This window comes from Ostrea edulis, chromosome 1, assembly GCF_947568905.1.
Source record: "Ostrea edulis chromosome 1, xbOstEdul1.1, whole genome shotgun sequence".
NCBI classification, from domain to species: Eukaryota; Metazoa; Mollusca; class Bivalvia; order Ostreida; family Ostreidae; genus Ostrea; species Ostrea edulis.
The window spans coordinates 64,272,637-64,416,815 of record NC_079164.1 but is presented as its reverse complement, the minus strand read 5'-3'; the positions used below and the strand labels follow the sequence as shown (position 1 = coordinate 64,416,815).

At 35.1% G+C, this 144,179-nt stretch overlaps 7 protein-coding genes and 2 long non-coding RNA genes across 11 annotated transcripts; 4 read left to right on the top strand and 5 right to left on the bottom strand.

Moving 5' to 3' along the window:
- Positions 1-15,940: 15,940 nt before the first annotated feature.
- LOC125647524 (uncharacterized) lies at positions 15,941-39,958 on the bottom strand. Its single transcript, XM_048874227.2, has 6 exons — positions 39,902-39,958; positions 34,780-35,038; positions 32,743-32,919; positions 29,070-29,242; positions 24,016-24,236; positions 15,941-16,136 (listed from the first exon to the last, which is right to left on the bottom strand). The coding sequence occupies exons 2-6, from the start codon at positions 35,025-35,027 to the stop codon at positions 15,966-15,968; spliced, it is 990 nt and encodes a 329-aa protein (XP_048730184.2). The 5' UTR covers positions 35,028-35,038; positions 39,902-39,958; the 3' UTR covers positions 15,941-15,965.
- LOC130052200 (uncharacterized) lies at positions 20,982-23,077 on the bottom strand. The gene is made up of 2 exons (XR_008800584.1): positions 22,794-23,077; positions 20,982-21,199 (listed from the first exon to the last, which is right to left on the bottom strand). It is a non-coding gene; the product is annotated as an uncharacterized LOC130052200 (long non-coding RNA).
- Positions 39,959-42,024: 2,066 nt separating the features above from the next.
- On the top strand, positions 42,025-43,298 carry LOC125664887 (uncharacterized). Its single transcript, XM_048897687.2, has 2 exons — positions 42,025-42,375; positions 42,504-43,298. The coding sequence occupies exon 2, from the start codon at positions 42,504-42,506 to the stop codon at positions 43,134-43,136; it is 633 nt and encodes a 210-aa protein (XP_048753644.2). The 5' UTR covers positions 42,025-42,375; the 3' UTR covers positions 43,137-43,298.
- A 5,332-nt stretch (positions 43,299-48,630) lies between these two features.
- Positions 48,631-75,788, top strand: LOC125647571 (transmembrane protein 163-like). 3 transcript variants are annotated; one of them, XM_048874300.2, is made up of 8 exons: positions 48,631-48,799; positions 49,182-49,304; positions 53,994-54,037; positions 54,194-54,282; positions 54,591-54,687; positions 57,016-57,127; positions 64,659-64,726; positions 75,401-75,788. In XM_048874300.2, exons 1-8 carry the CDS (start codon positions 48,724-48,726, stop codon positions 75,653-75,655), a joined length of 864 nt encoding a protein of 287 aa, XP_048730257.1. In that variant the 5' UTR covers positions 48,631-48,723; the 3' UTR covers positions 75,656-75,788. The 3 variants fall into 3 exon arrangements, with proteins under 3 accessions (XP_048730257.1, XP_048730293.1, XP_048730262.1); XM_048874336.2 differs by lacking the exon at positions 75,401-75,788 and adding an exon at positions 66,296-66,422; XM_048874305.2 differs by lacking the exons at positions 64,659-64,726; positions 75,401-75,788 and adding exons at positions 57,342-57,483; positions 57,583-61,653.
- LOC125647607 (elongin-B-like) lies at positions 65,147-81,431 on the bottom strand. Its single transcript, XM_048874366.2, has 4 exons — positions 81,345-81,431; positions 76,522-76,665; positions 72,028-72,127; positions 65,147-65,653 (listed from the first exon to the last, which is right to left on the bottom strand). The coding sequence occupies exons 1-4, from the start codon at positions 81,345-81,347 to the stop codon at positions 65,538-65,540; spliced, it is 363 nt and encodes a 120-aa protein (XP_048730323.1). The 5' UTR covers positions 81,348-81,431; the 3' UTR covers positions 65,147-65,537.
- Positions 81,432-87,202: 5,771 nt separating this feature from the next.
- Positions 87,203-88,541, bottom strand: LOC125647599 (interleukin 17-like protein). Its single transcript, XM_048874350.2, has 2 exons — positions 88,515-88,541; positions 87,203-87,912 (listed from the first exon to the last, which is right to left on the bottom strand). The coding sequence occupies exons 1-2, from the start codon at positions 88,527-88,529 to the stop codon at positions 87,352-87,354; spliced, it is 576 nt and encodes a 191-aa protein (XP_048730307.1). The 5' UTR covers positions 88,530-88,541; the 3' UTR covers positions 87,203-87,351.
- A 989-nt stretch (positions 88,542-89,530) lies between these two features.
- On the top strand, positions 89,531-101,225 carry LOC125647530 (mitogen-activated protein kinase 7-like). Its single transcript, XM_048874240.2, has 10 exons — positions 89,531-89,590; positions 89,751-89,824; positions 91,939-92,506; positions 93,135-93,320; positions 94,292-94,399; positions 94,959-95,170; positions 95,444-95,915; positions 96,353-96,481; positions 98,054-99,263; positions 100,676-101,225. The coding sequence occupies exons 3-10, from the start codon at positions 91,954-91,956 to the stop codon at positions 100,833-100,835; spliced, it is 3,030 nt and encodes a 1,009-aa protein (XP_048730197.1). The 5' UTR covers positions 89,531-89,590; positions 89,751-89,824; positions 91,939-91,953; the 3' UTR covers positions 100,836-101,225.
- Positions 101,226-116,965: 15,740 nt separating this feature from the next.
- Positions 116,966-120,667, bottom strand: LOC130052191 (uncharacterized). Its single transcript, XR_008800572.1, has 3 exons — positions 120,233-120,667; positions 119,264-119,372; positions 116,966-119,112 (listed from the first exon to the last, which is right to left on the bottom strand). It is a non-coding gene; the product is annotated as an uncharacterized LOC130052191 (long non-coding RNA).
- Positions 120,668-126,718: 6,051 nt separating this feature from the next.
- LOC125680056 (uncharacterized) lies at positions 126,719-136,199 on the top strand. Its single transcript, XM_056143973.1, has 6 exons — positions 126,719-126,857; positions 129,044-129,481; positions 131,108-131,377; positions 134,421-134,507; positions 134,842-135,021; positions 135,415-136,199. The coding sequence occupies exons 1-6, from the start codon at positions 126,719-126,721 to the stop codon at positions 136,197-136,199; spliced, it is 1,899 nt and encodes a 632-aa protein (XP_055999948.1).
- The last annotated feature ends 7,980 nt before the right edge of the window (positions 136,200-144,179 follow it).

The window sequence follows — 144,179 nt, the reverse complement described above, 5'->3', positions numbered from 1 at the left end:
TTAATTTTCGGCACCAACTCATATAAATTCATACCCCCGTAACCTTGCCACCAAATGGTCGTGTTTGTAACGTTAAGGTTTGGTCCCCTGTCCTGGATCTGGCAGTAACTGCTGCTCTCTTAATAATGGAGGATCCAACAATCCACACTTTAATTTGACCTATGAAAAACTTGATGAATGTCAGGCATGCTACTTACCCAAGGCATACGAACGTTAAGAGATTAGCGAATATATGACTGATATGCAACAGATCTCCATCGACTTGCCGCTTGAATAACTTCGGCTGACATGCCTTGTTCTGTGAGTGAAGTTGCGACACCAATGCGAAACGAGTTGGATTTGAAGCGCCTACTGTCTATCACAGCTAAATTAAGCGATCATGACAAAACTGAGGTAAATTGGTAACGAGTAAGAGGCTGACCAGAGTAATGACAAAATAATGGTCCCGCTTTCGTGCCCTAACCTCCATATAATCGTGCATGGCCTGTATTGGACGAGCAGTTCCGGTCATCTTATGTACTGTCAATGTGGTCCCCCTTCCTAATTGGTCAGTTTTCGAATATCTAATGTGAATTGTTAAATAGTTAGTGTGCAGGGAAATGTCCCAGTATGTAAAACCCGATCCACAGAATTGCCCTTTGACAAAGCAAATGTTATAGGTAAACGTGCATCCGACATTGAATTTGTGCGCTTCATACCCTGCAACAATTTCTGCACTATAAAATGTTTAGTCGGATCCGCATTCCAGTGGGGTTTGCAATGAAAACTAATGGCAGAGATGTATGCTTTAGCTGTGGATTGCTTGTAACCGTGTAAGGATAAATGTGCAATAAATGTATTGATGATCCGGTGGTGGCCATGTGTTAGGTAGTCCCTGAATGCTACGGAAATGGTTGAATGCCTGAATACCCACCATATATACTTGGTTGGTGTTTGCTAACAAGATGAGTGTAAAAGGCGGCTTATTTACTTGACAAAGCAGCCTCTGGAAAGAAGCTGGGATTAGCTGAGGGTTGTGGTCGGCTGTAGGTACCAGGTCCCTGAACAAGTCCCACTGCTTGCGAGATATAGAATCAGCAATTTTATTGGTTTTCCCAGGGATATGCTGGGCTTTAAACTGAATATTGAAGTGCAATGATTGAAGGATAAGTGGTCTAACAAACGACATGACCCGATGTGACTTAAAAGACTATTAGTTAAGAATGTGTATTAGGGCCATATTGTCCACATGAAATAGTATGTTTTTGTTTTGCAACCTACTGCCCCATACTGGTATGGCTAGTGCAATGGGCTCACGTTCTAAAAATATGATGCCTTTCAAGATGGAAGTAATGGCCCAATTATGAGGCCATGAAGGTAGGTCAACTGACCCTGACCTCTCTGGGAAATACACTACACCATTAAATTCCCTGAAAGAGCTTATCAATGTATTCATGTTCATGGAGTGATAGATTCTGATATGATGCGATGGCTTAGTGGGACCAATCGTGGCGTTGTAAAATCTACGGTTGAATGCCCTGCTACCGGGTATTGCTTTGCCAAAAAAAAAATAACTTGCCCACCAGGCTCTGAAGGGTAGATAACTTTATTTTATTTTTTGAGACCCAGAAGAGTAGGAGATTCATGACTTCGTCAACCTTTTCTCGGGTTATTAATATGCATTTTGATAGTATCAATCTCCAGACCGAGAAATATTAAACAGGTAGTGGGTTGAACAGATTTATCCTGGTTCAAATGTTTTCCCATCACGACACACATAGACTGAAATGTATGCATAAGGACATGACAATGGCCGCTTGTATACGCACTGCCTGCAAAAAAAATCATGAAGTAATGATGAACAGTTTCAATCCCTGATTTTTCTAAGACCAACCATTCTAAAAATAATGAGAACATTTCAAAAATTTTGCATGAAATAGCGTAACCAAAAGGTAAACACTTGTAATATAAAAACTGCCATTCATATGCAAGGCCTGTGGGTCATGTAAATGAGCCAAAGCTCTGCGTCAACCCTCCCCCAGTCCATAGACGGATTAGTTGCCATGCGCAAGCGAAACTGCTCGTCATAATTAGGCCAACCCTGTGAATTTTCTGCCCCCAGTCTAACATCGTGGACGTACTTCAATAATTGCTGTGTTTTATCTGGATGAGCAGCAATACATATGCTAGTAAATATGAGGAATGCATCTGTACAGCGTTCAATATCAGTGATTTTGTTTGATTGCTTAGGATGTGCAATGAGTTGGCCAAATTTGTTGACTGAGAGAATAGATGCTATGCAAGGTGAAGATAACGAACAGTGATCAATCTCATAATTCCTATAAGCAATACAAATAAATAGTTGGGCGAACACGGACCCCTGGACACACCAGAGGTGGGATCAGGTGCCTAGGAGGAGTAAACATCCCCTGTTGATCGGTCACACCCGCCGTGAGCCCTATATCTTAATCAGGTAAACGGAGTTATCCGCAGTCAAAATCAATGTGCCAAGAACGGCTTAACAATGGTATGAAACACGTCAGACAACTTTTGACCCAATGACAGGTTGCTATCTGAGAATTACTGCTGCCACGTACAAGCAAAGTGGCTAAATTAACAAATTCACCGTTGACTATTTTATGTTTAGTGTGGTTACCAACATGATATGCGAATGGGGCCTGGTTTGAATTGATCATTGTAGGTAACAGTTGTGGGCCCTGATTAAATTCATTGTGCAAAAATCATTCCCTGTACTGGGTGTTAATTCTACCCCAGGCTGCACCCGCTGTGGGGGTTAAAAGTGATTGTTGGGCTGGACCACAGGTATCTGTGGCTGGACTCCGCATTGTGCTACACTGGGGTCAGCATCATTGCTCCTCTGTGTCATACGATTACGCCCTGTCTGTACTGCCTGAGCATGCTAAGACTGGCCCGACGTCGTGGATCTGGATGCCCCCCTTTTCGATTTGGTCTTCGGCATATTTTAAAGTGATATGTATAACAATTTACGCTGCACCAATTTCAATGGTCACACCGTTTGGAAGAATGTTCCAGAAAGAAAGTGATGTGTACGTGTCAATATATATTAGACTATTGCAGAATTAAATAAGAACAACAACCCCCCCCCCCCCCCATTCCCTTTTAGTAAAGACTGACAAGGATACAGTTACGGAGATAAATGCGCATATCCAAGACAAGCTTGGATATGTGATATTATGTCGATTCAATATATCGCAATTTTCATATCTTATTGGAAAAAAATGCCACCGAAACTGTATGGTATGGAATACGAGATAACGTCTGACTCAGCTTCTCCATTGTCAACTTTCCATATTTGTGTAGCAATATTCCATTATCACCTAGATATGGTATTTATGTCTTTAAATTGATTCGATACGCGAGAGTATGTTCTGCATATGATCAATTTTTTAATAAAGGCCGACTGCTGACATAAAAGTTAATGTTATTGGGGTTTCAACAGTCTCGTTTAAGGTCAGAATTTTCCAAATTATATGGTCGGTATAATAATCTAATCATCTTATTTGCAAATACAACCTGTCATTGGGTCAAATCCTGTCTAATGTGTTTCATACCAAGTGTTAGGCTTTTACATATTTATTTTGTGATTTTGACTAGGAATTAATCCGCCGTTTACCTGTTGCGATCACGATATAGGGTATAGGGCGAATGATACCGGTCATCACTGGATGTTTACTCCTAGGCACCTGATTCCACCTCTGGTATGTCCAAGGGTCCGTGTTTGCGCTTTTCTTCTTTTTGTATTCACTATGAGATGTATGAGATTGATTATTGTTCGTTATCATCACTTATTTGTTGTAAAATAACCCAAAAAATCACAGAATGAAACCGTGATAGGCGTAGCATTGTTAAAGTAATACCGAGATAGTATTGTTATATTGAAATTTGCTCTGTTTCTTCAATATACGTGGGGATTCGGGTTAGAATGGATTCTCAATTAATCGTGCATCATGTTTTTCTCACATTTATATATCAGGCAGTAGAGAAGATTTTCGATGACCTAATACAGTTTCACTATATGGCTTTATTGCCCCCCCCCCCCCCTTAGCGCCTGAACTCCTGACCAAGAAGCCATGAATTTTTGCAATTCAGATAGATAGCTTCATTGACATCATAATCACGCATTTAGGTTTTTCTCAAATAAATAGGGCAGTAAGGAAGAAGATTTTTTAAGATATAATACATTTTCACTATATGGCCAGGACTTTAACCCCTGACCCAGGGTCCATGAATTTCACAATTCCGGTAGATAGCTTGATGGACATGCATATAGTTTTTCTCAAATAAATAAATGAATATATATATATATATATATATATATATATATATATATATATATATATATAATCCAACGATGACTAAGTACACATGATCCACATTTAATTAATTAATTAAATGAATTAAATGCATCATATATATATATATATATATATATATATATATATATATGATTTAAATGCATTAAATGTGGATCATATGTACTGAGTCATCGTTGGATATATTTTTTCTACTATTACCTATTCCATGGACATTTTGTGCAATTTTAATTATTATTACCTATTCCACGGACATTTTGTGCAATTTTAATATATATATATATATATATATATATATATATATATATATATATATATTGAAGCAGAGAAGATTTTATATGATCTAATACATTTTCATTATATGGCCACATTGCATATTGGCCCCACCACAAGGCCTGAACAAGATGCCATGACTTTCACAATTCAGGTAGAGTTTCATGGACATCATAATCATGCATTTTGGTTTTTCTCAAATATATATGGGAGTAGAGAATAATTTCTAAGACTTAATGCATTTTCACTATATGGCCATATTGACTCCGCCTTAGAGGAGATATTGTCATGAATTTCACAATTTATATTTTCTTTATCCTAGAGATGCTTCAAACGAAAAATGGTAATGATTGGCCCTGTAGTTTTGAAAAAGAAGTTAAAAATGTAAAATTGTTGACGGACAACGCACGTTGATGGACGAAGACCGATGGCAATAGTAAATTCAGGTGACCTAAAAATGGCAGTTTTACCTACGAATGCAATCGGTTGTGTTTGAATTATGATAAAACAGACGTTAATTTACTTTCTAAAAGTTTAACTTTCATGTAGATAGACATTTCACTCGAAAATCGAACTTTCTCTGGAATGTTCTCTGAAACTATCAATATTAAATTAAAATCTTAGACAGATATCTAAATATGTTTACCTAGTACCGTTTGGTTTATATTTTCAAATTCTCAGAAATATTTATAATATATAAAATAAATCTTACATGTATGCTTTTATAGGCGAAGCATCCGAAAGGAAATGCCGATTAAAAGTGTTAGTTTTTCCTATTGAGCCGTTACACCGGAAGAGGCGTTTTACCAATAACCCTGTTCGAAATTGGAAACCTGGGCTCTTGCTACCATTTACACTAACTACTGGCTTTTGATACGTTTCTCTCCTTATTAACCTCAAATCTTCGCTGCCTAAGGGATCTGATACACTACTATCCTCGCACAAGGTTTTGTAAGCCCTTCAGCGTAGATGAGAGCTTACCCAACAAAATATGTCTGCCTGATACATGTGATATCACTTTATTACAAATTTCATTCTGTGACTAGACAAATTTAGTCCATACACAAATTTGAAATTTTATCTTGCATATTTTTTAAAGAGAGACTTGTCCTCTTTCGGAATGATGCTTTAAAATAGTTCATATGAATTGACAATTTTTTCCATTAATAATAGATGGTAATGTTTGATTTTTCATGAAATACTTGTCCCATTACATTTGAAGTGGTCAGTTTTGTTGACCAATATATTTATTAATTATACCTGCACTTTCTAAAAAAGTTCGGGTATATTCTTGTTACCCTGCTCCGTGCATCTTGTGACTGTTCATTAACTATACACCACATTCTTTTAGAATGTAGTGAGTTTACACCCATATGAAATAGACTTTTTGATAATGTGCAATCAATGAAAGAACTTTTTATAAGTATCGACAATCATTATATTATTATATGTTTATAAGAATGCGATTTTTACAGAAAAAAATGAAAACTTTTATAATACAACTGTTTATATACATGAAATGATTTTTTTATGTATTTTAAACTTTTATGTCAAGGATCACCACCCCCTTGGCACGCAAAAGATCGTTTCCCTGATGTTTAAAAAATAGTAGACTCACTGGGGGCCGTCAGGGAAACTCAAACATATTTCAATTAGTTAACCGCCATAAAATGGCTGAAACATTGCCGATACGGCGTAAAACCTCAATCAATCAAACATCCGTTTTTCACACTTTCTTCTTCACCAAACTCCTCATTTATTTTAAGCAGTAACCGTTCAATCTATCGGAAGATGATTGGTAGTGTCCTATAGATGTGCAATAAGGTTTCAGAATTTTCATTTTCACCTTGCGGCGCAAATAGGTGTCAAAAAACATGTTTTTGTACAAAACTTTTTCCCAGAATGCCTCATACATTTTTACACTATAGTCAAGTCATCTTTTAGAAGATTATTGGTGGTTTCCTATAATGTGCTATAAGGTTTCAGAATTTTCATTTTCACCCTCGAGGCCAGAACTCCTCTTACAATTTACACAGTAACCAGTGATGTTTTGGAAGATGATTAGTGGTGCCCTTTGGATGTGCAATAAAGTTTCAGAATTTTCATTTTCACCTCGAGGGGCAAATAGGGGTGTAAAAAACTTAATGTTTTCCACCAAAAATCCCTGGTTACATTTTACGCCAGTTTATGTAGCAACCAAATCATCTTTTTGATGTCTGTTCTGTATATGTGCAATAAGTGTTGGGAATTTCCATTTTCACGTTGAGGGGCAGATAGGTGTCAAAAACGATGTTTTTTTCATAAAAAAGTCCTTGGTTCCCAGAACTTCGCTAACATTTTACACAGAATCCAAATCATCTTTTGGAAGATAATTAGTGATGTCATATAAGGTTTCGGAATTTTAATTCTCACCTTGAGGGGTAAATGGGATGGAGAATTACGAACAAAAACCTGGTACTTTTTGCATTGTCATGTGCAACAAGAATATATTTGTGGACATAGTAAGGACTTTTTAAAAACAAAAATCTTCCTTCCACAACTCCATTTCAAACATGATTTATTATCCATCCAATGATATTTTTTTTTTCTTTATTAAGTTCTGTGTTAACTTTTTCATTAAAAACTTATATATTAATTATATGAAATACTCACATTCATGTAAAAGGCCAGGTTGCATTAAATTACCACTATATTTTCAAAATTACCACCACATGCTCATTACCACGTCTACTAAGTATATATTATCGCTACCGTTAGCCAGTGCCTTATGCATGTACATATATAAAGTACAACATCTGAAATCGAGATGAAAAATGTGATTTCTGCAATGTAGCGGTAATGTATTCCTCCCAGAGGCCAAAGGTTATATTCTCACCTGAGCATCTTATGCTAAATTTGATCATGTATACCTATATTCAAGTAAATTATACAAGAGGCCCACAGGCCTTATCAGTCACCTGAGTACCAGTCAAAAGTATCGGAAGTCCCAAGGTTGAAGGGCTAAAATCTAGAAAAAAAATTCCTGTTCTGAATATCTAAGCTAAATTCTAATATTCAGCAACATTATAAAACAAGATGTGTTCTTAAAACTTCAATGCCTTGAAAGTGCATATACTGATGAAAGGCTTTGTATATTAAGATATATGTATTATCATTAAACGATATCATTAATTTTGACTTACCCTAAAGTAGAAATCCTGGGGTTACGAATTCTCCCTTTTTTGTGCATCCTTTTCAACTTTTCCTACATAAGCATTTAGTTTTTATACTTAAGAAGTCCTTCAAATGATGAAGATTATAAACATTATAATAGCGAGCGCAGCGAGCCAGCGCGGAGCGCTGGCTCGTACTGCGAGCTCTAATGACTAGAGCGCGGGAAATAATCCGAGCTAAATCTCAACCTCTAACAAGAATTTTTTTTTTTTTGACGCCAATCCCAGAAGTCCCTCGTACAAAATGGCGGATGGTTCGATTCGTAAAATAACAATAATAAAAAATCTTTGAAGTATTACAAACCTTTCTTATTTGAAAGGAAAGGATGACAATCATATTCTTCCCCCTTTCTTTTTCTTTTTAAAATATTGTCTAAAGAAATGTAAACAATCACGTCACAACTACCAGGCTACGTCACAACACGCTCGTTGCATTTCCCGCTAAACTGGTTCCTACATTGGCGAGAAGAGCAAGACAATAATCCTACGTATTGACAGTGAACCAGATCAGTTTTCCTTGTTTTCAACATAGATTTTTTGAAAATGTATTCAGATATGCTGCGCTCGCCCCAACGGTCACACCGTAATCATATTAATTCTACCTCCATCCTGAAACCACACCCTTGCCCCTACGATCATGAAATTTACAATTTTGGTAAAGGAATGCCTACTCCTTCTAAATATATATTTAGTTTCAATTTAGTATCATTAACATTAAAGCAGATAGCATTTACATGTTCTGCACATAAACACTATATATACTAATTTTGGCTCCTTCCTGGAGTCCGAAACTCCACCCCCGGGATCGTGAAAGAACCTGATTCACAAACCCCAAAATATGGCCCTTAAAATATATTAAAATGAAAGTAAATGTTGAATACGAGTATTGATGTTATAAATATGTATCAGAATCCGGGGTTTAAAAAAACATGTTAGATTTTAAAAATAGGAGCACAACTAAAGCTGTATACATACTAGAACCGGATATGGTACCGTATTTTTGTCATTTTTCACCAAAAACTGGTTATTTTGTAAATGTTTTGCCATACTGGTTTCATCTCGCCCAAAATATTTAAAGTATTTTTATAATATACACCTTTTCAATTGACCATAAATGCAAAAATATTTTAGGGCGAGCTAGGAGCACTATTTTTATTTTTCAAAAAACGATATTCCGGATTGCTGAAAAATATTACGGTTATAATGCGCTGGTGGTGGTAAACTTGAATTTTACAGAAAATATGGCTGGTTTAAGTATCTTATGGAGAAGGAAACTACGTTTTTTATTTCGTGTCATGTACATAGGTCATTTTAGTTCGGTGTTTATTTTTAAAGCAAGGGAAATTCCCTCACCTAATAATAGTTTTCGGTTTCAGCTTATTTTGCCCTTTTACTATAGATGTTCATTTTCAATACCTAGTTGTTTTCATCCTTTAAAGTCGTTCACAAAGCATCTTCATTGCATCGTTGCTTAAAAACTGTGTACAATTTTGGTAGTTTTACATTATTATCATAAACATTATCATTAAACGAAACGACAGTTACCGAAACTGTTAGGCCTAGTGACTGAAATGAAAACGGCGCGGCGTCTTCTTTCACTTTGGGATATCGGAAAATATTCAGGCTTCACGCAAGTATTCTTGTTCGGTACTGATATCATATTGATTAATTTTTTCTTTATTTATTTTACAAAATTGTTACCACGCAGCTTTAGACTGTCAACATTCGAAATAACTGTTTTATTTAACCTAACTTTACATACATTGGGAGCAAGTCCTTCTTTGATTTAGAATCTACAGTACATCCAAGTTTCGGGCTGAATATTAGCATGACCTGGTCAGGCAAAAATGAATTCAAAATAACAGATTTAAACTACAATATGACTTATCATAGCATGCAGCATTCCCGCCAGTTAAATCCGACACGGTAAATTATGTAAGCAATTCATAGATAGCGATCCACATGTTATCGATGAGACATGACGTCATCTGTTGTAAGACATTCATGACGCATTTTATGCCTCGATAGGCGGATCAAGTAAACCCCATATGAAAATACTCGATATACCGGGGTTTTTTTTATTTCACATATGATATCGTTGTACATATCAAGAGTTTTTTATTCTTTATTTTTATGTAACTTTGCTTGTAAACAAAGACTGTGCGTTTTGTTTTTTTGTTTTGGGGAGGGGGTAAGACAATACAGTATTTATTGTGCATGTTTAATTCCGTTGATTTTCAATTCCATGGCCTAGTTCGAAGGCCTATCAACGTATCAGTGTTCCATTGTCCAATGTAAAATTAGAAAAGGAAAAATAGTGTCGTCTTGGTTGTCAAGGTGTGTCCCCATGCCAAGTTTCATTTATACAATAATATGTTTTACGGCGTGACCGTGTTTGAGGGCGAAGCAAAAAAGTTTTGACATTAGTATCTATATCCAAAACAGGACAAAAACAACCCGAAGTTAGCACGCGGACGAGGCTGTATCAAAGCATCCTAATTTTTGGACATTTGATCCACCTCTATATTGAACGCGGGAAATATAACGCAATTGATGTAAACAGTACATTGTGACGTCATATTCAGCGTCGTTATTTAGCAAATTTACAAACAAAGCGTTTGAACCACAACAAAAAACATGGCGTTAATCGTGGAGTGATTATATATGATTAAGAAAATAAGATTTACATGCTTTTACGGATTTTATGTGTAACATCTCAGAACGACGTGAACTAGGGTAGACGAGATTCAAAATGGAGGAATACATGTCCACGCGCTAATATTCGAATCGCCGCCATTGGTACCAAACTTTTCAAGTTCCATAGGTATGGTTTAATTTTTCATTATTTTCCTACATTTTCCTTTTAAACATGTATATACGTGTTACCTATAGGGAGAGCTCCGCTCTCACGGCCCTCCGGGCCGTGAGAGGGCTTCGCCCTCTATAAACAAATATTTTTTTCAGCGTGCGCATCAAATCAAATTGCGTGATACAAGTAAAATTAAATTATGACAGACGGACTGAATGCTATATTATATATGTTTTGCCAATTAATAAACTGGACATGTGTTGTGCCAATAAATGTATCTTAATTTAATAATCCAGCCTACAATAGCAACAGGAAATTGTGCTTAAATTGTCCAATCTTCAAAACCTTAAATTGTGTACATGTGTGTGGTGGCGGTGGTGGGTGGTGGTCTTCATCCACTCAAACTGTTCCAATCCTCCTCCCGAATTCAGTTTCTTTAAGTGTGCAGTGGATAGATCACCACATGGACCCATCCAAGTCTACTGTAAGGATGTTTTAAAATCTCGGTTTCAAATGCAATTAGTTCACACACAAAAATATATAGACAACATTATTTGACGATTTGCATTTTAGTTGCTTCTATTCATACACGCTATACAACAGTACTGAATCTATAACTTCGTGATCGTGAGAGAGAGAGAGAGAGAGCATCAGTAATTGTATACAGGTACGAAAAGTTTAATCAAATCTTAAATGTACAATATTATTCTTATTAATTAACCATTCCACTTCATTCTGATATATTTAATTTCCCTTTTTTCCATGTTAAATTATTCGGTTGGCGCGAGTTAGGACTGCCCCCCCCCCCCCCCCCCCCTCCCTTCTTTAAACCGATGTTACGTGATCTAACGCCCTCTCAGTCAAAAATGAAATAAATATATAATCTATATTACTACAACTTCATTGGATTTACTAGATTTTTTTTACCACCGTAATACATGTTAATGCAAGCGGACAATCTAGGCATTTTTAAAATTATTTTTTCCATCTTCGATAGCAAAATGTATTCAGTCCACGAAGAACAAAATGGACCCAAAACCCATGGCAAGCGAAGATGAATTTTACCCCCGTTTTCGGGTGTTATAACTGACAAAAAAAAGTATGTTTTATAACTTACATTTAGAAGATGGGTAAGTTCGTGAATCACTGAATAAACAAAAAATCGTCCGCATTCTTATTTCAATCGCGTTGTCAACTGTACACTTTTTGATATTTCTACGCTACCTGTAAACATGTAGACAGCGGATCTAAATCATCTAATATTCTTAATTACAATAAAAATTATACATTAAAAGACATGTGGTGCACTAATATAAATGCCAATCTTCTAAAATAATCGAACAGATAAACCAATGCTTTTACTTGTCATTTTATGGTCCACATTTCTTTGAGCTGCTATAATTCATGCTATTTAACAAATTGAAATCAATGCCAATTTATACCATGTGGTATTCGTTTGTTCATTTTCAAAGTAAATGATCCTTCTTTTATTTGGTGAACTCGTGCTGCTCGTGCTGTGAAACAATGTGCCGACTAACACGTACAGGTGTTTGTGTACGGGATGTCGAGAATTTGGGCGTTTCATAAAGGTGTGAACGTCTGCGGAGAAGTCTGCATACGGATATATATCAATATCTTGATATATCTATATACAAGAAATAATCCCAATTTACAAACATGTTGAGGGTAATTAAGATGAATTGTTTCGAATAGCAAACTCCAACATGTAAACAATTTAAGTAAGTTATCAAATCAGTATGATAATCCTTTAAAGATAGACAGTGACGGTACATTTTTTAAAAAATTAAATTACTATTTTAAATTTACAATAATATATATCATTAAATAATATGAATATATACAAGTCGCCGTTCTATACGTTTTAATTTTCACCCACTAATATTTCGCTTAGTATTTTTTTTATCACACGAAGGTGCACGGTGGCACAAAGGAGGCACAGATGTCAGATCTCCATGGACTTAAAGGTCTACCTCGCTCAGAAAATTAAGACTTCAGAGGTGCCGACAATTTTAAAGGTTTTATTTTTAAAAAATTAGTTTTAAAAATCCATTTTTGTAATTAGTTACTATAATTACTCAAGTTTAACCAAAATTATACAGTTGTCTCTCTTTTTATCCTCAATTATATCAATTTTAATTGAAGTTGATACAAATAGATATACAGATAATGTATGCAACTTGAAAATATAAACTTGTCTTTGAGATAGACGGTAAAACAATACTATTTGCTGTGGACCTTTCACTGCAAGGAATTTAAATTTTTTATCACGATTTTTCAAGTATGTCCAATACAGCGGGAAAAAAATTGTAGTGTTATGTAGTGTTATGTAGTGTAGGGGGGGGGGGGGGGGCAATATATATTACAAATTTAAACATCGTGATAGAAAATATACAAGTTCCTAGTATTTTAACAGTTGTGATTTACAGCCCAAAAAATATATATTAACCTATGCGTCCATTTTTTGTGTAGCACACTGTGATTCTCATAACGTCAACATCATGACGTTATATAGTTTTTCTATTGAAAAACAACACAAAGTTTAAACGACTGTAAAACGAAAACTAGAACAGATATAGTTATAAAATAAATTGTTCTATAACCTATAAATCCTAGAGCATCAACTGTGAAAGTCTCATTTATTTTGGCGAAAGGGCCAATTTTAGTACTTTGTGGCTCTGGTTCTTTACAATTTTGGTAAAAAGTCTCCCCGCTCCATATCACTATCCATTTAGTTATTCTTAAAGATATGCAGTTATAGAGAAGATTTTCAAACATTGGTCGATTTGGCAGTTTTTGTCCCACTCCTAAGACCCAAGGGGTGCAGGAGTCATGAAATATCCAATTTATACCATCCTTGTCCCAAAGATGCTTCATACAAATTTGTAAGGAATTGGAATGGAATAATCTAGAAGAAGTTAAAACAGTTCTATTTTTCACACATTTAATAATTGACCATTTAGGCCCAACCTTGACACCAAAACCCCTACCCCTGAGATCATTAAATTTACAATTTTGGTAAGGGACTATTTTTTTCTAAATATCCATTTAATATCAATAACACTTAAAAAAAGATGTTATTTAAGTGTTTTACACATAAACACTATATACCGAGTTTGGCCCCGCCCTAGAGTCATAACCTATACCTCGGGGATCATGTAATTTAAAATTTGGTAGAGGCCTTCCTGCTCTACATCACAATGTATTTAGTTTTTTCTACATATGAGTGTTTGTAGAGAAGAAGATTTTTGAGAATTTGTCAATTTTTGCCCCACCCCTAAAGCCCAAGGGACAGGAGTCCTGAAATTTACACTTTATATCCCCCTTGTCCCAAAGATCCTTCATACCAAATTTGAAAAGAATTGAAATGGAAGTTATCAAGAAGTTAAAAATGTTCTATTGTTTACACATTTGATAAATGACCACTTTGGCCCCACCCTGATACCAAATACCCTACTCCTGGGATCATCAAATTTTACAAATGAGGTAAAGGACTAATTTTTCTTTCTAAATATCCATTTAGTATCAATAGCACTAAAGAAGATGGTATATAAGAGTTCTACACATAAACAATATATACCAAGTTTGGTTCGCCCTGGGAATGATGAAATTAACAATTTTAGTAGAGGTCTTTCTGCTCTACATCACTATGTATTTAGTTTTTCTTACACATGTGTGGTTGTAGAGAAGAGTTTTGAGAATTGGTCAATTTTGGCAGTTTTTGCCACGCCACTAAGGCCCAAGAGTGCAGGAGTCCTGAAATTTACAATGTATATCCTCATTGTCCCAAAGATGCTTCATACCAAATTTGAAAAGAATTTGAATGGTAATTATCAAAAAGAAGTTTGAATATTTAATTGTTAACGCACGACGGACGAATGACGACGACGGAAGCAAACCAATTGCAAAAGACCTAAAAAATAACTATTCTGGCTTCTGTGCAAGTACGAGGGAGAGTATATGTAAAACTTATATGGTACCAATTTCGATGCACCAGATGCGCATTTCGACATGTCTCTTCAGTGATGTTCAACTGAAATGTTTGAAATCCGAAATAACAATGACTTGTAAGAGCTATTTTAGGAAAAAAAACAGAGTGCCAAAAAACTGGAGTCAAATTCGTCTAAGGATAAGAGCTATGCATGAGGGAGATAATCCTTAATTGTAAAATGAATTTCTAAATTTTACCACAGCAATTAAATATACATCCGTATTTTCAAGCTAGTAACGAAGTACTTAGTTACTGGGCTGTAGAGACCCTCGGGGACTATTTAAAGGCAAACACTTGCTTGCGGGTATTACTGTCTTATGACAGCATCTAGTTTTGTTTTACACTTACGATCATGCCAGGTGAAATTCATACAGAATATATGACACAAGGCATGGCTGTACACAAACAACAGGTCTATGGGCCTTAACAGTCACCTGAGTATCATAGCCCACATTTGCATGTGTAAGCCTCAATATGGAGTCTTTTGTGCACATGTTTATTATCTTTCAAAATATGCATACAATTCCTATTCAATTACATAAGAAGGAGAAATGGAAGTTTGAAGCATATTTAAATCATTTTGATCCCCCCCCCCCCGAAAGTCTAAACCCGACCCATGGGCCTTGAATTTCACAATTTGAGAAGAGGACATCACGCACATCAGAACCATGCATTTAATTTATCTCCCATAAAGTTCTGTGAATATAAATAAGAAAAATGATTTTTATACATTTTCATATGTGGCCATATAGGCCCTGCCCAAGGGCCTCAACCTCTGACCCAGGAGACATAAAATTCACAAGTTAGGTAAAGAGTTTCATGGACATCATAATAATGCATTTAGTTTTTCTAAAATATAAATGGGAGTAGAGAAGATTTTCTAAGATTTTACACATGTTCACTATTTGGTTATATTGGCCCTGCCTTAGGGCCTGAATCCCTGACCAAGGGACCACGAATTTCACAACTGTGATGGAGGGCTTCATAAACATCATAACCATGCATTTATTTGTCCTCCCATATCTGTGGGAGTAGTGGGAGTAGAGAAGAGTTTTGAAAATGTGGCCCTTTTATAGCATATTTGACCCCGCCCGTGAGGCCCAGGGAGTAGTAAGGCCATAAATTTCACAATCTATATTCCTCTTATCCTAGAGATGTTTCACACTAAAAATGGTAAAAATTGGTCTTGAAGTTTTTAAGAAGTTAAATATGTAAAATTATTAACGGACGACGCACGACGACGGACGAAGACCAACGGCATTAGGACAGCTGATTGACTCAGGAGATCTTAAAAGTAAAGTAATGATAGTATGAAGTAATCACTTTACTCAGGTCCAAAAACTGTATAACAGTTTGAAATTGAAATCGCTAGGTCTTTCCAAAATGATGGCTACAAAAACGAGACAAAACACGGAGAACATGACAATTCCAGCTTTAAGACATGGGTTGCACCTCTGCGTCTCCTCGTGATGAATGGCTTTTGTAACAGGATTACAAACCTTAAAAGGATTAGAGAAAGAAAAAAAAACTTAAATCAATAAAAATCAGTGATTACTCTGGGAATATGTAGCACTGGTTATTTGAAGTTAAACTACATAAGAATGTCTTACAAAAAGCACAAGGAAACAAGAGGCCCACAAGCCTTATCGGTCACCCAAGTATCAGTTAAAAGTATCACTAGTCCCAAGGGCTACTAAAACTATCCTGTTCTGAATATTTAAGCTAAATTCTCATATTCAGCAAAACTACATATATAAAACAAGATGCGTTCTTAAAACTTAAATGCCCTCAAAAGCGCCCATACTGATGGAAAGCTTATATATATATATATATATATATATATATATATATATATATATATATATATATAACATTTTTGTTCCACAATCCTTTGTCTTTTTAAGCTTTTATATAGGAGAAAGTCCACTTGTAGTGAAAAGCTTACCTGTAGGTGTCCAATAAGTTTACAATTGCTGTCCATTATTTTTAAGAATGTAAGAATGGACAGATGCTGTACGTTCTTAAAAATAATGGACAGTAATTGTAAACTTATTGGACAGTGCCAGGCAAACCCAATAACTTATTAGACATTTACAGGTATGCTGAAAATAAGAGAAAGACAATATATTTGTCAAAGAGATACAAATTTAATTCTAAATTTCCTACATGTAAGAATCATCACAGACATCGAAAAAATCACTGAAACACTTAAAACTATATTGCCTCTTAGTAGAAATTTCTGCTTCAACTTTAAGATTCACATTTTTTTTTAAATTCCATTGGTCATTATTATATCGCATCAAAACTTAAATTTGAAAGACATATTTCCATTCTGTATTTGAATTTCGCTGGATTCAGAGGCACATTCCGAAACTTCTTCAAAACACTTTTTATGTTTCTTTATTAGCAAATCCTAATTCTGAATTATTATTTTCGCTTTCATGTATAATTTCATTTAATTTCGCGAGATGGGCGTATTGAGTTCTTTTGGCTGGCGATAATTATTTCCTCATCCAAATATTGGAAAACATAATGCTTTTCAAATCAAAATTTGGTTCCAAAACTTTCTCACCTTCTATATCCAGAATATAACACTCGTTAAGATAATATTTACAGAATATAACACTCGTTAAGATAATATTTACAGAATATAACACTCGTTAAGATAATATTTACAGAATATAACACTCGTTAAGATAATATTTACAGAATATAACACTCGTTAAGATAATATTTACAGTACTTTCATTAAAATCCTTAAATTTTGATTGTGCAATGAAAACGCTCTCTCCATCAGAGGAAGACATGTTGATATGGCTCAGTACTACAGAGTGAGTGAATATAAAACCTACAGTACACGACTATTTACCTGACACTGTCCAATAAGTGAACAAAAGAAACAGACTTCTACGCAAGACTGGTTATATTGTCAGATTATTCAAAAATAGCTTTGTTCACAATTATCATTGCTAATTGGTTTACCAGAAACAGTCCATTCTTAGAACAAAAGATGTAATGTTTTAAGTAGGATAAAAGCCTCAAACTGTCCATTCTGTGAGAGAAAGAACTGATCTCGGTCCTACGGGCCTCGATCAGTTCTTTTTCTCACAGAATGGACAGTTTTTGCCTTTTATCCTTTACATAACATTAACGCGAAATGACTAGTTTTGACCTATTCGAGAGTAAAATAAAACTGGAGTTGTAAAATTCACAATTTTGGTACACCCTTTTATGATTTTCCTAAATATGCATTTAGTTTTTATATCAGCAAACCTCAAGAGGTCTTTCTAATGATTAAGACAATAATCACTATAATAATTTTGGTTCCACCCTGGAACCAAACCCTTACCCCCTAGAGTCGTGAAATTTACGATTTTGGTAAGGACTACCTACTCCTTCTAACTATCCATTTAGTTTCAATTCAGTATAAATAGCATTACAGACGATATTATTTAACATATACACCTACTTTGGCTCCGCCCTGGAGTCGTTCTAAAACCTCTACCCCGGGGATCATGAAATTTACAATTTTGGTAGAGGTAATCTTTTTCTACATCACTTGCATTCAGTTTTTCTTACACATGAGAAGATTTTTTAAATATTCGTAAATTTTTAGCAGTTTTTGCCCCGCCACTAAAGCCCCTGAGGTACAGGAATCCTGAAATTTACAAATTATGACATCCTTGTCCCAAAGATGCTTCATACCTATTTTCAAAAGAATTGGAATGGTAGTTATCATGAAGAAATCAAAAATGCTTAATTGTTAACGCATTTAATCACTGGCCATTTTTGCCCTACCCTAATACCAAAACCCCTAACTCTGGGATCATCAAATTTACAATTGCGGTAAAGAACTACCTATTCTTTCTAAATATCTATTTATTATCAATAGCGTGATGTCTTAGATGTTTTACACATAAATACTATATACCAAGTTTGGTCTCGTCCTGGAGACAAAACCTCTACCCCGGGGATCATGAAATTAAAACTTTTGGTAAAGGCCTTTCTGCTCTACATCAGTATGTTTAGTTTTTCTTGAACATGTGGGGTTGTCCCAAAGATGATTCATACACATTTTAAAGGAATTGGAATAGAAGGTCATCAAGAAGTTAAAAGAGTTGTATTTTTCACATATTTAAGTATGGTTCCATGTAAAAATCAGGCAGAGGGTGATAAGTCGACCGTCAGGGATCGAGCCGATACTTATATATATAGTAACATTGTTTATAGGAAATCATTCGGTGATAATATTTTTTTCATATGACGCACCTTCACAGAGCTGTGTTACTAAAAGTAGAATACCCATGTTCTGACCAAAATTGACTCATAAAAATGCTATATATTCTTAAAGGTTTTGTTAAATGAAAAGATCATACATTTTCAAATGGCTTATATAAAATGAAGAAGAAGGCTACTGTTTACGAATTTCTGTTGTCATAGTGAGTATTTGTTATGTGTTACCATGGTAACCGTTCCTGTAGTTAACGAAAGGATTTTCTAACGGAAAAACATTCCAACTTTAAGACCATTTTTCTCGAAACAGCAAACACTTTCAAAAAAGTTTTATAATTAGACGGATAAAGTACATGCTATTGAATAATTTTTACTCAATATTTTTTTTGAAAGTTTTTACTGTACTCGGAAAAAAATATATGAAGATTGTGAAAAATGGCGGGAAAATAATATATTTTCATGTTTTTAAATTTTCTTCTACTTACAAACTATTCAACAAACACACTTTTTTGTCATGTTCTAGTAATTATCATATTTATAATTATCTAAAATGATCTTCTTTATGTGTTTACATACCATAATGATATGTCTATAGATGTAAATGCAAGAAACGATGCATAGCATTTTGGGTCGGGATCGAAAGTCCGTTTATTATTAACCCATTTCTTTCAGATTTCCTCAGGTTTTTGTAAACAACTTATTAGACCGCAACTTGCAAGTATTTTTGGCTGGATAGTTGTGAGTTTGTGGGTAATTAACAGATTAAAGAAAAAATGCTTGGTTGGCAATTGTTTTTCATTTTGAAATTCACCTATCAACAACTCTTGTGAGGCTGGTCAACGACGTACGTTGTAGGTTGCTCGAATAACAAGAGATTGGCATTTTAGTCCCAAGTATAAAGAGAATGAATGCCCATGTTCTTTAAAAACGTATATCTTTAGAAAAACAAAACTGAAAATACATTGAACATGTTCAAGGGAATCCTATGATAAAACATTAAGACATAATTTATCAACTTTTGTGTTTTACCCTAAATAATTCATTGAAAATATTTTTTATTTGAAAAATCATTTTGAATTCATTATTGCTCTGTCTAATATGAAATTTAATACATTTATTACAAAGCATCTGGACATTTTAAACTTTGGCTAACAATTCTAGAAACATGATATGGCTCAAATTTTAAAATAAAACTTTTTAGCACTTGATTTCCTTATGAATCCTTTGTAAGAGTGGAACAAAAACTTTTAGTGAAATGTACGTTTTTACAGTCGTATAATATATATGTTTGTTCAGGAAAAAATAAAAATCAGAACAGAAACTGCAGACATTTGTGTCATTAATATTGTAAAATTTGGACAGTTTATATTGACTTTATATAATTTTATGAACATACATGTAATGTAGAAATGGGATTGTTTTAAAATTCAATAATGTAGTTTAAAAAATGTAAGTTGACTCATTTATCATGTCTATGGCACTATCTTTTACCAAGTATGATTACAGGTTGCTTTCAGATGACAAAACAACTGTTTTACATAATCCATGTAGATATTAGTGTCTGTAAAGTGAATTGAAAATGAATTCTTAATTATTTCATCAATACATTCCATTATCTATAAGATTTTTTAACAGTTGCAACTTGTAAGTTTAGATCCTTTATAAACTGTATACTGAAAGATGTACGCGGAAGAGTTCTTTGAAGCTTAAAAATTTTATTTCAAAATCATACTTTTTTAAAAGTGTAACCCCAAACAAGGCAAAAACATGATAAAGGAACAAATGAGCACAGAAATATATTTGTTACGAACATATTTACAAAACGGAGGCAAATCCAGAAAAAAATATAAGGGTGGGAATGGAGGTTTTGTGACTCGTGTATTTACCTTCTCCATCCAGAAAGGGGTGGGTGAAGAGCCCAATAATTGCATGAAATAGACCATTTGAGCTATTCTATGATGCATCACATTATACATGTATTTTTGCATGTCAACACAACTTTATTACACAATTCAACCCATTGGTGTTTAATTTTTTCATAAGTTGTTTCCCTTTCGAATTTAGGTACATTAGGAATTTCAGTTGAAATAATTTGAATAAAACACCATATATAAGAATGCTTTCATGTTTATTTGACAATTTGTCATTTATTTCTTCATAGAGTTTTGATATTTTGTTTGGATTCAATATTTTAGACTGTCTTGATGTTCAACATTGAATTTATGGACTCCTTTGCTTTCCTTTTGTAATAGTGTCTTGTACTTTCACTTGGTTTGATTGATTTTCCTCCTGTTACCACTTTAAGTATATCCTTGGGTTTTGCAGAGACCTACAATACAATAAGATAGACACTGATTTTCAGGACACAAGAATTTACTTATTTTTCTCTCCTCAATATACATGTATATAATATATATTTCTCTAGTTTTTGAGAATGTTTGAACATTTTATATCATAAAACTTTCAATTAAAGTACACGACTCAGAGCCTAGTAGTCATAGTACACATTGATTTTTAAATTATACATGTAGTTAGAAAGAATAAAATACTAAAACAGCATATAAAACTTTTGAAAACAAGAAATGCTTAAAGAACTTGTATATGGCATTGAGAAGGTGTTCCAAATATTCTAAATCAGTGACAAGTAGGTTCGGGTACTAGTCAGGGCAACAGCTGTATCAGGTTTTGAGTCTGGTTTCTGAGTGACCAATATTTTCCTATAATGGTGGGTTGGGGGTTGGTTGACTTTGACCTCATTATCAGAAGGGGTCATATAGTGCTTGTATATCAGGATTATTATATAATATTATACTGCTCTACCAAGTTTGAGGTTTATAAAACATTTACACTTTAGATTCATTGGTACATATGTGCTACATGTATTTACCACAGAGGTTTCCAATGCATGTAGTGATGGTAATGACACTCCATGATGCTGGTATGAAAACTTTAAAGAAATATACATTAGCTAAATGACTTGATCTTTGTTATATTTATATATTATTATCAGAAATATAAATTCAAGAACCCATACATTAACCAGTCCCCATGACCATATCAGATTGAGGCAGACTTTAAATAGTAATATAATAGATATCTAATAAAAATGTCAAGATATAATTAACATTATGAATTGTTTTACAATAAAATGGAATTCTTTAAAAAACTACAGACCCTAAATATTTTCTTTGATATGTCTAATAGTATGCACATGTTTTTAAAATATGAATTCCGATTTGTCAAGAGCTGAATGGTGACCACTAAAAGAAATGATTTTGTGCATATGAAATAATATTTAAAAAATTTGTGTGTGTTTATATAGAACACCTTGAAGGAAAAAACAATGATGTGTATATAAAATAAATTGAAGAAAAAAATCCCATCCATTCTGAGATTTGAACCCAGTACCTCCGGCATGCTAATCCGGATACCTCACCACTTAGCTATCTGTGACTTGTAAAAAATATGATCACATTATATACTTAACATTGCCTCTCACAAAGTTATATCATGTCTTAAATTTTTATATGCAAATTCGACAGAAATCTACATGTAGTGAATAAAACCACACTCTTTTGAGATGATACCTACTCCTACTGATCCACAGTTAGGCATAATCTACATTTCTATCTGAGACAGGAAGCGTTTGTGTGGAGGATACGTAGATGTCTGCTATTATTGCAGACCATTACAAATGAAACATGCCGTCGACTAGCCTAGGCCTAAAACATATCATAGCGTAACTGTTGAAAGTATGACTTTTTGAAACAAGGGAGTGGGTGTCATCTGCACACAGTCGTCTCATACAATGCTACATTGTATAATACAACATTCGTTATGATTTTTATGCTAGTAATAACATGAATAATAAATATTGCGAATTTTGAATTATTAAATATGTAAATCACACCATTTGAAATTACCGGAATGCGCCGACTTGATGACATGTCATATAAGATATGTTGCTCGGTCTTCGTTGTCGGCTGCTCCACACACGTTCTATCTTCAGTGACGCCATATACATCAATGTATTTCTGACACTCTCCGAAGGAAAATATATTCGTTTCCTTTAGAGGAGGCTTGAGGGTAGTTCACACTCTGTCGGAATATTGTCCTACACGGCATTCAGTTTTGGATCCGCCATATTCCGCGCACTTAGTGTGTTGACAAAGCAGCGCCCCTAGCGATCATCGAGGTTAAATTCAAGAACGATAACCGAAATTGCATTAAAATTGAAACATTCAGAGAGGTTTTAAAATGTTATATTGAAACTTTCAAAAAAAATATTTATTTCAGAGCATGCCTTTTTTATTTGTTTAATGTTATATAATGATATATTTTCATACCTGCTTTGCTGTTTTTAGATTTCAAAGGGATTACAAGTTGTGTTTTGTATAGATTTGCACTAAGCGTGAATTCTCCATGTTCATAATTATCTGTCCATAATTTTGGAACAAGGCGAAATAAATCAAAACTACTTTGTATATTTGCCAAACATATTACGGTGAGTTAGTATGCTAAGTTTGGGTTCATTTCGTGAACATGGACTTATCACGAAAATGCGATTTTGCCTGATTTTTACGTGGAACCATACTTAATAACTGACCATTAAGGCCCCACCTTGACTCCAAAACCCCTAACCCTGGGGTCATCAAATTTACAATTGCGGTAAAGGACTATCTATTCTTTCTTAATATCCATTTAGTGTCAATTTAGTATCAATAACGCTAAAGAATATGTCATTTAAGTGTTTTACACATAAAAACTTTATACTACGTTTGGCCCCGCCCTAGAGTCAGAACCTCTACCCCGGGATCATGAAATTAACTATTTTGGTAGAGACCTTCCTGTTCTACATCAGTATGTATTTAGTTTTTCATCTACATGTGGGGTTCTAGAGAAAAAGATTTTTGAAAATCGGTCAATGTTTGTCCCGCCCTTAAGGTTCCAAGGGTGCAGGAGTCCTGAAATTTACAATTTATATCCCCCTTGTCCTAAATATGCTTCATACTAAATTTGAAAATAATTGCAGTGGTAGTTATCAAGACGAAGTTCAAAAATGTTCAATTGTTAACGCACGACAGACGCGGGCCAATTGCAAAAGGCCTTCCGAGTTTTCTCAGGTGGCCTAAAAAGTCTGCTTACCTCAGTCATAAATTCGATAACAGGAATATCGATGTCTAATGAACTTGGATGGCTTTGACCAGATTCATTTGAATAAAGGTCATCACAGTAATTTGTACATTCCAGAAATCTTTCATTGGTTAGCCCTAGATGACACTTGAATAATTGTTTACATTTGTCAAAGGCTCTTTGTCTCCCACCAACTTTGTCCATGTGAGTGAGAACTCCATATAGAGGTATAGCTAAAAAGATCATATTCTTTTTTAAAGATTCAATGGACAGTGTGATGGTCTGTACACTCTGATAGTACGTCATTATGAAGAACAGTAAGAGACAATGTTTCATATAACTTGCTTTCAGCGGAGGAATTTCATACCCGTTATTATTTGATTTGAATACATGTAAATGTTTTGTATAAAGGTTATATCCCTATAATCTGTTACTTTATTCCATAGAATATATTTTTCTTTTCAAAATCCGTGGAACCGTTGCAATTTTCAACGCACCCTGATACCCTAAAAGAAACGATTGATTGATTGTATATTGTTTAACGTCCCTCTCAAGAATATTTCGCTCACATGGAGATGTCAACATTACCGGTGAAGGGCTGCAAAATTTAGATTTATGCTCGGCGCTTACGGCCTTTGAGTAGGAAGGGATCTTCATCGTGCCACACCTGCTGTGATACGGGACCTTGGTTTTTCCCCATCTCATCCGGAAGACCGCCCCATTTAGTCGCCTCTTACGACAAGCAAGGGGTACCGAGGACCTATTCTAACCCGGATCCCCACGGGACAAGAGAAACGAGGAATTCCTAATGCGGTAAGGGTATTACTTAACTAGGTACTCGGGCTAACCATTGTGCTTATCAATAAATTATATTTTCCTAAATTTGTCTCACGTTATGTTTTACATCAATAACAAAAATCATTGCAATGCTAAGTATTGACTATTTTGCAATATGGTATTCAAATTTCCCGCCACTATAAAGTATGACATCAATTGGTTGAATGTTTTGATTTTAACGTCCCTTCCAAAAAATTTCACTCATATAGGGATAATTATTACGATATAATTATGAACAATTAGTCCAGAACAGTTCGCGTTGTCCCGTGGGGATCCGGCTTAGAGTAGTCCTTAGCACCCTTTGTTTGTCGTAAGAGGCGATTAAATGTGGTGGTTCTTCTTATGAGACCGTAAAAATCGAGTCCCCGTGTCACAGCAGGTGTGGCACAATAAAGATCCCTCCCTGCTCAAAGGTTGTAGGAGCCGAACATAGACCTAAATTTTGCAACCATTCACTAGCAATGGTGAGGTCTCCAAATGAGAGATGAATTCTCGAGCGGGACGTAAAACAATACACAACTAACCAACGGATTCCCGTTCAAACTTGCGAACTAAAATTGAATTTGTTGCTAAACATAGAGTAATATTGCAGTTACTGCCATATGTGGTTGTATCTAGGACCCCTTCCACAGAATACCTTACATGAGTTTATTTTGTTATTTTCATTTGAAAATTCCTATCATGCATGTCAACAATGTCTTCCATACCCCCAAAATCTCAAGCAACTAAAAGCAAGTCTTCTAAACAATAACCTCACTGAACATTATAACAGAATATTCTACCTGTGGCCTTCAATTCAACAGTTAGATATATCGACGACGTATTATCTATTAAAGGGAAATGCAACCCAAAAGATTTTTACATAACAAATGATAGGATTAATCATATGACAAAGATTTGTCATACAATTGTGTTGATATATGGCCTAGATAAGCTTCAGTACTAATTTGAAAACGTCAAAAATTGAAATCCCCGCGATCTATAGAGGCTGCCATGATGTGTAACTCTTTTGTATTCAAGACCACAAAAATCAATAATTTTGACGTCACACCATCTGTTCCGGTTTTGAATTCTCTTCCACAACGTTATCGGTCCTTCAGGTGCTTGGGTTCAGGACCCACCCACCCCCCACCCACCCCGAATAAACTACATGAGTTGATTTAATAATTTTTGTCTTGAAAATATGTCTAATGCATGTCAACAACGTCTTGCATACCCCAAAAGTCCAAAATAATTCAAAATAAGCCCTTTTTAAAAACAATATCCTCACTGGTTATTATAACAGAATTTATAATAACCAGTGAGGGTATTTTTTTAAAGGGCTTATTTTGAATAACATGTGTTTTGGACTTTATGGGTATGCAAGACGTTGTTGACATGCATTAGAAATATTTTCAACAACAAAATAAATTAAATCAACTCATGTAGCTTATTCGGAGGGGGGTCCTGAACCCAAGCACCTGTTAGATCATCAAATATGTGCATGTGGTAGATCTTACGAATAAATAGGTTGATGCCTTCCTGGCAAGCAGTTAATTACAATAATGCGAAGGGGAGATGTGAAAAAAGGTTGTTGGTTTGTTTTCTTTGTTTTTTTTGGGTTTTTTCGAAATTCCCGACTCAACCAAGTCATTTGAAAAGAAAAGACTACGTAAACTGTGGATCCATCATTTGCGTAATGACAAGCTGAGGTTCCAGGCATTTGTATGAAGAACGTTTACCGTCTGCCTAGTCTGCGACTCGATTGAACGTCTTCCTCTCACAATTTCTTCTTGTGAAAGAACGGGCTCAAATCTATACGGCTCCAAACTTAACTGTTCGTGACTTGTCATGTTTACAGTGCTGCTGATGAAATAAACCGGATTAGACGGTGTGACGTCATAAATTAAACTTCAATGGCCACTCTCTTAGCGGCGGGTAATTTAAAGTACAAAATAGATTAATATTGATTTCATTGTTAAGCAAGGATTTTTGTTCTTAAAAAGACTGTCAATTACGATATCAGTAAGTAATACTTTATTCATAAAAGCAACTATGTGGTTAGGGTTGCCTTTCCCTTTAACAATAATAATTTTCATTTATATGTCAATTCGATCCCAGTGAACTCGAAATAAAAGACTTCACAGAGTCGTTCACTTCTGCTTCATACTTAGATATTTTATTGAAAGTAGATAATAACGGCAAACTAACAACTCAACTTTATGACAAACGGGGTAATTTCAGCTTCTCCATCGTCAACTTCCTATATTTATGTAACAATATTCCATTATCACCTGCATATGGTGTTTATATCTCTCAATTGATTCGATACACAAGAGCTTGTTCTATGTATGGTCAGTTTTTAAATCGAAGCAGGCTGTTGACAAACAAGTTGATGGTGCAGGGGTTTCAACAGTCTCGTTTAAAGTCAGAATTTCGCAAATTCTATGGTCGTTATAACTATCTAATTTCCCAATGCAACCTACCATTGGGTCAAATGCTGTCTGACGTGTTTCATACCGATTGTTAAGGCGTTCTTGGGACACTGATTTTCACTACGGATGACCCCGTTTACCTGATCAAGATATAGGGCTCACAGTGGGTGTGACCGGTGGACAGGGGATGTTTACTCCTCCTAGGCACCTGATCCCACCTCTGGTATATCGTATATCCAGGGGTCCATGTTTGCCCAACTCTCTATTTTGCATTGCTTATAGGAGTTATGAGATTGATCACTGTTCGTTATCTTCACCTTTCATCATTATAACAGCCATAAAATTTGCGAAATGCTGAATTTAAACGAGACTATTGAAACCCCTGCACCATCAACTTGTTTGCCAGTAGACTGCCTCGATTTCAAAACTGATCATATTGTAAAGTAAAACTTATACGGTACCAATTTTGATGCACCAGATGCGCATTTCGACAAATAATATATTATACTGTACATTCTACTTAAAACTGTAAACCGTTATGTCCTCCCCGTTCCTTCACACTGACCTGAACTTGGTCAAGCTGTTAGAAATATTCTAAACATAAACATTGAGTAGAGGTATAAAATGTTTCATATAATAAATCTTTTTATCAATGTTGGATGTTTTCATATGATTTTAAAACTTGATTGGTAGAGATACAGTCCCCCTCTATGAAATCGTATTTACCATATTTAAGAGAAAGTGGAGATCACCTGCCAGTAAATTATAATAAGTTAATGTGTGGGAGTTTTCATTTTACGGGTTTATTCATATTTTTATGATGTGGGTTTATTCACACTGAGTTTTTTTATCATGTGGGTTTTTCACAGTTTTCATTTCAAATTTTGAGTTTTTCACACTGATTTTATCTTTTACATTGTGGGTTTTTCTCATACTTATTTTGCAATGTGGGTTTTTCACACTGGTTTGTTAACAATGTTGGTTTTTTACACTTTTTTTTAGCCATGGTGGCTTTTCACACTGGTTTTATTTTACAATATGGGTTCTTCACACATTTTTTACGATGTGGGTTTCTGACACTGGTTTTTCATTATATGTGGCTTTTTCATATATATTTTTCTACAATGTGGGTTTTTCACACTGGGTCTTTTTTACAACAAGGGTTTTTCACACTAGTTTTATTTTTGACGATGTGGTTTTTTTACGCTCGTTTTATTTTTGACGATGTGGGTTTTTCCCACTGGTTTTATTTTTTACGATGTGGGTTTTTTCCACTAGTTTGTTTTTTACAATGGGTTTTTCACACTGGTTTTTTTTTTTTTACGATGCGAGTTTTTCATACTGGTTTTCATACAATGTGTTTTTCACACTTTTTTACAATGTTGCTTTTTAACACTGTCTTTTTTTTACAATATGGGTTTTAAACAATGTTTTTTTTTTAGTATGTCAGTTTTTCACACTGTTTTTTACAATGTCGTTTTCTCACACTGGTTTATTCACACTGTGGGTGGAGAAAGAATGGAGTCCTGCATGGGAAATGTCACTTTGGCATTTACATGTACTTAAGCGAGAATGTGACTGGTCGTTTCTTTTCTTGAATATTCAATTATACTAGAACATACTGTACAACGTGTATTTACTAAATCAAGAAGCTCTCGTGAAATCATTTACTAAATCAAGAGGCTCTCATGAAATCATTTACTAAATCAAGAGGCTCTCAATGAAATCATTTACTAAATCAAGAGGCTCTCATTGAAATCATTTACTAAATCAAGAAGCTCTCATGAAATCATTTACTAGGTGTTGAAAAGTTACCTCTTTTCGGAGAGTTGGTTGTCGTTCTTACAAGGTCTAGCAGTTCCAGTGGAGGATCTGTCACAGCGGAGGCTAAAAAGATTACTCTGTCAATCTTTATTTTTCTTTTCGGAAAAAATGCATACTCTGCTTGCAGTCCTTCTTCTCCATGTAACCCAGAGTTTTTGAAATCTCTGCAAGATACGCATTCTTATCACATTTGTAGCACTTGTTTTAAGCTTTTCAGCAGCTTTCTTGAAAAGGCACTTGAGCAGGAATGTTGCAGATATGAATCCTGCCATCTCTATATTGCAAGAGTGGTCGCCATCCACTATACTATATTACATGTTACGTACGTTTCAAATAGTAAGAAGGTATGCTTTGATTTACACCATTATAATGACACCCCTAATTAAGGTTAAGCACATTAGCCAGAAACTTGTAAATGATATTCTATTTACATGTACAACATTGTGACTTCCTTCTCATTCAGACTGTGATATCCGTCACATCATTACAGAATTACGAAATTTAGTACGCGTTTTTGTGAATGTTGTAGGATAATCTCCGATGTCGATAAATATTGCGTTGGAAAATAAACGCTGAAGTGTTAGCCGAGGTGTTCCGAATATAATCACAAGACCAAGGAGGATATTTTGTACAATCCACAAAACGAACCTTACTTTTATTATACCACGGTCCAGAAATATACGGCTGATTGTTTCCCTATCCAGCTACGAATTGGGTCACTTTGTTACGTCATGGCAGCTTCCGAAACGGAATATCCGTTTTAGTTGACAAAAAAGGTGAGATAGTAGGGACTACGGTTTTAAAAGATTAGTTAGTTAAAGTCAGCATTTCGCAAATTCTATGGTCGTTATAATGATCTAATTTGCCAGTACAACCTATTTTGGGGTCAAATGCTGTGTGACGTGTTTCATATGGGTGTTGCTAAAACGCGGAACGGAATTCAAGAATTAGAATAATTAATGTAGCTAAGATAACACAAACAATCCGGGGGGGGGGGGGGGGTGCTTTATTTTGATTAAAATCAAAAGTTTGGAAATTTGTTTACAAGCGGATAAAACAATTTTATATTAAAATTCTGCATCATAAATTGATTAAGCGAAGTAAAAATTTAAATAAGAATTTAAAAAGCGTTTTACAAGAATTATGAAATTCCTGCATTGACAGATGTGTTAGCAAGCAGGGACACCTATGGATAGAAAAAGGAAAGAACAAACGTGACAAAACATCATTAACCACATGTACTTGTATTTACAAACAATACAGTGTATGTGTGTACCTACAACAGGGGGTGTGGTATAAATGAAACAACAATAATTCATTATCTTATTAAGTCAACAAGTTAAACATCTTGTGTTTGATTTATCATTTTGACTTAGTGACCGCAGTGCTTCAATAGGGAGGGATTCTAGCAGTTGATTTCTAAACTAAATACTTGATCTTAACATTTAGATTAATAATGAGATGACCTTTTAATTCCATTCAAGCATGAATTATCTTTTAGCCATTTAGCTATTTCATATATTATGAAATAAATCTATTAATTCCTTACTATGGATCAAAAACTCCACCTAATTAGTTTTCATTGGATCTGTTCCAGTCTTTCTTTCCCGCTGTATCTCTTAGGGTTCAACACTAATCCGCAGGTACGAACTTTTACATAAATTCATCCCAAATGAGGCAAACCTTTTATACACACCGAACTCGTTCGATTTTAAATTTGATGTGATACATAAATGTATGATATACCAGGTGTAGAACTAAATTCAAATTCAATTATCGTAAAAATAACTAGTTCTAATAAAGCAAGGTCGATGTAAAAAGGCTATGTTTGGTGAAAATTGTTGAAAAAAATAGTTTATTTTTTACAATATTATTTTCGGGGAGGGGAGGGGGTGATCTTTACTCATTGGATAAAAAAAATTAAAAGTGTTAAATTATAATTGAAGTATTTTCAGTATGTTTATTCTTTTTCTTTATTTTTGAAACAGCACATTGTCACAATCAGGAGGGGGGGGGGGGGGGCAGAAAATGACAAAGCCGGAAAAAGGAGGCTGAAGCAGAAAATAATAAACCCGGGATAAACGATGGTACCCACAGGCGTCTGGTTCATATTTTTCTTGGTAAGTTAAAGGTTTTAAAATACATATGCATTAGTATGAAGTATATGAAAAAGGATTACTTCCCGTTCTCTCTGTATTTTTGGCTTGCCATGTTCATAATAAGTCTTTTCATTTTACAAAATGCTAACTTCCTCTTAACATTATTGCATACAATATTTTCCATCCCGTTTTCCGTTCCACGTTTTAGCAACACCCGTTTCATATCGATTTTAGGCCGGTTTTGGTACACCAATTTTGTCTACGGATTACTCCGTTTACCTGATCAAGGTATATGACTCACTGCTGGGTGTGACCAGTCGACAGCAGATGCTTACTCCTCTTAGGCACCTGATCCCACTTCTGGTACACCCAGGGGTGCGTGTTTGTCCAACTCTTTATTTTGTATTCTTTATAGGATTTATGAGATTGATCATTGTTCGTTATCCTTACCTTTGATGTGGAAGGTTTACACATGCATCAATACGACTCTGAATGCTGATTTTCCATGCATAGTCCAACAAAATTATACACACGTGGAAGAGTGTCAACTTGTCTATGCATCATAATGTTTGTTTACATACATATCTCGGAATGCAGAAGATTTACCCTTTTTAATTTCAAATTTCATTAAGCCATTTATAAAGTTGATTGTATTATATATTGATTATTTTTTATGATCAGGTCCAAGACTTGAAACCAATTGCTCTCAATAAAGGTTATATTTTAAACTTGTACATTTATTTTTCAGGTGGAAGTTCTATATGTTTCACAGTAAGGAAGAAGATCGAGATTCGAACCCAGGCCCCCTGAATTCTCTTGCGAGATGCCCTTACAACTGAGCTATCTAGCCACCGCAGATCGAACATGGCTGACCACTACATCCCTCCCTCCTTAAATGTTTTCACATCTTGAAGACATCAACAAAGGATCCTTATCCTCTTGTAGGCATTTTCACCTTTCAGTTCCAGGGACCGGAATTAATTCTCCATCGTTGACTTCCCATATTTATGTAGCAATATTCCATTATCACCTGCATATGGTGTTTATATCTCTCAACTGATTCGATATGCAAGAGCTTATTCTGCGTATAGTCAGTTTTTAAATCGAGGCAGCTGCTGACAAACAAGTTGATGGTACAGGGGTTTCAACAGTCTCATTTAAAGTTAGCATTTCGCAAATTCTGTGGTAGTTATAACGATCTACTTTGCCAATACAACCTATCATTGGGTCAAATGCTGTCTGATGTGTTTCATACCGATTGTTAGACCGTTTTTAGCACGTTGATTTTGACTACGGATAACTCCATTTACCTGATCAAGATATAGGGCTCACGGCGGGTGTGACCGGTGGACAGGGGATGCTTACTCCTCCTAGGCACCTGATCCCACCTCGGATGTGTCCAGGGGTCCGTGTTTGTCCAACTATATATTTTGTATTGCTTATAGGATTTATGAGTTTGATCACTGTTCGTTACCTTCACCTTTCATTCATTAGATCTTCGTTCTGGAGAATATATTGTTCTCGTTGATATTTAATATATATATATATATATATTAAACACATACTCGTAAACTTCAGCAGCTTTCTTGATGCTCTCGCCGTCACTCAAATAGCCATTCAGAAGACACTCCAGCAACTTCCTGTGAACGTCCTGAACATTATGGTCAAAGCCCTGTGTGTCGATCAGGGTTGGATAATTGTTATGCCTATTGTTTCCGGTCATGCAACACTTGGGATTGAATCTATCAACGAAAACCTATGTATGATACAATATAGTAATTACAGGTAACATTTCTTTTAGAAAGTACAAAAAACTACATCGAAAGATTTCAGGCTTGTAAAATCCTAGCTGCAGAATTGTAACTTTCGGAGAAAATATCAGGACAGATTAGCGATCGCCGACCTGCCCCAATATTTTCTCAAACTCCAATGGCATAGTAAGGCGAGTCCAAGTGAACTCGGTTATTACCTGGACGAGTCCAAAATAGTACGAGTTTAATTTTTAAAAAAATCACTCCATGGATTTGTCTTTTGTGTGAATAGACTAGGGCTCTAGGAAAATTAAAAACAAATAACTTCCCATTCCATTTTATATAGATTAATTTTGTTTTGAACATATTTTATTGTATATACTATATACAAAAGGATTAGAAACAAGTCCTTGCAACTTACGAGTTTTTCTCCTTATAAAAAATAGAATAGCACACAATTGTCATTAATATACAGTAAATAGTTAATACAATAATGGTACATATACATGTAGGTATACTCTATAAGTAGTAGTACAATATAGCATTAATTGAATCTTTTGGTTTCTTGAATGTACGTCTGAACATTTGAAAATTGATTAATTTTATATCCCAGTCAATGGGATGGATGTATCGTACCTATACTGGATTCCTAAACTTCACAAAAACCTTTACAAAGATACATTGCTGGATCAAGTTAATGTTATACGGAGCCCCTATCTTTGCTTCTCATGAAAATATTAACAGCTGTGAAGAAAACACTTCAAACGTACTGTGCAACAATGTAGCCTTCTCCGATTTTTATTATTTTTTATTTTCTGACGTTTTCGGGAGAGGGCTACAATTCCATAGGATCTTCGTAATGGTGCAAAATATTTTTATGAGTGACCTGTAATAAGCTCCGTTTTTGTCTCCAGTATGGTTTACACTAAAACGAATACCAACTTTGCGCTTGGTCGTGTCTGATAAAAATGTTTTTCATTAAATATCATGAACTACATATGTACATGCAAAAGTCTTCGTCTGCCCCGCCATGCTTGTTATCTCGAAATCTCGTTAGTGGATCTACAGAAAAACCTAAACTTTCACAATCAGCGCGAAAATGTAGTTACTCGCGTCATTCCAACAAAGAAAGGAAAATCATATGGTGGCAGATATAAATTACTCTCTGCTTTCATTTTCTAACTTCATATCAAATTTAAACTTTTTCAATACCGACGAAATCGCTTTCTCCTCCGTACTCGTCCATTGATGTTGATTGGTTATATTTTGTTTAACGTCCCACTCGATTTCACTCACATGGAGACGTCACCACTGCCGGTGAAGGGCTGCAAAACTTAGGTCCATGCTCGGCGCTTACAGTCTTTGAGCAGGAAGAGATCTTTATCGTACAACACCTGCCGTGACATGGGGCCTCGGTTTTTGCGGTTTCATCCGAAGGACCACCTCATTAAGTCGCCTCTTAGGGGTACTGAGGACCTATTCGAACCCGGATCCCCACGCCCATTGATTTAAACACTACATTATACCTTATATGGGCATATGCAAATAACTTGACAATCAAACATAGCGCACAAATATGAAACGTGAAATTGAAATATATCGAAATTGTTAAAAACGGTGGAGTAGAGCCTCATAAATCGTTAGTTGGCATGGGGTCTCGGTTTTTGCGATCCTAACGACCGCCCCATTTAGTCGACTTGGGGTATTGAGAACATATTCTAATGTGGATCCCCACGAGACCTGTTACTACGTATATGTACATACCAGACTATATAAATATGAATACTTTCCAAAGAAACGTTATAAATCAATTGTTAACTACATATGTATATAGTAATTTGCTCGTCTTACGTTCGGATATGAAATGTCGTCTGACTTCCAACATCTCCCAGATTTCCGGCATATGCATGTGGTTCCCATTCTCCGGAAAAACTGGTTGATATTGTATTAATGAACGACGATTTTCCGGCGCCATAGGGGCCCAGTATTAGGATGTTGTGTGGTCTGCTCCCTGTTTTGATTTTGTCCAGAAATCGTTGCATACTTCTGTCCTTTCTTCTTTGGTCTAGAAATCGGTCTAATCTGTTATCTCTGTTCATCTTACATAGGCCTGAAAATGTATAAATTTCCCGTCATCCATACCTTGTAAAAGGCAGAATATATGTGTACATTAGAAACAATTATTTTGTGTCTAAAATGATGTGCATCTTTTGTTTTATTACCAAACTTGCGAGAGTTATTTCTTTATTTCACGATGCCTTTCTTCATATACTTTTTGAGAGTTGATTTTATCAACTACTCTATGCAGTCACTCGGCTCAAAGTGGCGTGGACCTTAGCACTTCTTTACAAACAGATGTAATGTTCAGCGCTAGCAGCAAATAGTTCGTAAACAGTTTGCGTATTTCACATTTAAATGCCTTATTTCTGTAATATTGACTCTTCTACCGTCCATCAATTGAGTATGTAAATTGAAAAACGACCAAAATATCACTAGAAATACAATCTAATGTCAACAGCGATATTTCACACTATTCAAAACTTCCTACACACAGATCATAATATACAGTACAGGTCAAAAACATGGGCCCCGCGGAAAATAGCATGGGCCTTGAAAAAAGTTGGTGTCTTTGAAATTGTAGTTTCTGTGTATTCTATAGCCGTTGCGCGGATCTTACAAATTCAAAAGATACATGTACACTCGTGTCCTCAATCGGGCAATACGGAAGTTCCGAGTTCCCCAAGAGTTATTTCCCTTTGTCGAACTCTTCCGTAAATTATGACGTAAAATATGATGACAGTGGGTACATTTGCTAATTACTATCGTTGTATTATTTCTTAAAAGATGATATCCAGAGTTTCTGAGACCATCCTATCTCAGGGGAAAGGCAACTTTAGTGAGTTTATGAGTATTGGATAACAAAATGGCTCAAACAAATACTGTTAATTGCCATCTTTCTTTGATAAAAGTGTCACTCATGTAGAAGAGGAAACGAATAATGATTTAATAGCCAATTTGATGATCTTATTCAAACAGATCATGCTTGATATGGCCAGAATATACATACCAGTGATTGATATAAACAAAAGATACGCTTTTATTACATTAATCGTACGTAATCGTTATGTACATGTACAATGCCAGTCTACGATATAATGTATAAAATGTGTACCCACCATACGTCATAAAATGCGAAAGAGTTCGACAAAGGGAAATAATTTTTGTGTAACTCGGAACTTGCGTATTAAACGATCGGCAATGATAGTAGCGTAAACTGCTTTGTGTTAGCGTTAAATTTAAGCGAACTGAAAATATCGTGAATCGCCACAGTTGCTACATTCATTGCCCACTTTAATGATAAAACTTCTGATATCAAAAGTAAATTAATTGTAATCATTTTAGTACGGAAATAACCAATCATGCAGTTCAAACTTTTCCAAACTTTCAGTTGTAAATTAAATCAAATATCGATGAAAGAGAAAAAAAACAAACAAATATTTTGTTGTTTTCAAGAAAATTTATCATAGGTTTGAAAATCAAACCACACGCCATAGAAATTCAAGTTTTTTAAAATATTTATGTTACATGTACTACACATTTTCCCGTGTTCTTAAGCAGCAAGCGTCAGCTGATTAACAGATAGAGCATATGTACCTCGTGTGTAATAATGAAAATTAGAAAATCGGTACATGTAGTGAATGAAATGTCAGTTTAGTTTTCCTTTGCTAAATTGATAGATTAAATTATTTTATTGCCTTTTAGATTCATAATGGTGAGAGAACTTTCCATAATATCTGATTCATTCAGTTAGACTTTCACAATACCCATTGTGTAGAATTACATTTTCAATCACACTTACATTCTATATGCACTTCGCTGTTGATTCACGAAATATTCATTATTTATACACAAAGTTGAATCCATTATCTTTTTTTAGTTAGAATTGCTCAATATTGTTTAATAAAAAAGGGGAATTAAAAAAACTAATTTCTTGATATTCTGTTCATCATGTTGAATGATACATGTATGATAAGCTTTATAGCTGTATGCATCATTTACTGAAAGTTTAGTTTTACTATAAATTCATTAATTTATCAAATCTTAAAATAAAAATTGAATTCTTTCTTCGAATTAAATAGATGAAAATATATTGTCGCAGTCAACTATTTATTCCGAGACGAGGTTTTTCATGCAAATACCATCAACATCACGAAAAAGGGTAAGGGAATATCGTTAAATCAAAAACATGGATGAAGACGAAGTAAAGGCGTTGAACCTCGCCTACGAGACAATAATTTCATTATAACAGACTAAGCCTGTTGTGGAAAGATATATGATTAAATATGATTAAAACCTCCAGAGCGTTTCACGGTTTGGTAGGTAATTTTTCATGGAAATTCGAAAGAACCGTGAAAGCGCATTTGGCAATCCTCCACATACATGTAACAATCGTTTTTCAAAAAATGTGACTCTATATAAACAAAATATTTCATCAAGCCCCTTCCGTGTGTTCAGATCCAAATTCGATCACAAAAATGAACTTGTATTATTTCTTTGGGTAATTGATAAAAAAAAATCAAAACTTGATGTTATAAGATTAAAAAAATATCATGCCATCAAGTAGCACTTTGAATGCATCGTACACATACATGTTTCTTGTGTGTGAAGTGCACATGATAATGATAATAATAATTAAAATCAACTACTCTCTTCCAATTCTCAACCATATTAGATCATAATCAAATATTGTTCTGTTTTGATCTAACCTTTGAGTATACATTTTGTCAACACCATTATGCTCCAAATCATAATTAAGAGTCTACAACGATAAGATATTTGGATATGTTTCCAATAATTTTTCCAAACGTTGGAAATTTAATTTTTTCTTTTATATTCAAATCTAAATGACCATTTTCACTTTCCTTGGTATTTTCTGCCACTCAGGACATCAATGAGACCCCCCCCCCCTATTTTCCATGTTATAAGCCTAAACTTATCCGACCATTTGTACATAATAAACTAGCGTGTTTTTACTATCATCGGCATTCTCTTCTCGTCTAGGTGGGGTTTTTTTTTGTTCTAAAAATAGTGTGTCGCGACAGAAATATATCAAAATCACATCTTCCTTTCGTTGTAAGTATTGAGGTTAAAACGATGCAGTTGAAAGGGGTGAAGAAATTATTGCGCACCAATTAGCGATGCATTTGATCCGAGAATCATCAGTAGATTTAGAATGACCGTTCTTTTCAAATGGTAGTTGCTCTTTCGATAGGATTTCTCAGCGAAGTGCAGATTTTTTCAAAATGTCGCAGGCTGAATTGTACATCTTATTCATACCTTATGATCGGTGATTTGACATTTCAAAAACCGATTTCTATGCGAGATTCGTGTATTCCATTTAAATTAAAACACTGAAGTTTAATATCTTATCAAAGATACACCCGAAATACCATTCAAAAATACAAGGAGGGGGAATGGGACCTGCAGTCCTGTACAAAAGCACCTATGCGTTTAATACGCCGGTTTCGAGATACGTCCTAGTTATTTCCCTTTGGAGAATTCTCGTACTTAGTAAGGTACAAAACAACTTGTTTACACGCGGGAGTGGGACAGATATATTCATCACTGCATAAGTGAATCTGCTCAGTAAGTTTATCATACACAGTTTCATCACCAGTTTCGACTGATACACAAACTATGTAAATGATAAGTATTCAGAAAGTAATTGAATACTTTGGAATTCTTACTATATCACGTTATTTTGTTGCTCCTACCTATCATATCCAGGACATTGCTTGGAAATATGGCATTGTATTTATGTTTCAACTTTAGTAAAATATTTCTTTTGATAGTATTTTATATTTCCTACATCAAGTATTTAAAAAGACGTCGGTTTTTATACACCTTATCATCTTTCTTACTGACTTACTGACTGTAGTACCACTCTGTCCCACATAAGCATTCAAAGTTCCACTAAATGTACCTCCTACACAGGAGAGCTTTAATCTCGAAACTGGCGTATTGATCAAGATGTAAGGCTCACGGCGGAAGTGACCGGTCAACAGGGGATGCTTACTCCTAGGCGCCTGATCCAACCTCTTATATGTATAGAACTTATTTTGAGTACGTCGATATTTTCATAGATGTTTTGAATAGAGCTCTAGGAATTGAATTTCAAATTTTCTTAAAAGTAAGATCATACACAATTTTAAAGATAAAGGATAAGCAAATGTTTGAGATTTAAGCACAAGTTCTTGCACTTTTAGCAATGAGGACTTGTTTAGTTGTGTATATCATGTCAATCTTTATGAGGAGTTGTAGAAAAAGAAAATCAAAAATGAGCATAAACCCAAGAATTATTAAGTTAAATGTGAAGTTTTTCCAAAAATGTTCTTGTCCTAGAATATTACTGTAGTGACATATTTCGACACAAATGAACATAAGAGTATATGATACGTTGAAATTTAGTAAAATACAATCCAGACAAGGTGTAATTTACCAGTGTCTATATGTAGGCCTATGCAGACATAAATAATTGCGCGTTGATTGTTATAGACACAACATACGCCTCTGAGTAAGTTTATGATTTTTAGTGTGCTTCTCTATTTGTTTTTGTTTTTTTAAATAATTCTCAATCCCAGAAGCATCTGGTGCAAATCTACATAAAATAAACTCCCAGTAGTACTTTCAGTACTTTGATTATATCGATCTACCTACAAAGAGGTATAACTCTCGTGAGCCATGTGCTTAAATATTGTATTCTATTTGACGGCATAATCATGTTATTCGCTCCGCGGGGCGAATTAGTTTGACATGTTTGGTTTAAACGGTTAACTATTGACTTTTTATAATCATTCTATTTATTCCGTTTATAAAAGCAAAAATCATGCATTCACATTTACGGAATAAATGCTGTATTTACATTCTCTACACAAAAACAATATTACAATGAAAGTGTAGTAAGATAATTTACCTAGTATTCTCTACACGGTGTAAACAACATCCAGACAAAGGTCTACGCATGTGTTCATACACGATGGCGACTGTAAACATAAATTGTTAAGGTAGGGACGCATCGATGCACACGAAAGATTTTATTATTCGGTATTGTAGAACAATTTTGTAACTAGGCTTAACGACACTTGCTATAAACATTTTTCCAAACTTATGGAATTGAAAATAAATTTATGTTGTTATAAGTAAAACGAATATATTTTACCGTAAAGAATGTGATTTATAAGCATGATTTCTCAATTAAGTCTAAAACTGTTGGAAATTTGTGATAGAGTTATACACATGTAGGAAGGGGTAATATACAGTACATGTATTTGAACTTTTGAACATTATAAACAAATTGCAAGTCCCTTATTTTTTAGAATGTTTATATTTGTACTTATTACAACCAAACTAAACCAAAAATAAATATATCAACCAATGCATCCATTTCTGGTTTGTATCATGTGTCTTCATACGCTGCATATTGATGAATTCTAATTGGTAATCGGGGAGAGATTCTTCTACTGCTATGCTGAATGGAGTATGCTTTAAATCATTTTAGCAAGAAATACAGAAGTGTTCAAATGGCGGGAGGGGGTATTGTTGTTGAGGGAGCTGCCTCTGAGTGATACTATTTAAATAACTATTCAAAATTCCTAACAAGCTGAATCCCTTTTCAATGCGTTTGTTAAACGTTGTACAACATCAGTAATCAGTTTTTTCTCTAGTCACCAAATTGTACAGTTAATGAAAGTATTGAACACTTTACAGACTCCTGGTATTTGGGGAACTGACCATCGACGACAAAAGGAGGGCACGTGAACATGGGGATAAAATTAATATGCATGACCTCTATACGTTGTCGGGATAATGATGCATGTGGGTTTCCAACTGCTATATCTTCTGTAACTTTTACAAGACAATTATATCGATTATGTAATTAGAAAATTGTGTATGTTATAAAACTTGTTTCTGGTTCTTTCGATTATTTTCAAACCACAGAATGATATACATTGTATATGGTTGTCCAAAGGTTTATTCTGACTAAAATACAAGTAGAATGGGTTCTTAAATAATTTATCTCTCTTAAAACTGAGCAGCGACATGTTGTTTGGATCGGATTTGGGTAAGTAAAACTTTTCCTACATGAGTCTGAAGGCTCTCCACTGTTTGATCTCCACCCAAATTGTATCGTATTAATTAACTAAAATTCAAAAGGACACGTTGAAATTACATCAATTCCATCACAGCTTTTAAAGTGCAATATTGGACAGCATGTCATCCCCAGTTGTGTTGTGGCAATTTCACAGCAAAGATCCTTTCTCTTAAAGAGAACAAAAGAAAGCTAAAGGATTACATATTTTCTCTCTCTCTCTTTATCTGTAATAATAATAATAATAATAATAGCCTTTATTTATCCAGAATAACACAAATTAGCATACAGCTAGTTTCCATTGTGGTCCTGCATGAAATGATCTGTGGGTGGGCCGAAGTATTTGCATGCTTATTGACGATATATAGTATACAAATAAAACATTTTTCCTGTTTTCATTGTACAGCGAATTTTAAAATCATATTTGAAATGGTCATCGCCGGCCAGAAATTTCTGATATGATGTAAATAATTGTACACGTTTTAAATGCTCATGCAGATCAAGAATTTGAAGTTACCTGTAAAGAAATTCAACAAAATTGCGAATACAGACTACAAAAGTTCCTTATATTGGCAAAACGTTTATTTTACAAATACCCGTACATAATAGGTGGATCTAGACATTGGGTTTGGAGGGGGTGTATTTGGGTTTAAAACCGCTATCGAATTCAAACAACTTTAATGAGTTACACAGAAATGATTTCCTTTTTTTTTTTTTTCGCAATACAAACTATATCCAAATGAATAAAAACAACCCTATGGTTCTAGAATTACAACCGGTAATTTTTCAGGTGTATGGCTTCCTTTTAGTTTTACACTGAATGATTGCGAGTGTTATTGGTTTAAATCGGTGCCCATTGTAGTTTTTCCTTTCAATCGTTGACCGGATCGTTTGTTTTCAATCCATCTGGATCGATTATCTTGCTTTCATTTATTGTAACATATTTATTGCCGGTTCGTAAAGATATGACAATCCCTTTATTACTTGGTCGCAACAACTTGATTTAATATTGATGTTTTAAATCAAATATTTGACCCCCTTGGTGTAGATTTGCAGCAATGAAGAATAATGCGAAGTCCTCGGATTACGATGTTCGTGATAAATATTCATTTTAAATTGAAACTTTATCCGTTTTATTGTTCATCATTCACTGGGTCATCTGTGGGCTATTTATCCACAGTATTCTGGCTTGAAAACATATGTATGTAACTGGTCTGTTTTGAGTTTGTGCATATACTACCAGCGTAAATCCACGATGTAAGATGGGATAGTGACAGAGCGGGTGCACCTGTTGCAAGGTAAGAAATCCACATGATTAAGGTTATAGCACAGAGTATACTTAAGGTTATAGAGGACTTCTAAGGGACATCCACCACTGAGCTGCAGTATTTAAAAGCATTGTACATTTTATATCGTTTTTTATCAGATGGCGAAAGGAAAGGTTACTATAGGCTACCCAAACGAATCTTTCGTCGGGAAAGGAGCAGTATTTACGGATATTGCTAAAGAGTCCTTGCGCATCAGGATGCGTGTGAAAAGAGTGAACGAATTGGAGGAGGAAAGGCTACAGAAGCTCACGAAGTTAATGAACCGTGACCAAGGAGTACAGAGGATTCTACTTCAGCGGGTAATGGATCGTGCGGAACGCAATATCGAAGAAATGCGCGGGTATAGAAAGGTAGTCGGCACGGATTACAAGTTCGACAACTTCCGGACAATGAAACACGGCTACAAAAGGAGACTAGTGGAATCTCCACGAACGGCAAGACAGATTTCAGTAGAAACCAAGATATGTAATGGGGGCTACCAACCTGGCTACTTCAAACACGACATCAAAAGAAGGATTCGACAGACGGACCCTGATGTTTTTCATCGAGTAGTGAGAAAGATTTTGAAAGAACAATGCCAAGAATCAGGGAAGGTTCTGGATAGGAATGTGTCCGATTTGACTTATTATCGAACTCTCAAGGAACAGCAACAGAAAGGACAGTTTTACTTTAAACCTCAGGTACAGCATTTGGCTCCAATCCCCAAAACCAACAGTAAACAACACAGCTAAAGATACCAAGCCAGTCTTTCTTAGAGTAAAGTGACGAGTTAGAAACTACAAATCAATCTTTCTAGGAGTTAGAAACGACAAGTCAATCTTTCTATGAGTCCGGTTACATTTATACTGCTTTGAAACTGAGATGTATCTTGATAAATAAACACGTGAAATGTTTATTTTTATTCATTTTGCAACAAATGCTACGTCTGGTAGCTTCAATCATACTATCATTGTAATACCATGAAAAGAACTTAAGGTATTCAAAGTTTTGTAATTTTGTATCATTAGTAGACTTATGATACTAATGTAGAATTGGTTGTGGTTTGCTTTCCATTCCTTTAAGAATTTTTTATCACTCATATAAAAAATGCCATAAGAAACCCCATTACTGCTACGGTCAAAAGCGCCATACATGTACATGACCGTGAACGTCATGATGTAAATACATGTACATATGTAAACCAAACATGCGTTAGAGTAACAGGGTCCCCTACCGGACAGTCTGCGTTGTAAATCTACTCATCAGTAGCAAACATGTGATGTCTTCTGAGATACATTGATGAAAAAGTTTGAATTAACGGACAATGATCAACCTCATGATTCCTATAAAGAATACAAAATTAATAGCGATGGAAACACGGAACTCTGGACACACTAGAGATAGGATGCCTAGGAAGAATGCTTGCATGTCACTTTGCAAACATGAAATAAAAATTCAACTCGAGGTTTTTGAAGAGATCCTCATTAATTAAGTGATTTTTTATAGTTAATTTGCAATGAACATGAATTCTGTTAAGCAATCATTTTCTATTGTTTTTACGGAATACAATTCATCAGCATATATTTAGAATGGAAATGGATCTTTATCTACCTTTCCTCATTTGCTTTTTCTACATGTATGTATAGTGATAAGGTGGAACAAGGGCACCCCCATTATGTGAAGTACTTCCATTCTAAATAAAATCAGCCTCAACTGAATTTAGGTTTACAGATATACCAAGTCAGAAAATCTGCAAGAGAATAACTTTTTAAAAAAGCGGTATTTCTAACTTTTGATTTCATATCGTAAACGTCATGTTAAGAGCAAAGGTAACGTTAGTAACCAGGACAAACAGTATTTAGAGCTATACACGAAAAGTATGAATATTTCAGGATTCCGAGACAAAATCAAGATGTCCACAATCCCATTTAGTAATTCTTGGTTAAAATAACAACGTCTAAACATCATTTTAATATATATTCTAACATCTAAAAAACTTTCGAATATGATTAAAATTGTTTACAAGAAATATATTTGAAAGACAGCGGCCGATATTACATTTGGTTGTGCTTCTAAAGCCATCGGTTACAAAATTGACGAAGTCCGCTTACTTTAAATGCAAACTACAGTTTTTAATAATGGACCTAACACACTGTAATAGTTTGGGTATAGAGACGGTGACTGACCTGGATAGCTCAGTGGTTAGAGCACCTGAATATCAATGTAGAGATTCCCAGTCCAGCCTGAAGTTTTCTCCTTTCTTAAATGCATTTGGTGCTGTTAACCACCCCTAGACTTGGAGCTGAAAGTCCTACCTGAGTTAAAAGAATCTCTGGGTTGTGTGTCTTCGAGGGAGGAATGTTGTGGTTTGGGCTATATGGACTGTAGATAACTCAGTAATTGGAACACCTGCCTAGTAATGCTCGAGTTCCGGGTTGTATACCTGGTCCAGTCATAATTTTTCTCCTTTTCCATTATTTGCACCCGGGTAACGCTTTATACTCTACAACAAATCCCGGCTTAGTTGTTCCTGGTCTGTATCTAATCTTATCCCGGCTTAGTTGTTCCTGGTCTGTAACTAATCTAATCCCGGCTTAGTTGTTCCTGGTCTGTATCTAATCTAATCCCGGCTTAGTTGTTCCTGGTCTGTATCTAATCTAATCCCGGCTTAGTTGTTCCTGGTCTGTATCTAATCTAATCCCGGCTTAGTTGTTCCTGGTCTGTATCTAATCTAATCCCGGCTTAGTTGTTCCTGGTCTGTATCTAATCTAATCTCGGCTTAGTTGTTCCTGGTCTGTATCTAATCTAATCCCGGCTTAGTTGTTCCTGGTCTGTATCTAATCTAATCCCGGCTTAGTTGTTCCTGGTCTGTATCTAATCTAATCCCGACTTAGTTGTTCCTGGTCTGTATCTAATCTAATCCCGGCTTAGTTGTTCCTGGTCTGTATCTAATCTAATCCCGGCTTAGTTGTTCTTGGTCTGTATCTAATCTAATCCCGGCTTAGTTGTTCCTGGTCTGTATCTAATCTTTATGAGAATGATGATTCCCTAATAGTCATCAAAACAAACAAAAAATTGTATTCCAAAATCGGAAATTAGATAAAGCTGATTAGAAATCCTTCCATACCTTGGTTTAGAATTCAATCATTGCGCGCAGCAAAATTTGAATTAATGCGCGCATCAACTCAATTGATGAGAACAATAATTGATTTGATGCGCGCATTCATTAAATTGATGAGAGCAATGATTTACTATGCGTTCATCAATTCAACTATTGCTCTCATCAATTCAAATGATATGCGCGCATCAATGTAGTGGAATAATTGATAGCAAATTATTGATGGCAAACTTTAATTTGGAACTCAGTATAAACGATTTAGATGACGGATGTGTAAAATCAATTACCAGTAAGGAAAATTGCATGGAGTGATTGATTGATTGTTAATTTTACATTCCGTCGAGAATTGTTCCATCATATTGATACGTCACCAGCTGAAGGTGAAGCACCACAAGAACTATGCTTAGCGCTCAGGGCCGTATCAGTAAGGGTTCTTTAACGTGCCAACGTCTGTCGTGAAACGGAACCTCCGGGTTTTTGTTTGTTTTTTTGTTTTTTGTTGTTGTTTTTTTTGTATGTTTGTTTTTTTTTTTTTTTGGTCATAACCGAAAGACCTGCTCACTTCTAAATGCCGAGCGTTTGGCGAAAGAGCAATCACTACCTATATTTACGTCTGAAGTTTGACGCGTTCATGGCACGGAGAAAATGTGTAGGGTTAATTAGGACAGTGACCTTATTCTCGAAAGTTTGTCTTATTTTCTAAAAGTGCCTGTGAAGTCAGGTAAACTATTTATGTATTACAAAAAAGAACAATATTCTGGTTTTCGACAGAGAAAACTTTAATGCAGTACTAGTATCACGATTACTAACGAATTTGAACCTAATTGGAGCAATCTAACTGTGTCTCGGGACTGGCCCTCACTATGTACAGTTAGAATGTCTCTCATATACCCGTAATGTAGAAGAAAATTGCGGAATCTCTCCAAAACGATTTTAAAATCACTAAATAATAAACGCATAGATTAAAGTTTTAATTTAATACATCTAACTCATTGATAATTCTTAAGTCCATAACACTGTAAAAAAAAAAAACGTAAAATAATATTGTAAACTGAACACTTTGAAATGTCACATTTCTCGATTAAAATTGACTGCCATTTTACCGGAAACTGTCATCGGAACACCCTTCTGTAAAAAAAAAAAAAAAAAACGTAAAATAATATTGTAAACTGAACACTTTGAAATGTCACATTTCTCGATTAAAATTGACTGCCATTTTACCGGAAACTGTCATCGGAACACCCTTCTGTAAAAAAAAAAAAAAAAAAAACGTAAAATAATATTGTAAACTGAACACTTTGAAATGTCACATTTCTCGATTAAAATTGACTGCCATTTTACCGGAAACTGTCATCGGAACACCCTTCTGTCTTCGAAAACGAAATTCAATGCTCAATGAAGAACCGCCCCAATCTAATTAAAATTATATGTTAGATCCGCTGACATACCCGCTACACAAACAGTATGTGAGCGGATCTAACATCTAATTTTAATTAGATTGAGAACCGCCCACTACCATATATGGAAAACAGTGACACCTACATGTACCTTTCGAAAAGATCTTGAAGACAAAAAGAGTATGATTTGCAGCGAACACAGAATTACCCTGTAGAATATTGAAAGACGAACAGGCAGAAATAATATCTGCAGTGCAGTGTGTTTGCCGTTGCAATCTGGTTAATTTTCTTCATTCAGGCCTAATGAAAGTAATTTCCACCAAAAGAAGAATATTAAACCTTCATATTAATTTGATTTGACGCTGCAATGTTCACTTAACTTATACTTCTTAATTTACAGCGTTTATTTGAAATTATAAGTTACTTTTCCTGTAAAATAACAGGGTAGTAAAGATCATAGTAGCATTTTCCGTATAAGGTCATATCTCCATATTTGGGAGCTGTTCGCTTACGCAATGACAAGTTGAAAATGAAAGATGTACACAGCAAAATTCAAACTGTAGAACTAAATTCAGTTGTGAAAGTAACTATTTTAGTTGTATATAAATGACATGTGACATGATTTTACCGAAACATATACTGAATGCAATTGTTATTTTTGCTTCATTGCGGGTATATGGGACGCATTCTATCGTTAAATCGGGTCCGTAGGATATTACCACTTTAACGATAGAACATTCTATCTAAGTTTGAAACATGCTGCACGAGCTGGAGACGAAAAGTATTCATCAAGATTCATGCCCACATATAATTCACATTCATGAATGAATATTCTTTCAATTGGTAAAGAAATCGAAGGCAAAATCATTGGAAATGAGAATATTTATAAATAACCGTTGTACAATGTTGCAATTCGTCAACTCAACACGTAAGCATCCTTGTGTTGACATTATAACCTCAGGATGAGGCTGCAACCTGGTCGAGGTTTTACATAGAAATGTATTGTAAAATTCTTCGCAAAAATGTTTTTTCATACCATGAAGCCAGAAGCCATAGTAGAGATACAACTTTTTACATAGGAGTATGTAAGTAAAATTCTTCGTATTTTCCTCAAGAACCTCAAAGGCAAAATATGTCTTAGTCTGTAAGCATTCAGTTTATATTCAAGTTTGTCTACTCCATTACCTCCGGGGTCAGGGTGGAGCTACGGTAGGGGCTTCAACTTGTACGTAGAAATACAACATATCAGATTAAGCAAGCATTCTCATGCAAGTTTTTCCACATCATTACCCATGACGTTTGATGGAACCACAAAGATTTTTTTTACATAGGATCCCCCAACCACAAAGGTACAATTAGTATGTCCTTGTAGTGTAAATTCAAGTTTATCTAATTTCAAAGGATCCATTTGAGTCCATAATTGGTATTTGTTTTAAAATGTGGGGAAAATACAGGTGAGCAATGTGGCCCATGTCCCTCTTGGTTGATTCATTTAAAGTATTTTTAAATGACAAAATATAAATATTGTTTAATAGCATTTCCTTTTCTAAAATTCGAAAATAATATACATTGTGTACAACATAAAAACTTTAAACTACATGTATTTTTGGCCTTTATACATATTTGTACCTTCAAGCAATTATGCAAGGTTGGTTACACATCACTAGGTATTTTAAAATGTATATCCTGTCTATTTTTCCAGTGCCATTTGATTGAAATTCACAGCTGTGCATGATCGATCTCACGGTATACTGAGTAAAAACTGCAACAACCCACAGATTGTACAAAATTTATCACAAATGCAGTAGGATAGATTAGCATATCATGTCGGAGAATGGTGGGACGATTTCACTTCAAAGATACTGTGTGGAGAAAAGTGGCAGTGCGGACTCTGAAAAAGGTCAGAGAAAGAAAGAGAGAGAGAGAGAGATGGCATATTCGCAAACCAAGGGTTTTCGGTCCTTTCTGCTCCCCACAGAGTGGACTGAAAACCCCTGGGTTACGAAGGTGGGGAAATGGGGACTTACGAAGCAGTAGAACTTGAAGCAAAATTGTTTAAACTGTTTCAAATGTTTCTGAATTTCAAATACGATTAATTTCACTGTGGATGGAATTGTTAAATGATTGTGTATTTCTATATGCATGCATATCTCACCTACGCTAAAATGGTATTTAAAATTTGCATTATCACTTGAAATAGTTTACATTTGGGATAACCGCTAGAGTACATTCAATACTTTAAATGACTCTGTTCGCTAAAAATCTTTGATTTTGTCTTTTAGCCGAGCTTCTAGATGTCAGACGCAGGGTCCAGTTGACCTTGGCCGTGAAGTTGCGGACAGCTGCCATTGTTATTTCATGGGTTTCCGTCATGTTTGGATTTGCCCAAGGTGTAACAGCAATCGGTACAAGTTCCTTTTATTCAAAGTTCATACTAAACAGGCACGTTGCACCGTTTTCAAGGTGTACATGTTATGTGTGTGAAGGGGGGGGGGGGAGCTGGGGGACTTTACAATTATCTAAAATTCTTGACAAGCATGCATGTTAAAAAGGTGAGTGATATCAACCATTATATCTTTTTGCGTGTGAAAATAACTTATTTTGTATTCAAAATAAAATAGTAACGAAAATGAAAGTTTTAACAAAGTGAGAGGCCAGATCACCACCTTATTCCACATGAACGTGCCTGCTAAATATACGAGACTCATTGTTTCAAAATATTGCAGTATTTGTACACTATTCCTGTGTCATGTCTAGGAATCGATTGTAATTGATTACTGTACTTCAGTACAGTGGATTTACTTTGTCAGTACTTAGCTGATCCAGGAAAGGACGACCCCAGGTCAGCTTCCGAAGACTCTCAGTCAGTGACCACATCCATATTTCACGGTTGTTTTTTTTTTTACTTCGAATCTCATGATCGGACATACATGTCATAAAATTCTAAATTCAACAGTCCGTTCCCGCAGATTATCATCGTCGGATACCAGCGACTCTTCGTTTTCTACTCATCACCCGATGATGAGTAGAAGACGAGATAAGCCGTGGGTATCCGACGATGGCAGATTATATGTATATGCGGATATTATACCTTCAGTTATCTGATCCGTCGTTAAGTACATCGTTCCTGCGCATTATTTATTTGATTCGTTCCCGCGCTTTATTTATCTGATTTGTTCCCGCGCAATATTTATCTGATTCGTTCCCGCGCATTATACATTTGATTCTTCGGGAAATCTTTCCGCTCCCCGGATTGTAAATCTTTTTCTTCGGTTAAATTATCCGAACCATGGAATAGTACTCTGTCCCTTTGATTAAGTAATACAAAAAGATAATATATATATATATATATATATATATATATATATATATATATAAACACTTCGGAACATCACAGTATTAGAAAATAGAAATGTTAAACTCGTATAGTGGTAATGTAATATTTTTAAGAATAAGAAATATCAATATTTTGACTAAAAGAAAATGCAAGATCACACGCATGTAGTAGGATCCAGTGATAGATAGGTGGAAGATAGAGAAAACCAACAAAACGTTTCACATAACTTGAAGGACAATATACTACATGTATTTATGTTCAGTTTGTTATTTCCTCAGAAAGATATTTTAGACATTAAAATTTGGAAATTTAAAGAATTTATGAAAAACAATACGTTTCCTGGACGTGATTGTTCCAGTGCCAAGTTTTGGAAAATTCTTTGGAAATATTTTTTTTTAATTGCTGTATTTCACAAGCATTTAAGTATATTTTCACAAAGAAACTTGACTTACTTGACTTAATTCCTTCTCTCCTCGTGGAGAATAGGGCCATGAACAAGTCCTCTCCATTTACTTCTGTCCTGGGCTGATCTTGCTGCCTCTGTCCATGACCCAAAACCTAGTTCTTTCCTCTCTCTTTCTATTGTTCTTCTCCACGTTTCCTTCGGTCTTCCTCTCTTTCTTTTTCCTTCTGGTGTCCAACTAAGGGCTACATATGGGTGTGTTCTTTTATCCATCCGTAGCACAAGTCCAATACACTGCCATCTGCGTGTTTTTATCATAGTGCTGATCTTTGCTACTCCTGCTATCTCTCTAACTGCTACATTTGGTATTTTCATTGGCCAGTAGATCTTTAAGATTTTCCTAAAACATTTATGCTGGAAGGTATCTACAAGTTTTTCATCCCCTTTTGTCATTTTCCAGGTCCCGCTGCCATACAATAACACAGCTATTACATTTGAGCTGAAGAGCTTCATTTTTGTTTTTCTGTTGAGTTGGTTATTGCTCCAGATCTTGCGTAGCTCTTGGAATGCTACTCTTGCATGGCCAATTCTTCTTCTTATATCTTCATTAGTACCTCCTGTCTTGCTTACTGTTGCTCCGAGATAAATGAACTCATCCACATCGTTTATGTTGTTCCCATTGATGGTTATTGGTGTGATGTTTGCAGCATTTAGACGCATAACTTTGGTTTTTCCTGTATTGATTTTTAAACCTGTTCTAGCTGCTTATCTGTTTAGAGAGTTCAGTTTTTGTTGCATTTGATCTTTGCTGCTGGATAATAAAGCGATGTCGTCTGCAAAATCTAGATCGTCTAATTTTGTTGTCATATTCCATCTTATGCCTGAGTTGTTATCTGCTGTTGTCTTTTTCATTATCCAGTCAACTACCAGGAGGAACAAGAAACCTGACATGTTGCATTCTTGTTTGACACCAGATTTAACATTAAACCATTCTGTTGTACCATTTCCATCAACAACTGCGCATTCACTGTCTTCATACATTAATTTAACCATACTGATTATTTCGTCTGGTATTCCATAAGATTTGATGATCTTCCAAAGGGTTTCCCTGTGTACGCTGTCGAAGGCTTTTTCAAAATCGACGAAGCATAGATAGAGGTTGGAGTTCCATTCTATAGCTTGTTCTAGAATATTACGTAGGACAAATATCTGTTCCGTAGTGCCTCTTCCTGCCCTGAATCCAGCTTGTTCCATTCTCAAATGTCTGTCTACACCAAATACAATTCTTTTTATTATTATTTTCCCCATTATTTTGGCAGTTGTTGCTATTAGTGTGATTCCTCTCCAATTTCCACAGTTTGTCAGGTCACCTTTCTTTGCTAACTTTATTATAAGTCCCCTTCTCCAATCTTTGGGAGCTTTTCCAGTTGTCCAGACAATGTTGTATAGTTTACATGTACCTCAAAGTGAAAAACCAAGATGAATTTAAAAGATCGGTGTCCAGTTACTTTGATACATGTATAAACTTATATCCGATCGCCTAAACTGTATTGTTTAATTTTGATTTGAAACAATCTTGTCTGTGATCACGACTTTTCCGGAAACTATACAGCTGTCAACTCCAGATCCCACACCTCCGGAAACTACCGCTGTACAGACCAGAGCTCACACATCCGGAAACTACCGCTGTACAGACCAGAACTCACACATCCGGAAACTACCGCTGTTTAGAGTTAGAACAACTCCAGAGCTCACACTTCCGGAAACTACCGCTGTACAGACCAGAGCTCACACTTCCGGAAACTACCGCTGTACAGACCAACACTCAGTCACACATCCGGAAACTACCGCTGTACAGATGAGCTCACACTTCCGGAAAATACCGTTGTACAGACCAGAACTCACACATCCTGAAACTACCGCTGTACAGACCAGCACTCAGTCACACATCCGGAAACTACCGCTGTACAGATCAGAAATCACTCATCCGGAAATTACCGCTGTAAAGATCAGAGCTCACACATCCGGAAACTACCTCTTTACAGACCAGAGCTCACACTTCCGGAAACTACCGCTGTAAAGATCCGGAAACTACCGCTGTACAGACCAGAGCTCACACTTCCGGAAACTACCTCTGTACAGACCAGAGCTCACACATCCGGAAACTACAACTGTACAGACCAGAGCTCACACCTCCGGAAACTACTGCTGTACAGACCAGAGCTCACACCTCCGGAAACTACCGCTGTACAGACCAGAGCTCACACTTCCGAAAACTACTGCTGTACAGACCAGAGCTCACACATCCGAAAACTACCGCTGTACAGACCAGAGCTCACACATCCGGAAACTACAACTGTACAGACCAGAGCTCACACTTTCGGAAACTACTGCTGTACAGACCAGACCTCACACATCCGAAAACTACCGTTGTACAGACCAGAGCTCACACATCCGGAAACTACTGCTGTACAGATCAGAGCTCACACATCCGAAAACTACCGCTGTACAGACCAGAGCTCACACATCCGGAAACTACCTCTGTACAGACCAGAGCTCACACCTCCGGAAACTACCGTTGTACAGACCAGAGCTCACACTTCCGGAAACTACAACTGTAGAGACCGAGCTCACACCTCCGGAAACTACCGCTGTATAGACCAGAGCTCACACATCCGGAAAATACCGCTGTACAGACCAGAGCTCACACATCCGGAAACTACCGCTGTACAGACCAGAGCTCACACATCCGGAAACTACAACTGTACAGACCAGAGCTCACACTTCCGGAAACTACCTCTGTACAGACCAGAGCTCACACATCCGAAAACTACCGCTGGACAGACCAGAGCTCACACATCCGGAAACTACCGCTGTATAGATCAGAGCTCATTCTTGAAGTAAACCAAAGTTTCATTTCATATCACGATAATGCATCGTCAAGCACTACAGTGTGGAAAGTTCCGGAGGGAGTCCGACGATTATTACTGAGTACTTCTTCTTAAAGACGCAATGATTAACAACACGATCAGTATTTTGTTCATGAAGTTAGGAAATCTATATTTCATTAAAAATGTTTATACATTTAAATTGATGATTCACAATTTGTATGAATATACACTATGCGCGTATCAAAATTTATTTTAGAATCTTTGAACAATAAATTATATCTGCTTTGAATACGATATTACGGCTTGAAGACATGAATTGGCTGAAAAGGTGACGTAGCTATATGACGTTACAAGCATAACATAAAGTAATACAAGTATTATGCGTTACGTCTGAGTAATTCAAAAATATCGCACCGATATTTTATAGCTTTCATAATGACTTAACTGTATTATATATTTGCAGTATTTTCTTTAAAACTGAGCAGTGACACGTTGTTCGGATTTGGGGTGAGTAAAACTGTTCTTTCTGTGTCTGACGTCCTCCACAGTTTAGTTTGTGGCTAATCATGCTGTTGATTACGAAGGACTACACTCGAATTGTATCTTAATCCTTACTTCTAAAATTCAAAATGAAACATAGAAATCACTTAAATTTCATTACAGCTTAATGCAATATTGGACAGCATGTCATCTCTAGTTGTATTGTGGCGATTTCACAGCAAGGATCTCTACTCCGAAAATCGAGAACAAAAGTTAGTTGAAGAAATATATAGTGCTCTCTCTCTCTCTCTCTCTCTCTCTCTCTCTCTCTCTCTCTCTCTACCAACTTTTGTGTTACAACATCAATGTATATGTTACGTTTCTTTTCAACTAAAAGTATTTTTCTTCTGTTTCGTTTGTCGTCATGTGATTTGAGACTTTTGCTGAATAAATATATGGAAATCAGTGAGACTCTCATAAATTTCCATATATTTATTCAGCAAAAGTATCTCAAACCTCTCAGAGAGGTAACAATCAGTGAGACTAGATAGGTAACAAATTTGTCATTATTCTTACACAGGGCCTGTTTTATAATCGCTATTTTATTTGTGGTGTCCAGCACGAGCTTACTGACAATGACTATCATTACACTGGTGAAAAAGACGAAAGAGAAACAGGTACTGTAACTTATGATGATTTACAGATACCTGTGTAGATATTGATCGTGATTGACAGTGCTATAACTTATGATGATTACAGATACAAATGTACCTGTGTAGATATTGATCGTGATTGACAGTACTGTAACTTATGATGATTTACACATACCTGTGTAGATATTGATCGTGATTGACAGTGCTGTAACTTATGATGATTACAGATACCTGTGTAGATATTGATCGTGATTGACAGTGCTGTAACTTATGATGATTTATAGATACCTGTGTAGATATTGATCGTGATTGACAGTGCTATAACTTATGATGATTACAGATACAAATGTACCTGTGTAGATATTGATCGTGATTGACAGTGCTGTAACTTATGATGATTACAGATACCTGTGTAGATATTGATCGTGATTGACAGTACTGTAACTTATGATGATATACAGATACCTGTGTAGATATTGATCGTGATTGACAGTGCTATAACTTATGATGATTTACAGATACAAATGTACCTGTGTAGATATTGATCGTGATTGACAGTGCTGTAACTTATGATGATTTACAGATATCTGTGTAGATATTGATCGTGATTGACAGTGCTGTAACTTATGATGATTTACACATAACTGTGTAGATATTGATCGTGATTGACAGTGCTGTAACTTATGATGATTACAGATACCTGTGTAGATATTGATCGTGATTGACAGTGCTATAACTTATGATGATTACAGATACAAATGTACCTGTGTAGATATTGATCGTGATTGACAGTGCTGTAACTTATGATGATTACAGATACCTGTGTAGATATTGATCGTGATTGACAGTACTGTAACTTATGATGATATACAGATACCTGTGTAGATATTGATCGTGATTGACAGTGCTGTAACTTATGATGATTTACAGATATCTTTGTAGATATTGATCGTGATTGACAGTGCTGTAACTTATGATGATTTACAGATACCTGTGTAGATATTGATCGTGATTGACAGTGCTGTAACTTATGATGATTACAGATACCTGTGTAGATATTGATCGTGATTGACAGTACTGTAACTTATGATGATTTATAGATACCTGTGTAGATATTGATCGTGATTGACAGTGCTGTAACTTATGATGATTTACAGATACCTGTGTAGATATTGATCGGGATTGACAGTGCTATAACTTATGATGATTTACAGATACCTGGGTGTATATTGATCGTGATTGACAGTGCTATAACTTATGATGATTTACAGATACAAATGTACCTGTGTAGATATTGATCGTGATTGACAGTGCTGTAACTTGTGATGATTTACAGATACCTGTGTAGATATTGATCGTGATTGACAGTGCTGTAACTTGTGATGATTTACAGATACCTGTGTAGATATTGATCGTGATTGACAGTGCTGTAACTTATGATGATTTACAGATACCTGTGTAGATATTGATCGTGATTGACAGTGCTGTAACTTATGATGATTTACAGATACAAATGTACCTGTGTAGATATTGATCGTGATTGACAGTGCTGTAACTTGTGATGATTTACAGATACCTGTGTAGATATTGATCGTGATTGACAGTGCTGTAACTTGTGATGATTTACAGATACCTGTGTAGATATTGATCGTGATTGACAGTGCTGTAACTTATGATGATTTACAGATACCTGTGTAGATATTGATCTTGATTGACAGTGCTGTAACTTATGATGATTTACAGATACCTGTGTATATATTGATCGTGATTGACAGTGCTGTAACTTATGATGATTACAGATACCTGTGTAGATATTGATCGTGATTGACAGTACTGTAACTTATGATGATTACAGATACCTGTGTATATATTGATCGTGATTGACAGTGCTGTAACTTATGATGATTTACAGATACCTGTGTAGATATTGATCGTGATTGACAGTGCTGTAACTTATGATGATTTACAGATACCTGTGTAGATATTGATCGTGATTGACAGTACTGTAACTTATGATGATTTACAGATACCTGTGTATATATTGATCGTGATTGACAGTACTGTAACTTATGATGATTTACAGATACCTGTGTAGATATTGATCGTGATTGACAGTGCCGTAACTTATGATGATTACAGATACCTGTGTATATATTGATCGTGATTGACAGTTCTTTGTGTTAATGAATGTTGTTAGAAGTAACTGAGTTCTCCAATGCATACAAAAGCAAAATGTGATAAACATAGAAATAAAGGGAATGTACACTTTGATGATAATTTATAAATTCAAATTTGATAATGAATATACAAAATTATTTCAATAAACTGACATGTCTTTGAACACTGTTTCAGCTCAGCACGCTGTGGAGCCTATCTCTGATTAATGGTTGTTGTAACTTTGTACTGGGGATAGTGAAATTTAGTCTTGGTTACAAGCTGGAAAGCAAATCTTTGATGACAGACAGTAAGACCATTACAACCAGTCTATATAAATCAAATTAACATCTAGAACTTAAGAAAATTTTCTTATTCTTTATTTAACTTTTTACTTGTTTTCATTAACTCAATTCATGAAGGGTGGTCATGTTTTAGGTGCTTTTGAAAAGAATACCCTGAGAGTATGTGAACAAAATTTAGCTTTTCCTCGTTCATAGAAATAAAATGTTATTAATTGATAGGCGTGATCACATTTGTCGGTGCTATAATCAGCTTTTCGGCTTTCCTGGCCATAAACCTGTATGAACACAACCCTTCTCTGTGGTACATAGACAATGTATTCGGCGTAGCGTGTAGCATCTTTCTGTATGCATTCGCCATCAGGCAAGTGAAAATGTCTCATTTCCGAAAAACTGAACTCGTATTTTCGACATTTGTTAGTTAAACTGCTCCTGGAATGTGCTTTTCATGTTTTATTTTCAGATTATTCTGGAAGTTTCGTAATACAGGAAAGCCTCTAGCATGATAAATCTAAAGGAAGACACAGTCAAGATTTATCATGACAAAAGCTTGTAGTGATATGTTCTATGGAAATCTATACTTCTGATGTACTTAACAAATGAAATGCATATTTATGATATACTTCTGTATTTTACTGTTTACAATACACACGTTCATGTTTTAAAGGAAATCAGCCATTATGACAATATAGTAAACCTCCTTATGTATCGTCTACACAGAAATATAATAGCATAGTAGCTGGACGTTATCAGAATCTGATGAGCACGTTAAGCGGAAGAATTTTACATATAAAAGTGCCCTTATGAATAGAATTAAATCATATTTGTTCTATGCATAGTTTTGTCTAGGGTAGACGACGGAAGGAATGATATGGATGTAGATTACATTAATCACAATTTGTTTGTTTGTTTGTTTAGAGTATTAAGCAAACGTAGGGATATTTCAACCATTTGGGGGCTTTGAAGTTGGATCAATGTCCTTTTGTGAAGTTTGTAAGTAATCGGGGGGTTGGGGGTGGTAGGAAGCTTACTCTAGCTACATGTACGACAACGGTCGTTTGTGGAATGAGAGTACCAAACCCCCGGATGCGTAACCCGAACGCAGTTTCCCCAAAATTGAGCAGAGGTATAAATGTTTAAGTGTTGCGTGATTGGCTAATATCAAGAGTGAAATGATTTGGAATTGAAAGAAATATTATAGAAGTTTAAATTAATCGTGGCGATGAAAAATTATCGCACAGAATCGAGAAATGACTGACTAAATTACCACGGTAATGAAGGGCATAATTCACTTCAGGTCATTATGTGTTGTAGGAAAAAAAGTACAAATATGACCTATAAAAGCAACGGGACCGTATATAATTTTTGTCGTTTTTGATTAGCACTTGGAATGACCTTTGAAAGGTTGAAGGCCATTTGTCTAAAATTAATATAGTTAATTAGTGAAACGACCAAAGGTTAGTAGTCTATGGGAAATGAGTTGGTACTCTTTTCCCTAAACCAAAGGAGTTGTGTTTTTGAAAAGTCTGGTTTGGATTGGTAGCTGGTATACTGATAATCACATATGTCCGGTCAATTCACAATTAGAATGTAAGTTTTGTTAACTTGTCTAAATATTTGTTTTCACTGGTGCACTCAGTCTGCCAAAGACAGACAATATTAAGCACATACAATTAATGTAGCATTGCTTTCCAAAGTCGGAGGTAGGGCAGAAAATCCCGTCTTAATCGCCCCCGTGTATTACCAGGAAGACACACATAATGCGCTCCCTGTCATTTGCTAGTCTAGATAAGGTAAATGTTACTTGAATTCCAACAAGTGTGACATTTATATTTTGAATATTGTGATTTTGTTTGGCATTTGTAATAAATGCTAATTTCAACACAATCTGACTTAATGCTTATTTAGTCAAACTTAGCAAAATACATAGAGTAGACTCGTGGAGATGTTTAAGGAGGAAAACACGAGGCAGATACACGATGTATAAAGAGGATGGTGAAAGGTAAAGATAACGAACAGTGATCAATCTCATAATTCCTATAAGCAATACAAATAGAGAGTTGGGCAAACAAGGACCCCTGGATATACCAGAGGTGGGATCAGGTGCCTAGGAGAAGTAAACATCACCTGTTGACCGGTCACACCTGCCGTGTGCCCTATATCTTGATCAAGTAAACGGAGTTATCTGTAGTCAAAATCAGTGTGCCAAGAACAGTCTAACAAACGGTATGAAACACGTCAGACAGCATTTGACCCAATGACAGGTTGTATTGGCAAACTAGATCGTTATCACGATAATAAAAATAGTGAAGACACGCTCCTAAATCATATAGTGTATTGATTTTCTGCTCTTAATTTTAAACACTTATAAACATACTTTCCCAGTTTACACAATTCCGTAACATCTGTACCAATGAATTTATTGTCAAAGATCACGCCCAAAAATTTAGATTGTTTTACAACTTTGCAGTTTCATCTACTTTTAAACATGGATCAGAGTGTAGTTTCGTTTGTGATTGGAATACACACACGATTCTATAGATGTAGGAAATTTCAAACCGTTATTATCAGCCATATAAATAAACATATCTGTAACAGTACGTGTTCGATTTTCGATTTGTAGCAAAGAACGAAATCATCTACGAAGAAACTGCCTTAAATATCATTATGTAATATTTCTTTTAATAATGTAACAAATAAAAAAAACCTGCCGTCCGTGCTCGATAACTACATGCATATCCAACCTAATTATACACAATTGTTCGGGGGAGTTTAAGATTTTTTTCATAATAGTAAGTAATTATCAACGAAGATTAATACCATAAATGTCTTGTAATATACGATGTTTCCAAGTCGTACCATGCCTTTTCCAAGTCGAGGAATGTGACCAGAATTTGTTCTTTGTTAACAACGTCATCTGGTATTGAATATTCAATTAGCACCAAATGGTCATTGGCACTTCTAGTTTTCAAAAAGTACATTGCATATTTGTTAGAATATTGCAAGTTTCAAGAAAGCATATCAATAGTTCGCTAATCTTCCGTTACATGCTTTTACAAACACAGCTGGTTAAAGTGATGAGGTCGGTCATCGTTTGGATCAGTGTAATCGCGATCGGATTTCGGAGCGGGAATAATGGCCTTAGAGCAAGATTGTGGATCTATACTTTTTTTCCGAATGGCGTTACAAATTGCGGGAGACACTTCATGGTCTAGATCGACTTCTGTATTATGACATTTATTTTTGTCAAGAAGAAAGAGTTCATTGTATAATTTTCTTCGTTGTTTGTTTTAAAATCTATGACTTTCTTTATTCTTTGGGTTTTTTTTTTTTTTTTTTTTGGTGTTTATTTTACGATACTTTGCGACGTACAAGAGTCCAAATTTCAAGTAGGTTTTGAATGACTAACTTGAATCCATTACTTAAACCGTCTTCATCAGTCAAATCATTGCTTAGACATATACCAAGTAGTGCTGACAATATGATGTACCAGTCTACCAAGTTTGATGTCTGTCAAGCAAAGAGTTCTCAAAATATTGAATGGACAGTATATTCCTATGTCCAGTTTGACCCTCGACCTTTGACCAAGTGACCTCAAAATCTATAGAGGTCATCTACTCCTTACGATGTACCAGTATACCAAGTTTGATATCTGTCAAGCGAAGGGTTCTCAAGATATTGAGCAGACAGTATTTTACTATATCCAGTTTGACCCTTAATCTTTGACCATGTGACCTCAAAATCAAATAGGGTAATCTACTCCTTAAGATGTACTAGTGTACCAAGTTTGATATCTGTTAAGCGAAGGGTTCTCAAGATATTGAGCAGACAGTATTTTCACGAATATGACTATGCATGTATAATATACCTCCTAGAATATAATGATTCATTTTTTCCAGATGTCATCCGCAAATGGAACTCTTTAGCAAACGAAGCAAAGAAAGCAACCTCTATCTGTCAGTTCCGCTGAAACATTTCTAATAATATCAATATTTCAAAAGTGCCTAAACATTTTCTTCTTGGCAAAAGAATAGTAAATATAATTCATACTAAATTAAGACATAATTGTTTGTTTAACTATGATTCACACCGAAAAAACATATCAATTATGATAGACAATTCTTGTATTTGAAAGAGTTCGTCAAACATAAAATTTCTTACTACTGAAAATCTTTTACAAACAAAGAAAACATGATATGCATCTTCTCTCATACCACAATCACAGTTAGGAGAATCGACAATACACGGATTTTACTTTGGGGCAGTGACAATTTGGGGTATGAAATTAACAGCAAAATTTTTAATGCTGCTCACAAATTTATATTGAATTCAAGGAAATTCTCCTGATATTAATTCATTTTATGCTATACATGTATATACATGTATTTATTTTGTCTATACATACGTTTTATGACAATTGTTATCAATTAATCTTAGGTGAGAACCTCGTAAGTTGTAGGAACTTGTGTTCAAACCTGTTGTATATTATATATGCAGTTGTATATTATATATGCAATAAAATATGTTCAAATCAGTTATTGCTCTTATCAATGTCCCCAAAATATTGCTCGCAAAAATTAATTCAGTGCTCGGTATAATTAATTTGATGATTTCTTTTTTCTTTAATTCAGTTGAAAACATCTTTAATTATTTACATCGAAATTGTATTATGGATTGATGCACGCATCAATTCTTGTAAAGAGAGCAACAACTCAATGAAAGAGATCATTAATTTGATTGTGGATCGGTTGAATAGAAGATATATCTAATTAATAATATCTCTCTCTTTCTCTCAAAGAATCATGCACGTGCGCATCAATTAAATCAAATCATATCATTAATTCAATTCGCACCAACTGAATTAAATTATATTATTAATTCAATTCAGAAAACGATAATTCAATTATTGTGCGCATTAAATGAATTGATGTGCGAATTTATTGAATTATTGCTTTCTTCATTTGAATTTGTAGCTCACATCAATCCAATTGTTGATATCAATAATTTATTTGAAAAGATCAACAATTCAATCATTGTGTTCCTGTGGGGATCCGGGTTAAAATACATGTACATGTAGGTCCTCAGTACCCCTTGCTTGTCGTAGAAGGTGACTAAATGGGGCGGTCCTTCGGATGACATCGCAAAAACCGAGGTCCCGTGTTACAGCAGGTGTGGCACGATAAAGATCCCTCCCTGCTGAAAGACCATAAGCGCCGAGCATAGGCCAAAATTTTGCAGCCCTTCGCCGGCAGTGGTGATGTCTCCATGAGTGGAATATTCTCGTCAGGGACGTTAAACAATATTCAATCAATCAAATATTGCGTGCATCAATTCAGCAGAATACTGTAAAGGTCTTTTATTTCGCGAGGTTAAATTTTGTGATTTTTATTGTTCGGTATTTTACGATGGTTTCGCGGATAAATCCCTTCGAATTGTTCATGTTTACCCCAAAATACTTTGAACAGCACTTTGCAATGGTTAAATTTTTGCAATCGTTAATATAATCGCTAACATAGCGAAAATAAAACCCAAACGAATGTTTCCCCCTTTACAGTAATTAATGTTATCAATAATTCAATTGATGCGCGCACTAATTCAGAATTGAAGATATCATTAATCATTTAAACAAAATTTTTGTTGTTTTTGACATCACATGAAGTTGTTTCTTCATTAAAAATAGAAACAGGAAATATTCATATCTTGTGATCAGTTATTCAGAAAATTACTTTGTTAAACACCGCTGATTCTATGCACAAGTACTCTGAAGTTGATAATAAAAAGATAACGGACTCCCTCATTGACAATATCTTCGTAGGCTTTAGTAATCAGCTCTTCCAACAGTCTGTTGGAATCCCCATTGGCATAAATTGTACTCCTTTATTAACTTTCTTACGAGGCAGTATCCAACAGCTTCTACATGAGAAGAAAAAACACTTGCTGTGGCCTTCAACTCGACCTTTAGATATACGTTTTATCTATTAATAAAAATCATTTTCATTCATATGTCGTTTCATATACCCCAGTGAACTAGAGACAAAAGATACCACATCTTCTTCATACTTCGTTATTTTAATAAACATAAGATGTGTTATTTGTAATTAGCATTACTGGTATTAATACATGTAGTATGTTCTACTACTATGAAAAAGGATGAATAGAGAATATAATACCTTGGTGCAAACCATGAATTAGTGCTCTTGGCACTAAAATATAAATTTTGCAATACATACAGCTCTTGCCACTAAAATAGAAATTTTGCAATATATACAGTATCATTGCAATGTACGCTCCTCTTCTCTTTCACGTGAAAAGGGAGAAGAGTGTACAATTCAGCACTGACTTTCAGCAATGTACATACAGTACCTGTTCCATTTGTAAACATATATATTCTAAAACATCTTTGAAATTATCCAATTCAATCTCTGTATCTCATAGCTATGTTTATATATCATTTACAATTCACAACACATTTTTGAAGGAGTATAAAGTATAAAACTTAATTCCATAGTAATTTGTCCTCATTTTAACATCATGTTATGTCGCAAAGAACTACTCTGACTTCCTGTCTACATTTTCAACTGTTAAAAAGCTTTGCAATTTTGCAGAGTTTTTAATATAAAGCAGAATTCATTAGTATTAAATTGATTAACTTTAATACCAGTGTTAATTAATTACTCTTAATTACAACTCCTTTTAATTAGGGAGTAGAAAAATGTTCCTTCAAATCGGACTTTTTTATATAAAAAAAAAAAAAAAATGTCATATACACCCATTTTAAAATGCTTATTGATATAAATACATGTAACCATTTGTCAAATTCTATATATTTCTTCTTCATACTTCGTTATCTTAATAAACATAGATGTTTCATGTTTGCCTTTCATGATATAACGGCAAACTACCAAATCGACTTTATGACAAACGGGGTGACTTCAATTTCTCCACCATCAACTTCCCATATTTATGTATCAATGTTCCATTATCACCTGCATAATGGTGTTTATGTCCCTCATCTGATTCGATACACAAGAGCTTGTTCTGCGTATAGTCAGTTTTCAAATCGAGGCAGGCAACTGACAAATAAGTTGATGTTACAGAGGGGTTTCAACAGTCTCGTTTGAAGTCTACATTTCACAAATTTTATGGTCGTTCTTACGATATCATTTACCATGACAACTTGTTAATGGGTAACATGTAGTCGGAGATGTTTCATACCAATTGGGGCCGTTCTTTGCATTGATTTTGACTACGGTTTACCGCATGACTCGCGGTGGGTGTGATCGGTCGACAAGGAAGGTTTTCTCCTCATAGGCACCTGATCCCGCCTCTGAAATGTCCAGGGGTCCGTGTTTGCATTTGTATTCTTTATAGGAGTTATGAAATTGATCACTGTTCATTTTCTTCACCTTTTCGAATTGATTTGGTTTTTGCGCGTTTTACGTCCCTTCGAAAATCTTACACTACAACAGACGCACTACCAGCTTTGGATGACTTGTCTAAACTTTCACACATTTCAAATTTCTTTAATTTTTTCCTTAGAGCCAATTTCAACCAAGCCTAACTTGCCTAGACCTAAGGTAGACAGTAGACACTCTGGACCGTTACAAGTAAGAAGTGAGAGATCTTTGTGGTGTCCTACATGTACTATGATATGGGGACTTTAAACATTTCATCCAAAAGACACATGGTATCTGGATTAATCATCATACGACTCCTGGGAATATTTTCAAATGTGGGGTTCGCACAGCAAGAAAGAAACTTATGGGGCAGTAACCATTTACTGTTGCTAGTATTTTGAACGAGTCCCCCATGGTAAAAAAGGGTCAATGGAGAGACATACATGAATGAAATAGGAATGTAGCCACCATCTTGATATTTTCACAACCAATTAATTTCATAATTTCGGTAATAAAATTGTCCTACCAGATCAAAATGACCTGATCATATACATGTACCCTCAATGAGGTGTACCATGAACGTGGTCACATTTGATATCTAAAGCCCGTTATTCAGAAACAAACCAGCACTACTGTGAGACATTTTTCTTTTATTATTTTAAAAACAAAATCGTAACTTCTTTAACACTTAAACAATTTTCATTGTACATAATATTAATTTTTGTTTAAGAGCACAGCACTGGGGAAAGTGTTGATGTACAGATTGTTATTACATTCCAGTGAAAATGATTCTCAAGTTTTAACAATAAATACTCAAGACGTTTACATACAATGCTTTACTGTATTTCCTATATATAAACAGCAAATGGAATGAAACTATTTCTTAAAGCTCGAATAAACACAATATGCAGGACACTATTCACATGGATAGGATAAACCTTACAAGTAGATTCAATTTTATAACAGCTTTAGTAAACATCCTAATGAACCACTTGGAGAAATAAGTTAACTATGAATAAGATTAAGATGCTGTTTGTTCTTGTGCATGTGCTGATGTGGAGTCCTGTTGCTTCATCACATCCGGTAGTTCTGGGGGACTAGAGAGTGGGGTGATCTCTAACTGTTCAAACTCGCCATCTTCAAAATAAAAACAGTAAATCATTCTACATGAACAAGGTCAATGATATAATTCATTTATGGCAATTTGCACAGAACACACTTGAAAGTGACCAGTTAATTGTATGCAAAGTAAATCCAAGCTCTTTGAACACCCAACACTACGTGAATTGTCATTGTCTGCAAGTACCAACACAAGACAGAAATTCAGATATACCGGTATACACATCCATGACAAACGTTGAAATATTTCCTCTTCAGTGACCTCAGACATCTCGATATAAGCTGATCAGAAATACATAGCTGTAGCTATCTAGAGAAGGGGGTCTGGTTATTACATTTAACCTTGTAAATCAATAGGAATCTTGATCTTTATGTGAGGCAGCATTCCATCAAATTGTTTGATATACATGTATATGGTGTTTCATAATTTTGCAAGTCTATAAATTTAGTGTAATCAAAGCACATATACTGATTAGCATGTGTTATTTGTAATTAACATTACTGGTATTAATACATGTAGTATGTTCTACTAGTATGAAAAAGGATGAATAGAGAATATTATACCTTGGTGCAAACCATGAATTAGTGCTCTTGGCACTAAAATATAAATTTTGCAATACATACAGCATCATTGCAATGTACGCTCCACTTCTCTTTCAGTGAAAAGGGAGAAGAGTGTACATATTCAGCAGTGGCTTTCAACAATGTATATACAGTAGCTGTTCCATTTGTAAACATATATACTCTAAAACATCTCTTTGAAATTATCCAATTCAATCTCTGTACCTCATAGCTATGTTTATATATCATTTACAATTCACAACACATTTTTGAAGGAGTATAAAGTATAAAACTTAATTCCATAGTAACTGGCATCAATTTGTCCTCATTTTAACATCATGTTATGTCAAAATGAACTATGTACATTAACTCTGAACTACTGTCTACATTTTCAACTGGTATATCTTAACAAGAGGCCCAGGGGCCTTATAGGTCACCTGAGTATCATGTAACAACCTTCCAATGTTTAAATTAGGTTTGTGTTTAAATATAAGAATTTTACTTTTGGATGGAAGAAACATTGAATAGCTATGTGGTCAGCCCCACCTTTGCACCAGAACCCCTGACCCAGGGGCCATAAATTTCAGTTTTGAAAGAAGCATCCTTGATCATCATTATCATACTATTAGTTTGTCTACTTAATACCCAGCAGCTGAGGAGAAGATTTTCAAAGAAATAAAATGCATTTTCACTATATGATCAATAGGGCCCCACCCTAATACCAGAACCCCTGACCCAGGGGCCATGAATTTCACAATTTTGAAAGAGGCATCCTTGCTCATCATAACCATGCTATTGGTTTGTCTACTTAATACCCAAGGACAGAGAAGAAGATTTTCAAAGAAATAATGCATTTTCACTATATGACTTATAGAGCCCCACCCTAGCACCAGAACCACTGATCCAGGGGCCATGAATTTCACAATTTTTAACAAGAGGTACTGTGAGCAATGCTCACTAAGAATACCCCCCGCTTACCCCAATCTCCCAAAGGGTGTTGGTAATAGGTATAAACTACCTCTTTTCTGAGTGTTGCTACTTCGATGTCCAGTGTGCTTGACCTTTGACCTTTTGACCCCAAAATCGATAGGGAACATCTTCATCCCATGGGTAGTCCATATGTTTGATATGGTGACTGTAGGTGGAAAAGATAACGCTTTAGAGCCCGGAAACCATATTGCTACTTCAATGTCCAGTGCGCTTGACCTTTGACCTTTTGACCCCAAAATCGATAGAGAACATCTTCATTCCATGGGTAGTCCATATGTATGATATGGTGACTGTAGGTGGAAAGGATAACACTTTAGAGCCCGGAAACCATATTGCTACTTCGATGTCCAGTGTGCTTGACTTTTGACCCCAAAATCGATAGGGAACATCTTCATCCCATGGGTAGTCCATATATATTATATGGTGACGGTAGGTGGAAAGGATAATGCTTTAGAGCCCGGAAACCATTGCGTCTACAGACGGACGGATGGACAACCCGATTCCAGTATAACACCCCCCCCCCCCCCCCCCACAACTTGTTGCGGGGGGGGGTATAAAGAGGCATCCTTGCTCATCATTACCATGCTATTAGTTTGTCTACTTAATACCCAGAGACAGAGAAGAAGATTTTCAAAGAATTTCTACATTTTCACTATATGACCAATAGAGCCCCACCCTAACACAAGAATCCCTGCCCCAGGGGCCATGAATTTCACAATTTTGGTAGAGGGCTCAACGCTCATTATAATTATGCCACAGTTTGGCTTCTTGATGTCCAGGAGTATAGAAGAAGATTTTTTAAAATTACACTCATTTTGATGGTTTTTGCCCCACCCCTCAGGCCCCAGGGGGGCAGGGACCACGAATTTCACAATTTTTGTTCCCCTCCACCCACAGATGCTATATGCCAAAATTGGTTGAAATTGGTTCAGGGGTTTCAGAGAAGAAGCTGAAAATGTTCAAATGTTAACGCACGACGACGGACAAAAACAGATAGCAATAGGTCACCTGAATGACTTCAGGTGACCTAAAAAGCTTTGTAATTTTGCTAATGAGATTTTTTTAATATAAAACAGAATTCATTAGTAATTGATTAATAACTTTAATACCAGTGTTAATTAATTAATTACTCTTAATTATAACTCCTTTTGATTAGGGGGTAGAAAAATATGTTCCTTGAAATCAGACTTTTAAAAAAAATGTCATATATTTTAAAATGCTTATTGATATTTATAAATAGATACATGTAACCATTTAATTTGTCAAATAACTATATATTATTGAGTAAGAAATGATTAATCTTCATTTTTCATAGTTTAACCTCATTGGCAATTGATCAAAGAGGGAACATTTCGCTGCGTTTTTGGTCTGTAAACATATGCTCCCCCTGCGAAACAACATAAATTTGCTAAATGACAATTTTTAATACCTGTAAAAAGGAATATGTGTTTCACAGGGCGGGAAGGGGGGGGGGGATTGAAAATATTTTCCATTTATTTCTATAGTGAAATATGTTATATTATTGAACCCAAATTATAGTTATCTCTCTTTGTTTAGTCAAATACATCAACTTTTATGAAAATTCATATGAATATCTGTATTGACATAAAAAAATCCATTTGAGAATGATAACTTTTAAAAATTAATCAGAAGGTAGGCGATGAAACAATACTATCGTTGGCAGTTCTTTACATAATATCATCTACATCCTCATCTTTTTTTTTCATCAGAGAAATCCTCTTGAAATTACATGCATAAGTAACTCTGTTAAAATTCTAGCCCTAAGAAAGAAAGTTGCCAGTCTGAATTTGTACTTCAAGAAAAACAAACAAACAATCCTATTCCAGCTAAATGCTACCCAAGCAGTACATCTCTGAATGTAGTGGTCTATCCTCACAAAAAGCAATCCCCCCCCCCCCCCCCCCAAATCTTACAATCTGCTTGTTCATGGTACTTAATTAATGGCAAATATACTTATCGACCTTCAAGACATATGTTAAAATGTTGCTACATGAATATAAAAACTTTAACATTTTGTTGTGTGCTTGAAATGGTAAATATATACTGTCCACAGATTTTTACTCACTTCTGGTTATTTTCAGGACTTTTTGTATATAACCATTTTCAAGCAATTTTAAATATATGATTTTATGCCCATTCTATATAAATGTTAAGGTTAAGTTATATTCATTGTGCCATTGTAACTTCATGATTTTGGTGTACAGGAAAAATGAATAAAAACAACCTCCATCTAACTTTTACCTCAATCTATAACTTCCTCAAAATAAAGTTTAAATGTTGTACAAGTTTAAAGCTGAATTGTCTGAAGTTCAGCTATTATTGTTTTCTAGAAAATTACTTTAAAGTAGATGATTTAGTTTTTAAAGTTATTCACTTTTCCTCAATTAAATGCTTGAAAACATGGGCATGTAAAAGAAAACAGAGAGAAGATTATTTAAAAGGTATATATAGTGTGTACGCATAAATACATACACCTTAATTAAGTCTGTTAGGCATCTATAAATAGCCCCATGCGCATCAAGGGAATCCCAACATGATGTATATATCTTAAAGGACACATCTCGTGTTTTCAAAGTATACAGAATTATATACATTTTGTCTTCCTTATGCGTATAGAAATTAATTGTAATAGTTCGTTCGCTGAAGTATTGCGATAATTAGCCACAATACGGACTTAAATCTAAGCCCCGATTTCAAAAAGCCTAGTTAATTAGATAGGTAGTCACGTGGTACAGTGACGTCATATGCGACCTTCGTCGATCAACTTGGTGTAAAAGTAGTGTTAGATATTTTTAAATGCTCGGGTTTTAGGGGCCTAATTTATTTACCATGGATAACATTTATTTCGATGTTGACAAATTTCCCGAGTCTTATATCTTTTAGCCACCAGTGCATACAAACAGCGACCCAAATGTAGCGAGAAAAGCGAGTATGAAATCTGCATAAATTTGCGAGTAAATAATGTTTACATGGGATCACTGTCTAAACACAATTTGGTAATGCTATTTCTGTAAACAACTGTAATTAGCGTTGTTGCTTTTCTAAAATAAACAGTGCAATTATTATTAAATTTATTTTTGGAGAAGTTATAGATAGGCTTAAATTATGATACGATTATGTATCATTGGCAACTAGGCCTACTGTCACGGGAGCATTTCGGAAAATAATAATAATAATCAAACTTATTGTGAAAATCACAATACTTTTAAATTATTTTATTAAAACAATTTTATTACGCCTAATCATTATTTTTTGTTATCAACACGTTGTTACTTACGAAGTGGGAGCGCGGCGTACTGTTTTTGTAAACACGTACGCGTTCCAAAAAAAAAAAAATGAAAGCATTATAATTCAATTGAAAGTCGGGAAATATTATATTTTATTATTTATAATTGAAAGCTCAATTATCTTTTATCTTTAAATTTCTTTTTTAAAACTACCAGTTGGTAGACACTGCTAGCAAAGTTCTGCCTATATGTTGTTACAAGGTGAAGGTCAGTTGGTGCGAGTGTGTATTGAATTCGAGAGCAGAACGGAAAGCATATGCCGTAGGCCTATATGTAACAGTGCGTAGCTTCGATAGAACCATTTTCTCGCAGTTTATCTACGTCTTTGTCCAAGTGTTTGTTTTAAAAAGTACAGGGACAAATTCTACTGGGGGGGTTTTATGGCAAAGTCGTTGTGCCGACAAAAAATATTCACGTCTTTACCCTCATACCTTCCTTCGACAGTTGAAAAAAATACAGTCCAAATCCTCTCTACTGACAGCAAGTACACCCTTAAACGGCACAAAACACCCTAATGCAGTGTTATTTACAAGCTGTTAATGTGATAATTGTTTGTTTGTCAATTAAATCTAATCTGTTTATGAAATGGCTATCAACTGTTTTCAAATCTTCTCGCTCTAGGTCGCATATGACGTCACAGATAATGGCGCGTAAACTATCGAAGAAAATATGCATATTGCAAGATTTGAATTTCATCGCTTTCAAACTCGAAAACTACGCAAACTGTTTCATTTAAAACACATGTAAAGTAGTTTTAGGCATGAAATGAATTAATTTTGCTGAAAAAATTAAAAAGTTTAAAAACATGCGATGTGTCCTTTAAACATAAAAACCGTAAAACAACGAATTACTAAGGATATTTGATATTTTTATTTCTCTTAAACTTATGGCATGGTACTGTAGTAGCAAAATACACAGCTTTACACAGATAAGACCACCAATTTTACCTTGGAAAGTCTTAACTGGACATATGACTGTCATACAATTTGTGCATTAAATATGGCTGAGTGACAGTTGTTTGTAAAAACCGATTTAAAATCAAATAATTCTGGTTAAAACAAGTTGAATATATGTATGACATGTCGTACTGCCTCACAAATACTAAGTGCAATAATTTAGCAGCATTTTTATACGGTGGAAAAAAATTGTTGAATTCAGACCATAAAACTTTAAAAGAGGTGAACAAAGTTAAGTTGCAGACTACATGTAAGAAATAGATAGTCCAAGAACTAAATACCCCTAGCCTGCTATCTTGGGAGCATAAAAAGATCTGAATACTACATTGTACATATAGGTGGGTCAAGCTCAGTGTAAATGTATGTAAGCAAATTGTATGGTGCTGAGATATGCAGTTATTCTAAAGAACAAGACTAAACTGTAAAAGTTTATCAAGACTACTGCCACTGACAGATTGATGACAGATATCAAGTAATGACAATAGATCACACTGGCCCAATTAGACCAAATAACCTTACTTCTAGTATTCATACAACTATCAAAACTCACTCTAAAGAATATTAAACATTCACTTACCATCTTGTTTACAAGCCAGTCCAATTGTTGCTGGGGCCTGTGCTCTTGCTGTGGCAAAAGTAAAACCATAATCTCCTAGTGTTTTGTTGTCATCTAGTGGCTATCAAAGGAGAAGAAATATAAAGATTATTGTTTTTGTATGAATTAACCAAAGTAGCATTTATTTACTTAAATAAGAGGCCCATTGGCCACATCGCTTACCTGAGCAGCAGTTCCTAGCAATAAACAAGCTTCATCAAAACTATCATTATACAAGCAGCTTGGTTCAGAAAAAACTTTTTAAGTGTAATGACTAAAAATTCATTAATTATCAAACTTACGGATGTGGCCTTTCATATTTTAAAAGTTAACAAATTTCATCTAAGGATGCTTTGTGCCAAGTTTGATTCCCTATACATTCACATGTAAAACTTTGATCCCCTTTTGTGGCCCCATCCTAACCCAAGGGGTCATGATTTTTACAAACTTTAATCTGCACTATATCAGGAAGCTTTCATGTACATCGTAAATTTGAACTTTTCTGGCCCAGTGGTTCCTGAGAAGAAGAATTTTAAATGACCCCATCATATTTTTGTGATTACAGATTACATATATCTCTCCTTTAAAGGGGGCATGACCCTTCATTTGAACAAACTTGAATCCCCTATACCCAAGGATACTTTGTGCCAAGTTTGGTTGAAATTAACCTAATGATTCTGGAGAAGATGAAAATGTGAAAAATTTATGACTACGACAACGTCAATGACAGACAACGGACAAATTTTTATTAGAAAAGCTCACTTAAACCTTTATCTCAGGTAAGCTAAAAAAAAAAAAAAAAAAAAAAAGAAAGAAAAGGGCATCTTAAGGTGTAGCATTCACTTGCAACAACAGGTCCAGGTAATATAATGATACCTCCAAATCCGATCGCTTGTTGCGTAATTCATGAGTATCCAGTATTGTTGCAATGCATGGCAAAATTCAATTATTGGAAATTTGATATCCGACTCATTTCCTTACAAGTTACTATAACATAAAACAAGATGTTTCCGGCCAATATGACCACTCCAAGGTCACGGAAAAATCAAAGGCCTCAAGGGCCTCAGAGTTGACTTGTACATGGTTTCCAAAAAGGGAGGGTATATACAACACCATCTTATGAGCTTCAATTCTGAATCTTTAAAGTATGGTAAAAGAAAATGTACATGCATTTAGTATTATGCTTAACTAGATATCTGAGGAATTTCAAGGTCACAAACTAGGAAAATGTTACATTGGCTTGCAGTAAATTACAGACATGTGGTAATTGTTAATTGTATTCAGCTGTAATCGATTACTTTTTTCCCCCAAGTAATTAGATGTATTCAGTAATCATTAAAAAAAAGATTACTTTCAATCTAATTTAGTCAATTACAGATCAGAATTTGACTGTAATCATGATTATTTTCTTATTACATTTGATTACTTTTTTTTAAAATTGCATTATGATTATCAAACATTCTGAATGCTTTCAATCTTCATTAATTTTGTAATTAATGGCAATTTCAATGGTCAATCTATTTATACATAATATACCAATGACCCTCTTCACTTATAAAAAAGAAACATTAAAGGTAATGAAACTGTATATTACTACCCCAAGGTTATACATTTTGATAAATTCTCAATATATACTATAAAGAAAATGTTATCTTGAAGGTTTATGTAATTATCAAACTTTAATCAATCACATACCGACTGAACCTCTATTTAAGATGAACTAAAGCCATTTACTGGCCAATATAACCTCAGGACAGCTGCTCAGGGGTACAAAAAAAAAGATGTCTAACCATAGTTAACTGTTTTCACCTTTCCAATTCCAACAGAATAAATTGCTACCCAAATAAAAACAAATGTTTAGATGGCAACTTGGCAATGCAAGTTAAACAAGATGTACTGTGAGCAATGCTCACTAAGAATACCCCCCGCTTACCCCAATCTCCCAAAGGGTGTTGTTAATAGGTATAAATTACCTCTTTCCTGAGTGTAAAAATATGGTATGCATTTGTAGAAGAAAATGGAAGATATAGTCCGAACACAAATCCATGGCATAAACCTATAATTTTGACCTTGAGATCAAAGGTCAAGGTCATAAAGAGGTCATGAATGTACATGACACATCGTCGCATGGTGATACACTCATGTGTCAAATATGGTATGCCTATGTCAAAGAACAAAGAAGTTATGGCCCGGACACGAATCCATTGTAAAAACCTTTACTTTTGACCTTGAGGTCAAGGTCATATGGCGGTCATGAAGGTACATGACACATCGTCTCATGGTGATACACTCATGTGTCAAATATGGTATGCCTATGTCAAAGAACAAAGAAGTTATGGCCCGGACACGAATCCATTATAAAACCTTTAATTTTGACCTTGAGGTCAAGGGTCAAGGTCATATAGAGGTCATGAAGGTACATGACACATCGTCTCATGGTGATCTACCTGTGTGCCAAATATGGTACGCCTAAGTCAAAGAACAAAGAAGTTATGGCCCGGACACGAATCTGCACAGACAGACGGACGGACGGACAGACAGACAGACAGAGTGATTCCTATATACCCCCCAGAACTTCGTTCACGGGGTATAAATATATGTTCAAGTCTCCACTTCAATGTATATGAAATTCCAACTGGAGTAGAAGGGAAGATGAAAGCTATTAAATGCAAACTATACACTTCCATGATGAAAAGTGAAGATAACGAACAGTGATCAATCTCATAACTCCTATATGCAATACAAAATAGAGAGTTGGACAACACGGACTCCTGGACACACCAGAGGTGGGATCAGGTGCCTAGGAGAAGTAAGCATCCCCTGTTGACCAGTCACACCTGCCGTGAGCCCTATATCTTGATCAGGGTAAACAGAGTTATCTGTAGTCAAAATCAGTGTGCCAAGAACGGTCTAACAATTGGTATGAAACACGTCAGACAGCATTTGACTCAATGATACATTGTAGGTTGTATTGGCAAACTAGATCATTATAACGACCATAGAATTTGCGAAATGCTGACTTTAAACGAGACCGTTAAAACCCCTGCACCAGCAACTTGTTTGTCAGTAGCCTGCCTTGATTAAAAAACTGACCATACGCTGATATTTGGAAATATAAAAACCACCCCCAATTTCCCCAAACATTTGTGGTAAGAAAAAGAAATATCAGTAGACTTGTACTAATTATTATGCTTAAATCATAGAATTGTGAACATTTATAATGGCATTGCTTTTATTTAAATAGTTTAAAATCAATTAGTACTTACAAAATATAAGTATAAGCTAAATTTAGAAGTCAAAACTGTTATTTATGAAAATGTGAGGTGGATAATGATACAACTTATTTACATTGCAGAGAAAACATATACATTATATGGGCTTGAAACAACAGGATGTGTCTTCTACACCAAATAAAGAACAAAGTGTCATTAAAACATTTGTGGACACAAAGAAAAAGTGTTCTTCTTCAGATCCTTGCCAGCGTAACATTACTAGTGCTCTCCTTCTTTTCATTGCTGGGGACCTCATGCCACGTTCCCTTGTTAACAGTCAGAATTTGAGAGCTAGCCTTTTGTCCAGAAAGATGCAGACTTTGGGACAAAACATTTAATCAACTCATGCAATATTTTCTAAATGAATGTTAGGTTTATATGTTCCTAATAAATAGTTATGCACTTCATCAAGACATTTCTTAATAACATAATCAACAAATGTAATCAGGATTACTTCAGAAAGTCATTGTAATTTATAAATTTCAAAAGAAATAATTGAATTGTAATTGTAGGCCACATGTCTTGGAATTTACCAATAAAAGCTGCATAAGTTGTATGAACATAAAGTTCTAGATCAAAGGTCACTATCCATGGTACCCAACACATCTGCATTAGATGATCACTTATCAGTACATGTCAAATATCAAAAGCCTACACGCAATAGACCAAAAAAAGGTAACAGCCCAGACACAATTTGTAGCAGGTATTGATACAAATTATTCTCTTGAAGTCTTCAAATATTTTGATCGCCTCTTCCTTTATCTTGTGTACATGAAGTATTCCCACATAAATGTACCACAATTGACATGAATATGTAAATGATGTTAACTCGTTTGTTCTTTATTTATTTACAAAAAGCAAATATTCAGTATTCAGTTGCAGAACTGCTATCGATGTCTAATACTAAATATTTTCACACACAATGTGTGTATTCAATTGATTATAAAGAATTTTATGTGAACGGCAATGATTTCATTTCACAAAACATTATTATTATTATTAACATACACTGGCAGTCAAACTATATTCAGTTGTGTATGAAGGTGGTAGTGAAGTGGACAATCTGCTGGACAGGCCTGATGCCAAGGAGTAGCTCGCTACGCAAGTCAACTCAAAATTTGGTAAAGAAAGAAGCCGATACTGAAAGTGTGTTGTACATATAAAGTAGTAAGTGAGTGTTAGTGGATTACGAAATATAGTCTACCTGATCATCTTTGAACAGCTTTTGATCTTCAGGTCGGATCTTTAGAATACCTTCAACAATTTTTTTTACATCACTAACTGCGGTGGACTCCTTTGCATCTGTAAAGATGGTAGCCTTTTTCCTTCTAATCATCAAGAACACATCCTAAATAGATAAATAGAAATATATATTAGATGTAAAAGTAATGAAATTTGATACATGTACAATTGCATCTACACTACGCTACTCTGAAACTGCAAAATATGAAGCTTCTTTCATAAGTTAACAACTTGTACAAAAGTAGGATGCTAAACCCGTTTTCTAATTTGCAAATTGTCAAAACATTACCAACAGATTGAAAAATCATAACTTCTACTTTGAGAAAAGAAAACAACTAAACGATTACATAAAATCCCCCCTGTGTCTAAAAAGTCAATGCTTCAGAGAAGGAGCACTTTCAAAAGGCCTCGTATGTTCTATGGATGAAGTTCTAAAACTGTGTGTCAAATAGTTATTAAACAAAGTGAAATAGCAACAAACAATATATACAGACTGTACATGTACCCGACATTTGATATATTCTCAAAGGAAAGGGAGGGGTGAGCAAAAGAACTGAATATTAGATCTAAGAGAAATGCTAAGCATTTGGCATTGGAACTTACAAATATACAGAATAGCTGATTAAGTACTGTCTTATTGAAAAAGACAGTCAAATATTTAGCAGGATTCGTACAGACAAATATTTAAAACAAGAAAAGAAATATGTTGATTAGAACTCCTCTACATGTATTACCTATATTTCTTTAATGTTTATAAATGTCACTTACTGTGTTTTTTGTACATGTTATATAGGTGTGAATATTTTCTGTGGCTTAGTGTTTCATTAACAAAAAAGCAAATATTACCACAAAAATTGGGGAAAGCCTGTAATAAAAATTCTGTGTTTCTACTAACCCAACTGCCCCTAAATTATATCCCCTACCCTACATTTTTTCAACAAATTCTTCGAGAGATTATTGAATCAGCAATTGGAGATGGCACTTGTAGTTATGCCAAAAATAAAAATTTATTTGTTTGATGTACTCCGACTGACCCGTCAAATTTGCTCCTACCCGATAATTTTTTTCAGCAATTTTAAATTTCATTTTTTTTTTTTTGGTTCCCTTGAAAAATAGAAAATTCTCCTTACTTTAAAACTAAATATTGAAAAATTTCATGAAATTAAAACACTAACAAAAACACCTACCAACCGACCCACCTTGAAAAATGTGGGTCGGAGTACATCAAACAAAAATATTTTTAATGATGGCCTTACCTCGGAGGGGATTAATACTAAGGCATATCAAGTTAAATTATTTTAGTAACAGGGGACAGGGATTTATCTAGGTTGTTTTTACTACCGGTATAAGGTACCTTTCCCCTTTGGCAACAAATGGATACTTCCCCTTCCACAGATAAAAAATTCCCCTTCATTTGTAGAAACTTGACAAAATTGTATGAGAATTTTCAACAAAAATCATTTTTTTTAATATATTCCAAGTCATTTTCTATAATTGTCAGACTTACATTATAGATAAAATGAGTAATCAATCAATTTATATGGCTGTAATGATCTGTGGATATTATATTCCATGGATGTCCCCCACCACCATCCCCTGGAAGCTCAATGACTGCATTCTTAAAAATTCCCCTTAAATTCAAAATGGGTAGTAACATCTAAATGCTGGGTAAAACCCTGGGGGAAAATTAGCTCCTTGTGTTCAATATACTAATAAACCTGCAAGGATATTATGTATCAAAATGTTTCTTTATGCAATCTGAAAATTAAAGTTGAGAGAAAAAAAAATCTATTTCCTACCTACCCTAAATTTGTCTAGGATGTTAGAAGAAAAACAACAATTATTTTTGGCCTAAGAATGAATCATCAGTGTTTTACAACAAAGTTTGATGATCAAAGTACATCTATAACTGAGGCCACTATTAAAAAATTGTTTGTTGAGCGTTTGCCTACCCTACCCCTTTGATGATGGGTAGGTAGGTAGGCTTCTTTTTTTTTTTTTGGTCAGGATTAATTTTTTTTTTCGTGCATTAAATATTGTTCTCCCACATACGTCAGTCCTGCTGGAATTTTTTGTACATCGTCTACATATATCTGTATATTTTGTTTGCTATATTATATCTCTTCATTAGCTAAGTTCTTTGTCATTAATTCAATATGCTTTTAAATGTACATATGTGCCAGCCTTATCATATTCAGCTCTATCATATTTATATATCTGCTTTTGTATATAACATCACTATTCATCAGTACACCATTTTGCACCACTTTATAAATAAGAATTAGTTTTGCTTTGCACTTTTGTATTGTTCTGTGTATGCACCCTTTAGTTCTTAGTCATCCTCTGCTTTATGCTAGTAGGCATGCAGTGTTATATATTCCACTGAACATGCCTGACACATGGAACTAGTGTGACAACTGTTTTATGTAGATTTGAAATTTCTAAATGAAATATATAAGTACTGCTCAGTAACATAAAAGCATGATGAGTGGATTTTATTTCAAAGTTTTTCTTGGGTATAAAATGTAAAGTAGCAGTCTAAAACATTGAAAACAATATGGATTTTGTATCTTTTTTTAAATTCTAAGAAAAGCTTTGAAATAAATGTTAGATGCATTTCTGCATGAACTATTAACCAGGTACTGCAAGCATCATGTAACCTGGGGGTTCCAACTAGCATAGAATCTGTTATAATGGCTTGGTTTGAGAAAATTAATTTAACAGACATGTACTTCGACATGTGCTCTATGTTGTGTCTACGTTCGTCAGCCGCAGTTGAATCCGTGTCAAACTCAAGCAGTCTATTGGCTTTGCTTCCTTCCTTTGAGTTTTTAAACTCTATATTTACACATAAATTGTGTACGATTTTGTCCTCTTCAGGTCGGACATTTTGAAACAAACCATCAAGGAAGCACTTGAAGCGAAGCAAGGTGACTGTCAAGCGCTTTACTGACTCAGACGGCTAAAATCCGGCTCGAACTCGGTTCTATTCCGCACCGGACAATAACCAAAAAAAAAAAAAATCGCTGTTGGACCAATAAAATTTTTGTGTCGGCGACCTTTTGAGAGGGTCGGGCGGCTAACGCCCAACAAACAATTTTTTAATAGTGGCCTGAGTCATTAAGTCTGTTAAAGAGTAAAGCAAGTGCTGTGTGTGCAGATGTATAACGGGACAATAAACATCATTGATATGGGGATACATCTCCTAATTCTCACATGTGGTGTGTAATAAACATAACAAATTATCGAGGTTGATTTCTGAAAATTTCTGATAACATTGGGGAGATGAGAGGAGATGTTAAATGAGCTAGAAAAATATAATTCAAAATTTATTAATATCTCAATGTGTCAGGTGTTTTTATACCAATTTAGTTATATATGCTTTAAAAATGGCCTTTGAAGTGCTTAAAAATAAATATGATGCTGGGTTGTAAGAACCCTGCTTAGCATATTTAGGGAACTATTATTGGAGTTTATCATTTTCAATGTTCAGTCTTCACGAAAACTCAGTGGTCCGAAGACCGAGGCCAGTGAATTTTATGGTTGGGTCAGTGAAAATTAAAAATCCAGAAGTCCGATGGACTTGTAGACTTTTTGTAAATCACATTAAATATGATGTTGGATTTAGATATTCTAAATGTCTTATTTGCTTAAATTTACCATCAAAATAAAAATAAACAAAAAAATAGCACATAAAGTAAGTGTTTGGACATCGTGGTTTGTTTATTTCATAAAAAATGATAACTGTAATTGTAATTGTCAAGATAACTTGTACATTGATCGCGTGAATATTAAACGAACAACTTGTTGAAACAACAAAAATGGCCGCAATCTGTATCGCACTGCACACCGGCAATTGCTGCTTTATTGCATGGTCCAATTAAAATGAACATCAATTGCAGTTATCTCTGATTTTATGCAATTTCTATAGTTTGTAGAATTAATCAATCGTTTACATTTCATGTTGGTAGAGAAGGCTACTTCCTAAGGTGCACTCGGGCTGTTTGTGAAAAAATACGTAAATTTGTAGTCTTGTTGTTTGCGGGCGAAGAGAGAGAAAATACCGTGTACGGTGTTGTTTTACTGTTATCGACAGAAAGGATGTCTTAGGGTGGATATGAATACGAGTAATAACCATAGTTCCAGTAAATTAATTGTACAGTTTGCCAATGCATTCCAGAATGTATGTGATAAACATATAAAAATTTAGGGGGCCAGTAAATTCAGACAGTTCACTGGTCCGACTGGCCAGCAAGTTTTTTAATGTTTTCGTGAAGACTGAATGTTGCCCATTTGCAGTTTACATACAAGTTGAAAAGCATTTATTTGAATACTTTGTTTGTTAAACTTGGGTCATAAACCGCCAAAAGGCCATAGAGATGTTAGATATAGACCAAAACATTTCCTAAATCATGAACATATATATTGTACAACACCCTCTTCTCTCTACAATATTAAATTCTTGTGATCAATTTTTATACTTGCAATAATTTTGCATTCACCTAATAAAAATATAATATCAATAATTCAAGTGTTCTATAAAAGCATGTTTCTAAAACGACTTTGTATCAGATCCCAAGTTCAAGTCACGCTTTGCCTTTAGTTACAAATACACTAATCACTATCACGTGAATCTGACTTAAAAATTTGAATAAAATCTGCCATTCCAAAAAAAAGGTTGGAAATTTTGGCTTTTAAGAACTTATCTGAAAATGAATTTCACTCTGCATTCATTCAATCGTCGTTATTTCATACAAATAAAGTGTTTACAACAAATATACCCACCATCTTGGATATCTACGGTAAACTGGTGCCCTAAATTCTATGCGTTGCGGACCAGCGTTTTCTCTAATGGGAACCAACTTATAAAGTGCTGCCACCTAGTATATTTCTCTGGTATAAAAACAAGGTCTATTTAATCTAATCAATCTAACCTTATTTGGGCTAAACTTCATACTAGGTCTAATTGCATCAAATATATTGATTATTCATGCAAGAAACTACATACAAACAATATATTTAATATATTTTGTATCTCAATGGGAAAATGGGCTGGTTTAATAAAAAGCCGCTCTATTTCATTTAGCCTATGCAGTAAAAATCAGTTTCATATTTCAAAACTTTTGACAACAGAAGATATATTTCATTGACAGTAAATGATTATGGGGTAAAATATTGTTTTTAAAAAATAAAGTTAAAATTTGAAACTTTAAGAAAATACATATTTTTTCGTATGCCTACTTAGTCTATAATAATCAAGGCCGAAAATCATATCAAACTCCCATAAAAAAAATTCGAAGTTAGGATACTCTTAAATTGCAAAAATATTTGAGTTATATACATGTATGTACTATAATATTTAAATACAGAATAAATGAAAATTTCGGGGAGCTAGGGGGTCATGTATTTAGCACCTGTGTAAAATTAATTCAACTAGTTTGTAGATAGATCTTGGACTTTGATACATAATCTGAGAAGCATCGTTAATTAAGGATTCGGTGTATAACTAGTGGAGATTTCAAGAACAATTTTGAATGAGTTAAGTCAAAATAAATGTTTATTGTTAGTGAGGTAGATCAAATTCGCGTGACTGGTAAATGATTAGAAGCCGATCATTTTGTGCAAGCACTTTAAAAGACTTTTTATCTGCCCTTGGTAATGCAAACTTCTTAGTGAAATAAATCAAGCAATAATCAAAATTTTGTTAATTCCTATGATGAATTATTTTTGTTTAATTCACTCTTCAAAAAGACACTGATTACAATATAACTAAGCTACGATTAAGAAATTCATAATCTTGAATTAAGAAGATATGTGTAGGCCCATACTAAGTATGATGAAAGAGAATTTTAGATTTAAAACACTGCTTGAACAATGAAATCCCGTCACTGTATTCTTCCTGTCGCGGCCACGAGTGCACTGATCAAAGCACGTGCACATGTATATACCCGGCAGCAGTAACCGTACACGTGCACATGTATATACCCGGCAGCAGTAACTGTACACGTGCACATGTATATACCCGGCAGCAGCAATTGTACACGTACACATGTATACCCGGAAATAGCAACTGTACACATGTATATCCGGCAGCAGAAACAGTGGCTCTCGGGGGAGGGGATTGGAATCTGTTGCTACATGTATATACGTACTCTGGTCTGTCTCCACCCCCGAGGGATAGATATGTACAGCTAAATTGTAGATGAAGTGATCAATCTATATATAATCATATACTTTTTTCTAATCGCTTCGTATAGCTAAATTTTGATTCGATTGAAATGAAGGTGACCCCCCCCCCCCCAACTGTTCTTTATATCTTTATTATCTTTATATCTAATGAATTTGAAAATATTTGGATGTGGATCAATGTACTTTATCTTAATGATAAACTGTGATCAATCTCATGAATCCTATAAAACAAAATACAAAATTAATTGAGTAGGGTAAACATGGAACCCTGGACATACATGTACCAGAGGTAGGATCGGATGCTAGAAGGAGTAAGCATCCCTTGTTGAACGGTCACACCCGCCCTGCGTCATGTATCATATTGAGGTAACTGGAATAATCCGTTGTCAAAATCAGTATGTAAAGAACGGTGATCTAACAGTTGGTATATAAAACAAGTCAGACAGCATTCTAACCAGTGATATCTGTAATTGTAACTTAGATCATTAAAATGACCATAGAATTTGCGAAATGATTACTTTAAACGAGACTGTTGAAACCCGTGTAACATCAACGCCTTTGTCAGTAGCCCGTCTCGATTTAAAAATTGGTCATACGCGGATCGTGCTCCTACGTATCAAATCAGTTAAAAGACAAAACACACCATGTACAGGTGATCATGATATTAGAATATAGGAAGTTGACGATGGAGAAGCTGAAATCAATCTCGTTTGTCATAAAGTTAAGTAATAAAAGACATTTCCTCCTTGCTTTGTATCCCGTGTGGATCCAGGTTAGAATAGGTCCTCATTTGCCCTTGCTTGTTGTAAAAGGCGACTAAATGGGGCGGTCCTTCGGATGACACCGCAAAAACCGAGGTCTCGTGTCACAGCAGGTGTGGCACGATAAAGATCCCTCCCTGCTCAAAGGCCATAAGCGCTGAACATAGGCCTAAATTGCAGCCCTTCACCGACTATGGTGACGTCTCCATATGAGTGAAATATTCTCGAGAGTCCCAATATTCAATCAGTCAATCAATCCTCCTTGTTTGTTTTCAGTGTTATTCATCTGACAAGATAGCGTGTGTCTCGATCATCTCGATTATTCATTATAAGCAACAGGTAAATATGAGCAGAGACAGGCATGTACGTGTATTGAATGGATGTGGGTGAATTTTGCGTATCCGGTTACCCAACGAGGAAGTGAAAATTCATCGAAAAGCAAAATATTTTATTCAGTAATCACAATTTTCCATTCACTACCATGCGTGTGTTTGATTTAATTCTATAAACCAATTATTGACAGAAAAATTGCCTAACATTCTGGATTTCCTATTGGCCCTCCGTTACCAATCTTGTTGACACATTCACACGTTCATTCGTTAAATATAGACATTGTTAAATATAAAACGTCTGTGTCGTACAATATATATATATATATATATATATATATATATATATATATATATATATTTCTGACTGACACGTCACCGGGGAGAGCTTTAGCGGAAGGGTAACTACCACCCCCAGAAAAAGTACGATAAATATTTTCCCATTTAACGATATATACATTGAATTAGTGCAAGAAGCTAAAAGTTTTGAGAGGGGGGGGGGGTCTTGAACACACACGTCTGCACGAGGACCCCACATGCACAATGACCAAACCATGGGTCCTCTGAATGATAAAGGGACTGGTTCACGACCCCCCCCCCCCCCGCCCCCAATTTTGTTTTGTTTCATTTTTAAAGATCGATATCTATTGTCCAATATGTTTAAAAAGGTTTCACCAAAAAAAAAATAAGGTTATACTTTATCACAGAAGCTCATTTTACAGAGTTTATTATTTGTTTGGTAAATAAAGATTGCGATATGTTATTGTTTACGAAGTTTTCAAAAGAAATGGATATCGATCTAATTTTATTATATCTATCACATTTCAAGTATTCTTTATGTAAAATGTATCATCTTAAAGATTTAATATAATATGTAATTTACAAAATTAGCATTTCACTGGCATAAAAAGACTCGAGTCTTTGTTTACATAACACCGACTTAAAGGGGGCATGGACATGATTCAGCTGAACATTTTATTTTTCCATTTTTATTGTTTACAATCTTAATATAAATTTTTGTGTTACAAGTGAGATACAGCACTCGCAATTCTTTTTTATGTAAACAAGGCTCATGCCATGTTTTCGTTACATAAAAATTGGTTTGTTTAAAACAAAATGATTAGCGCCAAACACCAGAAGCTATTTGATTGTGATCAGAATTAACTTGTAAATTGAAAAATATGCTTTAAACGAACTTTTATTTGTATATTTAACATGTAACCAAAAACATGACACGAGCCTTGTTTACATAACAAAGAATTGTGAGCTCTGTATCTCCCATATACCTCGACAACTGACATTCAAATTTTTGCTGACCATTAGAAACATTCTTTTAGTATTCTAAACATTAAAAATGGAAAGATCAAATTTGAAATTTTTCAGCTGAAATCGTGTCCATGTTCCTTAAACGCCATTCCCTTCATATTACACAATTTTTGCACATCCAGAAAACAACTTTGATCCGTCTCTTATGATAGATAGCTGAGAGATCTTTTATTGAATGTACGGTAATTAAGAAGTGAGACTCGTATCATAGCATCTTAATTATCAAGTCAATTAGTGAAGATAACGAACATGCAGGGATCAATCTCTTAAATCACATAGAGAATACATAATTAAGAAAAGAGTGAACACGGACCCCTGGATGCACTAGAGGTGGGAATACGACTATAGATGCCTAAAAATATTAAGCGTCGCCTGTTTACCGGTCACACCCATCGTGAACCCTATATCTTGATCAAGTGAACGAAGTAATCCGTTACCAAAATCGGTACAGTGTATGTAAAGAACGGCGGTCTAAAAACGTATGAAGCAAGTCAGACCGTATTGGATCCAGTGATAGCTTGTATTAGATCATTGTACATAATGACCATATATAGAATTTTCGAAATGGTGACTTTAAAAGAGATTAATGAAAACTCTGTAACAGTAACACAAACTGATTTGTCAGAAGCCAGCCTCGATTCAAAAATTGATCATGTGCAAAACATGCTCTCGCGTATCGAATCAGATGAGATATGCACGTAAACATCATATGCAGATGATAATGGAAAATTGATACAGGAATATTAGAGGTTGACAATGGAGAAGCTGAAGTAATCTCGAACTCATTTGTCATAAAGTTGTGTTACTATTTAGCCTTTGACATCATGTTCCATAATTATATGAAGCGGATATGGTAGACTTTGTCTTGTGTTTTATTTCGAGTTCATTAGGATATATTAAGTCGACAATGAAGGAAAATGAGTATCGTTAATAGATAAAACGTCGTCGACATGTCTAAGTGTCGTGTTGAAAGACACAGCAAGAGCTTTTTTCTCCTCATGTAGAAGCTTTTTAATAAATTCTGTTTCATAAGAATTCAGAAACTAATAAAGGAGCACAATTTGTGTCCATGGGAATTCCAACAAAATGCTGGAAGCAGTTTCAGAATACTTGTGCGTAGAATCAGAGTGGTTTCACAAGTAGTTTTGGATGAATGATCACAAATATAAATACTTTGTAGTTCCGTGTTTCATTTTTTATTGAGGAAACAGATGTCTTTGATGTCAAAACGTCTGGCTTTTAATTCATCATGGGGAAGTGTTGAAAAATTGTACGTTTTGATGTTGATTTACGAAAAGTTTTATGATTTCAATTTACTAAAAGTTCTTTGAAATTTTTGAGAATCAACATTTGATTTACAACACTTCTTACATAATCAATTGTAGCATCTTTGTAATTTTGCTTAATACGATACATCGTAATATATTTGCATGTAGGTGTCTGGGAATAGATTGGGACAGATTATATATAGTCTTTAATATTTGACTATTGGTAAATTTCGGAATGAAACGGAACCAGCTGCGGGATACATGTTTTGTTCCGTAAAATTCCAATCGACCTTGCTAATATTAGAGACGTCCGTTAAAAAAGAAGTGCTCGGGTGGCCTTTCGTGGTTTAGGTGAGGTTACAAAATTAACTTATCATATCAATTAACGAACGATCAGTCCGCGGGGGCATCACTAGATGGTTAAGAGTCATGCGTGTTATAATAGTAGGAGATATTAAAGTGCGAATGTAAATGTTAATTAACGTACGTTTAATTAATAGTAATAAACACTAAGATAGATCGATCTGACAAAGCTATAAACTCAATACTTTTTTTTAATTATTATTATTTCTCCCCGTTTAATGCAATACGAAAGGCGGGTTTATTTCTATTGATAATTATCGACATAAAATGCAAAATGATTTATACATTCAAAATGTTGGATTTCTTCAGTTTCATTAAGCTAATCTATATATTCCTTGGTGAATATGATCTTGCCAAGAAGCCTTTGCTTGTTACTTGATAAAAGTATAGTGAAAACAGAACATTGATGTGTATTGAAAAAAATTCATTTATTTTGAAAATGACGAAGTTATATACTAGTAACAGACTAAACTAGTAGGCATCAGAATGACTCGAAAAAACCCACACAAGAACATAATATGTATCACATAGGCATAATTATACAATATCAAGCTGATCACTTTCCAGCCTCCCGTGCCGCCACACACGTGCACGCGACAGGTATTTCTTCGATGTCTACCTTGTAGTTTTTGAATCCATTTCTATCACAGCCATTTGGAATTTCTCTCAGTACTCTTCTGTAAGTCTTCACAGTGTCACACGAGAAATCAGGATGGGGAGGATAAGGCTGTCTTGGTAAAACATTCATATTGCAATTGCTACATCTGCATCTAGCCTTGGCCATTGTCACAGGAATTCTGGTTTTGTCCACAGAAAGTTCTATAAACCACGGACAACTTGACCGAAACATCATGTGAAATTCAGAGGTATTGAGGGTGGAGGGACAGGTGCTGTTGCCGAACAGTCTTGTATTTTTTTCCTTCAGTTTGTGTTTATTTGCAGAATTCTTTAACTTCGTTCTTTTGTAGAATGGAGGGATCATGTTGAAAGACATATCAGATTCACTTGGGTTGTAGCCCAGTTTTTGTTTGATTTTCCAGCTTGACAGTTCTTTACACGCATTGCTGCCATACATAGCGACAAGTGGTGTGATCAGAAACAACGTTTGAACTTGGAACTGCAAATAAATACAAAAAGTGAAACAATTACGAATAACGGATGATTTTAGGATTGTCATTCTTCACAGGTGTTTTCAGACCCCGATACCAAACACCGAGAATAGACTTAAAAGTCAAAATGTCAATTTCTTGTATCTTAAGATTTATCTAGCACAGCTGCTTGAAGAAGAAAAAACCACTGGTTCGTTAAAAAAAAAATTAAAATGCAAGCATATACTGAAATGTTTTATTTGTTTAAGAAAATTATTTCATAAGTTACTCGTAATTAGATTCGAAATTTAGTTTTCAGTATAATCTCATTTTATGGTCTCGAGGCATGAATTAATGTACAAGAATTAATGTAGATTGTCTACAACTATATGCTCCATCTTCACAATGTCAATGTTTTGTGACTACGTACCTCTATACAAATGATCACTGAACCATGGCATTGTGAGGTTGACTAAGCTCCAACAAGCAAAACTAATTAGTCATTATATTAATTAACCCTTCTAAATGAGAGCAAAACTATACTTTGTCTAAGAATGTATACCATCTCTTTATGTATATGCAAGATGTACAGTGAATGTACCAATGAAATTTTATGCAAATCATAACTTACGTAAGGGCTAATCATCTTAAACGTGCATAATATGAGTGTGTGTTTTTCAATCGTCATTTATATATATGCTACAATTTCCTGGTCAGTGGGTTATCCTGCCCATTCTATTTTTTTTCTAATATCACGGAAGGACCTGCATACCACACTGAACATAATTCGCTTCTAAATTTACCTGTAATATCACTTCAAATTGATGAGTAAATCAGGTGGATTATCTATTGGGTACGGTGAATAAAATTTCCGCATACATGTATGAGTACTCTACTTCTCCAGATAAACTGGCAGTGGGCAGTAGTGTTGAAATATCAAGACCTGGTACAAGCATACACAGATTATTAAACAGAATGTAAAAATAAAATGTCAGTTGAAAGTTACACAGTCATATAATTCAATTCCTGTATTCTTAAGATATTCAATGAAAACTTATCAGAATAAATAAATAGATTTGTTAAAATCTAGATAGAAGGATGTACCTAACTTGACTGAGAAAGGAGGGAAATTGAAATTGTTTCAACATATTTCAAGGTTACATTGGTTCACCAGTAAACATCATCTGATTTCTGACTCGTTTGTTTTTGGCAAAGAAAAAACAGATGTCTCACTGTAAACTATAAGTATTCTTGCCAACCCGAACCTAGCCCCCACCAGTATGACGAATGTTGGTCATCCAATATTGATCTAATTTATCTATTTATATAAGTCGATAACAATTATGGTTGAGTTTATATTTCGAATATTAATCAAAATGTCAGTAAATTTTATTTTGTGATCTTAACAAGACAAAATAATGCAAAATCTAATTTTTTGGACTTTCTTGTGGACACTGAGGACTTCCGGTACCCCCCTTCTTGTATTTTTAAATGTTCAATTCCTTGGGTATTTCGGACGTATTTTTGATAAAATATGTAACTTCAGAGTTTATATATTTCAATGGAATACACAAATCTCGCATAGAAACCGTTTTTAAAATGTCATATCACCGATCATGAACGTTCGAAGAAGAATACGTACAAGTTATCGTGAATTATCAAGTGCGAATGTTTGAAAGATCGATTTAATGAAAGTCAAACTCAAAGGTACATGATGAATTTCTTAACTTTGCAATAAATTTGTAAAAGTTTTAGTATTATATGAGATAAAGAAACCCTCGGAAGATTGTAGTCAACGATATCTTACACGCACACTGGCCCGGCTTAGTTATGACACAGAATCTATAAATACTGTATCTAATTTTAGAAACCATCCATGGTTCCTAGGTTTATTTATTGATGTTAAACCAGTACTGTCGATAAATGCTGGGGATGCTAGATGTGAGTACATTATATTTTGTTTGTCTTTTTTATTCATATTTTCCAGGACTATTTAGATAGAGGGTTTGACTTATGTACTATTTTTTCAATGTCGGCTTTTGCATGTCCTGTCCATTTCTCATGATTTCTGATGATTTCATGTTGTCACCGGGAAAAGTCAAAGATATGTGAAAGATTGGATAGGAAATTTCAAGTGTTGCCAAATAGATCAAAATTTCGGTCCAAACATGACGTTTTGGAGGGGAAAAAATGTGTTGTCGGTCTGTTGGGTCAGGATTTCCAGAATTCTTGGCAAATCTTACACAGGCTACACTACATGTATACAATTTCTTTAGAAATAACAATATATGTTTTATAAAAATTAATTGGCACGAATATAAAATGGTACTGTTACAATACATATATGTTCATAATAAATTATTTTGTACTCTCATTCAAGTTCTTTCTCTCTCTTTTATTGAGCTGTTATAAACCTTTCAAACACTTCCTTGTCTCAATCTCAGATATGTATTCCCCCAATCTCCAACAATTCTTTCCACGATTGTTTATTGAAAGTGAAAGTAATATGATTAAATCCAAACAAAAAAAACCAGAATATTTTTTGGGGGAAATTTGTCCGTCATGGGGTGATTGGGTTTTTAATATTTGATTATCCTCATGAAATTTTACTTGTATAACTGGGTCAGGGATCAGATTTTGAAATTTTTCTATTTCTCAGACCAAACACAATTCCAAGAAACTATAAATTTTACAATCATATTTTTAAATAGGCATGCAATCAGATTACCTTCATGATAATACTCTTGGATAAACTTGCATTATATTGTAGAAGCAAGCTCCAAGGTGTGGGTATTACATTTTAGCTCCCCCGAACAAACTTGGGTGTATGTCATCTGTTTGTCTGTAGGTGCAAGTATGCATGTTGTTAACTTCTCACATTTTCTCCAGAACCACAGAGTCAATATCAGGTGAACTTACAAAAATATCCTTTGGTGAAAGAAATTCAAAGTAGTTAAAATGAAGCACCAACAGTTATTCCAAAGGAAGATTATTTAGAAGTAGATGAATAATTACTGATTTTATATCCTTTTATTTTGAAATATCATCTATCTAATTGTATTGTATATTGATAGATGCACTGTGATGCAACTTGTGCAAGTGACTTAAAAGCCTAATATACTGTACCCGTGTTTTGTCACAAATATAGACACTGTATAAATGTTTTTATTTTACCTCAGTATGAGAATGCCATGCAACGCGTAATCTGATTGGTCTAGACGGTCATGTGCCAGGGAGGACAAAACTTCATATCTACCCTCTCAGACATCATATCTCCTTATCATATTTACCCCTTGGGCAGCCTCGTGCATTTTCCTTAAATTTAACGTCAAGGTAGACGAAGTGTATTGTGACGTCACAATAAGTCCGAGTCATTCTACTTTCATAGTTCGTAAGGCACAAAATATGCGGGTCTCTGATACACAGTTGAATCGCATGGTTTTGGTTTTGGTTGATACAAAAACAAGCAAGTAAATCAGCACTCAAGGAGAATGGAAATACAAAAACTGGTTATCATATCACTGTATTTCGTTGTTTGTACCTTCTACCGTAATACGTTGACGGCGCTGTGTTACCGTTAGGACGACCCCAGCTACATACAATGTAGATGAGCGGACTCCAATTTCAAACGTACTTTTGTAGTCTTGCTTTGTTTTTGGTATAATAAACAATTTATTGCATGAATGTTCGGGAGATATGAAGATTTATTCACCCAAGAAAAATCATATTCCCCTCGGCGTTGCCCTCGGGGAATATGATTTTTCTTGGGTGAATAAATCTTCATATCTCCCTCACTATCATGCAATAAATGTATAATGTTATGGGGGATATACTAACAATGAGGCATGGGGTGATTAGAATGACTGGCTAACCCCGTGCTTTCATGGCTTATATGCCCCCCATAATACAAGTACTATCATACAAGACAAATAGGTATTGAAATGAAGAAAAATCATTGAATTCATTATCAAAGTATTACAGTTACTAAAATAAGCCAAAATATATACAGTATGTAATCAGTGGCTTTCAATCTTTACATATTATTTTGATTGCAGTCATAAAGATTAGCGATGGATAAAGATAAAATAATAGGATTCAAATCCAACATGTCCAAGGAGGACATGAGGAAAAGCTTAATGATGAAGGCTTACGAAGTGAAGTTTGACTTAAGTGGGACAGACTACATTCCTCTGGATAATATTGGCATTGGTGCGTATGGTGTTGTGTGCTCTGCCATTCATGGAAAAACTAAAGACAGGGTTGCCATTAAGAAGATCCCTTACATCTTTGAGGATAAGAGAATAGCCACCAGGACATACAGGGAAATCAAGATATTAAAACACTTTAAACATGATAATATAATTGCTATAAGGGACATTTTAAAACCTAAAGAAACTATCGATAAATTCAGAGATGTGTACGTAGTGTTTGACCTGATGGAAAGTGATCTTCATAAGATCATATATTCCAAACAAGAACTAACGGAGGAGCATGTGAGGTATTTCTTATATCAGTTACTGAGGGGACTCAAGTACATCCACTCGGCTAACGTCATCCACCGAGATCTGAAGCCAAGCAATTTACTGGTCAATGAAGACTGTCAACTCAGAGTGGGAGATTTTGGTAAGCTTTTAACTATTCATTACTTAAATTCATTATACATTCAGTTGCAATAGCATTGTGGTTAGGGTGCTCACTTTGCAACCGAGAGGCTCGGGTTTGATTCTTGATATCAAGGTGCCTCAAACGACCTTTAAATAGGTTATGACTTAATGAAAAACTGTCTTCTCATTTGTTATTTGTGACCATTAATGCTGATTTAAAGGCTGCAAACTGATTTTTATGGGCAACATGTTAACGGAGCTGGTAAAATGGATGCTTGTGATTGTTAAATCAACATTAACAATCGCAAATATTAAATGAGAAGATAGTTATTCCCATTCTTATATACATTATACATTTTGGTTGATGTGTACATCATATTTCTTTGAGTTTTGCCATTTTGTTATATGAAATACGACACAAAATGTCTACCTTTGATGTCATGTTTTTTCGTCATTTAATCATGATGTCACAATTGAAAGCTTTCCATTTAACTGTTAGTGAATACACATGCAGTGACTTATATATTGAAAAAATTTGGACTTGAAAATTAAATTAAATTTCCTATATACATGTGTCTGATCATACATGTCAGGTATCTGTGTATGAAGATTTTTGTGATTTTATGTTTATTGGATGGTATTTGTAGGGATGGCAAGAGGAGTCAACATGTCTTCAGAAGAACAGAATGCCTTCATGACCCAGTATGTGGCCACGAGATGGTATAGGGCCCCCGAGATCATGTTTGCCCTGATTGAGTATGGTACTGCCGTGGATATGTGGTCGGTTGGCTGTATATTTGCCGAGATGTTGGGAAGGAAGCATTTGTTCCCTGGTAAGTAAATAAGTTCTACATTACACCTCTCTATCCTGTAAATTTTTAGTTTATTGCATAACGTGATTTGGTAATGGTTGTTTCATTATACCCCCCGCAACAAGTTGTGGGGGGGGGGGGGGGGGGGGGGGGGGTATACTGGAATCGGGTTGTCCGTCTGTCTGTCCGTCCGTCCGTCTGTAGATGCAATGGTTTCCGGGCTCTAAAGCATTATCCTTTCCACCTACCGTCACCATATCATATATATGGACTACCCATGGGATGAAGATGTTCCCTATCGATTTTGGGGTCAAAGGTCAAGCGCACTGGACATCGAAGTAGCAATGTGGTTTCCGGGCTCTAAAGCGTTATCCTTTCCACCTACAGTCACCATATCATACATATGGACTACCCATGAGATGAAGATGTTCCCTATCGATTTTGGGGTCAAAAGGTCAAAGGTCAAGCGCACTGGACATCGAAGTAGCAATATGGTTTCCGGGCTCTAAAGCGTTATCCTTTCCACCTACAGTCACCATATCATACATATGGACTACCCATGGGATGAAGATGTTCCCTATCGATTTTGAGGTCAAACGGTCAAAGGTCACGCGCACTGGATATCGAAGTAGCAATATGGTTCGGTTTGTCATGCCATTTTTTTTTTACACTCAGAAAAGAGGTAGTTTATACCTATTACCAACACCCTTTGGGAGATTGGGGTAAGCAGGGGGTATTCTTAGTGAGCATTGCTCACAGTACCTCTTGTTTTTATTTATACATGTATTCCCGTGTTCAAATAAATTCATTTATTGTTAATTCTAAAGTAAGAAGAATGAAACTAATAAAATACGGGACCGTGTATCCCGTCATCAAACGTGTTACAAATATTAATCCTCATATCAAATTCAACTACAAGCTACATACAAATTCTATAAGATAACTGTCACACCGAACAACATTTTAAACTCCTGTTTTAATTGTCTGTGTAGGCAAGGACTACATAAGTCAGCTGAAGTTGATTATTGGGGTGCTGGGATCTCCAGAGCAGGATTTGCTGGACCTCTGTCAGTCAGACCTCATCAAGAAATTCATCAGGCGTAAGATTTATAAATATAGAATCAATTGATGCTGTGGAATCGGTGTTACAGGTAGTACTTGTTTAATGTTCATGGTTTCCATGTAAATGGTATGCCTTTGTACAACCTCTAAGAGTTATTATCTACATGTAGCAACTGTGAGAAATGAGTATAAAACGATCCATGAATTAATGTTCTCATATAAAAAATGTGTTATCAACAAAAATCGTCACACTCCCTGAAAATACCTGATTCCACAGTATTAGATTGATTTTTGTGTTATTTGATATAATATTTATTGAACAAGGTGGATGAATATAAGAATATATAGAAATGACAAAGTGAAAGAGATGCACATGTATGGATGTTTTCCATATCCCTACTCTTGAGTGTGTGTATAAGCAACTACTTTGTAAATTCAGATGTGTAATTTATTTCATTTACTTTATTATTTGTAAGAAAAATGATATAGCATATCAATATGATTATGTTTAAATTTCATTTTGAATGATATCAGAATTGCTTTACTTTTGTGGGTTTTTTTTTAAATAATCGAATATAAAAATATAATACATTTTAGAGCTTGGCAATAAGGAACCCATTGCTTGGTCTACTCTCTTCCCCAAAGCCAGCAAGAAAGCCCTGAGTCTACTGAGTAAGATGCTTCTGTTAGACCCCAGGAAGAGAGTTTCTGTCACCGATGCTCTCAGCCATCCCTACCTCAACAAGTATCATGATCCGGATGATGAACCCATTTGTGTTCCAACTTTTAACTTTGACTTCGAAAAGCAGGTGAATAAAAGAAAATACAAACAGGGTTTATTATTGTCGTATTTATGTGTTTGAGATTCAGGTTTCAAAAACACCAATACATCTAAATGGTTTTTCTGCTGACTAGAGATTGCAGATTTCGAGTTGCATTTTCATTCATGAGGCATGCTAAAAACAGATGTTATTATTTTGCCATAAAAAATCTCTTACACTTTTGAAATATACCAGAGTAAACTTTTGAGTTTTAAAATTTTTTTTTACATATGATTTACATATTCTACTCTGTATTTGTAGAAATTGACTTCAGAAGTGCTGCGAGAACAGATATACAAAGAGATTATGGACTTTCATAAGCCCAGAGCTCCGTCACTTAGCTTCAGTGCATGCCTGAAACCTGTACCCAAAGACACAGCAGACAAAAAATCAGAGATGAAACAAGAAGTGTCCACTCCTGGGCTGACAAAGGATTTTCAGGATATCCAACTTTTTCCCTCTGGTGAAATCAAGGGGGATTTTCTGAAACCAGATCTCAAGCCGGTTAGCGTTGCTGTAGAAACTAAACAGCTGGAAGTGTCTGCAGATGATGTGGAAATGTTTAGTGCCAAGTCTCAAATCAAGTCAGAACAACAAGATGGTGATGAACAAGAGACAAAAAAGCCAGTTAAAGAAACAAAAGAGGAACACCATGAAACCAAGACAATATCCTCAGACACCAAGGCACTCATCAAAGCAGCACTGTTGAATTCAAACTTCAGGAAGAGGAGTGGTAGGTTTTTCTGTTTTCCCACTACTATAGTGAACAGCAAGTCATGTAATTGAGATGTAAAGTTATGTAATTGAGATGTTAAAGCAAATATATAAGTACAGTTTTCTTTATGCTTAAATGTTTATGTTTCTGGCATTGAAGTGGGGTGTTGCTTTTGGTCAGTCTTTCCAACCTTCACCTGTCTGTCCACAACTTTAACTTTGGCTATAATGAACCACCCAAGATAAAGGCTTCAATTATGTATTTTGTACAATGATAGGTCTAATGAAAAGCTTGTTTATGATTGTCATATAGTGTGGCTTCTGTGATTGTAAATAAGTATTAAAAATTTCACAACAGAACTTTTCCATGATCAGGGGAATTTGTGTAATGAACACATCTTGTTTGAACTGTTTTTAAAATGGATCCACACTCAAATATTATACTTTTTATAACAGATTCCTCTACTGAAGTCGATGATAAACCAAAACCAGTCACTGCAGCTCAACGCCAGAAAGAAAGGGAAGAAAAACGACGAAGGAAGAAAGAAAAGGCAATAGAAAGAATGAAAAAGAAAGAGAAGAAAGGTACTAGAATGATGCAAATACTGTCATCTTATTGTGTATCAGCAACAGATAATTATTCATTAAATGAATGGTTGGTACTGTGTAGTTGATCACAAACCATTTTATTAGTGCTGAAAATTTTGCACAGCTGATGTTAGATTTTTAGGTCACCTGGATCACTATTGCTATTGATCTGCCTCCATTGTCATCCATTTACAATTGAACATTTTTAACTTCTTGATAACTATCCTTCCAATTCTTTTCAACTTTGGTAAGAAGTATCTTTTGGACAAGGGTGACATAAATTGTTACTTTCAGGACTCTAGCAGACTGGGACATAAAAATGCTAAAAATTGACAAATTTTCAAAAATCTTCTCTACAACAGCCATCAGAAAGAAAAAACTAAATGCATTGTCATGTAGAGAAGGAAGGCCTCTACCAAAGATGTAAATTTCATGTTCCCTGGGGTAGAGGTTTTGACTGCAGGGTGGGCCCAAATTTAGTATATAGTGTTTATTTGTAAAACATTTGAATAACATCTTCTTATAATGCTATTGATGTAAAATTGAAACTAACTAAATATTTACTAGTAGGAGGTAGTCCTTTACCGAAATTGTAAATTTCATGATCCCAGGGGTAGGGGTTTTAATTTCAGAATGGAGCCAAAATCATCATAGTGGTTATTGTCTTTATCATCTGAAAGACTTTTTCTTTCATTTTGCTGATACTGTATAAAATCTAAATGCATATTGAAGAAAAGCAGAAAATGATGTACAAAAATTGTGAATTTTGCAACCACAGGGTTCTGACTCTTAAGTTGGATCCAAAATAGTCATATGGTGTTAATATAACCTATAATATGTAAAGTCTTTCATCAGTGTGGGTACCTTTGGGACTGTCTGATGTGTTTGAAAGATTTCACATGAAAATTAAGGTTATACATCATCACAGAAGCTCATTATAGAGAGATTATCATTTCTTTTGTAAACAAAGATTGCGATATGCTATTGTTTACGAAATTTTCAAAAGAAATGGATATCGATCCAAATATTATTATATCTTTCACATTTCAAGCATTTTTGGGGTGAAATGTGACATCTAAAAGTTGAAATTTGTGACCATGCAAAATTAAGATGCATTATATTTCAAAATCAATATTTCACTTGTTTATTTCTTTACATAAAAAGACTCGAGATTTTGTTTACATAACACATATTTAAGGCTAAAATATACCTTTCATTCTTGCATTCAGAAGGTCAAAATTTTGGCTGTCAACAATAAATCAGTTATATTTCTAATGTTTAACATCAAAAATGGAAAAATATTTTTATCAAAAATCGTGAACCAGTCCCTTTAAGAACACAGCTTGTTTTATACTGCAGCTGGATATTAGAATTTAGCTTAGATATGCAGAACAGGATAAGTATTATAGATTTCATAGCCCTTGCAGCTAGGGATACTTAGAGCTAATACTCAGGTCACCAATAAGGCCTGTGGGCCTAATTTTTGTAAGACAAAACAAAAGCACATTTTACTTTGCAAATGAAAAGTTTTTGAGAAACACATGTACAACTTCAATGAATTTTCAACAGAACAAAAGCCAGATCAGCTTTTGACTGATGAGGATAGGGAACTTCTTCAAAGATGGGCCAAAATGCAGAAAGTCAACCCCTCTGTAGCTTCAAAACCGGAGTCAACTATACTGTCTACAAATTCAGGAACTAGTCAAAGCAACGTGGTGCCACAAACTTCACAGTCTGCAGTAATTTCAAATCCCTCGCAACTGAAGTCATTTCAAGCTGGCTCATCAGAATTGTCAAGGAGCTCAACACAACAGTCAAATAATGCAGGAAAGTCTCTGATAAATGTTGACACCATGCATATGCTGCAACAGAAACTGCAGGCAAGGAATACAATTGCAAAAGACACTGTCAATACCACTGTGTCGCAAACTCCTGTGACAAATGACCCAGTAATCTCAAATCCAAGTCTGTCTACAATAAACATGGAAGGAGTGAAAATGATGGGTATAGCAACTGGTACTGTCGTTAACTCAAATCCTTCTCAGATTCTAGGTTCCACGGATATGGGACTAAGCAAACCAGAAGCTTCATCAAGCTTTCAAGATTACCACCAGCCATTGTATTCCAATCAAAACTCACCTCAGAGGGACTACAGCAACCATAGCTCACCTGAGAGCTATCAGTCCAATGGCTCACCTGATCCTTACAATCAAGATTCAAATTCAAGCTGTGATGTTCAAAACTCTAGAATGACAAATTTTCCAGAACCCAATGTGTTGTCTAGTCAACAGCACTCTTCTCAGCAAGTCGGGATTACACCGCAAATAAATCCGCAATTTGATGTCAGTGCCACAAACCCATTTGCTATAACTAGCTCTCTAACTCAAACATTTACAACACCTTTTCAGACTGAAAATACATTTTCCAATGTAGTACTACCAAATCCACCAGGATTTTCATCTCAGCAACAATTTGGAAACATTTCAAACCTCTCATTTGTAAGAAATGAGCAAACAGCTGGTCAACCCCAAAGCATTCAACCATATTTTGATGCAAGATACCAAACTCATACACAACAAAGACAGCCGAACTCTTACCCAAGAGTTTCGATTGACACAAGTCAACAACCACAAGACCTGATATCAGTTCTGACTGAGCAGTTTTCAAGCACACAAGTTGGTGACAATTTCCCTCCCATGTTACCCTTGACACCCAGAGGAACCGGAGCAGGATATGGTGTGGGTATGGATCTGGATTCCCTGATGGAAGATAGCTCCAGGTAAAACTAAATTATACATCATGCAGCAATAAGTAGTGTTTAATCTAAAACTGTTTTATAGCATGGCATGGCACCATGCCCCTTTTTTTCCTGTTGAAAAATATTGCTTATTGAATTATTTCTTCTCCAAGGTAATACCAGAGGTTGCATATAAACAGAATGAATTCAAGGTTTTAACTCCATATTAAGTTGAAAATTAGGGTGCCCTCAAAATCACAATAACATTTGCCCTTTTTAGGAAAAAATGTGCCTTTTTTTTCTGTCTAGATAAATCACTAAATAAGATTACAATAAGGAACTTTTGATTACTTTTTATCTCAGTCTTTTAAATTCTATTCTGTATGACTGCGTGTTATGAGTTTCGAATATATTATACAGTCATGTAGATCATTTAGTGATACATAAGGAATACATTATACCTGTAGATCATTTAGTGGTACATAACAAATACATTATACGTGTAGATTATTTAGTCAGGCTGTCCAGCACCCTTGGACAAAAAATAAGGGCAAATTTTAGGGGTAAAATTTTAAAAAATTAGGGCTAAAATTAGGAATTTTTAACCAAATTGCGGAAGTTTTAATTATTTAAAAGGACTTACCTTGTCAAATTTGACAATAAAGAAACTCACATGACACACAAATAAGATGTAAGTACAGGAAGGGCGTATTCCAGTGTTCCATGGTCTCAGCTATTATTGGCTATAACCTAAAATCTCAACTCTTTATCACAAAGTCACAACCAATAAACAAGCTTGACACATGGATCCACAGGTCAACTGCCTTTCACTGCATCAGCATTATCTGAATAAGAACTGCAATCTACATGTACGTTAATAACACACATTTTGTATGAATGCATTTTGATTTTTCAAGACTGATAAAAAAGTAGGAATCGACATGAAAAATAAGGGCTTTTTTAGGATTTCCCCTTGAATTTTACATTTTTTTAGGAAGTTTAGCAAAACTGAAAAAAATTAGGAATTTTTAGGAATTTTAGGGCCGCTGGACAGCCTGTTTAGTGGTACATAACAAATACATTATACGTGTAGATCATTTAGTGGTACATAACGAATACATTATACGTGTAGATCATTTAGTGATACATAACAAATACATTATTCATGTAGATCATTTAGTGGTACATAACAAATGCATTATACGTGTAGATCATTTAGTGTTACATAACTAATACATTATACATGTACAGTAGATCATTTAGTGATACATAACAAATACATTATACGTGTAGATCATTTAGTGTTACATAACAAATACATTATACGTGTAGATCATTTATTGTTACATAACTCACAAACAAATCAGATACAGCACAAGAACTGAAGTATGCAAATTTGGAATCCTATATATGTGAAGTACAAAGTCTTGCAAATTATCCTTGTCTTGTTTCAGTTTGCCCCCGCAGCAGTCTCCTCTGTCCTCCTCCTTGCTGACAGACTGGATGGAGGTGACCGGGTCCCTCAATATTGACATGGATGCCCTGGAACAGGAGCTGGGACTTCAGTCTCCGATGTCACTGTCCTATAGTGATCTGTCTCTCTATCAGTCTTGATATCCTCATTATATTAGGCTCGTTGACAGTTTACGTATCATTATTTAACACTGTTATTATCATCAGAGTATGGGGACTGATGCGGGCCATCAATTTATTGCTGCTGATGAGAATTGCGTTATTAGTTGATGTTCATGAATTGTCTGAAACATGTTCAAGGAAAATGTTCCTCATATTACAGCAATGCTGTATCAGCTGTGATGCCATGCTTTCAATGACTGTTATGACTCCCTTTATATTCATTTAGTCTGTGTATTCTTCTCATTATTGAAAGGTAATATAACACCTTTATTCCAACCTTTGTTAGCTCTTCTCATGGTATTGATTATGCAATTTATACATGTATATTAACAATATGGAGTAGTAAAAAATGAAATTTGTATCAGCTGATTCAAAATTTTGTTTCAATTTTTACCTCACCTGAACCGAAAGTTCAAGTGAACTTTTCTGATCACATTTTGTCCGTCGTCCGTCTGTCTGTCTGTCCGTCTGTAAACTTTTCACATTTTCGACTTCTTCTCCAGAACCACTGGGCCAATTTGAACCAAACTTGGCCAAACGCATCCTTGGGTGAAGAGCTTTCAAGTTTGTTGAAATGAAGGGCCATGTCCCTTTCAAAGGGGAGATAATCACAAAAATGTAAAAATAGGGTGGGGTCATTTAAAAATCTTCTTCTCAAGAACCACTGGGCCAGAAGAGCTGAAAGCTTCCTGACATAATGCAGATTCAAGTTTGTTCAAATCATGGGCCCCGGGTGTAGGATGGGGCCACAATAGGGGATCAAAGTTTTACATACAAATATATAGGAAAAATCTTCTCAAGCATCACTGAGCCAGAAAAGCTGAGATTTACATGAAAGCTTCCTGACATAATGCAGATTCAAGTTTGTTCAAATCATGGGCCCCGGCGGTTGGATGGGGCCACAATAGGGGATAAAAGTTTTACATACAAATATATAGAAAATATCTTTAAAAATCTTCTTCTCAAGAACCACTGAGCCAGAAAAGCTGATTTTTACATGAAAACTTTCTGACAGTGCAGATTCAAGTTTGTTCAAATCATGGCCCCCGGGGGTAGGATGGGGCCACAAGGGGGGATCAAAGATTTACATACAAATATATAGGGAAAAACTTTAAAAATCTTCTTCTCAAGAACCACTAAGCCAGAAAAACAGATTTACATGAAAGCTTCCTGACATAATGCAGATTCAAGTTTGTTCAAATCATGGGCCCTGGGGGTTGGATGGGGCCACAATAGGGGATCAAAGTTTTACATATAATTATATAGGAAAACTTTTCTCAAGAACCACTGAGCCAGAAAAGCTGATTTTTACATGAAAACTTTCTGACATAGTTCAGATTCAAGTTTGTTCAATTCATGGCCACCGGGGGTAGGATGGGGCCACAAGGAGGGATCAAAGATTTACATACAAATATATAGGGAAAAACTTTAAAAATCTTCTTCTCAAGAACCACTTAGCCAGAAAAACTGAGATTTACATGAAAGCTTCCTGACATAGTGCAGATTCAAGTTTGTTCAAATCATGGGCCCTGGGGGTTGGATGGGGTCACAATAGGGGATCAAAGTTTTACATACAAATATATAGGAAATATCTTTAAAAATCTTCTTCTCAAGAACCACTGAGCCAGAAAAGCTGATTTTTACATGAAAACTTTCTGACATAGTGCAGATTCAAGTTTGTTCAAATCATGGCCCCCAGGGGTAGGATGGGGCCACAAGGAGGATCAAAGTTTTACATACAAATATATAGTTAAAATCTTCTCAATAACCACTGAGTCAGAAAAGCTGATATTTACAAGAAAACTTTCTGACATAGTGCAAATTCAAGTTTGTTCAAATCATGGCCCCCGGGGGTAGGATGGAGCCACAAGTAGGGGGGGGGGGGGGGGGGAGAGTCAAAGTTTTACATACAAATATAGGGAAAATCTTTAAAAATCTTCTTCCCAAGAACCATTGGGCCAAAGAAGTTGACATTTACATGAAAGCTTTCTGACGTAGTGTAGATTCAAGTTTGCAAAAATTGTGGCCTCCAGGGGTAGTTGGGGCCATAATAGGGACTAAGGTTTTACATGCAAATATATACGAAAAGTCTTCAGATATGGGCCAAGGTGACTCAGGTGAGCGATGTGGCCCATGGGCCTCTTGTTTTTCTTTCATGTTTTAGGTAAAGTGCTATTTCTCATACAAGTTATCAGAGAAAGTGTTAGGTCTTAAAAAAAAAAATTTTAACAATAGGTTCTCAGGCACCGCCGCATTCGTTGAAAAGGTACCGCATGGAATTTTTTTCTTCAATTTGTTATTTTTATAAAATGCAGGTAACTCTAATTTCATAGATTTATGTAAAACTTTCAGAAGGTTTTAATAAAATTGTAAGAATATTTTTGATCAAATAATTATTGAATGCATACTTATATATGTGCAGGTTTTTTAAGAATAATAGTATACACTTAAGAAATTCCATTAACATGTACATAAAAAGAAAAGGTAACTCGTGCTACAGTCACCATAGAAAGAAAGATAACTCTGTGCTACAGCCAAGTATAGAAAAAAATAATACCTGCCTGGCTTATCAAAATTTGAAATTTTTGGCCCGAGAAACTATTTATTGATTTTTTTTTTTTGGCCTTACTGGTGTGCTTGAAACTCTTAGAGTGGTTCTATATTAGTTTATCATTGGCTGACCTTGTTTTGACTTCTCAGAACCGGAATACAACCCAACTGGTATTGGACACCTGTCCAACTCCTCTTGGATACCTACATCCTTTCATCAGAATACAACCCAACAAGTAATGAACACTTGTCCAATTCCTCTTGGGTTCTTTACATCCCTTCATTAGAATACAACCCAATACTCACCCGAAGGACCGTCATATTTAGTCGTCTCTTACGACAAGCAAAGGGTACAACCCGGGTCCCCAAGGGATAATTCTGAATTGTGAATGGCAAAAACTCGAACAATAAATTATTCTTTGATATATATCAAGGTCGGTGGTCCCTTCCCAGGTACATTGTATCTGGGTTCTCTCTTCCACCAACAAAAAAACAACAACAACAACAAAAAACTGGGCGCCACTATATAACTGAAAATTGTTGAATGTGGCGAAAACCTTCAAAAATCAAAATCAATCATCAAACACTGCATGCAGACTGAGGGGACCGCGATTAAAACTTGGGCGAAACTACGCTTGTGTTTACATGGGGGAATGGGAACAAATTCTTTTCGAAAAATCAAAATAACTATTTTTTGTACGTTATACTGATGATATATTTGGCATCTGGATGGGTACAGAAGAACTTAAACAATTCCATAAAACCGCGAATGAAATACCTCCACACATTCAGCTTGACTTAGTCTATCAAACACCAAAATTGATAATCTAAATAACAGACGGAATCCTTTATACTGACTTATACTGCAAACCCATCGATAAACATATGTACCTTAATAAAACCCCTAACCACCCCGAATATACAAAAGATCTATTCCCTTAGGACTTGGACTCCGTGCGCGTAGAATTTGTTCCACAGAAGAAAAATATCAAATCCAGTGAAGGGAAATAAAGAAAAATTTAAGAAAACGCGGTTATTTAGATATAATGGTGTAGAAAAAGAACTTAAGAAACTAGTCATAAACTCGACTGATCAAATCTCTTAAACTACAGAAAAAAGACGAAGCAAGGTAACCGTGTTCCCTTTGTGGTAGACTATTCTAAAGGGCTTCCCAATATTCATATATATATATATATATATATATATATATATTGTGCGGGTATGCTTTATAGCTAGGATGTGGTGTGCTATGTCACATTGTGTGGGTATGCTTTATAGCTAGGATGTGGTGTGCTATATCACATTGTGTGGGTATGCTTTATAGCTAGGATGTGGTGTGCTATGTCACATTGTGTGGGTATGCTTTATAGCTAGGATGTGGTGTGCTATGTCACATTGTGCGGGTATGCTTTATAGCTAGGGTGTGGTGTGCTATGTCACATTGTGCGGGTATGCTTTATAGCTAGGATGTGGTGTGCTATGTCACATTGTGCGGGTATGCTTTATAGCTAGGATGTGGTGTGCTATATGTCATTATTGTAATTACAGACAGGATTACAACGGTACGTCAACTGAAATGTGCACTCTTATACAGGTATGTATAGAAATTATAAATAACATTCCACTGTCTATAGATATTGCAATAAAACACTACTCAAACCTAATCACGTAACCACGTGGTACAGTAAAGTTTAAAAAGTATGGTTTGTAGGCATTGAACATGTCCTCCGAACGTTTGATTAGTAACTCATCCAAAACATCGGCCCAAAAACACTTGGCTTGCGAAGATATGTAAATGGTAGAAATATGTTGTTTTCTGCACATCATTCATGATTAGATATATTTTGGAATTTCGATTAGGCTCCAACAGTGATCGAATAATGACGTAAGAGTTCCTAAGAATTTTGTCATGTAAACATGTGGATGAATAACTACTGTACGTTCAATTTTCTTTTAATTCAAAACGAATGTTTTTGAGTGAAAAGTTCAACAGTGTGAAACGAAGTACTAAATCACATCCAATTAAATGAAGTTGAGTAAATTCCCCTATTCCCAAAGATTGAAACTTGTTGCCCCTTGGTGTAGATTCAGGCCTGATGTGGATCTGGATGAGTAGAGATATAGAGTGCCTACAGTGTGTATGAACACTTTGCTGTAGATCAAACCGATATCCTTATCTCTAACAGGCTTACTTGTTCATGTAGTGAAGATGTCCGAATGTTGAAATTGATATTTACATATCATTAAATAGAGATAAACAAATCTGTTAGGTTCGTATAGAATTTGAATTCGATTTTACTGTTACTGAAGGCGGATCTGATATATTTATTCAATAAACATTTTGATGGAATTAAAGCCGATGAGAATGGAAAAACAATTAGTTGGTATATCATTGCAATTTTTCAGGTAACTTGAAAGAATAATGATACTTATCAAGAAACTATGAAAACATTGTAAAATGTAAATATACTCATGAAATAACGGGACAAAATATCTAGGAAATTGGGATATTAAAGAATTAAAGGGGCATGGACACGATTGAGCTTAACATTTTTAAATTTTATTTTTCCATTTTTAGCTCTTCTGAGCCAAAGGCTCAAAGAGCTAATCATATGGCCATATGTCTGGCGTGCGGTGTGCGGTGTACGTCAACTTTTTGGGAAAAGGGCTATATCTCAAGAACCCCTTGGCCAATTTTTGTCAAATTTGTCACAGGGTATCCTTGGCCCAAGGGCTTTCATTTGTATTAAAACTAGGGTTGTGACCCTTTAACAAGGGGAGATAATTAGGAAAATGCAAACAAAAGTAGTGGTTGCTAAAAAAATCTTCTTCTCAAGAACCACTGGGCAAATTATCACCAAACTTATGCATAAGGATGAGGATAGGTTGAAGATAAAAAAAATTGTTCAAAGCATCATCCTGGGTTAAAGGGTGTGGTCTCAAGGTCACTTCAAAGTTCACCTAAAATTTTGTTTTGTTAAAACTTTGATATTTTGATAAGTATAAGGACTAGGATCAACAAATTTTGTCAGTTGATGCATCTTAGGACCTAATATCATGTTGTCTCAAAAGTAGGTCATGGTGACCTACTTTTTGAATTTCGCAGGTAATTATTATTAAATGGATTTTGATGCATATCTTGGACACTTTGGAGCCTATGATCATCAAAAGTTGTCAGTTGATGGATCATGGGACCTTGAACTGCATCATGTGAAAAGTATGTCACCATGACCTACTTTCTGAATTTTATGGCTAATCATTTATGAATACATCCTTTACCAATACTCGTAATTCTTTGTTATGTAAACAAGGTTCGTGTCATGCTTTTGTTTACATTAGATTGTTGGATAGAAAATAGCATGTTTAAAACAAAATGAGATGTGCCAAACACTAGAAAATATTTAATTATGTTAAGAATTCACTTATAAATTGAAAATCTGCTTTTAAACGAAACTTTTACTAGTTTATTTAACCTATGTAAACAAAAACATGACACAAGCCTTGTTTCCATAACAAGGACTTGTGACCTCTGTATCTCTGATTTCAGACCATTAGTATTACCTTAATTAAGCATTATAAACATTAAAAATCAAAAAATAAAAGGTGACAGTGGGAAATCAAGTCACCTGCGCACGTGCAGTCAGCGTCGCTGAAACAGGTATCCTTTACCGCCATTGCTAGAAAATAATAAAGGTGTTTAATTGATGCAATATGTACCTTATATACAGTACAGTAATAGTGCATTCGATGATTATTAATTACGTTTTGACAATTGATATATTTTTGCAGATTTTAGAAATATTTTAGGATGTACCACTCACTAAGAAAGGTTAAAAGTTGAATTGTAAGCTTTCCTGAACTAATTAAGATACATGTTCGTCACAAGAGTTATTCCTCTTTTATCATTGGTCTTTATCTGACTAGTCCCCTAAATTAATTAGTTTTTTTCAGCGCTCAGTTAAAATATTCACATGAATGTCAGATGAAAAGCATTCTATGATAATTTCACATTAAAATTTCCGCAGAAAAGTCATGTGAAAAGTAGATATGAACCTCCAGTTGTGGGTCAGAATGCAAGAATAAAAACATAAATATAAAGATCCAGCCGTGAATCAGAATATAGGTAATGGAAAGAGGAACTCAGTGTCAATTTACCAAAAATAAAGCCGGTATAAATCATTTCACAATTTCCTTTGTATATTGTTTTGCATCTATCGTCCTAAATATGCAAAGTAAAGATAATAATAACCAATGATAAAGAAAGAAGATACACTAAAGGTCAAATTTGGCCCATTTACAGAAGTTGGTAACTTTATGCCCGAATGCCCTATAGGGTTTGCACTTTCTATGTAGAGTAATTATCCAGAGACCAGGAGACTAAACTAGACAAGCCTGTGGTTACCTCAAATACTGTTGCTCATCCAAAGACTCAGACCGTCGTTGAGGAGTTGGTCATAGAAGAGATTGTGATGGTGGACGAGACTAGCGCGGATGAGAGGGAAGCGACCGGACATAGTTTTTGCTACCTGTGTCACCTCTACTTGGACTGGGGGATAGTGTACCGTGTTTAATGGAGTTCGTCCTAGAGTCCTCGTGTCATGTGATTGAGCTTACGTTTTGTATATTTTGTATTGAATAAAATGTCAACCTGGGTCTTCAACTGTATTCTATCTATATTTGGAGATACTGATATTGGAAATATTCTATATAAAGCACCGAAATAGCAATGAACTCTTAAATAAACATACATGTAACTGTCCTAAGTGAAGAAATATTCAATATAAAGCACAGGGAATTTCACTTCGGATGAGGCCTTATATCATTTGCTTTATTCTTACAGGGCCGTCTCATAAATTTAATATTAAAAAAATCCTAACATATTTCCCACTAAACGTATGTCCAAACGTACCTTCAAATATCCACCAAAGCCCCCCCCCCCCCCCCCCCTTACGACCCGAAAACTCACAGCTTTTAATGATTTCGTTCGTTGACGTAGCAATGTTTGGTAGCCAGTCAATTCGTATCCCCGATTCATTTCTATTGTGAGTTTACACAATAACGTCTAAAAGTTAACTAATATCCCCACAAATAGTTTAGGTTAAATGTTTTAGAAAATAAATCACCCCCGTTTGGTTAAATAATTATTCAAACAGGTAAATTCACGACTATGTGGCTTTCATTAGTCTGGAGCGGTCCCTATGGAGAGCCAGAGAGTTCAATAATCTATCTTTGTAATTATGTATTTGTTGTTACTAAATGCGCCATTGGTTCAATGTAAAATAGAAAGATGTTAATCGTTATCTTGACATTTGTAGTACATAACGGTATATTCGTTATTTGAATGACGTAAGATGTAAAAGAATGTAATGTCTGTGTAGATGCGTAACAAGTGAATGCATTATTTATTCAATGTAAATTTGAAATTAGATCTTCGTCATCCGTATTTGAGCATTTCCTCATTTCAGTTGGGAGTTACAGTAAAATATTTTGGTAATCCGTCCGATGATAGTTCGACATTCGAATTTGCTCATTCGTTTACTGCATTTCAACATTTGTTCGTTGTTTTACCATCATGACGACAGAGGGCGCGCGCTACATCGAATCTTTTGGGAAACAGACTATAAAATCATATTGGAGGACCAATTTATGTGACATTCCCTCGGAGCTATTATTTTCCCGGCCTTTTGAAGTCCGAGGTAAATTATCCTATTTTGTGCAAGGAAGATATTTTGATATGCAAATTCATACCATATTTTTACTATGAGTTTCATTCCTTCTGTTTATCATAAGTAGAATTTCTTCTCCTTTTTTTTTTTTTTTATAATTTATTTATTTTTTTCTCCTTACACTATATCCAAATACCCCAGGTAATGTTGATTAATGGTACATTTTTAACAAAAATAGGAGTTTTGAAATTGGGGTGTCTGAAATTGAGTTAGCTATCTTGTGGAGAGAAAAAGAAGAGGTGATCAGATACGAAACAAGTGCCTGTGGACATAATGTAAAATTCAAATCTAGGCCATGGCTCAGGCTACTGGTTTTATGGCCTGGCCTAGTAAAAATTATGGAAAAATAGCCCGACTGGTCTATTACATAAAAACTTTAAACATGTTACATGCAAGGTTGGCTGTCATTTAATGAAAACAACTGGTAAATGATAACTGATTCACTTTGTTTACAAATATAAAACCCATAGGCGTCGGAACCGGGGGGGGGGGGACTTTGGAGGGGCTTAGCCCCCCCCTTTTTTTTTTGTAAAGATAGACATAATACCCCCCCTCCCAAACGACATAGAAACTTTTTTGTTTGTTTAGCCCACCCCCCCCCCCCCACCCCCCCCCCCCCCACCCCACTTTCCGACGCCTATGAAACCAGAATAGTTTTTTGCGTGTTTTAGAATTCTTACCCAATGTACATATTAACTATTTAATATTGTGAATTACGTATTTCAGTGACAGCAATGCAAAAATCGTGGGGAAGGGACGCGAAAACGAAAATCAATCCCAATCAAAGCAAATATGTACAAGAGTTTTTGGTCTCGCACAAATAAATATAACGTCCCTGGTGGTATATGGTTACTAAATGGCATACACTGTTTAAAGTAAACTCATGGAAAAAAATCAGTCCAGTCATCTACAATGATACTTACAACAATGTTCTATATCAAGTCTCTGATCAAACTACTTCAGCAGCACATTTTCAACGACTTTTAGCGCCAACCGGTTAATGTTCAGTGTGCTAGACAACCAAGTAGTCCCGAGTGTTAACTGGTCCTCCTATATGATTCTATAGTCTGTTTCCCAAAAGATACGATGTAGCGCGCGCCCTCTGTCGTCATAATGGTAGAACAATTTACAAATGTTGAATTGAGCAAATGCGAATGTCGAACTAACATCGGACGGATTACCAAAACACATTTACCACAACTCGCATAGGCTTAACAAACTACAATGTACAAATGCTCAACTACGGATGACGAAGATCCAATTTCAAATTTACATTAAATAAATAATGCATTCACTTGTCACACATCTACACAAATATATATTCCATTTACATCTTACGCAATTCAAATGACGAATATACCGTTATGCACTACAAATGTCAAGATAACGATTAAGTTCAACATTTTTCTATTTACATTGAACCGATGGCGCATTTAGGAGCAACAAATACATAATTACAAAGATAGAATATTGAACCCTTTGGCTTTCCATACGGTCCCAAGAGCTTATTTTACCTTTAGATAAGCTATATTTTAAATTATTAGTATTTATGATAAATGGAGAACGAATATATAACTTGTAACGAATATTATGAAAAGATACCATTAGTAACTAAACAGGATTTGAATTGACTGGCTACCTAACATGGCTACGCCATCACTTTCTCAAGAGAGCTACCTTTATCACAACGATTCTTTCTCTTTTTTTATGATAGTTATGATTTTCCCGTATTCAGGGTATCCCTTATAGTTGCAGGGTCTTAGCTCAATGGAATTAATACAAGTTCAGTCTCCCCATATGAATTATCAACTAATTCATGATGTGTAAACTCCGGACATTTTACTCACAAACTGAATAAAAGTGCGAAGCACTTTTATGTTAAGTTTGTTAGTAAAATGTCCGGAGTTTACACATCGATAAATTCTTCAAAAAGAATGTTTGATTCTTATAATTCCAATTCATTCACTTTATTAACAATTGCAAAAATTTGAATATTTTCCCCGCACTATGTTATTTGTTTTCAGGCGTGTATGAATACATCGCGTTTTCGGATTTATTGATGTATAAACTCTTGTTCAGCTTTATTTTTGTCCAATCAAAACAATTGTAATAAATAACATTGGAATTATTTAGCGATAACTACTGAAACAATCTCAATTCCAATGCGGAAAGTCTAACCCGTTAACTGTATAACGTCCTCAGCACCTAAAACAGCACGACTTCGTCAGAATTTAGCGAAGGAATTCTTTATTTTAACACACACATTTAATAAATACAATTTTATATTCACAAATATTAAAGTAAAGCTTAAACATTAACAAATAAATAATCAATAAAACAATCCATTGTTTTTAGCAGATTCAACAAGTTAATCTTAAAAACTACAAAATCGAAATGCACGCAACTTCTTCTTAACTAAAAACAGCAAGACTTCGTCAAAATTTAGCGAAGGAATTCTGACTACTTTTCGCATTGCACGCTCTTTTATACCACCCATTATTATTCTTAAATAACGCCTATCCTAATAAGGGAATTCAGCATTCTCATCTCCCTGGCTCTATGTGAGAAGCTATTTATTTCTGAACTGACCCCTATGATATCATGCATTTTTACACACTGACCACGTACACAGATTATTTCTAACCTCTGTTCATAATCTATCGAGGAACCCGGACATGTTCTTAATTTCGGCTTGCCGTGTTTACTCACTAATGCTTATCGCTCTACTATTTTTCTTTATCAATTTAAAAATGCAAAGATAATCACACTATATCATTTCTATTCAAAAATATATAATTTCATTTACACCAAAATATTCATTATGATACAGTTCTGCAGCAACAACTGGCCCTGTGATTTAGTCGCCTCTTACGACAAGGGGGGGGGGGGGGGGTAATGAGGACCTATTCTAACCCGGATCCTCACAGATAAAATACCCGTTTGAGAACATAAACTTCTGGTATTCCGCAGCTCAGATTTTTGTTACTGAATTTTGATTGAAATAACTTATTAAATAACAAACCTTATATTATCCCACCTCTCTTTATTTTCCAACTGGAATTAAAGAGATCGCAAGTACGACACGCTTTGCTCCGAGTTGAACTATTTAAGGAATGTTACTCGTACAAATTAGGTACATGTAATAACGTTTGTTTTTGTTGTGTGCAAGAAGAATCCAAAGGATAAGATGTACTCCCCCCCCCCCCACACACACACACACACCTTCCCTCGTACATCGAGCAGTGATGTGTTTGTATTTTGATAGTTCAGCATGGATATTGCTAATATACAGTGTGATGCTTGCAAAAATAAAACCTCATCTGTTCACTCGTGTTGACTGACGAGTACAGAAATTTGTAACGACAATAATGATATCTTAAAATTCAAATTTCTATTGCTGTAACAAAATGAATATTCAAATAATGATAAAGCTCATCGAATTATCATGGAATGCTTAAATAAATTGCCGTGTGTATTTTAAAGGTTATATCAGAACAAGACAATAAAGTGTAAACAAAAATAATATTTTTTAGAAATATCCGTGTGTTGCCTACTTTGTATATTTCCCATAGCTTAAGAAGTTTTCACCTAGAGAACTTGGAGAAAATATTTGCTTGAGGTGGTACACTGCACCTGTTGGTTTTTAAATCGGTGTAAAGAACACCTTTGTAACTCAGGAATCCAGTACACCTTTGGAGGTGCTACTCAGTTGCAAAGGGTTTCGAATCATTTTTTTTTTTCGTACCTAAGTTCGTTATTTTAAAAACAAAATTAGTGCGAAGTGTGGAAGGTAAAGCTTTAGATGTTAATTTCTATGTTTTTCAGAAAGTGAGAAACACGAAAATCTTTAGAATATTACAGTAAATTAGGTGTTTGTACCCTATTTGTATTTTTCAGTGATTCCCTTTTTTTTTTAAACCTATGTGTTAATGTTTGAAATGTTAATTGTATCTACAATGACTATAGAAAAATATGGATACCAGAAATTGAATGGAATTATTTACAACATTGTATAGCATTGTAAGCAGTGCTTACAAAAATGGCCTGTTGACAAAACTTTTATCATGGGTAGAGCAAATCTTTCAAAATTGTACGCTTCATCTACTAAGTATTAGATCTACACTTGAATATGCATCAACTGTTTGGACTGGCTGCTCTATGAAGGACGCTGAAAAACTTGCAGAGATACAGCTATATATAGCTGGAGTTGTTTCTGGTCTTCATATTGCGTGTCTAAGGAATCAGTACATTTCCAAACTGACTGATAAACTTCAAATTGCAAAATTTAAATTAAATTAATTAAAATTGCAAAAATAACTAAGATGTTCAAAATTAACATGGGTAGCGTACTTGGATATTTATGTGATATAGCTCCCCCAAATCATGAAAATATATATAAGTTATAAGTACAATACCCGAAACAAAGATCAGTTTATTGTTCCAATATATAGCCTAGAATTATTTGTGTTCCCTCATCCAGGGGGGGGGGGGGGGGGAGCATGTTTATGTACTTTCTCTCTGTCCGTCCGTCTGTCCGTCACAAAATGTTGTGAACACTTCTCCTATATGGCTTATCGAATAGACTTGAAACTTTCTACAAAGCTTCATTGCTATTTGTAGATGTGCATATTGTACGGACAGGAGGATCCAATTATTTTCCTAAAAGTTATAGTGAATCTGATAGGGGTGGAGGATGTTGAAATAGCTTGTGAACGCTTCTCCTCCTATATGACTTATCAGATAGACTTAAAACTTTGTACAATATTTCAACGCCATTTGCAGATGTGCATATTGTAGGGACAGGATGATCCCATTGTTATCCTTAAAGTTATAGTGGATCTGAAGGGTGGAGGGGGTAAAATAGTTTGTGAACACTTCTCCTATGTGGCTTTTGGGAGTTCATAATGCCTATGTTCCTGCTCATGCTTTCTCCTCCATACCATACAGTACACTAAGGGGAGGAGGTTTCATTTGGAGCACTTTCAATTTGGGGAGCTGGGGAGACATTATTTTGGTTTTTTTTATAAAACCAATCTCTAGCTAGTTCAGTCTTTTGTATGAGGTACTGTAGAAACAAGGGGATCCATTTCGCAAATACACGACTTCTAATGTCTCCAATCCGCCATCGTACTTTTCATTTGGTAAACATGAGACCAATAGTATGCTCCCGTAATTGGAGTTAACCTCTTGAATAGTTGAAGATAAGGCTTTCATATTTCACATATGTATTCCTTTTGACAAGACCTTTCCTTTGGAATCAAAGTTTTGACCCGATGACCTTAGAGTTTGACCTACTTTTGACAGTACGTCATAGCTTTTTAATGGTTTGTGATACAGGGCTTTCATATTACACAAACATATGTATTCCTTGTGCCAAGACCTTTTTGGTCCTAGAATTACAGGGCACATTACTCTGGTGCCATACGGGGGCATCAGTGTTTCACAAACACATCTTGTTCACACTATACTAAGGTAAAACTGTTTACTCAGTTATGATTTACACAAACGCGACATTTTGAATAATCCTTTTTGTTGTTTTGGTAAAAATGAAGATTGAATACATTTTTTGTTTTTTGTTTTTTTTGCTTTAAAAATAATAAAAATGACAGAAAAACTGTACATTGAATTATACTTTACATCAAATGTTTAATCATAAAACTTGCCGTGTATCTTCCGTGATGCAGCTGATTATCGCAATATTTCGGCGAACTAGCTATTCTAATTAATTACTATAAGCATAAAAAAGACACAATGCATATAACTTTGTATATACTGGTACTTTGGAAACATGCGATGTATAACTGAGATAGCACCATCTTTATAAAAACTCCAACTAAACGATTCATATATTAATTTTCACCTGTGACGTCATTCTGATGTAATAGCGCTCCATTATTTTTCAGGAATGGAGAGTTTCAGACTACCTAGTAATGTTCTGTTGAGTTAAGGGTGGATTTTTTTAGTGAACGCGTTCCCCTTAACCCCCGTCACCGTTTTAATAAAATGTAAAGAGTGATCATATTAAAACCTAAACGCGCAGACGAGAGTGGAACCCAAGACCTTTCATATGGAATCCAGAAGCCCTATCCACTGAGCAGTATAAGTACGATGAGAACTTTGTAGAAATTAAACAACAGATATTTTATATGACAAAACTCTATAATGGTATTACCGAGTGGATAAGAGCATCGCGCTCAAAAGCCGGTAAGTGAGAAAGTTTCCCAGAACAATAGGACCATGATTACTATGCAATCATTCTCAGGTAGTGCAAATTCAAGTCTGTTTGAATCATTGTCTCTGGAGGTAAGATAGGACCAATGGTGAATCAGGGGCCAATTTCACAAAACCGTCTTACGTCTAAGATCTATCTTAAAACCAAAATTTGTCATAAGATCCATCATAGCTGTTTCACAAAACTATCATATCTTAAGATAATCTTAAGATTGTTAGAAATCTTAAGACATCCAGATACTTGTCTTAAGTATATATTGAACTATGCTTTGCTAAGAGATAAGTAGCTTATTCGGAGGGAACGTGGTTTCATGGACAGAGATGGACATCATTGATAAGCCTCGTATACCGCGACATGTGGTTTTTGTGATAAATTCATTATTTGTTTAGAATATCCCACAGACAATTCTTTCCTACTTTCGCTGCTTAGGTAGGTCCACTTTTTCTTCATTTCTTCCCCTGACCGGACATAATATGTTGAATTTACAGCGTTGAGTCTAGAAGTTATTTCATAGCATTGGAACTGTAGTTTCGGTTTGAAAACAAATGTCTTTTCTTTTCTCCACCTCGTCCAACAATACTAATATTTCAGCAGCTGAAAAGTTTGTACATCGTTTCATAGACATCTTAATTCTGTTCACACCGATTTGTCTGCGTGCATGCACACGGACGTCGTAGCCGTTGTGGTCACAGGTAAACACATTCGAATACCATTCATTTATTGTTTGTAAACACAAAAGCAATGTTTTTTTCTTTTTATTAGTTTTCGTATTATTTCATTTCATTCAGTTATTGGCTTTTTCACATAGGAAAGCTTTCGCGCCCAGTATACATGCATAGTCGAACACGCGTACGCGTTTTGTTCGGTTAATGCGAAGTTCGTATTACCTGTGTCTTTGGTTTTCCATACCCACCCACGCCCTCGTTTACGGAATACCTTTTTTGTAATCAGTATACTATTTTGTTGAATAAAACAAGTGCGGCGTTTCTAACTTGTAACAAAGACATCAATCCTATTGTCTTTTTTTCTTTATATTTCAAATTACTTAAGCATTACATTTCATTTTCGGAGGAGAGGAATGAGGGAGAAAATAAAAACATATATCAGACTTTTGACACAGCGTTTCTATAAAAATATCATCCCTTACCAAAATATAAGCCCTCTGGCACACAGTTGCTGCAAATTTGCAGCGCATTTGCCGCAAGTATACTTTTCGTATGCAAATTTTTCCTCTGGCACACAGTTTGTGGCACAGTTGCAGCACACACTTGCTGCACACTTCTGGCACAGTATGCGGCATATTTGCCGCAAGTATACTTTTCGTATGCAAATTTTTCCTCTGGCACACAGTTTGCAGCAAACTTGCGGCACACACTTGCTGCACACTTCTGGCACACAGTGTGCGGCATATTTGCCGCAAGTATACTTTTCGTATGCAAATATTTCCTCTGGCACACAGTTTGCGACAAACTTGCGGTACGCTCTTGCTGCACACTTCTGGCACACAGTTTGCGGCAAACTTGCGGCACACTTTTGGCACTGTCTGCTTGAAATTAAGGGATCCTATATAAACTGTCATATTACAAAACAAAAACACAATAATAATTCAATTAATATAATTTCAAGAACAATGACATATCAAGTAATTAACATATTCAAAAATACTAATTAAAAAAAAGAGAGATTCAAAAACAGAAATGACCAGGTTCTTGTAAAATATGTTATCTATCATAGGAACAACAGTAGAAACATACTGGAAAAATGACAAATTAAAGGTAGAATTTTTCAACAACAAAAAAAAGAAGAGAGAAACATTTTTAAAATGTTAGATGTAAATCTTCAATGTTTTTATAACATCTATAATGTACAGGGTTTGGAAAATGTTAAGTAAAAGATGAGTTGGTTACATAAAGTACCATGCTTCAAAAATGACTAAGTTCAACTTCACCATGCACATGTAAATTTTTCAAAGAATGCCTGATCACTTCCGAAAAGACACATGCACATTTACAATGCTTCCATAACAGCTGTTCAAGGTCTGAAGAATGTCAAATAAATGCTGTAAGAGGAGTTGATTACAAAAAATAGGTACCAACTATTCAGGAAATGCTTTATAAAAATGACAAAGTTCAACTAAATGTAATTTTTTTGAAAAAAGTCTGATCACTTTCAAAAAGACACATGCACATCTTCAATGTGTCCATAACTACTGTACAAAGTTTGAGGAATATCAATTTAGATGTGCACGAGTTGATCACACAAAATAGGTACCATCTATTCAAGAAATGCATAAAAAAATAACAAGTTCAACTACACATAATAAAAAAAAAAAAAAAAGTCTAATCATTTTCAAAATGACACATGCACATCTTCAATGTGTTCATAACAACTGTACAAATTTTAAGGAATGTCAAGTTAGAGGTGCATGAGGATTTGATTACACAAAATAGTTACCATCTATTCAAGAAATGCTTTAAAATGACTTAAGTTCAACTACATGTACATTTTTTTTTTTAAAATGTCTGATCACTTTCAAAAACACATATGCACATCTTCAATGTATTCATAACAACTGTACACAGTTTGAGGAATGTCAAATTAGAGGTATACGAGGAGTTGATTACACAAAATAGATACTGTCGATTAAAGAAATGCTTAAAAAATGAGGAAGTTTAACTACATGTAAATTTTTCAAAAAATGTCTGATCACTTTCAAAAAGGTATTTGCACATCTTCGATGTATCCCTAACAACTGTACAAAGTTTGAGGAACATCAAGTGAGAGGTGTGAAAGGAGTTGATTACACAAAGTAGGTACTATTACAGGGACGCTATTGTCGCTTGCCCACCAGTCATTCAGCATTTTATAAACTGTTTGCACATTGTGCAACCCGACCAAAAATATAAAATATAATTATAACAAGATGCGAGAGAAAACTTAAAGAAACTGCAACAGCTTCTAATCCACAAATATTGCATTGTGCAATGTTAAAAAGTTCTCGGTGAAGTCCCACCCTGGCCATGAGAGTACATTTTATTTGGAAACTGCTGCATAAAGAATTTCTTTCAAGATCAAAGAGAAAAATATCAACCCACTGTGGCACTTTTCTGGCCTAAGGTCAGGTTGTGATTTAAATAGATTTGTGAATTTTGGCCGTTTTAGATCAATCATGTCAAATGAAAGTTTTTAAAAAATAAAATCCTTATTAAACTAGCAAGTGCTATACAAATGATGCTATAAATGCTAGAATTGTATATATACAATTAAGACAAAGGAGTTGACATGATCTTAAGGACATGTAATTAAAAAGGAGGTCTATCATTTGCATAACATGACTATGTGCATTGTGCATCAATAACAGGTTTCAGCAACATTTGCAGACAAGAATGAAATATATTCAAAATTCACACATGTGAACTATGCACTTTTCCTCAGAAAAATCTGGAGACAATCTACATGAATTTTAAAGTCAGTACTTCTGAGTACTGTGAAGGACTTTATATTCTGATAAATTAATAAAGACTTGTGGGCCTTTATTAGGGAGAACACTGTAAACATTTACACAAGTTTCTCCATCATAGATGAATGGGAGAATAATAGGACTATCTCCATGCTGTCTGCGCCTTAGAATCAAAAACATGATTGAATTCTGGACCTTCTTCTAATCTTCCACTTGTTCAGTACTTGGTCATCACAATCACATATTGTCCGCAACAACTCTACTGTCCCATCCATTTGTTGTGATAAACTGTAAATAGTTATCGGTTAAGACAGAGTGCCTTTACTCACAAATACATGTAGCAGTGTCATCAGATTCACTTGGCAAGTGTGTATAAATTGAAACGTCATTCTTTTTTTAAAACTAAATAACACTAAGTAACTTCATTAGTGATTTATACACATTAATCCAGGCCTGCATGTTGGAACTCTCAGATATGGCAAGTTGAAGACAGCCTATCAACACACCATCACAACTTCTGTATCTTCACGACTATCATGAAATATATTCTGAAAAAGATATAAAATTGTAAATAATTACGAGATACCATTGGCCGTCCTATATACAAGTTTGCAAGGCGTCTAACATAGGAGGAATCATTCAGGGGTGTGTACATGTAATTACCGTCGCCCGACACCTGGGGCCACCGATTTTCAAAGCCGAGAAATAATCAATGTTGCTTTATAGCCCATTGGGCTAATAAATGCAATATTTGATGTACAACTGTTAATATCATGCTGACCAGACTTTACGTACAAATTAACTTTATTGCCAAGACAAGATCTTCAATCCATTTTAATAACGTATATGCATTGATGGAGTGACAAAATTGAGATTCTGGAGGTCACATCCCTGATCATAATGCAGTTTAACTTTTCTAACTGGACATCTGGGTTCAAATCATAAGCATTTGAATAAAAAAAATAATCAACCATTCATTAAAAAACACCATTTACTGAATAAACTATTCAATTTTGCAAATAATTAACCCGAGTAGAAAGTAAACAAAAAATAGCATAATTATTACGGAAGTAGGCCTAATTATTTGTTTGTTTTTCGGCCTTTTCCCCTCTCTCTCCATTTTTTTTAAAGTGCCTATATGGTCCTGTCCAAATGTATAAGAAGAAAAAATCCGCGATGGCTACGATAATGCAACTAGAAGGAGTATAATCTATTTTCATACAAAGGAAATTTAAAAAAATAAATAAATTCCACATAATTTCAAAGAATTGAATGAAGAATGTAAATTTATAAACGTAAACACTGACTTAAGATTTGACGCAACAACATACAATGAGCGATGGTTAGTTTCGTTTTGAACAATATATTACAGAGTTTATAACTATAAGATACACAGTAAATCACTTACTCAATGATTGGAAGATTCTCCTCAGAATATCTGCATCAACTCCTGTTCTCGATTCATGTTCAAGATGTTTACCGGTATAACATCATGGCGTCTGTTGATATCAACTTTCGCGCTCAGCATATAATATTGAGTGAATCCCACACCCGACGCATTGAACCCGATCTCTATTTGCGATGCATAGAACCGTAAAGCTCCATGAAGACCTACTTTGGTATACAGCTTAGATTATTCTAACTTAGTATCAATTAGCATTCCACACACCAGAATAACGTACCTGGATAAATTATACGATATAAAGGTGAATTTTTACCACTCTCATTTGATTAATTTCAACTCACAAATCCAGTATCTGAATTGTAATCAATGTTCAGATATACATGTAAATAAAGAAAAGAAAAGAAATCTCTCTCTCCCTCTCTCTCTCCATTGATTTAGATATAGATATTTTTTCTTCACTTTTTTTTTTCTAATTAGATTAAAATTCACATAACTGTGCACTTACATCTTATTTTAAAGGGGCATTAGCTGTGAAAGTGATGACAACCATTTTCTTTTTTTCAAAATCTCGAGATGATATTGAAATACATATTGATGACTAATAAGAACATTTATTTTTTATTATGTACAAAAACAAGAGAATTGACCCTAATAAAACTACGTTAGATAACCGCTTTTAATGTAAAGAAATATATACGGAAGATGTATTCACTGCACCCAAATCAAATCATTTCTCAAATAAAAACAAAAACAGCATTTACATTTTGCTGACAGCATGCAAAGGTAACTAAAGAATAATTATACTGTCTTGCAAGACAATAATATTCAATCACCAAAATCACATATTCATTTAGAGGTTAAAAGGTGTTTGAAATAATTAAATACAAGTGTAATTATTACTTTAATATATAATAACTATTATAGGGCAACTTTCATTGAATTCAATATTTGGTGACAAAATGACCGCTAATTCCCATTAATAAGACAAGAAGATGGAAGGGGTACGCAAGAAATGTTGCATATATGTTCTATTATAGAAAATGTTGTGATGGATATATTGAAATGGCTCTTTTATTCTAAATATTCAAGAAAAGTCGTGAACTTTGGTGCCCTTGCTGTTTCAGTTCTAAAATTTTAAGGAAAAAGTTGTGAACTTCCGGCACACGATTCTGAATACCAAAGAAAAAATTGTGGTGCACTTCTGGCACACAGTTTTGATTCTGAATACTAAAGAAAAAGTTGTGGTGCACTTCTGGCACACTGTTTCATTTAGGAAAAGTTGTGGCGCACTTCTGGCACACTGTGCCACTAGTGGCACACTGTGTGCTGCTAGTGGCACACTGTATGCCGCTAGCGGCATTAGCTGCACACTTCTGGCAAACAGCTCTGGCACACTGATTTGTTTGTCGCAAACTTGCAGCAAACTTGCGGCAAATTTGCAGCAAACTTTACATTTTGGTAAGGGATTCAATGTTTTCATTTTTGTGTCACGATTTCTGTAATCAAATAGTACACAAACCGAGTGTAACTTTTGAAATACAAAATAAAGAGTAAGGTCATATACATGTAATTAAAAAAAAATAGAAGTATAATGTATTGAATTTTATAAATACATTGGATAATTACAAATGCCTAACATCGTAATATTTCAAGAACAGAACCACTAGACCAGAAAATCAGACTACAAGAAAGTTTCCACAGATATGTATTTATGAAGATTCGAGTTTGTTACATGTAACTCTGGTCCCCATAGCCAGGGCAGGGTAACAATGGATGCTCTAAGTTTTACATCGGAGTATTCTAGAAAAAATCTTTTCAAGAACCGTAAGGGTACAGTCAATTCAACACTAGCATGTAAGATACCTCATATAGTATAGATCTAAGGTTGGTCACTCCCTTCAAAACAAAAGGGTTTTGTTGCATCCAGAACTTCCAAGTTTGACAATACATCGCAATACAGATACAAAAACTGATTTACAACCTCTATAGATTCAATATCTCAATGCCAACTTTTAGCACCAATTTTACCCCTATTTCTAAACAGAGCAATTAGGTTTCAATAACATTTATATCAAAACTCCATTCTTCCGAATAATTTTGCAATGTAAATTTTCGGCTCATTCAGCAGACAATGCCATGTCATCCATTTCCTAGTAAGTACATTACCTCAAAGACTCTGAATCTTTAATTCAATGTCTGCATTACATGTTATAACAGTCTAGTTTGCCAATACAATCTATCATTGAGTTAAATACTGTCTGACGCGTTTCATACCGATTGTTAGGTCGTTATTGGCACACTGATTTTGACTACGGATAACTTCGTTTACCTGATCAAGATACATGTACAGGACTCAAGGCGAGTGTAATCGGTCGACAGGGGATGCTTACTCCCCCTAGGCACTTGATCCCACTTCTGGTATATTCAGGGGTCGATGTTTTACCAACTCTCTATTTTGTATTGCGTATAAGAGTTATGAGATTGATCACTGTTCGCTATTTTTACCTTTCATGCCCTAAGTTTTACATTGGAGTATTCTAGAAAAATCTTCTTTTCAAGAACCGCAAGGGTACAGTCAATTCAACACTAGTATGTAAGGGTACAGTCAATTCAACACTAGTATGTAAGATACTTTATGCAGTATAGATCCAAGGTTGGTTACTCCCTCTAAAAGGGTTGTGTTGGATCAAGAACTTCAAAGTTTAACAATACACCGCAATACAAAATTTTACCCCTATTTCTACATACAGCAATTTGGTTTCAATAACATTTATATCAAAGCTCCATTCTTCCGAATAATTTTGCAATATAAATTTTCGGATCTTTCAGCAAACAATGCCATCTCTTTGGCAAGCCCTTTTACTATTTATTCGAAAAATGAGATATCTCTTTAAATTAAAGAGATATCTCTTATGTTAAAGAGATATCTCTTTAAAATGAGAGGTATCTCTTAATCTTAAGAGATATCTCTCTAAATAAGAGATATCTCTTTCACTTAGAGAGATATCTCTTTCACTTAAAGAGATATCTCTTTCAATTAGAGAGATATACAGTGTATCTTTTACCTTTAGAGATATCTCATACGCTTAAAGAGATATCTCTTTCACTTAGAGAGATATCTCTTATACTTTAAGAGATATCTCTTTCACTTAGAGATATATCTCTTTCACTCAGAGAGATATCTCTTTTACTCTGAGAGATATCTCTTTTACTTTGAGAGATATCTCCTTCACTTAAAGAGATATCTCTTTAAGAATTCTTAGAGAGATATCTCTCAAAGTATAAGAGATATCTCTTTAATCGTTAAAAAAGAGATATCTCTCAAAGAGAAAGAGATATCTCTTTCCAATATTTTATTAGTTTGAATACTTAAGTAATTCTCCCTAAAACGGAAGCCCGCCAAAGCAAATCTTACCATGATGGCTGGGGTGTTGCTAAAACACGGAACGGAAAATGAAACGGAAGACGGAACGAAACAGAAAACGGAAAATATATTATGCATTAAATGTTATAAGGAGGTCAACATTTTGCAAAATCAAAAGGCTTATTTTGAACAAGAAATGCAGAAATTACAGAGAGAACAGGAAGTCATCCTCAGAATCCATCATTTCATATTGATACCTCATACTAATGCATTATTATGTATTTTTACACGGTGTGTTTTGTGGATGAATGTACCAACAGGCGCTTGCTTAATATTTTGCATAGTAAGTTTTAATAAAAATGTTAAGCAAGCGCCTGTTGGCACCATCTTTTTCCGGCTTTGTCACCTTTATTCTGGCTGGTTTGGTAAGAAAAGATTTTATGAGCCCATCCAATGAATAAAAGGTACACCCCCTCCCCCCGAATACAACATTGTAAAAAATAAAATAAGTTTTTGAACAATTTTCCCCAAACATAGCCTTTTTAAATCGAACGTGCGTTTAATCGAACTACATATGTTTAAGATAACTGAATTTGAATCTGAATTTAGTTCTACACCTGGTACAATATACATTCATGTATCACATCAAATCTTAAAGCGAACGAGTCCGGTGAAGAAAAAAGTTTTGTCTCATTTGGGATGAGTCAATGTGAAAGTTTGTACATTTACCAATATCCTGTGGATTAGTGTTGAAACTGAAGAGATACAGCGGGAAAGAAAGATTGAAACAAAACCAATGTTAACTAGGGTAAAGTTTACGACCAATAGTAATAGGACTTAACAGATTTATTTCATAATATTTGAAATAGCTAAAAAGCTAACACAGAAGTTATGCTTGAATGGAATTCAAAGTCATCTCATTACTAATCCAAATGTTAAGCTATACAAGTATTTAGTTTAAAAATTAACTGTCAGAAGTCCTCCCTATTTAGGATTGGAGTGCTGCGGTTACTAAGTCTCCTGTTAGTTAAAAAATGATAAATGAAACAATGTTTAACTTGTTGACTAAATAAGATCATGAATTATTATTGTTTTATACATACCACACTCCTTGTTGTAAGTACACACATACACGGTATTATGTGTAAATACGTGTACATGTGCGTTAATGACGTTTTGCCACCCGGGGAGGGGTGGGGGGAGTATAAACCACGTGTGTTCTTTTCATTCTCTACCCATAGGTGTCACTGCTCGCTAACATTGTCATTGCCGAAATTTCGAAATTCTTGTAAAATGCCTTGTAAATTCTTATACTAACGTTTAACTAAATTCGATTAATCAATTTATGATGCAAAATTTTAAGATAAAGTTGTTTTATCGCTTGTAAACAATTCCCAAATTGTTGATTTTAATCAAAATGACACCCCCCCCCTTTCTTACCGTTATCTTATCTACCTTAATCATACTAATTCTTAAATTCCGTTCCGTTACGTTTTCCGTTTCGCATTTTAGCAACACCCTGATGGCTGCAATCCTGTGGGAAGATTTTGCCTTTTACCGCATGTGAAATTTATACATAACATGTACAGGTAACAAAAAACAAAGACAATAAATTGATGAAATATGCGAGCTAGACCAGATTTCGCCTCTCGGCAACTTGACAATGTTACCCCAACAACCTCTTCAATCTTTCCCGCCATTTGTACACTGGAAGTATTTTGTTTGGTTAAAAAATAGAGTTTCAATGACAATGCAATAGGGAAAAGTCATTATGATCACTTGGGGGGGGGGATCTAAAGAGATATCTCTTTAGATTAAAGAGATATCTCTTTTTGAAAATTTAAAGAGATATCTCTTTAAGTTAGATTGAAACAAAACCAATGTTAACTAGGGCCAGTGAAGTTTACGACCAATAGTAAGAGGACTTAACAGATTTATTTCATAATATATTAGAGTTCTCTCTAACTTAAAGAGATATCTCTTTTTACATCGATAGAGAGATATCTCTTTACGCTAGAGAGATATCTCTTTCTCTCTGAGAGATATCTCTCTAGCTTTGAGATATATCTCTCAAAGAGAAAGAGATATCTCCCAAGCGTAAAAAGATATCTCCCAAGCGTAAAAAGATATCTCATTTGTTTAAAGAGATATCTCTTTTGGTTAAAGAGATATCTCCCTAGCGTAAAAAGATATCTCTCTAACTTACAGAGACATCTCTTTAACCAATAAAGATATCTCTCTTATTTAAAGAGATATCTTATTTTACGAATAAATAGTAAAAGGGCTTGCCATACATGTCATCGATTTCCTGGTAAGTACATTACCTCAAAGACTCTGAATCTTTAATTCGATGTCTTTATTACATGTACATATACTTCTTTTTACCAATCCATTTTCCGAGTCATTATGAGACGAAAAGCATTGGAGGAAAACCTCACCTTGTAATAAGGCAATACAACTAAAGAATGTTTTATCATTACCTGTAGATATCAATGATGTATTACAATATTCAATGGAAATACAGGCCCACCAGCTTTGATTCCCTCTATGTTGAAGACCTTACGATAAATCTGAGCGACTTTAAGTTTTTCTGTGGAAAAGTCAGTAACATGAATAGTCCATTTAAACGATTTTACTTTCTTACTATGGTAAACAAGTTTTTTCTAACCGTAAATATATTTCCCCCTTTATCTAACAGTAGTTTTTATGTCTTGTTCAAGTGAATACTGGTGCACTGTGTTCTAGGTCAACCACATGTAGGAAAAAAAGATATTGGTTTTGTTGCAATACGTTCCTAGTGATGTCAATCCTTCGAAAACAAAAATCAGAAAAAATGATTTCTCTCCTACGGAAAATGAATATTTCAAACACAGTAATAAGCAGCAATAAAGAGGGAGTAACAGTGTTCCCCTGTGATACGCCACTTTAAAAATCAAAATGCAATTGCTTCGACTTCGAATTTGAAAATTAAGTTACTAGTATCACAAAGATTTACAACAACCTATTTATGAGAATAGATTATTGAGCAATGACCTTATTTTGTGATTAGTATAGCACAGGGATGAATAGGTGAATGGATGATTGACTGACCGAGGCTCTATAAACCTGACATCAGTGTAGATGACATGCATGCTCTGCATTGTCCGTTCATTGGTTTGGCGGTGGTGACGCTGTTAGTGAGCGGCACCACTAGGAAGGAGAACTCGACACACAAGATGAGGAACGTGGTGTCGCTGGTGGTTTTATTGCTGGGGTTCACATCCGGTAAATTATCTTTAAGATTTTGATAAATATTATCTTATTATAAGTCCAGTTTTTGCGACTTTTAAATACTGGAGAGATGTTTTGTATAAAACTATATGAACTGATCTTTTTAATCGATCTTCTGAATGTGTTCAATATTTCATGGGTTATGATGCATGCACTTGTCGATGGAATACTGTACGAAACAATCAGGGGGGAAATTATTCATAAAGATTTATATTGACAGCATGAACGATTTTTAATTACTATTGCATAATTTTTGTCGGAATGGTCACTCAATAACTCAGTTTGTGAATATTGTTTCGGATACTTTGAGCATAGTTTTCATTCTAGATAACGCGATTTGTCTTTTTTCATAGTTTTGCACTGTATGTCATTGCTATACTTGTAGAATTTTAAAACTTTATCTGAATTTATTGTTTTGTTTATCTATTCATTCATTAGCCATTACGTATAAATTTCATGATTTCATTAAAAACCTTGACATATAACGACTGAATTTATTATTCCTTTCAGCCTGTTTATCATCATCCATAAATCATTATCGCTATGACGATATGAGTTGGAAATTCTTTTTATTTCGAATAAGCAATATGATGGTGATTATTTTCGTACATTATTGGACATAAAACTGTAAGTAGGAGTCGCTGAGGCGTGAGATCTCTGACGACCGAGCGCGTGTTTTATTGCACGAATTGTCAATGTCCATTATCATATGTATACCGTGACCTTGTTTGCGGTAACTGTATCAATAAGACTTTGAATTATTTTATGGGAGTGTGAAATTTTCGAAATATAGTACGATAAATGAATAAGTAGAGTTGAGATGATAAAGATTTCAGTTCCTTAATTCAGATCTTGATCTGCTGATTAATTTATCTTATACTGCTTTTTAGTGTATAATAATTGTACGTGTAGTTGTCAAGAACATTTTTACACAAATGTGTTTTAAATATTTCTCAACAGCATTGCGCAAGGGGAAATGCTATCGGCTTATTTCTTTATACAAAAAGAACAACCTTATTCCAGCTAGTGGAAAGCTCCTCATACATACAATGTAGACTAAATCATAAGCATGGCTATGGTTTCAATTATTTCTTATTTCATTCGTGCTTATTAGTTTTGCATACCTGAACAGAGGTAAGAAAATTATAAGTTATATTTTAATCAATATTACATATAAAGTCCTTAGAAGTATAGTAATCGATGAATTATGATAAAAAGCTTTGATTAAGAATCACATAGTCCGAATAAAATCAATAAAGCATTAGTGCTTTCACTAAATAATCATTAGATGTTTTACAGATGTAACCGTTCAAAACTTTGAACTGAATGCACTGTAAAACATCTCTCTCTCTCTCTCTCTCTCTCTCTCTCTCTCTCTCTCTCTCTCTCTCTGTCTGAGAGCTTGACATGTCAATTTGAATGCAAGAATAAAAGCGATGTTTTAGCCTTAAATCAAAGACTCGAGTCTTTTACTGGATTTTTATATCTTTTCGCAAGAATGAATTGTTGTTCTATTCACTCTCTATTAGACAGTTTACACAGCAATTTGATGTTTATCTCAAGATTACTGAATTGTTGTAATCCGGATCTTCTCTCTCTCTCTCTCTCTCTCTCTCTCTCTCTCTCTCTCTCTCTCTCTCTCTCTCTCTCTCTCTCTCTCCATCGCTCTCATCAACGCATGAAATAGGAAGAAAAAAGGTTACTAATATTACCATGATTAATGTAACTGATATTATATTTTTTTGCAATAACTTTCAGAACATCTGATGATTTGACAAGTTACACTTAAAAAAAAAGAAGAAATTCAAAAGCCGTACACGAAACCGAAATTAATTTGACCGTATACCGGTATTACAATATCATGCGGGATTTGTTTGGGGTTTAATTTTCTCAAATATTAGATTGCATTTCGTCTTTTAGTGTTTAGTCACAGCACACGATATTCTGTTGCTACTGTGTAAATTTCTTTAGACATCAGATATAGATAAATCTGAGCGACTAGATGATGTACACGCTATGAATAAAACATTACTAATTAACTAAACTTTTTTCCATCTCTATGTTGAGGTACTAAATCTTGTGCCTTGAAATTATATGTAAATTGATAAGCTTCCAGTTCGTACATTGAATACATATACATATGTATGTGTGTTGTTTGATGGTATATTTTGTATCTACAGCGGGGTATGCCCCAGTTGGATTTGTACAGCCACCCTTCATCCCGCCGCCCGGACCAACTATCACTAAACTGAAACCCATCCACGTCAAAACGACAGTCACGTTTCCAAATGGTTTCACGAGAGTGTTTTTCCCTAACAAAGGAATGAACTTCGTTCCTTTCGGGGGAGCGCCACTTCCTGTTCCGTTCCCAGTAGCGCCCATGCCCATGGCACCCGTTCCCGCATTTCCGGTAGCCACACCCATGATACGGCCTGTGACTTCCGTGATACGGCCTTTGACACCCGTGATACGGCCGATGGCTGTTAATACTGGATTTCCGGCTGCACAGAAAGTTGTCCAACAAAACAATAAGGAGCCAGAACCAGCACCAGCACCCGTGAAACCCATCATAGAAAAACCGGAAACCGCTAATCCGATCGAACAAATCGGAAACCCAGGTACATGTATATGCGTATGAAGTTAGCAATTATTGGACATGTTTGTGTGTGTGTAGTAATTGGTAAAGATATTCCCAAGTCATATCTGTTCATTTGTTAAAGGGGGATACTTAGTAATGATATAATTTGGGTCTGTCATATTAACCCATATGTACTTTGGATTCCGCGGTTAATATCTCTCTTCAGAAAAATACATAAAAATGTAAATGGTCAATATGCTAACCTATATGCAGATCGCTTATGTTAAGTAGATTAAATGCAGTGTATGGTGTCATTCCAACGGAGAACATAAATTCCCTGAATTTGTTCGTTTTCTCAATAGGTCGACTGTATCATCAGAGTAATAAATGTCTGTGCGAATACAGACACCTCCCTCCTACCTGAAGTTTATCCCATTGTCTGTGTTTTTTTATTTCAACGTACAGTGGAAATTTATCCCATTATCTGTGGGTTGTTGTTTTTTTTATTTCAGCGTACGGCGGAAATTCATCCCATTGTCTGTGGGTTGTTGGTTTTTTTTTATTTCAGCGTACGGCGGAAATTCATCCCATTGTCTGTGTTTTTTATTTATCCCTTTGTCTGTGTTTTTTATTTATCCCATTGTCTGTGTTTTTATTTATCCCGTTGTCTGTGTTTTTTTTATTTATCCCTTGTCTGTGTTTTTTATTTATCCCATTGTCTGTGTTTTTATTTATCCCGTTGTCTGTGTTTTTTTATTTATCCCATTGTCTGTGTTTTTTATTTATCCCTTTGTCTGTGTTTTTCATTTCAGCATACGGCGGAAATTTATCCCATTGTCTGTGTTTTTATTTATCCCGTTGTCTGTGTTTTTTTATTTATCCCATTGTCTGTGTTTTTTATTTATCCCTTTGTCTGTGTTTTTTATTTCAGCATACGGCGGAAATTTATCCCATTGTCTGTGTTTTTTATTTATCCCAGTGTCTGTGCTTTTTATTTATCCCAGTGTCTGTGCTTTTTATTTCAGTGTCTGTGTTTTTTTATTTCAGTGTCTGTGTTTTTTATTTTAGTGTCTGTGGGTTTTTTTTATTTCAGTGTCTGTGTTTTTTATTTTAGTGTCTGTGGGTTTTTTTTATTTCAGTGTCTGTGGTTTTTATTTTAGTGTCTGTGTTTTTTATTTCAGTGTCTGTGGGTTTTTTTATTTCAGTGTCTGTGGTTTTTATTTTAGTGTCTGTGGGTTTTTTTATTTCAGTGTCTGTGGTTTTTATTTTAGTGTCTGTGTTTTTTATTTCAGTGTCTGTGTTTTTTATTTTAGTGTCTGTGTTGTTTTTTTTATTTTAGTGTCTGTGTTTTTTATTTTAGTGTCTGTGGTTTTTATTTCAGTGTCTGTGTTTTTTATTTCAGTGTCTGTGTTTTTTATTTCAGTGTCTGTGTTTTTTATTTTAGTGTCTGTGGGTTTTTTTTTATTTCAGTGTCTGTGGTTTTTATTTTAGTGTCTGTGTTTTTTATTTCAGTGTCTGTGTTTTTTATTTTAGTGTCTGTGGGTTTTATTTTAGTGTCTGTGGGTTTTTTTATTTCAGTGTTTGTGGTTTTTATTTTAGTGTCTGTGTTTTTTATTTTAGTGTCTGTGTTTTTTATTTCAGTGTCTGTGGTTTTTTTTTATTTCAGTGTACGGCGGAACGTTCGTGGTAAATGTAGACAGAAGTAGGGGTTTTCGACCCATGCCATTCCCAACTATTCGACGCTTTGAAAATATCGATATTCCCTTGGCTCGTGGTCCACAAATCTCACAGCAGATGAACTTCATAGACAACAGACTGAACAACAACGTCTTTGATTTCGAGCCCAGAACTGTTGGGGGAAGGTTTGATATAGGTAAACGCGTTATAGATTTTTTCAAAAAGCCAAAAATACGCACCTTTTCTGAAATATGTAATTGAAATTGGGATCTTTTTATTTATAGTACCTCGGATAGATCGTCAAGTGCCCGTACAGGAATTTCGACCGATTTCACCACCTAATGTGCAAGGTATATATATTTGTACTAATTACAAGTATCATCAACATGATTCTGTTTTCTGATACAATTTTATCCTATTCTCATCCCATCGTTTCTAGAAATCATACAGATAATTAGAAACAAACCAATAATATAAAAAAAAAAACAGATTAGGAATGTCTTCTACTAGTTCATACTTAATAAGGAAATGAACTATTAGGGTTTCTACTCAAAATAAGCATATTCTGTGGCGATGATTGCAAGGTTAAAACTAGCATTACATCCACTTTTTATCAGTATGTACAAGATCCATGTATAAAGAATATTTACTTAGACCCTTTCTGAAATAAGATGATTCAAAATATCCAACAAACCCTTCCCCTTTTAGCTCAACTGAGCAGAAAGCTCAAGTGAGCTTTTCTGATCACCTGTTGTCCGTCATCTGTCCGTCTGTCCATCTGTAAACTTTTCACATTTTCGACTTCTTCTCCAGAACCACTGAGCCAATTTCAATCAAACTTAGGCAAAAAAGCATCCTTGAGTGAAGGGCTATTATGTTTGTTCAAATGAAGCACCATGCTGCCCCCTTCAAAGGGGATAAAATCACAAAAATAGGATGGAGTCATTTAGAAATCTTCTGCTAAAGAACCACTGGGCTAATCTCGTCTGAGATTCGGCTTGGCTGAATATTTGGACTGACGCCTTCGCCGAATCTCGGAGCAGTCCTTCATAATTCATGTCTGGAAATTTACTTTCAGCTTCGATCGGTTCTCGCAATTAATGTGCACTTAGGTGACACTGCTGTTAGCTTCAAATAAGTTACTCGACTATAAACCAAATCTGTATCACTATTGATGCTGCATTACTTACCGTCTAAGTATGTAAATCCCATAAAATAAATTATTACTAGATTTTCCATTCAAATGATGACTTTCATGGCGCAATATTTTATCTCCCGAAATTGAAAAGTTCAAATAGTTTTGTTTTTTTAAATTAGCGATATACAAGACTGTAAGTGGATATACACATGTACAATGTATCAGTAACTAGATAATACAGACAATAGGAACTCTTCAATTTCAGGAGATAAAATATTGTACCATGGAAGTTATCATTTGAACGGAAAATTTAGTGACTCATTTTAGGATTTTCATACCTAGACGGTAAGCTATGAAAAATTAATAGTAATTCCGAGATTCGGTGAAGGCGTTAGTCCAAATATTCAGCCAAGCCGAATCTCAGCTGAAATTAGCACTAAACCAGAAGAGCTGAAATTTACATGAAAGCTTCCTGACATACTGCATATTCAAATTTGTGAAAACCATGCCCACTGGGGGTAGGATGAGGCCATAATATGGGATCAAAGTTTAACATACAAATATTTGGAGAAAATCTTTAAAAATCTTCTCAAGAACCACTTGACCAGAAAAGTTTCCATTAAATAAATGCTTCCTGACATAGTGCAAATTCAAGTTTGTAAAAATTATGGCCTCTGGGGGTAGGTTGGGGCCACAATAGGGATCAAAGTTTTACATGCGAATATAAAGGGGAAATATTTAAATATGGGCCAAGATGACTCGGATGAGCGATATGACCCATGGGCCTCTTGTTTGCCAATTATCTCGATATAATTTTTCGAATGAGGACAAGTTAAAAAAAAATTTGAACATACATGTAATAAATTTTGTATTTAGACAAGTAGAAACAAGGAACTCAAATTCCAAAACTGTCGAGAGAGGAAAATGTGTTTGGCATTGCACGGCTTTCTTTTTTAAGAAGTTAATGCTATAGTACAATTATCATAACAATTTTTTTCAATTCTATTCAGATATTGAACTGCTTTTTCCATTGCCAAGCACTCGGCATTAGAACACCTCAGGTCGCTGCTATGATCCTGAGCGCAATACATAGGCCGAAGATTTGAGGCGTTTCACCTACAGCTGGTGACGTCTCTTCTTTAGTGAACGATTCTAGAATGGGGCGTAAAAACAACATACACCCACAAAACATTCATTCGTTTTATAATTTACAATTTCATAAATACAATACAAATTTATCAGAAGTAGGAAAATGATATCTGTTTCATATATAAACATGATTCTTTTCCGTATTAGTATGTTTATCGGGTCTTTACATATCTACATGTAACTACCCTTTAGTGTTTTACACACGATGAATCCCTATCCCTAGGTCTACAGTTGGTGAGCATCATTTCAAAACTTATCGACGCCATTGTTTACTGCGCGCGTGCAATGATACAAATAAAGCCAACCGACAATGTCCGAGAGTTGAATTAGTGAAGAATGTCTGAGAGTTGAATTAGTGAAGAGTGTCCGAGAGTTGAATTAGTGAAGAATGTCCGAGAGTTGAATTAGTGAAGAATGTCCGAGAGTTGAACTAGTGAAGAATGTCCGAGAGTTGAATTAGTGAAGAATGAATTTAAATTTTACCTATTCCCTTCATCGCGGGCATTCTCTACCCAGAGTTCTGTGCGCTACGAGCACTACATGTAAGTGAAGCTTGTGGAACGCGCCCTCTGGTGAGAGAATGTCATCTGGGGTTAAATTAAATAGGTTACTTTGCATGAGGTATTATTTATCGCCATCATAAAATTCATTACCATGTTAGTTTGAAAGCAAAAAAAAAAAGAAAACATTATTAGTACGCATGCACCTTTGATACACAACTATCATATGCAGTTATACTTAAAAAATGTATAAATAAGTCTATGTATGAATTATATTATTGATTTTTGTATTGTGAGTTTAAAAACCAAAGACAATTCATCATGGAAATTTATTCCATGACATCACAGCATTCTTTGTGAATTTTTTTCTTATAATAGTAAGATCACACATTCGACAACACCTTATTTGCAATTAATTTTCATCTAATGTATTGATAATTATACATTATACGCTTTAATTTTACCTTTTTAGAAAAGGTGTGAATCTGTGTAACGGGTTTCTGTCCATGTTTTAGACTTTCAGCCTCCAATACGTCTTGATCCGCCCCGGGTGAAAGTAGAAACAACACAGGCAGTGATTCCTCGTGAACCCCCGGTTCCTGGTAAAATTGTTCACTGAACAATAATACATTGATCTGTCTGATTTTCCATTGGAGACTGGTATTTACCAGTCATGTTTGGTTCAAGATTTCAGAACCAACAATCTTTCGGATGGAATAAAATAAAATACCTTGCTAGTCAAGACACTAGTGCGACTACAATAAAGAAATGTTGACGAATGATAGTGAGACAAAAAATCAGTGCTATTGTGACACTGAAGTACATAAGATTTGAAGTTTAAAAAGTTTAAACGATATATACATGTACTAGTAATCTTTTAACCATGATATTTTACTTTCTTTTTAAATATACCTACTATGTATTTTTAAAATCATTGATCTCTGACTGTGCTATATTTTCCCTATATTCTAGTCATCGACAATGTTGAGCCACTTCCAATTATTCCAATCCAGACCTCCCATCCTGTTGACCAGGTACTTCCGCCGAAACCAGTTCCTCGGCCCGTTTTTCCAGCGGGTCCAGTAGACATAAGACAGAGACCTATAATTTCAGAGGGTTAGTAGCGCAGTAGTTGTATCTCCAGCATACACCTAATATTCTTTCTTTTTTGAGCAAATTCACGAACACGCCGTATAGTGGGTTTTTTTTTGGCAGGACACAAGTTTAGCGGATCTGGGTCTCTAAGATTTACTATTAATTTTGGTGAATAAAATTTTTGGTAAACTTGCTTTTATTTATTTATACAATGAATATGTAAACGGGTTTACTTAAATTTAGCGACTTTTTTTCTGCGAATCTTTAGAAATCGCCAAATTAGACCAAACTAATATACCGCCAAAAAAAACGACTATACGGTACATAAAGCCCGCTTACTGGCAGTGAAAGCATCGATTCTTCATCTTTTAATTGGAGGTACAGTGTTGTAATTTTTTGTTGAAAATTGTGCAGGTCCTACACGAGGGGATGTTCCTAATATTGGATTGGTTTCTCCAGTCCCCGGGGACCAAGGAAACGTTGTGATGGACTTCAAAGACTCGGGCGCTGTAGCAAACAACCTTGACGTAATAAGCAACGAGTTCAGATCTGCTGGTGGTGTAAGTGCTATGAAAATAGGGGCTGATGCAGCACAAGTAGGTGGTGGCGCCGGGCCTGTGGTGGATTTTGGCCCTGCTCCTGCTCAGTTAGTCGACGTTGACGCTCGTGCTGGCTTTGTTGACGCTCGTGCTGGCTTTGTTGACACTCGTGCTGGCTTTGTTGACAATCGCGGCATCAACATAGCAGCAGAAAATTCTCTGATTTCAAACGATCTAGGAATGGTCAATTCCAATTTCGCTGCCCATGGCCATGGTCATTTTGGAGGAGGCAATGGATTTGATCATATAGACAGTATCAATATCAACATCGATCCCAGCCTCGGTCTCGATTTTGGTCCAATGGCTGGAGATTCGGGCATCGCTTCCCGATTCAACTCTGCCACTGGCATTGGTCAGTCTTTTGATGATCGAGTTATTGACAACAGGGTGGCCTTCGACAACCCAAAATTATCGAATTTCGAAGCTACATCCAATTTCGTTGAACCAGCACCGATATCGCTGATGGAAACCTCATTTGACAACGCAGCCATGTCTTCAAACTCGTTCTCATCTAATATAAAATCAGGTGGTGGCAATAACGATAATCATATCATGCGAAGAACCACGACTGTAAGAAAGCTCATCAGGAAACAAGTATGAGAGAAAGGTGACTAGGCTGTGTCTAACTGACAAATAGTACAGAGTGCTCGTACAGACTGATTTTACAGTCATCTATTTTGTATTGTATTCGGAAATAAGATAGTCATACAAATCTTAAAATAAAATATTCTATAATGTACATGTATGAAGTAATGAGGTGACAAAACGTACGGAGCCTTCTGTTTACAAAGTAAGTTTTGTCGGCCTATTCTTAACGGTATTCAGCTTCTAATACCTAGATGATTTGGTGGTGCGAAAACACATCTCCTGGTGTGAAATAGAAATAAATTTCAACTAAACTTTTAATATTATGACGTCATTATGCCCAGTGTTGTATACATGATACGTGTCATAAAAATATCCGAATTTTTTTTTTAATTTCCCATTTTATCTTTGAATTGATTTTGAGTAACTGATGGCTATATCTTTACATTCTCTAATAATATAATCGTTAATAAACCTTTGCTGATTTATTGTTTTCATTTTTCGATGAAGTTACTGTAACGCACAAGTGACATTCAACATGACAAATATAGGTATAGGGAATGACGGTCTAGTTATAATATGGGCAGTGCAAAAACTATGGAAACATGGGTGTATTTTCAGAATAATTCTTTGCAAATCACTCCCAAGCTTCTGTTATTTTTATATAAGGCCAAAAATGTAGGCATTCTTTCCTTAAAGATAATGAAGTCTATCTTGATAGGATCCCGTGTACTGTAAAAGTAAGCTAAGCTGTTCTTTCTGCAAGTGATAAGTTTCATCCTGGACACTGTTGACGACCATCCATTGAATCAAATATGAGGAATCTATTCCGGGAAATATCATATAATATGCATTCAATATAAGATTGGTTTTTGTGGTTTACTAATTTATTGATATCACTGATCATTCTTCAGAGGTATTGGGATGATTCTATTGTAATGAGAAAAAGAAGAAAAAGAAATCCGACTCGGTGTAGTAATAAGTAATCCCTTACACATGTAGTAAAAGTACGTGCATATGGAATATGTGAGTCACTTGTATTGTAATAGGGGAACAAGGATATCCTGTTATATGAAAACATTGAATCCTGTTAAATGAAAACAGGGTTTAAGATTTAGCATACTTAATTCTAACGATCCGGCGCACCCGAGTTAATCGGCAATGACCGGCGACACAGTTGATTGTGAGCCGGAATTGCGCACGCATCACGTCGATGGAGCCGGAAAATTTTGATAGACGACGGCAGCTTGAAGCTGGCGTCCTTGGAGACAGTAGTATCGAGAGCTGCTTATTCTAAAACAAAATGTTTTTAATTTTTACTCTGGTGAAATAAACATGATTTGTAAATATGTTGGTCATTTCTATGCGGAATAATGTTTATACAATAGGTCAACAATTTCATCACTGTACTGTAGCCGGGTTACTTGATTCTTCGTGCATCGCCGGGTATACCCGATTCGGCCGGATTTTATCAGAATCAAGTATGCTAATTATTTCCGGTTTGTCGGTTGATCCTCATACAATCTTAGTTCGATTGTTCAGGGAGACCAGCTGCAGGGGAGGCCATTTTGTTTGCTGCTAGAAACATTCCAATAAATCTGATCCGATATAGATCTTCGAAATGCATGGCATCCCTATAATAAACGTTTTAGTTACTTGTTTGTTTTCATGAAATCAATTTATTGAGTATTTCATGGTAATAAACATTACTGAAACACCAGATGTTCCTTCCATTTGCCAAAAAATCCCCCTCTCAAAATATCATATGGCAGGTTTGACCGGTCGACAGAAGATGCTTGCTCCTCCTAGGCACCTTATCCCACCTCTGGTATGCTTGGGGGTCCGTGTTTGCCCAACTCTTTATTTTGTATTGCTTTAGGAGTTATGAGATTGATCACTGTTCGTTATCTTCACCTTTCATGAATATGGTATAACAAAAAGACGACTTTCCGACATGAAAATAGAAAAATTTCAAATATATGTACTAGATAAAAATAAATGATGATAAATAAGAATTCTTATTTAGAAAGATATCACTTTGCAGTGCTTGTGTAGAAGTGGAGCCTGAATATACTAGTATCGATTGTCCGTAGTACATATGTATGTATTTAGAATGGGAAATCGTCCTTTCAAAATGATGTGTTGGTGATTGATTTGTGACAATTTGATTGCCTCCATTATTAGTCTATGGACTTAACATGATAGTTTGCCCAAGGGATTTCTTCTATGCATTTTGGATAGTGTTGCCCTCTTTATTCATTCTAGACGTGTCAACTTATGATTTAGGAACCCAAAGGTGTAACTGACAACTTCAGTCATTCATTTGTTTTCTTACAACATACATGAACATTGTTTTGCAATATTTTTCTTTTAATAATGTAAATTTGAATATTAAATCTAGGGTACATATACATGACAACGCACAACAAATAAATGACTTTATCTCCAGTTCATACCACCCCTTCTCTGTATCAGCCCCTAAGTCACCACACCATGGTGAAAAGAGAAGTCGATCGTGGTAACCAGTGCCTTTCATCGCAGACGTCAGGCTAGCGAAGAAGCTACATTCTTTCTCACACTGTTAGCACTATTGCCTCGTTCACACGGAGAATTTGATTCACATTAAACGTAAGTTCAATTTCTGTTGAACTGAAATATGATCTAAACTTTATTGAAAGCCAGAGTTGTCACCCTAGAACTCAGCATAGTGTTTCATGGTCACATCTGATTAAATATTTCAAGAAAACCTTTATATTACAGAGTGATTCTGTCGAATTCTAAATCTAGACTTTTTATTACAGGGAAAGGAAACCCTACCCACATTGTTGTTTTTATGAATAAAGTATTACTTACTGATATCGTAAATGACAGTCTTTAACACCAAAATTCCTTGTTTAACGATTAAATCAATATTAATTTATCAGATATTTTAAATTACCCGCCGCTAAGAGAGAGGCCATTGAAATTTAATTTATGACGTCACACCATCGGTTCCGGTTTATTTCATCAGCGGCACTGTAAATCTGACAAGTCCCGAGCAGTTAAGTTTGGAGCCGTATAGATTTTAGCCCTTTCATTCGCAAGAGGGAATTGAGAAAAGAAGACGTTCATTCGAGTCGAAGACCAGGCAGACAGTGCACGTTTCTTCATACAAATGTCCCGAACCTCAACTCGTCATAACGCAGAATGATGAATCCACAGTTTACATAGTCATTTCTTTTCAGATGACTTGGTTGGGTCAAGAATTTCGGGGGGGGGGGATATAAATTCACATATCCCCTTCGCATTAGTGCAATTAACAGCTTAACAGGAAGCATCTACCTATTTATTCGTAAAATCTACCATATCACATGCACATCTTAGAATCTCATTAAAACTGGAACAGACGGTGTGACGTCAAAATTATTGATTTTTGTGGTCTTGAATACAAAAGAGTTCCAAATCATGGCAGCCTCTATAGATAGCGAGAGTTTCAATTTTTAACGTTTTCAAATTAGTATTGAAGCTTATCTAGGCCGTATATCAGCAGAATAGTATGACAAATATTTATGATATAATTAATCCTATCATTTATCTTGTAAATTTGTTTTGGGTTGCTTTCCCCTTTAATGAATGATCCTGCTGAATTCTAAATATATACTTTTTATTACTGATGCTTCTGCAGAATTCTCAATTTATAATTTTTATTACTGAATGCTTCTGCCGAATTTTAAATCTATACTTTTCATTACTGAATGCTTCTGCCGAATTTTAAATCTATACTTTTTATTACTGAATGGTTCTGGCGAGTTCTAAATCTATACTTCTTATTACTGAATGATTCTGGCGAGTTCTAAGCCTGACTCATCGTACAACATTAATTATTTTGTTTCAAAATATTACACAAAAAATATCCTGTTGAAATGTAGAATGTACATCGCACTTCATTAAAAGGAAACGAGAAGATAACTCCTATAAGCAATACAAAATAGAAAGTTGGGCAAACACGGACCCCTCGACATACCCGATATGGGATCAGGTGCTTAGGAGGAGTAAGCATCCCCTGTCGACCGATCACACCCGCCGTGAGCCCTATATCTTGATCAACTAAACGGAGTTATCCGTAGTCAAAACTAGTGTGCCAAGAATGGTCTAACAATCGGTATGAAACACGTCAGACAGCATTTCATTCAATGATAGGTTGTATTGGCAAACTAGATCGTTATACCGACTAAGATTTGCGAAATACTGACTTTAAATGACACTGTTGAAAACCCTGTACCATCAACTTGTTTGTCAGTAGCCTGCCTCGATTTAAAAACTGACCTTACGCAGAACAAGCTCTTGCCTATCGAATCAGTTGAGAGATATAAACACCATATACAGGTGATAATGGCATATTGCTACACAAATATGGGAAGTTGACGATGGAGAAGCTGAAATCATCCCGTTTGTTATAAAGTTGAGTTGTTAGTTTGCCGTTAATATAATAACATATCTTAGTATGAAGCAGAAGTGGACGCCTCTGTGGTTTTTTAATAACTTCTGCTTCAAAGGAGTATAAAAACAGGTCAGCTAACAAAGGAGCACAATTAGTGCCCATTGGAATTCCAACAGACTGTTAGAAGACCTGATCACCAAAGACCACGAAGATATTGTCAATGAGGAACTCCAGCATATTTTTATTTCAACTTCAGAGTACTTGTGCGTGGAATCAGAGTGGTGTTTAACAAAGTATTTTTTTTTTGGATGACAGATCACTAGATATGAATATTTGTGTTTTCCATTTTTGTTGAAGAAGCAATTGTCTATGATGTCAAAAAGTCTAGTCTTTAGTTTTGCTGTTTCACGGGTAAAGCGTGCGACGATCAATGCTTGGGGCGTTGAAGCAGACAGGAAGTGTTATGTAACAGATATACACATACCTGGGACCGTTTCTGCACAGTCAGTAATGTTAAATAGTATTCTCTCTCTTAAATTTTATAAAGAGTTTGCTAATGCAAGGCTTTAATCCTTTTCCTACTTTAATATTTGTGTTATACATGTTTTCTTAAAATATTTGTACAAATACATGTATTAAATTAAATTCCTGAAAATTAATTTATGAAACCACCAATATGTGATTTATACTGACAGGGATAATTAGTTTTCGTGAAGTTACTTTTGCTGTTTTACGGGTAAAGCGTGTGTGTATATATATATATATATATATATATATATATATATATATATATATATAAGCACAAAAACCCAACAACACCCTACTTCCTAAAAGTACCACCACCATTTTTATCACTCAGTACAACAGTGTATCACTCTTGTCATCAATGTAGTTTATCGATACTTGTCGTTTTTGCGTGTTATTTGTTTATGTAATATATGTCTCTTGATAAAAACGCGGGTTGCGTCGAAAATTCGAGTTTTAAATAACCAATAGTGTCGTGGCCTTTTCAGTGCTTTTATGTGTGTGTGTGTGTGTGTGTGTGTGTGTGTGTGTGCATCTTCCGACGATGGTATATGACAATCTACCCTTATATTGAATGTATGGTTCAATAAAGGTAAAATAAGAACCTTTCGTAATATGTGACAAGTTGGTTATCTTCTATTCACATTGCGCTCCGCGCACTTGTGACAGAAGGACCGCCCATCTCTTTGATAATGTGAATATTACTCGGATGCTAGAAGATGATCATTACATAATAGATTTGGTGGTGGTTGCATGAGCTAGTATGTCCCCTTCTGGTTATCACAATGCACTGTATTCATCAGAAATTGTTCCTCCGGAGACCGACACCATTACAACGGACGATCGTGAGGAGGTTCATAAACTTAAGGTTTAACTATGAATGAAACAGCACATTCAAGTGCTAGCATATCATATATCGAACTGATATATGAATAAAAATGATTATTGTTAACCGATAAAACGTCGTCGATATAGCTAAATGTCGATTTGAAGACCACAACAAGAGATTTTTTCTTTCTCATGTAGAAGCTTTTGAGTAAGTCCTGCTTCATAAGAATATAAAAATAGGTCATCTAACAAAAGAGCACAATTCGTGCCCATAGGAATTCCAACAGACTGTTCGAAGACCTGATCACCAAAGACCACAAAGATATTGTTAATGAGGAACTCCAGCATATTTTTTTTATTTCAATTTCAGAGTAATCAGAGTGGTATTCAACAAAGTAATTTTTTGGATGACTGATCACTAGATACAAGTATTTCCTTGTTCCATTTTTGTTGAAGAAGCAACTGTCTATGATGTTAATACATGTAAGTCTAGTCTTTAATACAGTAAGATATCAGTAATTGATTTAAAGATGCCATCCCTTCAGTGCCATGTATAGTGTGCAATAATTGAATTAATGATGAAGTCGGTTAAATTATGGCACACAATACTAGAAATTGAATTATTAAGGATATCCTCAATTCAGTGTATGGCATAATCATTTTATTAATGGAAGGGAATAATCTTCATTTTGAATAATACATGATATATCTAATTCACTTCGGTTTAAATTCCTTTGAAGATACATCTTATTAAAAAATATATATATACATGTACTTGATAAGCTCATTCAATTTAGTAGTTCAACGACTGATAAAAGAAGCTGCCCGTTCAAGTAATATATCATAGATATTGATAACATTTCAACCAACCACGTATGTGTATTGTAGGGGAAGTTCCACTACTAGTGGTTGGGGGATATAGCTAATTCTCTAAGGGGAATGACTATGGAGCGCCAAATTAACATAACTCAAGTAATTGAAAATATCTTTAATTATTTGAATATGTCATCAATTAATTTGATGCACGTTACAATTCAATTGAAGAAAATAATAATTCATTTAATGCGAGTATCAATACGCGCAATAATTCTCTTTAATTGAATTGATGCACGCAATAACTGACTTGATGCGCGCATCAATTCAATTGATAAGAACAATAGTTGATTTAATGTACGCATCTGTCAATTATTGTGCGCAATAATTGAATTGAAGGTATCTTTAGATAATTAGAAATATCTTCAATTATTTGACTTTATGTTAATTTGCCACTCCACAGATAATGCACTAAATGCCATAGCCTGTCTTCCGGTGGAAATTTGAAAATAAAATCTAGACCAAGCACGTAGGGAGAAGCCTCACTATTGATAGTTTGAGGGAGGGGGGTGGGGGTTCTCACTATATAACCAGTCTTTCGGGGCGGTCTCACTATATAATACCGGGACTGTTCTGGGAAGTTTGCACCTTATAACTTTAAGGTTAAAACGTTTTACCGAAATTAGGTTGTACACTACCTGTCAATGTCCAAGAAACCAGGCCACTGTTTACATTATAGCAGTTTTTCTGTTTGTCATTCATATAGTGCATTATAGTTTCGATTATTACTTTTGACGAGAAGAAACTACGGGTATCCATAATGTTGCACTTAAATTGTCGCACTGGACAAAAACTACTATGATAAACTCAAACGCAATAATGAGTTTTAAATTTAGAAATTATGAACAACTGTTCATTTTGTCTTTGGTCAACTATTTGACATGACGGATTACGATTGCATTCGTAAAATCATGATCCAATATTCATATACGGAGAGATATCATTTATGTTACATAAGGAACATTTAATTTGGAGCTCCAAGTGACTTCCTCATAATCAAGTTTTATTTCTGTATGTGATGAAAGGTGAAGATCACAAACAGTGATCAATCTCAAAACTCTTATAAGCAATACAAAATAGAGAGTTGGGCAAACACGGACCCCTGGATACACCAGAGGTGAGATCAGGTGCCTGGGAGGAGTAAGCATTTTTATCAACTAAACAGTTATCCGTAGTCAAAATCAGTGTGCCAAGAACAGCCTAACAATCAGTATGAAACACGTCAGACAGCATATGATCCAATGATAGTTTGTATTGGCAAACTAGATCGTTATACCGACCATATTATTTGCGAAATGCTGACTTTAAACGAGACTGTTGAATCCCCTGTACCATCAACTTAGTAGCCT

Excerpts from the sequence above, each read along its gene's own strand:
- LOC125647524 (XM_048874227.2), bottom strand. The coding sequence starts at position 35,027 with ATGAACAGAGATAACAGATTAGACCGATTTCTAGACCAAAGAAGAAAG. Across the intron at positions 32,920-34,779 it reads ACGACATTTCATATCCGAAC|ATTCAATCCCAAGTGTTGCA; the intron begins GTAAGACGAGCA and ends TTTCGTTGATAG. Across the intron at positions 24,237-29,069 it reads AACCAACTCTCCGAAAAGAG|CTATACCTCTATATGGAGTT; the intron begins GTAACTTTTCAA and ends TGATCTTTTTAG.
- LOC125647607 (XM_048874366.2), bottom strand. Across the intron at positions 72,128-76,521 it reads AGCTGTTCAAAGATGATCAG|CCACTAGATGACAACAAAAC; the intron begins GTAGACTATATT and ends CTCCTTTGATAG. Across the intron at positions 65,654-72,027 it reads ACTGGCTTGTAAACAAGATG|ATGGCGAGTTTGAACAGTTA; the intron begins GTAAGTGAATGT and ends TTTATTTTGAAG.
- LOC125647571 (XM_048874300.2), top strand. The coding sequence starts at position 48,724 with ATGTCGGAGAATGGTGGGACGATTTCACTTCAAAGATACTGTGTGGAG. Across the intron at positions 49,305-53,993 it reads CCAAGGTGTAACAGCAATCG|TATTTTCTTTAAAACTGAGC; the intron begins GTACAAGTTCCT and ends ATATATTTGCAG. Across the intron at positions 54,038-54,193 it reads ACACGTTGTTCGGATTTGGG|CTTAATGCAATATTGGACAG; the intron begins GTGAGTAAAACT and ends ATTTCATTACAG.
- LOC125680056 (XM_056143973.1), top strand. The coding sequence starts at position 126,719 with ATGCATGCTCTGCATTGTCCGTTCATTGGTTTGGCGGTGGTGACGCTG. Across the intron at positions 126,858-129,043 it reads ATTGCTGGGGTTCACATCCG|CGGGGTATGCCCCAGTTGGA; the intron begins GTAAATTATCTT and ends TTGTATCTACAG. Across the intron at positions 135,022-135,414 it reads GAGACCTATAATTTCAGAGG|GTCCTACACGAGGGGATGTT; the intron begins GTTAGTAGCGCA and ends AAAATTGTGCAG.
- LOC125647530 (XM_048874240.2), top strand. The coding sequence starts at position 91,954 with ATGGATAAAGATAAAATAATAGGATTCAAATCCAACATGTCCAAGGAG. Across the intron at positions 92,507-93,134 it reads ACTCAGAGTGGGAGATTTTG|GGATGGCAAGAGGAGTCAAC; the intron begins GTAAGCTTTTAA and ends TGGTATTTGTAG. Across the intron at positions 93,321-94,291 it reads AAGGAAGCATTTGTTCCCTG|GCAAGGACTACATAAGTCAG; the intron begins GTAAGTAAATAA and ends TTGTCTGTGTAG.
- LOC125664887 (XM_048897687.2), top strand. The coding sequence starts at position 42,504 with ATGGCGAAAGGAAAGGTTACTATAGGCTACCCAAACGAATCTTTCGTC.